The 142553-nt window shown below is 51.6% G+C and overlaps 3 protein-coding genes across 3 annotated transcripts in view; 1 reads left to right on the top strand and 2 right to left on the bottom strand.

Moving 5' to 3' along the window:
• SORBS1 (sorbin and SH3 domain containing 1) overlaps window positions 1-5113 on the bottom strand; it is a 244631-nt gene extending 239518 nt beyond the window's left edge. Inside the window, exon 1 of the mRNA XM_048505888.1 lies at window positions 4970-5113. The gene's annotated coding sequence lies outside the window, so the exon portion shown is untranslated. The remainder of the gene's footprint in view (window positions 1-4969) is intronic.
• Window positions 5114-59010: 53897 nt separating this feature from the next.
• On the top strand, window positions 59011-103304 carry LOC125437859 (PDZ and LIM domain protein 1-like). Its single transcript, XM_048505886.1, has 9 exons — window positions 59011-59432; window positions 59713-59848; window positions 77152-77207; window positions 82365-82449; window positions 91923-92119; window positions 93779-94216; window positions 99007-99161; window positions 101297-101414; window positions 102826-103304. The coding sequence occupies exons 1-9, from the start codon at window positions 59101-59103 to the stop codon at window positions 103010-103012; spliced, it is 1704 nt and encodes a 567-aa protein (XP_048361843.1). The 5' UTR covers window positions 59011-59100; the 3' UTR covers window positions 103013-103304.
• Window positions 103305-103935: 631 nt separating this feature from the next.
• HELLS (helicase, lymphoid specific) lies at window positions 103936-142009 on the bottom strand. Its single transcript, XM_048505138.1, has 22 exons — window positions 141829-142009; window positions 141539-141654; window positions 140178-140300; window positions 137432-137485; window positions 134700-134736; window positions 134551-134612; window positions 133147-133191; window positions 130923-131147; window positions 130243-130425; window positions 127583-127726; window positions 118596-118792; window positions 117265-117361; window positions 116780-116941; window positions 116415-116560; window positions 112521-112659; window positions 112021-112104; window positions 111823-111942; window positions 110498-110614; window positions 108692-108851; window positions 107054-107144; window positions 106835-106911; window positions 103936-104618 (listed from the first exon to the last, which is right to left on the bottom strand). The coding sequence occupies exons 1-22, from the start codon at window positions 141896-141898 to the stop codon at window positions 104524-104526; spliced, it is 2544 nt and encodes an 847-aa protein (XP_048361095.1). The 5' UTR covers window positions 141899-142009; the 3' UTR covers window positions 103936-104523.
• Window positions 142010-142553: the final 544 nt, after the last annotated feature.

Raw genomic sequence — 142553 nt, 5'->3', positions numbered from 1 at the left:
CCCCGTAAAAAAAGCGGAGGGAGAAACCTTGCTTTTTAGAAAGGAGGGAGAAATCTTGAGCAGAAAAGCAGTGTATGCAGGCGCCGCCAACGGGAGGGTGGTGATTTGTTCTCACAAGCAAGGGTTTTAGATTTACATTTTAGATAGAGGAGGGGTGGAGGATGGCGATCCCGTAGCACACGCATGGATTTTAGATGGGGGGCAGTGCGGTGCAGGGCGCTGATTCCCAGCACCTGATTTGCCATCTGCAACTAAAATAGTGAAAGTGAGTGGGGGGAATGGGGCAAGATTCAGCCAATCCAAACGCAGGAAACGGAGGCTGCCTGCACATGCACGAAAGGGACTACAGAAGAGCTCGCAGTGCTTAAGCAGTGCTTATGGGAAAGCCCTGGGCTTGTGGCGAACCATTCGGGGTTTCCTCGCCAGCCCTGACTCGAGCGAAGGAAAGAGACGGGCAGCAGCAGTGGGGAACTACAAGCAGGGTGAGAAGCCCCGCAGCAGCTACGCTCCCCGGCTAAGCCACGGAGCATTTAGAAAGTGCAAAAACAGCCTCAAACCCTCAAATCCTTTCCACAGGTGGTTCTTCCACCGGGCTTCACACATCAGATATTTATATAGTTGATGTTTACCATACAAGTACAACAATTTACATGAGTCCCTATTACATTTAATTTTATTTGTCTGGGTCAATCCTCTATTCTAGTGGTTCCCAACCTTTTTTCCGCTCATGTGTTCCTTGGCAACCCATTTCCCTAAAATTGTACGCCCACATTAGGAAAGCCATTAAGTAATTTTTTTCACATACTTCCAAACACTTCACAGTGTACCCCAAGTTGGGAACCACGGCTCTATTCTATCCAAGTCCAGCTATATCCTATTTCTGTCCTCTGAGGTGTTCACTGCCTTACCTAGTTTAGTATCATCCTCAAACCTGATGAGCATCTTCTAAACTCCTTCATTCGAGTCACTTATAAAGATGTTAAACAGCACTGGGCCCAAAACCGAACCCTGGGGCACCCTTGGTTGATGGGGACCATGAACTAGCTGGCACCCTTTGTGTACAACTGACCTACCAGCCCTTCATCCACCTAATGGCAATGGAGTCCAACCCATAACTTACCAACTTACCAAAAAGGACCTAATGAGGAACCACATCAAAAGCTCCAGCAGGACCAGCCTTTCCTTTGAAGCTCGTGCTAAAACCCGGTGTGTTCTGGTACCTCCTGTGAGACAGCTAATTCAGCAGCAGATCCACAGAGAGGCGGTGGAGCCCAGCAGCAGATTTTCACCATGACTAAAGGCACATTTGTGCTGCTGTTCAAAGAAAATCTGCTGAATTGTGACTATGATCATACCAGTCAACACTTTGTCTACATAAATAGGAGGCACTATTGTTGTACACATTTGTGCAAATGCAGCACACATTCTGTTTGCCACATGTAGGCAGGGAGACACAAGACCGCAGCCGTTCTCTAAAAAGAACACATTTCATTCTCCCAACCTCTGGACTGACAGGCCAGCCCTGCAAAAGCCCTAGAAGGCCAGCATCCTGGTGAGTGGTGTTTTTCCCACCCAGGCCACTACAAGAATCGATATGTCTTGCAGATATTATGCATAAATAATAACTTCCCCCTTTCCTAGAAGCTGATAAGGTTATGTAAGGTCTTTCAGGTCACAGAAGGCTCTGGCGTGGTTATACAAGGTTCTTGATAGCAGAACCAATTATGAATGGCGTTCGTGATTAAATTGCATTTTGTAATAATAATATACACACAGAGCTACTTTGCTTCCTGCTTTGTTCAGCTGACCACCCTGCGGGTTCAGTGCCGCAGGTATTGCCACGTCTGGCTGCACTCAGGGAGAGGAAAATGACCTGCGGCTCAGTGGACTCTGCTGACATGTCGTCAGGTGCCAGGGCTGGTCATTTACAAGACAGGTGCTGGTCCCAAAGAGGCAGACGTGTCTCTTGCAGAACTGTGATTTGGCAGATGCTGCCTCACTCCCACCAACGCCCAAGAGAGATGGCTGTGAGGAGACATGGCAAAGGGGGCCGGCCGGATCTCCCCCAGGCAGATGAAACACAGTCCCAAGGCCTAGCCTGGGGGAGGGGGGGGGAGAGGTTTCATCCATTTCTTCTCAACTGTTGCTGTATTTCTTCAATGGGATTTTTCAGAACATCCCCAATCCTGATGCTGTTTTGTCCCTTCTTCAGACCCAGCCACTCTGATGTGAAGGAGCAGGTGAGGTCACCTGGCCAGTTAAACCTGACCCAGCCAGCTTTGCAAGAGGTCAGCTGAGCAGAACCTTAAGAGAGAAGGAACACAAGGCTCCCGCCTGTTGCCCATGTATGGCTGGCAGCACGAAACGTCCCAATGTTTGGGCCTCTGTGAAACTGATGCGCAAAAAATGTAAACATCAAAGCACTCCACTTCGTCTCTCTGACCTTATTTGCAACATAGGCTTCTTGAATGCCTTCTATGTCTGCAACACAAACCAGCAGGGAAGAACTCACCATTGGCAAAACCTACGAGCATCCATAAACCAAGGCTGCATTCTGCAGCGATTTGATGCACCCCAGCTGCAAGCAAGTGGAAATCTCCCCTTCTCCAGCATGAGGCTCATAAACAGAGTGACAGCAGATAAATCTGTACTTCTCCAGAGTTACTGTCGTGGCTGGTGGCTCAGATAATAGTAGGCTCTGATCTTACCACTCTGACGGATTTTAAATGGTAATGTACACACCACATGCAAAGGACAGCGCAAACATCCGAAGGTGTCTTCACCCAGCCCCAAAGAAAACACAAATGGCACAACCAGTGTCTTATCTGTGTGTGCTGACTTAGAAATAAGCTTCCACGGAGCTTGCTAGCTACCACACAGCCCAGAAAACCCACAACAGCCAGTTGAATCCGGCCGTGAAAGCCTTCAACAATACATTGCTAGCTACAGTCTGCTGGGGGGCAGCTGAGTGTGTGAACTGCGACCCCTGACCCACACGCCCAGTCCCAAGGGCAGCCCTATGCACCAAGGCCTCATCCCTCATCGGCCTGCCGCTCGCTCGTCTTGCTGCCTGGTTGGGCACCGGCCTCCACTTGCTGGGAAGGGGATCCGCAGACGGAGCTTCAGCGATTAAATGTCCAAGAGCTCAGGACTGGTCAGCCCCGTGGCCAGCATCTGGCCTACCTTAAAAAGCAGGGGATGTACTTCATGCCCCTCCTCTTGAGATTCAAATGGCTGTTATAGGTTTGTTTTATTTTAAATAATTGGAGGTAAAACGGGATGTAGAGGGAAGGCAGCTCAGCACAGCCTGATCTCCTCAGATCCCAGAAGCTAAGCAAGGGTCTGTACTGGAAGGGAGACCACCAAGGAGAGGCAGGCACCGGCAAACCACCTCTGCCTAAACACTTGCCTCGAAAAACCCCTTGCTGGGCTTGCCAAAAGTTGGCCATGAGCAACCTGACAGCACTTTACGCACGCACGCACGCACGCACGCACGCAACATGGGTTGCATGTCCACCAGTTTCAGTTCTGCGGCAGAGATGAAAGTACCGTTTTGATATTCGTATGAGCAGATATTGTTACGTGTCAGAAACATTAAGACATGATACTTAGAGACCCAGCAGGAAATGATGAGGGAAATTGGAATAACATTTGCATGCCCTGCATTAAAAGCATTGGCCAACGGTGACCACAGGGAGCACGTGGGGCCCGTTTGCTTTGACGTGTCCTGCTCGATACCTGATGTCTTCCTTTAGGTCTACCAGCACACGTTTGCCAAATTCCAAGCAAGCGTCACAGGGATTGTAATCGAAGCCCTCGAAAAATGAAACTGCAGAACGGCAAAGGGGTGGGAGAAGAATGGCAACAACTCCATGGGGGAAACCTGGCTGAAACTCTTGGTAAAATCAGAAGAACCCTGCTAGGGAGGTCCCACTAGGCCAGGGGTCTCCAACCTGCGGCTCTCCAGATGTTCATGAACTACAATTCCCATCAGCCCCTGCCAGCATGTCCAATTGGGGATTGATGGGAATTGTAGTTCATGAACGTCTGGGGAGCCGCAGGTTGCAGGCCCCTGCTCTAGGCCAGACTGACAGGGACCTCACATGGGTGGTGAACCAGTTCCTCTGAGCACCCAGGCCTTCCTCAGTGTTGCCTCCTAGCACTGCTATGCAGAGGTTGACTGCTCCTGCACATGGAAGCCCCGTCAGTGCCCACAGCTGGCAGCCCCTGACAAGCTTCTTCTCCCCCCCCCCCCAATCCTTTCACAGTCTATGCCTTGGGGGGGGGGGGGCGCCGCTGAATTCCACGTTTTGAACCCCCACCGAGTAAGAGGCCGCTCCTGTCCCCTCGTCTCGCTTGACAAAAGCCCAGCCCGGAGAGGCCGCGGATTGGGACCCCTCCCTGGGGAAGGCGCTGGGCAGCAGCAGCAGCAGCATGGACGCCCTGCCGCCCCCCCCCCCCGCCGCCGCCCCTCCGGGAAGAGGCTGCCCGCACGAGCCACGGGGACCCCCCGCCCGCCCGCCCGCCCGTCTGCGGGAGATGTTCGGAGCCAGACCCCGGGCATGAAGATGGCTGCTCCTCTCTGCTGCCGCGATGCCGCTAGCTGGGGGGTCTGGCCAGCGAGAGGGCGAAGGGCAGACCCCCCCCCCACCTCCCCGCCCCCGCCCCCGCCCCCGCCCGCCGCTGGCCTCCCGCGCAGTCCGGAGGGCGCCTCCCCCGAAGACCGCTGCAGCCCAGAAGGGAGAGCGCCCGCACCGGGGGTGGGAGGGGGGGGTGCGATGGTGGGGGTGGGCCTGCCACAAACCCTCCCCCCCCCCGCAACCCCGCAGGGGGCCCCCGGCAAGTGTGTCGTCCTCGCCCCCCCCCCCCCCGACCACGGCGAGGCGGCGCCGGACCCACGCGCCCCCCTCCGTTTCCCGGGCAGCCCCCCCCCGCCTCCGCCTCCCGCGCGGGCCGCGCCGCTCCCTACCTGGCTGGCGGGGCTCCCCCGCCCCTCCCGGGCACCGTTGGCACGGGCGGCCAGGAGCACCGCGCGCCGGAGAGGCCTCGGCGACCCACCGGGAGCACCGGCAGCAGCGGCAGCAGCGGCAGCAGGAGGAGGAGGAGGAGGAGCGCCGTCCGTCCGGCCCGCCCCCCCGCCCGGAAAGCCGCGCCTGGAGCAGCCCCTCCGCGCGGGATGCAGCCCCGAGCGAGCCCCGCAGGCCGCCCCTTCCTGCCCCCCCCCCCCCGCGGGAGGCTCCTCCGGCCCCCTCGCTCTCCGCGGCCCTACCTGGCCACAGCCCAGCAGAGCCCCCCCCCCCCCCGCGGGGCCCATTTAAAAGTTTTATGTGCCATCTTTCCACCCGAACGGGTGCCAGGCAGCAAGGCTTCAAAATAGTGGCAACACTGAAAGATGTGTGTGCATGCATACACACAAACTCATGCACCCCCCCCACACACACACAGATACGTATACACACACGCACCCATAGACACGTGTATCATGACAGTGTGATGATAAACCTATGAACCTGGCACATGTGCCTGAGATCTATGTGACATGATGTGCATCTATCAGTGAGTATAAAGTTGCTTCCTTCTGGTTCTGGTGGGTTTTCCCGGGGGCTGCGTGGCCGTGGTCTGGTGGATCTTGTTCCTAACGTTTCACCTGCATCTGTGGCTGGCATCTTCAGAGGTGTATCACAGAGGGGAGTCTGTTACACACAGTGTCCTTCTCTTGCTTCCTTCTGTTCCTTCTCTTGCTTCCTTCTCTTCATTTTTATTTGGCCTGGGGAATTTCAGCAATAACGTTGCATGTTCGGTGGCAACAGATTAAAAGCGGAACATGTAAGGTCGCCTCATCCTGCATCAGATTATTGGCCCATCAAAGGCCATGATGTTTGCTCTGGCTGGTAGCGGCCATGTTACAACCCCCATTACTTTGGACCCTTTTAATTGGGCATGGTGGGGGAATAGAACCTGGGACCTTCTGAACAACAAGCAAATCCTCTGCCACTGACCCACAGCCCCTGGTCTGGGTTAGTCGTTCTCCCACTTGGTCCCGGGAATAGGGGCAGGCCAAAATTGGCACCCTCCATCTTCTCACAGCTGCAGCCGTTCAGTTTCACCCCACCCCCCGCGCCTAGTCTGACACCTGAAGGGAACACGCTTGCCCTCCCATGCTGTGCGGGTATTGAGATTGTGGACAGGGAGGATGGAGATGAAGCATCATTTACAGTGGTCATCTGTCAGGATGCATTTGGGGTGCTGGGGCTGATCATAAAAATCTTGCCTCTCTGTGTACTCCCGGGTGGCTCTCGGCCAAACAAATCCGTTGGGCTGATTTTTTCAATCGCTTCTGTTTTACTGTGCATTTTTCCCCGGGCAAATCAAATAAACTGACTGATGCTCTTTCCTGCCTGCCGGAGGGGGGCGGACTCTGCTGTTATTGTGCCGGTTTCCAGGACAATACTTTCCCCCGCCCATTTGGGACGGACTGTGACTCGCTCCCAGACAAAGCTCCAATTGGCAGATGCTCCGAAGCCGCCCTCCTCCCTGTTAGCTACGTTTGTGGCAGCTAGTCTGGCCACTGTTCCAGATGGGGAAGGGGGTGGTTCTTTACTGTTGCGGGACAGACTTTGGTGTAAAGGCAACTTGCTCTACATCCCGCCTGCCATCAGGTTGGAAATCATCCGTTTGAGTCATGATTCTAAGTCAGCAGGGCATTTTGGCTTTGTGAAAACGCTACATCTGATTCGCAGGCAGTTTTGGTGGCGTTCCATGCGCCGGGATATTGAACTTTATGTGAAAGGATGCCCTGTTTGTGCTATGGCCAAGAGAGTTCCAGGAAAGCCATCGGGGTTGTTGCAACCACTGGAATCGCCTGATGGCCCCTGGAAAGTAATTGCAATGGATTTCATTACCGATCTGCCTCCTAGCAATGACAAGACGGTTATTTGGATGGTGGTGGACTTGTTTTCTAAACAGGCACATTTCATTCCTTGTGCTTCCATCCCAGCTGCTCAGAAGTTAGCTCAGATGTTCATCCAGCATATCTATCGATTGCATTCAGCCTCTGATAAGATCGTATCCAACAGGGGAAGCCAATTTATTTCTTAGTTTTGGAAAGCCTTTCTGCGATTATTAAATATTGATTAAGGACTCTCTTCTCCATACCATCCTCAATCAGATGGAGAGTCGGAGAGATCGAATCAGACTTTGGAGCAGTATTTACAGTGTTATGTGAACTATCAACAGAACAATTGGGTGGCGTTATTGCCATTTGCTGAATATGCCTATATTTATGCGGCTCACAGTAGTACTGGCAAGACTCCTTTTGAAATCGTTTCTGATCGCTCCATGAAACCCCTTCCTTTCCTGCCTCATGGTGTGGCGATTCCGCCTGAACTCAATGAATGGATCCGGGCTTTGGCAGCCAGTTGGCCATCCATTCAAAAGGCGTTACAGAAAGCTCAGATTGCTTACAAGCGGCAGGCTGATAAGCATAGATGTGAGCTCCCCCTAGCAGTTGGTGACATGGTATATCTCTCTACAAAAACACTGTCCTAATCATGACCCCAAGTTTGGTGCAGTTTGGATCATGGGGGCCAAAGTTATGGACTCCCAAAGGGAGTGACCCCTCCCCCATTGTTCCCAATGGGAGCTAATAGAAAATAGTGACTACCGCTTTGGGAGTCCATAACTTTGGCCCCCCCTGAACCAAACTGCACCAAACTTAGGGGGTGTCATCAGGACAGTCTCCAGATGATACCCTGAAATCCTCATGCCGATATGTCTAAAAATACACCCCCTGCAGGCACCCCCAGAAATTCCTCATTGACAGCAATACAGAAGTCGCTGGCAAAACAAAGAATCTCACAAACACAACACACAGACCTTCCCCTTCCCAAAACACCTTCAAGCATCTCTGAGGATGCCAGCCAGCCAGCCACACAGGCAGCCCAAACGAGGGGAGCAGCACCCACCCAACGAGGGGAGCAGCACCACACACAGGCCAGAACAAGATGCTTGCTGGAACTGCTTGCAAGTGGGCACACAGCCCTCTTGCTCCTGGTGGCTTCTTAGGCCACCTTCAAACACCTCTGAGGATGCCAGCCACCCACACATGCAGGCCAAGCGAGGGGAGGAACAGCTACCAGACCCCGGCCACGCAGCACAGTCCCCCAGGGATAGGGCGGTATAGAAATTGAAATAATAAATAAATAAATAAAATAAACTCCCAAAACACTATTGATGTGATCTTCCCTCGTGGCAGAGTGATTCCTCAGAAGGAGGCAGTCGCACAAAGAATTCATTGAAGTGTCAGTTAACCTTTATTGCAACTGCAGAACTCTTTTATACATTATAAGAAGACATCATATACATAAATACAAATAAACATAATATACTCAGCCCAGAAAACCCCCCACAACCAGTTGTTCACTGAAGTATCTCCGAACTCCAAAAGCACGTCCGCCAGCCTGTTGGAGGAGCCTGGGAAAAAATGAACTGTGAAATGGAAACGGGAAAAGAAATCCACCCACCGCAGTTACTTAGCAGCCAGGCGGCCAGGAGTACAGAGCGCAGCCAAGTTCTTATGGTCAATCCAGACTTTGAAAGGTTGGGCTGCCCCTTCAAGCCAGTGCCATCAGATAGAGAGAGCCAATTTAATCGCACTGGTTTCCTTGTCACCCACAGTCCAATTTAATCCCCCCCCCGAAAACTTTTTCGATAGATCGATGCATTGGTAGAGGCGGCCAGATGAGTCACGCTGAAGGAGAGCGGCCCCTAAGGCTTTGTCCGACATGCACAATAAATGGGCGTGCTGGGTCAGCATGATTCAAAATGGGCTCAGAGGCGAATGCTTGTTTGAGTGCCTCAAAGGCAGCATTACATTGAACCGTCCCGGGTAGTCGAGCACCAGGATGAGCTGCATCTGGACCCTTACCCTTTGTTCTGAGCAGGTCCGTAAGGGGCAAGGCCAGTGAGGCAAATTCAGGAATAAAGTCACGATAGAAATTGGCAAAGCCCCAAAAGGATTGCAATTGTTTGTGAGTGGATGGGGGAGGCCAATTCAGCACCGTGGCAATGTTATTGGAGTCCATCTCCAAACAAGCAGTGGAGACCCGATAACCCAAAAAATCAAGCCGCTCCTGGTGAAAGGCACACTTGGACAATTTTACATATAAGGAATTATCCAGGAGGCGTGTAAAACCTGCCGAACAAGGCGGATATGATCCTGTTCATTCTCTGAGTAAATCAAAATGTCATCCAAATAAACCTTTGAACAAGAGATCCTGAAGCACCTCATTTAGCAAGCTCATAAAAACACCAGGAGCCCCAGATAATCCAAAGGGCATCACTATGATATTCATATTGACCATAATGAGTATTAAAAGCTGTCAAATATTCAAAACCAGGGGCAATCAGGACCCTAGTAAGCCTCCCAAAGGTCCAATTTTGTAAAAATCTGCCCCTCTCCCAAAGAAGCCAATAAGTCCTTGATAAGTGGGAGGGGTACTTATTCGAAGTGGAAACAGCATTCAACCCTCTATAATCCGTACAAAGTTGAAGAGAACTGTATTTTTTCTTGACAAAAAGGACTGGAGCTGCAAAACTGCTTTTGGTAGCTTTGCGTATAAAATGCCAAGCTAGATTCTTATCGAGGAAGGCCCGTAGTTCAGCATCCTCAGCCCGACTCATGGGGTACAATCTGCCTTTTGGCAATTTCGCCCCACAAACGGGAGATCTGGGTCAGGGTGTATCAGGATAGGTTCGGTAGTAAAAGCTGATTTTAAAAGCTGAAAGGCTGTCTGACATTCTTTAGACCAGGAAAGGGGGGTCCCGGGCTTGGCAGCCTGTGGATCTTTACCCTTAGTGCGTAAGAGGTCTGTGAGTGGGAGAGTCAGTTCAGCGAATTGGGGTATAAAGTCACGATAGAAATTAGCAAACCCTAGGAAAGATTGGAGTTCCTTTCGATTGGTGGGGGCAGGCCATTGGAGGACTGCATCAACCTTAGCAGGATCCATTTTTAGCCCCTCGGGAGAGATCCGGTAGCAAATAGTGGAGATGAGAGTTTGGTGGAAACAGCATTTAGAAAGTTTAGTAATGAGGGAGGTGTTGAGCAAAGCGTTTCAATACTTCCCGAACCAATGCTTCATGCTCCTCCATGGTTTGTGAATAAATTAAAAGCGTCAAATAAGGTACACCACTACTCCCTTGTATAATAAATCATGGAGAACTTTCGTTGATAAGGGCCATACAAAGCTCCAGGGGCCCCACTTAACTTGAATGGCATTATTAAGTACTCAAACTGTCCAAATTTAGGTATTAAATGCAGTCAAATGTTCATAGCCTTCATGATTCTGACCCTGTAGTAAAGCTTCTCTCAAGTCCAACTTAGTAAAAATGCGTCCCTTGCCCAATGCATCTAAAAGGTCCTTGATTAATGGCAAAGGGTATTTATTGGACAGGGAGACCGCGTGAAGTCCTCGGTAGTCGTGTGCAGAGCCGTAAAAGATCCATCCTTTTTTTTTACAAACAATACAGGAGCAGCATGTGTGTGTGTTTGGTAGCCCGCCCGTACTGAACCCTTGAGCTTGAGGTTCTTGTCTAGGAAGGCACGAAGTTCCTTCTCCTCATTGGGACTCATCTCGCGGTGGAATTCTACAGCACTTTGGGCAGTTAAGCCCCTGGCTGTATTACGATTTTGCAGTCAGTGTCTCTATGGGGTGGCAATTGATGCAGCATTCTTGCTCCTGAAATACTCTGGCTAAATCCTGGTAAGCGATTGGAATGCCGGTAGAATGGGAAGCAATTAGAGCGTGCGCTCGCTGATGAAGCCAGGGGGGGGAGTATGTCAGGAGAAGCCGGAAGTTTTCCTCCCAATTTCATGTGTTCTCACGCCTTGAGGAGGAGTCAGTGAATTCTAAGATCCTTTCTTTCCAAATGAATTTTGGTTCATGCAACAACAACCATGGCATGCCCAGAACTATGGAGTGTTTGGCCACTGGCGCCAAAATAAAACTAATTTTCTCCCCAATGGTCGGCGCAGCGGAGGAGAACCAGTTGCGTTTTGAACTAGGCCGGTCCTTCGATCCCGAGAGGGCTGCCGTCCATTTGGGTGAGAGCGGTATGGAAGCTTAGCCAGGGGGGTTCGGTCACAGACCCTGGTTCCTCCATACCTGGGGCCGCGGTAAACAGTAGGAGCACCCAGAAGTCTACAAGGGCCGAGGCTATAATCACGAAATTATGCTTAGCGGGGTTGGCCAGAAGCGGCAGATAAGTAATGGGAGCGCTGCCTTCACTCACCGCATCTGGAGTCGAACCCATATCCGTAGGGGCTGAAGAGAGGCATTAGTAGCTGCTTCCCCCTCATCCGGGTCGCTTATTCTGTAGCTCCCTTAAGACAGCAGGCCGTTAGGGGCAGCCTGTTTGGATTCTAACGTGGTGGCAGCGGAGATGGAGTGTAGCGACCGGAGCGGTTGGCTAATGTTTCTTCGGGCAGTTGGCGGCTAGATGACCCGGTCCTCCATGATAAAGACACCTTTTGTCCCAGACGGCGACGGCATTTCGGAGGTGGTCTCGTTAGAGGCTGCTGGGGCTGACTTGGGGGTCGCCAGCGGTGGGTTTTGAAGTGATGGGTATTGCGACTTGCACGAGCGTGCTCAAAGCGAGATGCCACCTGGGATCTGAAGTCGATCCAATCAACAATAGTCGCGGGGGATCCGAGATTAGGAACACCGTTTCAACATGAAGTTTGCCGTCGACAGCATCCGAGGAAGTATTCACATTTCATGCGCTCAGGCCACTCAGGAGGGAGTCGAGCGGCCGCCTGAAATTCGCGGACCCAAATTCTGCAAACGAGCGGTTGCCTTGCTGAATAGATTTGTTGATGAAGATGCGGATGGCTTCATTTTCAGCACCCGGATCGCTGGGGGAAAGCTGAGCCCTTAAGGCTTGGAGGAACGCCGGCACCCGTCGCGAGTATCCTCATCTTACGAATTCAAAAGAGTCACAAACCAGTCGGCTATAGCCCCATCCAAGACAAGGAACCGATGTCCCGTCTTTTTTCGCGTTCAGACCGGTATAAATCGTCATAGTCCTCCATGTGGGCATCGAGTTGTAGGATGAAGTTGGGCAGTTTGGAAGCCGGTCCCATCCGAAGCGGGCAGGAATTGGAGGTCTGTAATATCCCTCTCTCCGCGGCCCTTGAAACCTGCTGGAAGGCGGTGATTGCGCATGAGTTGAGGCAATGGCGCGGGGGGGGGCGGAATCGGTGGAAGTGGAAGTACCAACGCCGGTAAGCTGGTGTTCTGGTGGGAACCGGATGCGGAAGGTGGCAGAATCGCGAGTAGCGCAGGACCCAGAAACTTTAGCGTCGCCCTTCTGGCGTTGGCTGTACCAGTGACAGCGTAGACTCCAACTTAGGGCATCCTGTTCTGCTGTTTCTTCGAAGTTCCCTTTCAAAGGCTAGCTAGCTCTCTCTCCTTGCGAGTCAATGCATCCTGAATTAAGCATGCAAAGCTGCTTTCTCTCGTTCCAGTTTGGCCAGTTAGATCTCGTTGAACAGCTGCAGTTAGTTCACTTTGCGTCACGCAAGGCCTGAGCAGCTTCAGCGTTGGCAGCTGTAGGAGTCCAGTTTGGAGTGTTCCAGGACTTTATCATGGGCCGGATAGAGTTCTGCACATATTGCCCGTTGCAGCGCGTCTTTGGTACGGTCCAATTCGAGTTGGATTTCTTTAGCGGCTGCTGTTCCCGGTCTCTTTGCAGGTTTTCAAACCACTGCTGCAGCTGCTCCCGTTCCTCTTCCCATAGCTGGCGTTCACAAGACATGCTTCTTGGGCATCCAGCAGTCATTACTTCCTCATCCCAGCTCACTAACGATGGGAGGGGGTATAGATCCAGGTAGAATGCAGGCTTTCTTAGGATTCCTCTTCACCAGGCGTATGACATAGTGTATACCGATAGCTCCACTGCGACACCTCAGGTACAGCTGCTGATCCAGGATCTAAGGGCCGCAGTGGATTCTTAAGAACATCGCCAAAATACGAACCAGGAAGATGATTCCATGGACTCCTGTGTTGCCGCATGGAAGAGTGGTCAGACCCGTCTCATCCGTGACAGGCTGCATCTAGGGTTTATAATCCACCACGGAAGCGGGGCGAATATCCGATCCACAGGCGCTCGATCTGGAGCAAAGCGCCCCAAAGCGGCTCCATAATAAAGTCCACGCTGATGCGTCTCCTCGTCCCTCCGTCCCAACGGAGTAAAGGAAGACTCGTGTCGATACGAGGACGGGAAAGAGTTACCAGCGAGACCCGTTCTCCCGCCGGTTCCTCTAAATCCAGAAGGGAAAGCTTCGGAGCCCTCTTTGGGGGCTACCGGACCTTCCACAGGAATATTCAACCTCGCCATGCCGAGACACCAGAGGTCCACTGCACTAGGAAGATAGATGAACTAGGATTCCTGCTGCCACAATGTAAGGAATTCCATAGAAGCAGAAATAAAAGGCTTTTGGGTTGTAAAAGACCGTTTTATTCAGACATATTAGAAAGCTCATTACCGCGCCGTGCTTGCAGGAATAAGGAATCTCCATGCCAGAGGCATGAGTTATAACTCTGTCCATCCCATCCCCCCTCCCGGATTCCCATGGGAACGGAGGTCTCATCTCCCTCGCAGAGATAAGGTCTCCGCGGCAGAAGCTGGCCCATCGCCCGGGTTGTGGAATGTAGTCAAGGCCAGGCGGCTGACCCGCTCATCAACACCATTGAATCCTTTACAGTAATTCATGACAACCGTGTGCAGCAGATATATATTCTGCTTCTGTGGTAGATGATGCTATTATATCTTGTTTGGTGCTTGACCAACTTATGGCACCGTTTTTAAAAAATGATGTGACCACTGGTCGATTTTCTCTCTGTAAGGTCTCCACCTCAGTTTGCATCTACATATGCCTCTAATGTAGCATTATTAGTGGCTGGTAGTTTGAGTTTAAAGTGTGCAGTACCCTTCAGGTATCTAACAAGTCTCTTAATCGCATTCCAGTCTTTAACTGTGGACAATGCAGTCTTTCTGCACAATAAACCGACTGCTGTACTGATATCTGGTCTAGTGAGTGTACTAATATATAAAAGCTTACCTAATGCTTCACGATATCTGGTGTTGTCAGAAAGTAGTTCAGTTTGATCTTCTTGCTTTATGTAGTTTATTTCCATCAGTGTGGGAGATGGATGTGCATCTCTCAGGTTTAGCAAATGTATCAGTTCTTTGATTTTCTGTTCTTGATTGATGAGGAAACTTCCATTTTCTTCTCTCTTTACTTGGATTCCGAAATAGTGTGCAACTTTGCCAAGTTGTTTGAGTTCAACATGCTTGTTCAGATGATGTATTATTTCCTTGCTGTCATCTGGATTCTCATAGGCAAGAATTAAATCATCAACATAGGCTAAAATGTAAGTCCATTGTCTATCTCCGTGCTTGACATACAGGCACGGATCTGCTTCACTTCTCTAGAAGTTTGCTTGAAGTAACATGACATTTAGCTTCATGTTCCACGCTCTGGCAGCTTGCTTCAAGCCATAAATTGACTTCTGAAGTTTGCAGACAAAGTCCTCTTTACCTTTCTTCAGGAATCCTGGAGGTTGCTGCATGTAGATTTCCTCTTCTAGTTCACCATGCAGGAATGCAGTCTTTACATCTAGGTGTACAATATGCATTCTCTTGCTTGTAGCAATGCTTAAAAATGTTCTCACTGGTATGCTTGACTACTGGTGCAAATGTTTCATCATAGTCTTCTCCATATTTCTGTGAGTATCCTTTTGCTACTAGTCTTGCTTTGTAGTGTTGAATCTCACCATCACCATCATGTTTAAGTTTAAAAACCCATTTACATCCTATGACTTTCCTTCCCTGCGGCAGCTTAGAGTCCAAGTCTTGTTCTGCTGTAGAGCATTGATTTCATCAATTGTGGCCTGTTCCCACTTCTGGCCTTCTTGTGGTAGTAGGTGGGATATTTCTTCCCATGATGAAGGTTCTTGGTCTGCCGTTCTTGTGAGGTAGGACAGTCTCGGGGCAGGAACATATTTGTTTGTGCACGCTGATCATCTCACTTCTTGTGGTTTCTTCCTCTGTGTCAGGTGCATCTGGTGTAGCAGTGGAGGACTCTGGGTCACACAGGTCTAGATCTGGATCTGCGGTTTCCTCCTTATCGCCATCTTTGGTAATAGGGTATGTGAGCTCAATCTAGTCACTTAAGAACATAAGAACATAAGAACTAGCCTGCTGGATCAGACCAGAGTCCATCTAGTCCAGCACTCTGCTACTCGCAGTGGCCCACCAGGTGCCTTTGGGAGCTCACATGCAGGATGTGAAAGCAATGGCCTTCTGCTGCTGCTGCTGCTCCCAAGCACCTGGTCTGCTAAGGCATTGCAATCTGAGAACAAGGAGGATCAAGATTGGAAGCCATAGATCAACTTCTCCTCCATAAATCTTTCCAAGCCCTTTTTAAAGCTATCTAGGTTAGTGGCCATTACCACCTCCTGTGGCAGCATATTCCAAACACCAATCACACGTTGCGTGAAGAAGTGTTTCCTTTTATTAGTCCTAATTCTTCCCCCCGCATTTTCAATGAATGCCCCCTGGTTCTAGTATTGTGAGAAAGAGAGAAAAATGTCTCTCTGTCAACATTTTCTACCCCATGCATAATTTTATAGACTTCAATCATATCCCCCCTCAGACGTCTCCTCTCCAAACTAAAGAGTCCCAAACGCTGTAGCCTCTCCTCATAAGGAAGGTGCTCCAATCCTTCAATCATCCTCGTTGCCCTTCTCTGCACTTTTTCTATCTCTTCGATATCCTTTTTGAGATGTGACGACTAGAACTGAACACAGTACTCCAAGTGCAGTTGCACCATGGCTTTATATGAGGGCATGACATTCTTTGCAGTTTTATTATCAACTCCTTTCCTAATTATCCCCAGCATAGAGTTTGCCTTTTTCACAGCTGCCATGCATTGAGTTGACATTCCCATGGAACTATCAACTAAGACGCCCAAATCCCTTTCCTGGTCTGTGACTGATAGCACTGACCCCTGTAGCGTGTATGTGAAGTTTGGATTTTTTTGCCCCTATGTGCTTCACTTTGCATTTTGCTACATTGAACTGCATTTGCCATTTCTTAGCCCACTCACCTAATGTATCAAGGTCCACTTGGAGCTCTTCGCAATTCTTTGTGGTTCTCACCACCCTACCTAATTTGGTATCATCTGCAAACTTGGCCACCACGCTACCCAAACCCTACTTCCAGGTCATTTATGAATAGGTTAAAGAGCACTGGTCCCCAAACGGATCCTTGGGGGACACCACTCCCTACATCTCTCCATTGTGAGAACTTCCCATTTATACCCACCCTTTGTTTCCTATTCCTCAACCAGTTTTTAATCCATAGGAGGACTTCCCCTCTTATTCCTTCATTGCTGAGTTTTCTCAATAGTCTCTGGTGAGGAACTTTGTCAAAAGCCTTTTGGAAATCCAAATAGACAATGTCCACTGGTTCCCCCTTATCCACATGTCTGTTTATACCCTCAAAGAACTCTAGTAAATTTGTAAGACAGGACTTGCCTCTGCAAAAGCCATGCTGACTCTTTCTCAGCAGGTCTTGCTTTTCTACATGTTTTATAATTTTATCTTTAATGATAGATTCTACTAATTTACCAGGAACAGATGTCAAACTGACTGGCCTGTAATTTCCCGGGCCCCCGCCCCCCCCCCCCCCCCCCCCCCCCCCCCCCCCCCCCCCCCCTCCCCCCCCCCCCCCCCCCCCCCCCCCCCCGCTCCCCCCCGCCCCCCCAGACACCCCCCCCCCGCCCACCCCACCCCCCCCCGCCGCCCCCCTCCCCCCCCCCCCCCCCCCCCCCCCCCCCCCCCCCCCCCTCCCCCCTCCCCGCCCCCCCCCCCCCCCCCCTTCCCCCCCCCCCCCCCTCCCCCCCCCCCCCCCCCCCCCCCCCCCCCCCCCCCCCCCCCCCCCCCTCACCCCCCCCCCCCCCCTCCCCCCCCCCCCCCCACCCCCCCCCCCCCCCACCCCCCCCCCCCCCCACCCCCCCCCCCCCCCACCCCCCCCCCCCCCCACCCCCCCCCCCCCCCACCCCCCAGTGAAGACAGATGCAAAGAATTCATTCAGCTTCTCTGCAATCTCCCTATCATCTTTTAGCACACGTGCTTCAGTGCAGGCCCCCTTTGAAGACACAGCTCTCTATTTTCCTCAAAGTGGACAGATCTGCTGACGGTTATATCGTAGGTATCAGGATTCAAAATTCTGTAGCCTTTAGCTTTAGGTGAGTAGCCTACAAAAATTCCCTTTGTGGCTCGGTGCTAACTTGTTCCGTTTCTCTTTTGGAATACATGCATAGGCAGTGCACCCAAAAACTTTGCAGGTGCATCATGGATGGCTTAAAGCCATGCCAAAGTTCATACGGTGTTGTTTCAGTAGTTTTAGTGTGCACCCTATTGTGTATGTATCTTGCTGTCATGCTGCTCTCTTCTCAGAATTTCTGTGGGAGGTGTGAATCAGCAAACATGCATCTTACCATATCTAGAAGACTTCTATTTAATCTCTCTGAGACGTCATTTTGGGCTGGGTTGTACAGAACTGTTGTCTGATGCATGATTCCTTCCTTCCTCAGGAATTGTGTAGCCACTCGCCACTGTTGTCGCTTCTCAGGACTTGAGGTTTATGCTGGAACTTGTTGCTTGCTATAGCTATGTAATCTTTCAGCCTGTCCAGCATCTCAGACCTTTCTCTTAGGAAAACAACTGCATAATGAGAATAATCATCAACAAATGTTACAAAGTACTTAAATTTACCTATGGTTCCTGGGAGTGGCCCACAAATATCAGAGTGAGTCAGTTCCAAAGGTTGCTTCGTCTTCCTTTCACTGTGCTTGGGGAAAGGTGTGTTAACTACTTTAGCTTGAAGACAAGAAACACAATTATTATTAGCAGTACATGGCCCAAAATCAATACCATTAGTGAGTCCCTTCTGCTTCATACTCTGTGTGGAGAAATAGCTTTCCCCTCCCCCTCCCTTCCTATCTTCCCTTCCTTGTCCCCAACCAGGCACCACAGAGCGGGTGGGCAGAAGTTGCAGAGAGCCTGGTAACAACATCAGCGGGATCCAAAAAAGTGGGGGGAGATAAAAGCAGCCCGGATCCTGCGGGTGGGTTCTTCTTCTTGTCTTGCTGGGCTCTGGGGAGAGGGAGGCTCTGCCTGGGAGAGAAGGCAGTGGGCTTTTCCCTGCAGGCCGTGTGCTGGGCCCAGTGATGGGAGCTTCCTCCTAGACAAGACCTGCTTAAGCCGAGGACCTACCCTGCTGTGCAACGACTAGTGGGCAGGGTGTGTGACAGTGACAGGGCCAGAGTGCCTTTCTTTCATTCGTGTTCCTTGCTGTCTGTGGGTGCCGTGCCAGAAAAGTTCTCTTAAATGTTCTACTGTTATTAAAACTTAACTTCGTTTAATCTTTGCCGGGAGTGGACCGTTCTCTGTACTGCGCCTGCTCCCCCCGGTTCGGACACGCGAGTGGGAGAGGAAGCTGGGAGGTCCTGGCCCTTCCCAGTGGGCAGTCCTAAAACTGGCCAGGTGGTGGCAGCGTGCCCTGGGAATGAGACAGCCCTCTCCAGGGAAAAGGTGATAACTCTGGGAGAGGGCTGAGAGCGAAATAGGGCCTGCAAGCCATAGGCAAGCCTGCTTCGCCACACTCTGGATTGCCATTGAGGTTTTTGAAGGTCAAGACTAAGACCTTAAATTGTGCCCAGAAACAAATTGGAAGCCAGGGTTGGGGGCCAAAATTGGAGTGATGTGGTCCCTCAACTCAACATGTTGGCTGTAGAATTCTGTACCAGTTGAAGTTTCTGAACACTCATCATGGGCAGCCCCCTGTAGAATGCATTACAGCAATCTAATCTAGATGTAACCAGGGCATGAACTATTGTGGGCAGGGCAAAGGTAACTCAAACTGATGGAGTAGTAGGTCTACACCAGTGGTTCCCAGCGTGGTATAATGGTTAAGAGGAGGTGCACTCTAATCTGGGGAACCAGGTTTGATTCCCTGCTCTGCCACTTGAGCTGTGGGGGCTTATCTGGTGAACTGGATTAGCTTGTGCACTCCAGCACATGCTAGCTGGGTGCCCTTGGGCAAGTCACAGTTCTTCTGAACTCTCTCAGCCCCACCCACCTCACAGGGTGTTTGTTGGGTGGGGGAGGGAAAGGAAATGATAAGACTCTTTGAGTCTCCTTACAGGAGAAAAAGGGGGAATATAAATCCAAACCCTCCTCCTCCTTTTTGAGACTAAGGACACTTTTGAGATTCTGACAGCGAGTTCTGGATTCAACTACAAATGGCTGCAGCAAGAAGTGAAGCCAATCATAAAATTGCTGTGACACGAGGTCGGTCAAAGTCCAGGGAAGGAGGGTAATTAGAAGAAGAAGAAGAAGAAGAGGAGGAGGAGGAGGAGGAGGAGGAGGAGTTTGGATTTATATCCCCCCTTTCTCTCCTGCAGAAGACTCAAAGGGGCTTACAATCTCCTTGCCCTTCCCCCCCCTCACAACAAACACCCTGTGAGGTAGGTGGGGCTGAGAGAGCTCCGAAGAGCTGTGACTGGCCCAAGGTCACCCAGCTGGCATATGTGGGAGTGTACAGGCTAATCTGAATTCCCCAGATAAGCCTCCACAGCTCAGGCGGCAGAGCTGGGAATCATACCCGGTTCCTCCAGATTAGATACACGAGCTCTTAACCGCCTACGCCACTGCTGCTCCTGGAAAAGAGGACTGAGAGAGACGAAAGCTAACTCTGGTGTCATCTGCCTCTGAAACATTATTTTAATCTGTACAGTCAGTCAACTATTTGACTAACCAAAAATCCTGCTGGACAGGAGCCCCGAGCAGCCCCACCACAACCCTTGGTGGGTTCTAGGAAAGGTGTTGCTTGACTTGCGGTAAAGTGGTAGAGGAATATTTTTAATAAAATCCAAAGTGTCCTTGTTGATGTGTTGGGGTTTTTTTGTTGTCTCCTGCTCATCAGAGTGAGGCCTTAAAAGCAATTTGAAATGGTGGTTAAGTGCCTACTCTCCCATGTGAGTTAAATGGTTTCCCATCTACCCTTCCAGCAACTAGAAAAGATTTACAGTCCACCCACAGCGCCATCAAAATCTTTGCAGTGTACTGAAATATGACTATAGATATTCTTAGGGGAATGACTGAAGAGACAAGCATAATAATTTTTAAAAATAGAATATATCAAATTTTACCCATTCTTTTTAAAAAAATTTTCAGTGATCAAAAGATAGCAAAGAGCACGTCCTTGACCTCCCAGGCAGGTGGGCCTGCAGCAGAGGAGCGTCCCATTCCTCCACTCTGAAGGCTGGATCGTGATCTCCCTTATCAAGCTTTGGTGTCCCACAAACAGGGTCAAGGAGCAAACAATCTCCCCAAACAGCAAGTCCACTCCAGATGGCTCACGTCAAAGGAATCTGAGTGGCACTTCCGGTTTGTAATTCAGCATTGACTTTGTTCCACAGAGAGGCGCCTGCCCTACAACCATGTTGGACCCACTCTATCAGAGTTCCCTAGCGTGGGACTGGTGCTGTGGCGCCCACCTGTACTTCTCTTGGCTCACACCAAGCTTTTCAGAAAGTGGGAGGAGCTCTGGAAAGACAGGGGAGGATATTGGGTGCCTCATTCAAATGAAAGGATTTTCACTGGAGAATTCGGAGGACTAGAAAGCTCCTGGGCTTTCCTTAGACAGTGTGTGGTTCTATTCTGCGTTCAGTATTTCTTCCCAGGAAGTGTAAAGAGCACAACATTCTGTTTGGCTCCACCTCCTGCAGCAGCCAATTGGGGTTTGGCTCCACTTTGGTTAACAGCCAGTTTAGGTTGGTCCTGTTGATGGTTGACTGACCAAAGGTGCCCCTGAGCTCAAAAAGGTTGGGGGCACCTGTGCTTCATAGATAAGTAACAACTTAGTATTTCAGTGGAGAAACAGCAGGGAGAGGACAATCCACAAAAGGAGGAAAAAAATGCAAGAAAGGAGACAGAATTTACAAATTGGCCCCTGATGGGGAGAAACAGGAATGAGACACTGAAATAAAGCACAAACATTTCCACTTATGGTTTATTTGCAAGCTTTGAATCTCAGACTCAAGTTTCAGCTTTTAAAAATGGCAGCAATTGCAATCAACAAATACATGAGACGATTGTTGCTTCCCCTCCTAAAATTGTTTTATTGAAATCATTTTATGCCACCTTCCCACCCAATTTAGGGTCCCCAGGGTGGCAAACAATCGGAAACCATGAACCAGCTTTAAAATGACGGCATCATTTGACGTGCCATATGAACGCTTGCAGCTTGTTTCAACTCTGTCATTCCAATCCTGTTGGATTCTGTTTTGGTTGTCCCGTCCTGTTGACGGCTGACTTACACAATGTGACCCGCCTTGAATCTCAGTGAGAAAGGCAAGACTATAAATGATGTAAATAAAGAATAACATACATCAGCCAAACCTACCTCACTGGGTTGTTAAAAGGATCAAGTGGAAGAGAGGATAACATTTGTTTTGGGGAGAATAATGGTGTAAAAATAAAATTAATTAATTAATTAAAAAGAATTAAGTGAAACACACAGAAAGGTGCAACCAAGGGTTGTGGTTTGAGGGCACAGGCAGCTTTTAGGGAGCTCAACTGAGAGGCACTCAGCAGCAGAGATTAACGGCTGTGCCTGTCAGTGAGTGGATGTGGCCCAGCTCAGATTGCCAAACGGTGGGTGCCACAGCCACCATTTCTCTGGTCTCATGTGAGGCCGGTGCTTAAAACCAGACACAGTTGCCAGATCTCAGCAGTTCTGCCAGGTTCAATCTGTCACTCCTATGAGCAGCTCTGAATCCAACAGAGCCTTTAGTTGCCCAGTCTATGGAACGGGAAGCATGGCTGTTTGACAGTATCCAGCCATACTGAACAGGGTGTTGGCAAACAATCTCAGCTGAGCACCAGCATTTTTAAAAGAGAAATTCAAACATATTTACTTTAGGCAAGAATTTTTCAAAAACAGGAATTGATTCTGAAGATTTCACACTTAGGGCAACCAAACTGGGCTGTGCCTCTCATTTGCACTTCTGTGGGCTAATTGCCTCCATGTTTCTCAAACTGTCAAAGAAGATCAAACTGATGAGGAGGACACTGTTAAATTGCTCTGTGCGGAGGAGGGAAAATGACTGAGCGATAACACAGACACATTCTACTTTGCAAAACACATTAATTTGGAATGCTGCTTCTTTGTTCCATTCTCATCACATCATCATTCTCATTCCATTTGTTCCATTCTCATCACTAATTATTATTAATTATTATTAATCATATTTAATAATTATAATTTATAAAGAACCCTGCCAAAAGGTTTGCATTATAAGAAAGAAACAGCAGAAAGGGAGAGCCCGAGAACGCTGGGATGTTCACCACCCTGGAGTGAGATGAGCCAAGACATAAAGATACCTCCTCTGGGCTGGGAAATTCCTGGAGATCTGGGGGTAGAGCGGGGGGGGGGGGAGGAGGATGGGCTTTGGTGAGGGGAGGACCTCAGCAGGGTATAAAGCCATAGAGTCCATCCTCCAAAGCTGCCATTTTCTCTGTAGTCCGGAGACCAGTTTTAATTGTGGGAGATCTCCTGGGGGCTGGCACCCGTAGCAAGAGGGCCCTGTTGGAGCCAGACCACGGGACAAGAGTCCACAGGGCTCGCATTAAACAATGTTTGGTTTTACAAAAAAAAAACCTGCTCTCCAGAATGGAACAAGCTGACATAACAATGGAGTACAATCAGGATTATTTTCATACCTGCACAAGGGGATGGATGGACTTCCTACTTTAAAAATAAATCAACATTAAATTGGAATCCTTCTACGGAGTTATTTTACTTCTGTATTCTGACAGGAAATATCCATCTTGATTTAGCATCATTGCAGCTCTGCTCGTGTTCCCTTCCTGTCTGCAGAGGTTGCTTTGGTGTATGGTTGTTTTATTTTGGTGTATGGTCGTATTATTTTAAGATCTTTACAGCCTATCATGTTTGCACTTAAGCCTTGGATGATCAGTGACATTGTAATATTAATTGCATGTGCTCAAATCCAGGGGAAAAGATATATACCGATTCAAAAGCAAAAATAATAGGATATAATGAAGGCTACCGCTAAAAATTGTGTCTATAGAAAATGAACCCCCACTTTGAGATAATGGCTCAATCACTTCAAATAATGGTTCAGTAACCCAGAAGTTTTCTGTCTGTGCTTCAAGATGTAAAATGGATAAAACTTGTTTTGAACTACAAAAATAAATATTTTAAATTTAACATTTTAAGTCTAAATTGTAAGTAAAGACAACCTGCTGAAAATAACCAACTTTGGCTGCACTCCTGAGAACACTTCCCTGCCAGTAAACCCCACTGAAGAAACTAGGACTTATTCTGAGCAGATCTGCTTCGGATTTCTCCCTAATTTTTGCTGTTCTTTTGTTGTAAAATGTATGTGTGTCTACAGTGACGCCAAGTCGCAGCTGACTTAGGGCAGCCTTCAGAAGTGGTCCTGCGTTGCCTGCCTCTGCAGAGTGGCCCTGGACGTTCTTGGAGGTCTCCCATACAAAAACTAACCAGATCTGATCTTGCTCAGCCTCCAAGGTCTGATGGGGTTGGACTCGTCTGGGGCGCAGGTGGTGGAAAATGTTTAAAGGAGAGGAAGCAAAAAGTGTCCTTTCCCTTGGAAGAGTGTGAAAAGTTTGAAGCAGACAGGTTGTAAGGCTGACTGTTGTGGGTTTTCCAGACTATGTGGCCGTGGCCTGATTGGTTTTGCTCCTAATATATCGCCTGCATCTGTGGCTGGCATCTTCACAGGCAATGTGGGTGAAATGTTAGGAGCAAAAGCTACCAGACTGCAGCCATGTAGCCCGGAAAATCACAACAGACAATTAATGCTGGCCTTGAAAGCCTTCAACAATACACAGCCTTTCCCACAAAATGTTTGGAAGACATTTGATTTTTGCTCAAAATGGACTTTACCAAAAACTTTTTTCCCTAAAGTCACTTTGAAAACATTTCCTGCTTGCTGCGTGGAGAGCAGGAAACATTTTGTTTCTCCCGCCTGGCTTGTTACAGCTCTCACTTTCAGTTCCTAAGCGTCTTGGGCTGGCCCTTTGCTGTCACTTCAGGACTCTTTGTGCCACCTGCCATTGGGAGAAGGTCCCCACGGCATCCATCACGGAAACCTTCTGCAAACTGCAGGCAGCACAGAGGATCCTGAAATATCAGGAAAGGGCGGGCCCAGGCAGGCTGCTCAGGAAGTGAAAGGGACAGCCGGGAGGTTATGGGGACAGCAGGTAGAAGAAGCATTTTTCCCTGAAACACTCCCCCCCCCCCCGCACTATGCAGATAAAAAAAGGTCAAAAACAGTTCTTTTTAAAACGTCTCCAAGACATTTTATTTGTGTTGAGCAGAATGGGCCAGTGTTGTGTGCACAGCACTATTTCAAGTGAACATCGGCTGTTTTTGCACTTTCTAAATGCTCCGTGGCTTAGCCGGGGAGCGTAGCTGCTGCAGGGCTTTTCACCCTGCTTGTAGTTCCCCACTGCTGCCCCACTCTGTCCTTCGCTCGAGTCAGGGCCGGTGAGGGAAACCCCGAATGGTTTTCCTAAAAGCACCACTTAAACACTGTAAGGAATTCCATAGACGCAGAAATAAAAGGCTTTGGGAGTAAAAGTCCATTTATTAAGACATCTTAGAAAGCTCAAGTACACGCAGTGGCAGGAATGACACTTCCCGCCAGAAGCACAGGTTATAATACCAGTCACCCCATCCCCCCTTCCTGCTTCCCATGGGAACAGAGGCTTCATCTCCCGCGCAAAGATAAAGTCTCCGCCGATGCATCTGGCCCATCGCCCGGGCTGTGGAATGCACTCAAGGTTACCTCACCATCAACACCATTGAATCCTTTACACTCTGCCTCCCCTAAAGAAGACCCCTTCCCCCCCGGTTTGTGCGGAAAGGCGCGGTGGAAAGCAGCAATAAGGGTGGGGGCTTCAATGTTTTCGGAATAAACCCATTGATTATACCCAGAGGAATATCCCACCCAAGAAACTAAATATTGCAAGCGTTTGCGATTAAAGCGAGAGTCCAGGATAGCGTCAATCTCGTAGTGTTTGTGGCCATCAATAATAGTCGGTGGGGGCCTCTCCGGCGGGTCGTGCCAGGCATCGGAAGCGGGAGCCTCCTTGAGCAAGCTGGAATGGAAGACAGGATGGATGTTACTAAGAGAGTTAGGCAAATCTAAGCGGGCAGTGACATCATTAATCACTTTAGTAATCTGAAAAGGTCCCACAAATCTCTTGCCAAGTTTGGAATATCTATGCACGTCTCTGAGATTTTTTGTAGATAAATACACCCAGGAGCCCACACGCAGAGGAAAATCCGAGCGGTGTTTATCCGCTTGCAGTTTTTGGGAGTCCTTTGCTTGCTGTAAGGCGGTCTGGACCGACTTCCATCCCTCGGCTAGGGATGAAATCCATTGTTGAAATTCTGGGGGGTCCAAAGCAGCTGCGGGTAGTTGTGGCAACGGCGGGAAGGAGCGACCAGACACAATTTCAAAGGGGGTTTTCTTTGTACTACTATGAACCGCATTGTTATAGGCGTACTCCGCAAACGGAATAAGCTCGCACCAATTGTCTTGGTGGTAGTTGGTGTAACAACGTAAATACTGCTCTAGGGTTCTGTTCGTTCTCTCCGTCTCGCCGTCACTTTGAACGTGGTAGGGGGCGGCGACGGCCGGGGCGGCCCCCAACAACCCCAAAAACGCTTTCCAGAACTTTGAGATGAATTGGGGGCCGCGGTCGGAGACCACCTTAACGGGGGCAGAATGGAGACGGTAAACATGTTGAATAAACAGCCGTGCCAACTTAGGAGCGGAGGGAATGGAAGCACATGGAATAAAATGGGCTTGCTTCGAGAATAAGTCTACCACCACCCATAAAACTGTGTTGCCATGACTTTCGGGCAAGTCTGTAATAAAGTCCATAGAGATGACCTCCCAAGGGCGGGAGGCTACCGGGAGGGGTTTCAACAGTCCATGGGGCTTTCCCGGAATGGTCTTGGCTTCTGCACAAACCGAGCAGCCTTTAATGTATGCCTCAATGTCTTTGCGCATTGCGCGCCACCAGAACTGCCGGCGGGCTAAATGCAGAGTTTTCAAAAAGCCAAAATGTCCAGCCGAACGGGCATCGTGGCAAGCCTCAAGAACCTGCTTGCGGAGGGGGGGAGGCACGTACCAACATTCCCCCCTCCGCCAAACTCCATTCTCCAAACGCAATCGGGAGTCTCCTTCGGCTGCTGGAGGCTCGTGCAGCCCCGCCTCCTCCAGTTCCCGCAGGAAAGGAGAGACGAGACTGGGAATGGGGGGTGGAGGAGAAGCGGACGTTTGAGATCGGGTGACAGCCAACCCCAACTGGGAGGGAGAAAGAACAGTGCGTGGAATGTCACGTAAGGCAGCTCCACCCCCCTCCCCGGGTAGGCGCGAGAGCGCGTCAGCCAGTTTGTTGGTTTTCCCTGGGAAAAAATGGACTGTAAAAGAGAAACGAGAAAAGAAATCGGCCCAACGAAGTTGTTTCGCGGACATCTTGAGGGGGGTGGAAAGAGCTGCCAGGTTTTTATGATCCGACCAAACTTGAAAGGGGTGCTTAGCCCCCTCCAGCCAGTGGCGCCAAGTGGAGAGTGCTACTTTGATGGCCGCAGTCTCTTTGTCTCCCACAGTCCAGTTGAGTTCGGCACCAGAGAACTTTTTAGACAAATAAGCACACGGAACCAGTCTACCATCTTTATTTTTCTGCAACAGGGCTGCCCCAAGTGCTTTGTCCGAGGCATCCACGTGAACCACAAACGGGAGATCTGGGTCAGGGTGCTTTAGGATAGGTTCAGTGGTAAAAGCAGATTTTAACAGTTGAAAGGCTGTTTGACATTCCTCAGACCAGGAAAGGGGGGCCCCGGGCTTGGCGGACAGTGGATCCTTACCCTTAGTGCGTAAGAGGTCTGTGAGAGGGAGAGTCAGTTCAGCGAATTGGGGTATAAAGTCACGATAGAAATTAGCAAAACCAAGAAACGACTGGAGTTCTTTGCGGTTGGTGGGGGCAGGCCATTGGAGGACTGCGTCAATTTTAGCAGGATCCATTTTTAAGCCCTCGGGCGAGATCCGGTAACCCAAATAGTCAATGGAGGTCTGATGGAAACAGCATTTGGAGAGTTTGGCAAAGAGAGAGTTGTCAAGCAAGCGTTTCAATACCTCTCGAACCAACATTTCATGCTCTTCTATGGTTTGTGAGTAAATTAAAACGTCATCTAAGTATACAACAACTCCTTTGTACAGTAAATCATGGAGAACTTCGTTGATAAGGGCCATAAAAGCTCCGGGGGCCCCACTTAACCCGAATGGCATTATTAAATATTCAAACTGTCCAAACTTTGTGTTAAACGCAGTCAGGTGTTCATAGCCTTCAGCAATTCTGACTCTGTAGTAAGCTTCTCTCAAGTCCAATTTAGTAAAAATGCGTCCTTTGCCGAGTGCATCTAAAAGGTCTTTGATCAAAGGCAAAGGATATTTATTGGACAGGGAGACCGCATTGAGACCTCGATAATCTGTGCAAAGCCGTAAAGACCCATCTTTCTTTTTGACAAACAAAACGGGAGCAGCGTGCGTGTGTTTGGTAGCCCGCCGTATGAAACCGCGAGCAAGGTTCTTGTCTAAGAAGGCACGGAGTTCCTTCTCCTCATTGGGACTCATGCGGTAGATTCTACCCTTGGGTAGTTGCGCCCCTGGTTGTATGACAATTTTACAGTCAGTGTCTCTGTGGGGTGGCAACTGATCGCATTCCTGCTCCTGAAAAACTCTGGCTAGATCCTGATATGCAGGTGGGATGCCAATAGAATCGGGAGCAATCACTGAGGAAGCCAGAGAGGGGGATGTGTCAGGAGACGTTGGGTTTTCTTCCCAATTCATGTGTTCACCGCAGGGAGGGTCAGTGAATTCTAGGATCCTTTCTTTCCAAATGAATTTTGGTTCATGTAACAATAACCAAGGCATGCCCAAAACTATGGAGTGTTTGGCCACTGGCGCCAAAATGAAACTAATTTTCTCCCAATGGTCGGCGCAGCGGAGGAGAACCGGCTGTGTTTTAAACTGGGCCGGTCCTTCGTTTCCGAGGGGGCTGCCGTCCATTTGGGTGAATGGTATGGGCTTAGCCAGGGGAATTCGGTCCAGACCTAGCTCCTCTGCCACCTGGGGTCGCATTAAGCAGTGGGAGCAGCCGGAATCCACAAGGGCCGAGGCTATAATGCGAGTGTGTTTAGCGGGGTTGGCCAGAAATGCTTGAACAGTAATGGGAGCGCTGCCTTCACTCACCGCGTCAGGAGTAGGGCCCATGTCCATGGGGGCTGAAGAAAGGCAAACAGCTGCTTCCCCCTCCTCTGGGTCGCCTTCGGTCACCGCTTTGGACGAGCCAGTGGGAGGCGGCCCCGACCTGCGTGGTGGTTTGGCAGACGGAGTGCGCGGAGCTGGAGCGGTTGGTTTTTGCTTCTTGGGACAGTTGGCGGCTAGATGACCTGGCCCTCCGCAGTAAAGACACAACCCAAGTCGGCGACGGCGTTCAGAGGTGGTTTCGGTAGGAGCGGCTGGGCTTGATTTGGTGGACACAGTAGTGGTTTTAGGGCGTGGGCGGCCTCCTTGACGAGCGTATTCCAAACGAGACGCCACTTGAGACCCCAACTGGATCCAATCCGCAATGGTACGAGGAACCCGAATTAAAAACACCGTTTCACGTAGTTTGTTGTCCACAGCATCTGAGAAGTATTCGCATTTCATGCGTTCAGGCCACTCAGGAGGAAGTCGAGCAGCCGCCGCACGAAATTCACGGACAAATTCTGCAAACGGGCGGTTGCCTTGCTGGATGGTTTTGATGGTGCGGATAGCTTCATTCTCGGCGCCTGGATCCTGAAAGCGCGCTCTTAAAGCTTGGAGGAATGCGGGCACTGTACGAGAGTCCTCATCCTGCAAATCCAAAACAGTCACGAACCAGTCGGCTGCTGCCCCATCCAGGACTGAGCCGATGTCCCTTATTTTTTCGCGTTCAGACCGGTATAGATCATCATAGTCTTCCAAGTGGGCATTGAGTTGCAAGATGAAGTAGGGAAGTTTGGAAGCGGTCCCATCAAAACGGGCTGGTATCGGGGGGCGATAGTAGCCCCGTTCGACGGCTCTTGGTGCCTGCTGGGGAGGTGGTTGCGCGGGTTGAGCAGGCTGGGCAGGCAGCTGTTGTACGGGGGGAGCCGGAATCGGGGGCGCTGGCGCCGCTGGCGTTTGGGTGGCAGGACCCAGGTACGTGGCCCCCCTGGCACCGGCATGATCAGTAACAGCATAGACTCCAACTTGGGGCTTCCCAGTCTGCTGCCTCCTTAGTTCCCTCTCCAACGCAGCCAGATCCCTCTCCTTGCGAGTCAATGCATCCTGGTGCGCATGCAAAGCAGCTTTTTCTCGTTCCAATTTAGCCAGTTCGTCCCGTTTAAGGGCTTCAGTGAGCTCACTTTGCGTGCGCAGAGCCTGAACGCTTTCGCGTTGCCGTTGTAAATCCAGTCTGGACTGTTCCAGGACTTTATCATGGACTGACCGATTCTGGGCATATTGTCGTTGGAGCGCGTCTTTGGCACGGTCCAACTCGAGCTGGACTTCTTTGCGTTGCTGTTCCCGGTCCCTCTGCAGGTTTTCGCGCTCTTGTTGCAACTGTGCCCGTTCCTCCTCCCATAGCTGGCGTTCACGGTTCCAAGCCGCTTGGGCCTCTCGCAGTCGTCCCACTTCCTCATCCCAGTCCTCCCTCGATGGGAGAGGAAACCGGTCCGGCTGGGAAGGCAGGCTTTCTTCGGACTCTTCGTCGTCTGGAAGCGAGGTATCGGAGACACCGTAGCCGCCGCAGCCACCGGTGGCTCCCCGAGGCACCTCAGGTGCGGTCGCTGGCCCGGGATTAGGGGGGTCCGATTGGGAAGCGGTACGGATACCCCTCCCAATTCCAGGTTTAGTCCCGGTGTCCTTTGGACGGGCCCCAGTGCTGTGCCACGGTGGTTCTTTGGGAGCATCCCCAAAATACGAGTCCAGGAATCGTTCAATGGATTCCTGGGTTGCCGCATGAAAGGTGGTCAAGCCCGTCTCCTCCATGACAGGTTGCATCTGAGGTTTGTAATCCACATGAAAACGGGTAGAGATCCGATCCACAGGCGCTCGATCCATAGACAGCGCCCCAAACGACTCATGGAAGTCCCCATGGTCGTCGTCACGTCCCTCGTTCCAACGGAGTAAAGGAAGACTCGTGCTGATACGAGGACGGGAAAGAGCCACCAGCGAGGCCCGTTCTCCTGCTGGTTCCTCCAGATCCAGAAGGGAAAGGTCGGAGCCCTCTTTGGGGGCTACCGCACCTTCCGCAGTAAAATTCAACCTCTCCATCGCAAGACAAGAGGTCCACTGCACAGGAATATAGATGAATTAAGATTCCTGCCACAATGTAAGGAATTCCATAGACGCAGAAATAAAAGGCTTTGGGAGTAAAAGTCCATTTATTAAGACATCTTAGAAAGCTCAAGTACACGCAGTGGCAGGAATGACACTTCCCGCCAGAAGCACAGGTTATAATACCAGTCACCCCATCCCCCCTTCCTGCTTCCCATGGGAACAGAGGCTTCATCTCCCGCGCAAAGATAAAGTCTCCGCCGATGCATCTGGCCCATCGCCCGGGCTGTGGAATGCACTCAAGGTTACCTCACCATCAACACCAGCACGTTCTTCTGGGTTCTCTTTCACACATGAGCAGACAGCCTTTGCTTCCTGCGTTTGGATTGGCTGAATCTCTCCCCATTCCCCCCACTCACTTTCACTATTTTAGCTGTAGATGAAAAATCAGGTGCTGAGAATTGGCACCCTGCTCCCCCATCTAAAATCCTTGTGTGTGCGACAGGATCACCATCCTCCACCCCACCCCCCGTCTAAACTGTAAATCTGGAATCCTTGCGTGCGTGAGCGAATTGCCACCCTCCCATTCATGGTGCCAGAGGCGTAGCTACAATGGGGACATCTGGGGACAAATGTCCCGGGCGCCCACCATTGAGGGCGCAGAAAAATTTGGGATCATTTCCAATTTTTTTGGTATTTTTAGTGTTTTTTCAGTTTTCGGCCTGCAGAGGGCACAGTTTTTAGGCTAGCAGCATCGTAATTTCAGAGTATCTTTAGGAGACTCTCTTGATGATACCACACAGGTTTGGTGAATTTTGGTTCAGGGGGTCCAAAGTTATGGACCTCCAGTGCCCCCATCCCCCATTGTTTCCAATGAGAGCTAATAGTAGATGGGCTACTGTTTTGAGGGTCCATAACTTTGGACCCCCTGAACCAAACTTCACGAAACCTGGGTGATATCAGAAGGAGAGTCTCCTGCTGATACTACCCTAGTTTTGTGAAGGTTGGTCCAGGGGGTCCAAAGTTAGGGACCCCCAAAAGGGATGCCCCATCCCCCATTGTTTTCAATGGGAGCTAATAGTAGATGGGGTTACCCTTTTGACCCCCTGAACCAAACTTCACGAAACCTGGGTGGTATCAGAAGGAGAGTCTCCTGAAGATAGGCTAAAATTTTGGTACTATTAGCTTAAACATTGCTCCCCTGGCAGGCACCCTCACATTTTCCCCAGGTTCTCTCTTTAAATCCACCCCATTTGGAGTGGATTTATAGGGAGAATCTGGGCTCCCTAGATTAAAAAAAACATTGAAAGTTTTGTTGAAGGCTTTCAAGACCAGATTCAACTGGTTGTTGTGGGTTTTACAGGCTGTGTGGCCGTGGTCTGGTGAATCTTGTTCCTAACGTTTCGCTTGCATCTGTGGCTGGCATCTTCAGAGGTGTATCACAGAGAGAAGTCTGTTATAAGAGAAGTATGGACACAGTGTGTAACAGACTTCTCTCTGTGATACACCTCTGAAGATACCAGCCACAGAAGCAGGTGAAACATTAGGAACAAGGTCTACCAGACCAGGGCCATGCAGCCTGGAAAACCTACAACAACCAACATTGAAAGTGATGCTGTTTGGGGGTGGGGTGGGGTGGGGAATCTACCCTGAAACAGCATCACTTTCAATGTTGTTTAAACTAGGGAGCCCGGAGTCTCCCTTTAAGGTGAATCTCAGCTCCCTAATTTAAACAATATTGAAAGTGATCCTGTTTTGGGGTAGATTCTCCCTTTAAGCAGGATTTGAAAGGAGAATCTGGGCTCCCTAGTTTAAACAACATTAAAAATTATGCTGTTCCACGGTGGACTCTCCCCCCACCCCGAACAGCATCTCTTTCAATGTTGTTTAAACTAGGGAGCCCAGAGTCTCCCTTTAAGATGGATTTAAAAGGGGAATCTGGGTTCTCTAGTTTAAACATTAAAAGTGATGCTGCTTCAAGGTAGATCCCCCCCTTCAAAAAAAAGCAACACTTTCAATGTTGTTAAACTAGGGAGCCATGGGTATGTTCAGATTTGTGTGTTGGGGCATGTTCTATAATGTGATTGTGACTTTGAGATGGCCTGTTGCAAAAAAACGTTGTTTGGTCTTGGTGGGGGAGGGGGGCTCCATTTTCCCCAGCTACGCCGCTGCATGGTGCCTGCACCTGCCACTTTTCTGCCCAAGGTTTCTCCCTCCTTTATAAAAACGAAGGTTTCTCCCTCCATTTTTTTCACTGCCGGGGGGAGGGCGCTGCTTCTCAGTGCCTGTCCATTGGTGGGGCGGGCCAGAGCGGCTAGGCTGGAAAACTGGCCCCATTTAATGCTACAGAGGACTTTTGCATGCCGGTGGAAGCCTCCAGAGCAACAAAGTGGCATTTCAAAAGGACCTCAACCTTTGCGGTTCAGGAAATTTGCAGAGCAAAGCCATTGCTGCAGGGCGGCTCTGGGGCAGAAACATGGCAGCCACGCTGCAGCACTGAGGGCTGTGCGAAACTCCCGATTGCATTGGGGCAATCCCCGTGCCAACAGAGGAGCAATTTCGGTGTGCCAAAACAGCCATCAGGAGCAATTTATTCCCTCATAAAACATATAGTTTTTGAAATATATGTTTGGTATACCTGCGAACACCCTATTTACATCTTTTAAGGCAGCAATGTAAAGAATTTTCCTACACAGCTCTTTTTCAGTTCTGTTATCTGAGTTTCACAGTCTGCTTTAAATACATATCCTTCATGGTTTGCCCTTAAGACTTTCTTGTCTGCCTCATTGTAGACTTTTATGCTTTCTGCCAACTTTCCCTCTGCCTGATCCAAACTGGTTGTTGGACAAAGAATCTCTGCCATTGCTTTCACATCCTACATGTGAACTCCCAAAGGCACCTGGTGGGCCACTGCGAGTAGCAGAGAGCTGGACTAGATGGACTCTGGTCTGATCCAGCTGGCTTGTTCTTATGTTCTTATGTTCTTATGCCAGGGACCCGTGGCTTTCTACTTGCAAAAGGGGCAACTCTGCTGTGCTCATCTCTCTTTGGAAAGTGGAGGCTTCTTTTGGTCTGGGGAGCATTTCAACAAGCAGCCCTCCCCAACAATTACATCAAAGGTGGTGTGTTTGTATTGTGCCAGGACCAGGCATTTGACCTGGCATTCAGCCAAAAGGAAAATGGGAACCACGTGTGATTTTTTGTTTGTGCAGGGATGGGAAGTGAGAGGCCAGGGAGAGAGGGAGGACACTGCAGATTTTGTCTCTTTAGTTTTGCTGAGGCTGGGCTCCCCAAAAGAACTCTTGGGACTGTGACATATGCCACTACTCAATACCAGCTATTTAGTAAATATTTCAGGATAAGTGGCCATTATTTAAAGTTGACTCTTTGAATGTAGAAATCAGTATTTCACCGACATGGTAACTGTCAAATTAATTAAATGTGGTGGTACTTTCTTTAGGGCAGGAATGTGGTATTTTGAGGTTAATAGGAAGTGGCGAATCAATAAAGAGGATGAAACAGTGCTGTGCAGGAAAGCTACACCGTGTGTGGTTTTGTAGAGACCCCGCAAACTCCCTTGGATCCTCAATCCTGCACGCATCCTTGAATGAACAGATGTGCCAGATCAGACTCCAGTGGTCGCTCAAGAGTCAGGAGTACAAGCATCCCCACATTCCCTTTCCATGGGCACTCCAGCATTGGCTTGTGGTTCGGTGCACATCTCTAACTTTTAAGGCAACACAAAAAGGAGCTTGTAATATCTTTCTCTAAAATCGTCAGCTATCTCATCTGTCATTTTTGGAATACAAGGCAAAGAACACAGGAAGGGGAAACTGACAGCAGATGTATTACAGCTGAAGAGAGTTGAACGAAGATTATTTCTTTGCCCACGAAAGAAGTGCCACGGCAGGGAGAGCCACCCAGAGAGCAGATTGGGGTGCTGCTGTTCTGGGAGGCAGGAGAGTGAGGACGCACTCCTTTTATCACCTTCTTATCAAGTGAGAACAGGTGGGGGGGTCTGGCCTTTGGGGGGCCTTTGTGCTTGAGAGAGTCTCTGTCTCGTCTAGAATCTACAAGTTCTTTGGGTTTTCTCACCCAGTTTCTCAGATGGGAGAGATGTATTGTGTGGCCGGGGGGGGGGGGGGGTTATAGATGGTGTCACAATTAATAGTCTGTGGGGTAAGAGGAGATACAGTGACGAGGGAAGACCAGGCACCAGAAGGAGGGAAAGGACAACAGACACCTGCATGCTGTGGCCTCTTCAGGCTGTTCTTCCAGCCAGGACTATATCAGCAGCCGACTCAGTTGCAGAATCCTGCGACGCAATGCCAGGTCAGGGGCAGGAAACATGGCAGCCACCCAAGCTTTAATCCTGGATGAGATGGCTGTCTTGGCATTGATCAATGGGACCTGGTTAGGGAGGAGTTCATCTCTTGTAACTGCATCCCCTGGGGTATTCTGTGATGCCTCCGCATTGGCCTGGCAGGTGAGGGGTGTGTGTGTCATTATAGTCTGAAGGAATTCTGTCCCCCTCACATAGTGCCTCTTCCAGAAATCACTTCCGTTTTTGAAGCTCTGCAGCTAGCTTTGGGATTGCAAGCCAGTACTGGGGCTCAACTCATATACCTCCTCCCCCCACCTCCTGCCCTAAGCTGTCCTGAGCTGATGGAGATGCTTTTGGAGACTCCTAGGCTGGTTGTGCTGGGCTGGGCTGACCTTCTCTTGAGTGGGTCGAAGTCATCCATGCCAGTTAGGTCAGGCCTCCTTTGTTCAGGCAGGGCTACGCACATTTTCGCAAGGGCTCATGGGCAAAGCCTCTCCAGATGTCCCTGTAGTCTTTCTAGCTTGATTTATTGTGCTCTTTCCACCTCATCATAATCGTACATTTGGGTGAGCATTGCTTTCCCATTTGGGGTGGGTTCTGGATGACTTCACCCCATCAAAGAGAAGACACCTTCATGGTAAGTCATAAGAACATAAGAACGAGCCTGCTGAATCAGACCAGAGTCCATTTGCAATCTCAGATCAAAGAGGATCAAGATTGGCAGCCATAGATCGACTTCTCCTCCATAAATCTGTCCAAGCCCTTTTTAAAGCCATCCAGGTTAGTGGCCATCACCACCTCCTGTGGCAGCATATTCCAAACACCAATCACACGTTGCGTGAAGAAGTGTTTCCTTTTATTAGTCCTAATTCTTCCCCCCAGCATTTTCAATGAATGCCCCCTGGTTCTAGTATTGTGAGAAAGAGAGAAAAACTTCTCTCTGTAAACATTTTCTACCCCATGCATAATTTTATAGACTTCAATCATATCCCCCCTCAGACGTCTCCTCTCCAAACTAAAGAGTCCCAAACGCTGCAGCCTCTCCTCATCAGGAAGGTGCTCCAATCCCTCAACCATCCTCGTTGCCCTTCTCTGCACTTTTTCTATCTCTTCGATATCCTTTTTGAGATGTGGTGTCCAGAACTGAACACAGTACTCCAAGTGTGGTCGCACCACTGCTTTATATGAGGGCATGACAATCTTTGCAGTTTTATTCTCAATTCCTTTCCTAGTTATCCCCAGCATAGAGTTTGCCTTTTTTACAGCTGCCATGCATTGAGTTGACATTCCCCATGGAACTATCAACTAAGACGCCCAAATCCCTTTCCTGGTCTGTGACTGATAGCACTGACCCCTGTAGCGTGTATGTGAAGTTTGGATTTTTTGCCCCTATGTGCATCACTTTACATTTTGCTACATTGAACTGCATTTGCCATTTCTTAGCCCACTCACCTAATGTATCAAGGTCCGCTTGGAGCTCTTCGCAATCCTTTGTGGTTCTCACCACCCTACCTAATTTGGTATCATCAGCAAACTTGGCCACCACGCTACCCACCCCTACTCCCAGGTCATTTATGAATAGGTTCACGGGGCTTCGCAGACTGCTATCTAATTTAAAGGCAGCAGGAATTGAATATTTCTCCCTTCTCTGTCTGATAGTTCCGTGTAGCTGTGACCCTTTCCAGACACCTCTGAAAATGTTCAGCTTGGAATAGCCTGCTCAAATCATCTTGAGTGTGTCAGTGACTCACCCCCCCCCCCCCTTACCAGATCCCACAGGAATGGAAGACCTCCACAGAAACTGAATCCTCCATACCAAAACCCTTCCGGGTCTTTTAGGGTGGTTTTCTGGAAGGAGGCCGCTGGGCTGTCCCGGCAGAGGCAGCTTCGTCTTCCGCATCTCTCTCACTACCCCCCTGAGAGGCGGGTGCCACTCTTTGCCACCTGCCGTAGCTCTTTGCAGAGACTATTTCGCAGGCCCCCCTGGGAGGAGGGTCGGCTCATGCGAGCCCACAGAGGAGGGCGGGGGGAGGGGGGAGCAGATAGTTGTGCCTGCTGCGGGAGAACTCCTGCATTCACGTGGAGGTGGCCTTGTCAGGAGTGGCTAGGATTTCATGGCCTCCATGACAACCATGGGCCTGTCTCAGGTAACAACCAGTCCCGCACATTGACACTCTTGAGCTGATCTTGTGTTCTGAGCAGAAAGAATGTGATCTGTAATTGGAGGAAGACGTGAGCCTGGACGCCACCCTTCCAAACCCCGCTGGGACTCCACGTCAGATCCCGGGGCTTGGTGGATGCAGGTGAGCTCAGCTTCAGTTCTGCTCAGCAGGCAGCACAGCGCAGAACCTCGTAGCTCCCAAACGGGAGGCAGCTCTGACAGATGGAGACTAGGAAGACAGACGCTGCGACCAGCACGCCCCAGCGAGGCCCCCCCTCCCAGGCAGACCAGCCAGGGGAGAAAATGGAAACTAGTTTTTGAGGGATCACTGAAAGATGCATACTCTTGTCCTGGGAAATTCTTGGACATTTCAGGGTAGAGCTTAAGGACAGCAGGATTTGGGGAAAGGGCAAAACCTCAGTGGGGCAAAACTGGCATCCTGACCACCCTCCAGTGTTGCCATTTTCCCCAGGGAATCTGATCTCTGTAGTCAGGATCTCCACGTTCTGGCGTGGCTGCTCCCTTTAGGACAGGGGTAGGGAACCTGCGGCTCTCCAGATGTTCAGGAACTACAATTCCCATCAGCCCCTGCCAGCATGGCCAATTGGTTCCTGAACATCTGGAGAGCCGCAGGTTCCCTACCCCTGCTTTAGAACAAGAAGGAGAGTCTGGATTTATACCCCACCTTTCTCTCCTGTAAGGAGACTCAATTTCAAACTCAATTTCAAACTCAATTTCCTTCCTCTCCCCATCTCAGACACCTTGAGAGACAGGCGGGGCTGAGAGAATCCTGAGAGAACTGTGACTGGCCCAAGGTCACCCAGCAGGAATGTGGAAGTGCGGAAACAAACCCAGTTCACCAGATAAGAGTCCATCGCTCTTGTGGAGGAGAGGGGAATCAAACCCAGGACTGAGTGCACCTGCTCTTAACCACTACTCCATGCTGGGTGCTACCCATTAAGGAAAACATTCCCATATGGAAAGAGCTGAAGAGAGCAATCTTAAGCAAGTCTAGTTAGAATCCTACTCAATTCTCGACAATGGACTTATTCAAAGGAAAGTATTCTTAAAAGGGGCACTGTGAGAGTCCTGGCTGGGAAAATTACTTAAGAGGAAAGCCAGTTTTTCCAATTCTATATAAAGTGAACCCACTTCACGGGACTCTTGAAGCTACCATATTAAGTGTATTTTAATTTTTGAAACAGGTTCACGTACTAATTAGCGGCAGGACCATCCAGCTTAGGCCCAATCTCACACACACGCTCAAAATCGTTCAGGTACTGCCACCCACACTGCAACATGTGGGCATTGACCAGAACCAGGAAAGCCGGGAGTAAATCCTGAGTCCCATCAAAACGAGTAGACAGCTGGATCCTGGGCATGAACGGAGGGGGAGCTACTCCATATGGAGCGAAATTTGGCAACACTCCACCCGGGGCTCCCCATCCGGGTGGTACGAACAGCAGCATCAAAAGGCAGAACCGGTAACAGAGCAGGCGCAGCTGGTGGCAGGGGGACCCCCTCCAGGGCCTGGCTGGAAAGCTGGCTGGCCTGGCACTGGAATCGGTTGAGCTGGTACTGGCGCTGGAGCGGGACCCAGTTGAACAGGCTGGGCTGGAGCCAGCACTGGAGCAGGAGCTGGAACCGGAGCTAGCTGGGCGGGCTGAACAGGTACTGGGACAGGAGCCGGGGCTGGAACTGGGGTTGGCTGGGCTGGCTGAGCAGGTACTGGTGCCGGGGCAGCTGGCGTCCCGGCCACTCCATATCCAGGAGCAGGGGCCACTTGATGAGCCTGGGCGAGGGTCGCTTGCAGGTGCTCGATGTTCTGTTCCCTCTGGCGCAGGGCCTGGCGATATTGCTCTCGCTACGAATCCCAGGCTTCCTCTGCTACTTGAAGCAGCCGCCAGGCTTCAGCTTCCGATGAATCAGCCCCTTCCAACGGACGGATGGCCAATGATACATTTCCAGCCAAAGGTGCAGTAGCCCATGTCGCACTGCCGAAACCTGAAGGTTGAGATTCTCGATAGTCCAGACCCCGACGACGGTGCACGGTAACTCCCTGTGAGCCGTCTAACGGGGTAGTCGTGAACAGGTTGATGGAGCCCAGAACTCCACCTGGGGCTTCCCCACCGAGATCCGAGGCCCATCTGCTGGGTCAGAGGCTCAGTCCGAAGTTCCTGTCAGATCATCAGGGATGGGGTGCCCTTGGTCTGCGGCTGCAGATGTGCCCCCTGGCTTTTGGTACAAGTTGCAAAAGTGGAAGGTGAAATCCCAGCAATGCACAGCAGCATGGAATTCAACCTAAGAGGAGTTCTGGCATAATGTCAGAATCCCAAAAACTGAAACAAACTTATGTAAAAGAACAGTAGTTTATTGAGTATTGAGATCTTCTCTGGTCAATGCCGGAACTAAGGTTTGCCCGTGCAAAACCCAATAGTTAAAGCAGACTGCACCCCCCCCCCCCCGATGGGAATGCGCGCCCAAAAAGAACTGCAAAAGAGATAACGGTGAAGACAGCCAGGCACTGACCTTGGGCAGCACCTGGTGTACAGTTTAACATCATACAGAAGACAGTGGAAAGTCAGTTAGAAATGCAATTAACCCTTCCTCCACCCTTAGCATTCAGAAAGCAGCAAAAGCAAAATCCCCTTAATAACAGGCCTCCTGACATCAATTGAGCAAAAAGGGGGGGAAATATTTGTGCTGTGCCAACACTGTGATGTTATTTCCTGGAAGTGATGTCACTACATCAGGTCAAGGTTCTAGGATTCACCTGAAATAGCATCATCCCAACACAGTGATTATATCAGGTACTGTTTACCTCCCTGCAATAACTAGATTCTTGGGTCCAGAAACCAGTTTATTGAACAGGATCAATAGCGTACAGCCACCAGCAGTTCCTTCCCAGAACTAATGTCAATACAACAATTCTGTGTTAACAACTCTTCCCTTGCAACCCCCTCCCTTGGAATCCCAGCAGGGTGAAGTCAGTAGCAATGTACTAAGCAAAGTGGGATCTTCATGGTTGTGCCTTAGATAAGACAGGTGTTGTTTGGATAGAGGGTGAGAAAGCATTTGAGCGCAAAAGCAAAAATGGAAAACAAGACAGAGGTTTCCCATGCCACCATCTCCTGGCCCACCCCAAAGATCCATGGCAAGAGAGCTGGGTGGGAAGCTGACACCCTAACAAGTTTTCACAGAATCTTGACAGATGTCACTTTTGGGCTCACACTGGAAGAGTCATTATGACACCAAATATATTGTCCCTTAGCTGGCAACTCCAGTTGAAGGGAAGGAATTGAGAGCTTAGCACCACCGTTTTGAAAGCAGAGCTTAGCCGTGTCTCCCTCTGTGGAGCATCTGGATGGATGCTTTCCCCTCCAGCTATCAGAATTGCCATCTCAGGCTTTGGCAGTCCCTGGAGATTTGGGGTAGAGTTCGAGCAGGTGACAGAGCTCAGCAAGGATAAGATACCATAATTTGCCTTCTGGACCTGCCATTTCAAGGAAACCTATCTTCGTAGCCTGGAGATCACTTGTGATTCTAGGACAGGGGTAGGGAACCTGCGGCTCTCCAGATGTTCAGGAACTACAATTCCCATCAGCTTCATATCAGCATATTGGCCAATGTGGCCATGCTGACAGTAGCTGATCCAGGAATCATAGTTCCTGAATTTGTCGGAAAGCCGCTGGAAATACCCCTGTTCTAGGAGAAGACATCCTGCAGCTGAAACCAATTTAATCTACCTTAAAATATCGGTTGTCAAAACGCCCAGTTGTCCTAGGACAAATTACTGTTATGGTTAATGGGAATCTGGATGCACAGCCAGACAGCCATTTTCCCTGCTATGGCGGAACTCTGATAAAGGCATACAATGTGATCACATCTGACAGCACCATTCTGGCAAAATAGCCCAACTGCATATTGAAAAGTCAGTTCAAAACAAAGGTGGGGCATAGCACATATGATGAACACGGAAAGAAATCTTGAAACTACATTCCCATTCTTAATCCTGTCCAAAGCAAAACCATTTGTTTGATTATTGTGTGGCGTGCAGGCTGTGAGGAGCAGCTGTAAGGAACGGCCTGGCCAACAGCAACAGAGATGACAGTCACATCTTTTACGGATGGCCTATCGTTCAGGCACGTCCTGGCCAAAGAACGTCTCCCACCTTGAAGCCCGTCCCCCCTGTAAAACACGAGCAAGGAGACAGCAAAATGCTCTTTGCCTAAGTTTTGGAGTGCTTCTTGAGATAACACGGTACCTTTGAAGAACTTCAAGTATTCCTTAAGATTATTTTAAGAATTTAAATTTATTTTGTTTTCAAATTACAGGAAGAGGAAAAATGGAACCAAACAAATTACGTTGTTCTCCCCTGAGGTGGGCCTTTGATCTATCAAGGTCCTTCTTGTCTTCTCTGACCTAGTGAAGGGGCTTCTTCAGGGCTTCATCATCCCATTTCTTTTCTTTTTCTTAACTGGAGCTGCCAGGGTTGGATCTTTCACCTGCAAAGCAGGGGCTCGGCTGCTATCCTCCAGGCTCTGCGTCATCTCACCCCTTGGTTACTTCTGTGATGCGACTGACTTTCTGTGGAATCTTCAGTCCATTGAGTCCATTAGGCACACCCCTGCACAACAGAGTAAACAGCTACAAATCTGACATTAAAAATTACCATATTCAGAAACCAGTGAGTTACTATTTCAGCTGATCTAAACGTTCTCCTAGAAAGGAATTTCAAAGGGAGAATCCAACAAGAAATTGCTGACTTAGAATTAATTCACAAGTTTGAGACCGCATGAACCCACTTCTCTAGAATGGGGACTGCTCACTCACTAGAGTTATTAATTTTTTGCACAACCCATCACTAATGGATGTCAATTAGTTCAGCTCTACTTTTGAAACTTCATATTGTAAGTACTTATCTTTCAGTAGTTTTTATGTTAATCTCCTAGTTTCCCTTTCTGGCAGCAATTGGGAGTGACCTTTCCCCATTCTGAGTGAGCTGATCGCTCTTTTGACTTCATCTTCTTATAAACTGGCTTCTTTTTGTAAGATCACCTTTCTTGTCACTATAAAAGCATAGCAATGAATGTACCATTTGTGCAGCCAGTGAAGGGACTCACAAAAGCTCAGGCTGTATTAAATTCTGTTAGTCTTTGAGGTGTCACTGAACTCTCTCTCTCTCTCTCTCTCTCTCTCTCTCTCTCACACACACACACACACACACACACACACACTCTCTCTCTCTACTGATTAACACAACAGCCCATCTGGAATTAATAGTACAAATTGTAGTTATGACGCAGAAGTATCAGGCCCAAGCCCTGAAAAGCTATTTCTTGGCACCAGCAGGGGAAGGAGAAGACAACAGGGCAGCTTCCTGAGCGACCATAAATATTTCTGATAGCATTTTTGGCCTTAAAATCACCTGGGCTCTCTCTTGGCAGTTTTGCCTGGGTTTATAAGTGAGATCATTTGAGGACGGAAGCATCTTTTGTTCTCTTTCAAAACAGTCTTTGGTGTTTACACAGAATACAAATTCCAGCACACACCCATCCCAGAATAATACCTGCACAGTAATGTGTAATGAACTGCTCATGAGCCACTTTTGCAGGAAAGAAACTTAGAAGCTGATTCACACATTACAGAGAAGACTAGGGGTGATTTTGCACGCTGAAATTGCTCCTCTGTTGACTCAGGGAATGCCCCAATGCAGCCGGGAGTTTTGCACTGCCCCTGGTGCTGCAACGAGGCTGCCACGTTTCTGCCCCAGAAACATCCCACATCAATTTCCTGAACTACAAAGGTTGAGGATCTTTTGAAATGCCCCTTTGTTGCTCCGGAGGCTTCCGCTGCCGTGCAAAACTCCTCCGTAGCAGAACCTGGGCCAGTTTTCCCACCTCGCTGCTCTGGCCCACGCACCAATGGACAGGCGTGGAGAATCAGTGCCCCCCCCCCCCCTTGCAGTGAAAAAAACAGAGGGAGAAACCTTGGCTTTTAGAAACCTTGGGCAGAAAAGCAGGCACCGCGAACGGGAAGGCGGCGATTCTCTCGCACATGCAAGGATATTAGATTTAGATTTTAAAGGGGGGGTGGAGGATGGTGATCCTGTTGCATATGCAAGGATTTTAGATGGAGGGGCAAGGGCGCCTGTTTTGTGTTCAAGTAAAATAGTGAAAGTGAGTGGGGGGGATGAGGCAAGATTCAACCAATCCTAACGCAGGAAACGGAGGCTGCCTGGATATAAGTGAAAGAGACTGTAGAAGAGCTCGCGGTGCTTAAGCAGTGCTTATGGGAAAGCCCCGGGCTTGTGGGGAACCATTCGGGGCTTCCCTCACTGGCCCTGACTCGAGCGAAGAATAGAGCCGGGCAGCAGCAGTGGGGAACTACAAGCAGGGAGAGAAGCCCCGCAGCAGGTGGACTCCCCGGCTAAACCAGGGGGAAATTTCGACGTGCAAAATTTGCCTCCATGTTCATTCCGCGTCTCCACGCTGTGTCCTGTTGTCACAGTTGGATGTGAGTTACAGATTCTCTTCAGTTGTTCTTTGCATAGTGACTGGTTTGGATAATTATTATGGCACGTGTGGAGCAGTGGCTTCAGCGCCCCCCCCCTCCTGTTTTCCTGGCCCCCCACTGATTCTTGGTGGCTGCCATTTCATCGGTTGGGGAACCCCACACATGAGCCACAGGGTCTGGCCATCTCTGTTGGCAAAAACGGCTCTGTTGGCAAAAACGGCCCAGTAGGGAAGCCTGAAGCTCCAGCCCCCTTGCAGGGCTAAACAAAGGAAGAGACAGGGCTGAAAGGGGGTCCCTCCGGCCATGCGTGTCCACAGAAGCTGAGCTGGGCACCTGACTCGCAAGGAGACATATCGTGTGTTTGGGCCCTTAGTTGCTCCGTGTCCTTCCTGAGAGGCTGCATACAAAAAATACCAAAACCAGCAACATGGCAGATGGCTGATCCAACTGAAATCATGTGTGTGTTTCCCAAATGTACATCAATGGAGTACACATTGCGAAGGATTATGTTTCAGACTCAATTAGTAAATTTGGGAGTCCAACACTGCCAGATTTTATTTCCAAGACTTTATTTTTTTTGTACAGTGCTGAGGATCTGCTTCATAGTTACTGTAACCAAGGGAATGGTTTGCAGCGATGCCTTCAGGAATCTGTGTAGATATTAGAGGCGTAGCTAGGGAAAATGGAGCCCAGTGCAAAATCTGAGTTTTGCAGCCCCCCCCATGGGCAGCCGCTGTGATGCTGGAATCCACCCCCAAACAGCATCACTTTCAATGGTGTTTAAACTAGGGAGCCCAGATTCTCCTTTTAAATCCACCTGAAAGGGAGAATCTGGGGTCCCCAGTTAAAAAACATTGAAAGTGATGCTGTTTTGGGGTGGATTCTCCCCCACCCTGAAACAGCATCACTTTCAATGTTTAAACTGGGGACCTCAGATTCTCCCTTTAAATCCATGCTGAAGGATTTAAAAGGAGAATCTGAGGAAATTTGGAGGGTGCCTGCTGTCAGGCATGCAATTGTTAAGCTAGCAGCACCAAAATTTCAGGGTACCTTTAGGAGTCTCTCCTGATGATACCACTCAAGTTTGGTGAAGTTTAGTTCAGGGGGTCCAAAGTTATGGATCCTCAAATGTGTAGCCCATCTCCTATTAGCTCCCACTGGAAACAATGGGGGATGGGGGCACCCCCTTTGGAAGTCCATAACTTTGGACTCCCTGAACCAAACCTCACCTAACTTGGGTGGTATCATCAGGAGAGTCTCCTGAAAAATCTCTGAAATTTTGGTGCTGCTAGCCTAAAAATGTGCCCCCTGCAGGCCAAAAACTGAAAAAACACTAAAAAATACCCCAAACCCACAAATGAACCGGCAATGCAAACAGCAGTTCTCTCTCACGGTAGCTGGGCCCCTCTTCCTCCAATGCACCCCCCCCCCCCAGCCCCCTGGTAGCTTCCAAATGATCAGTTCATTGAGGGACAGTCTATCTACCCTTCTGGGTCTATAGCTAAGGACCCATGCGCTAGCCTTCTATGACATGGGGATCACTGGTCGGCTGGAAGAATCTGGCCGGACAGGAGAAAAGGTCGGGCACAGCCCAGCAAGAGACAGTTCAGCTGGTTGCTAAAGCAGCAGTCAAAATGAGTGTCTGAAGAAAGAAGTGTTTGTATTCTGTCTGGGGAGAATGAGGGGCAGATGGAGGCTGGAGGAAGAGGGGCCCAAAAGGGTTGGTAGGAGTAGCAGCCGTCTTGCCCAGGGCCAGACCAGGAGCTGCAGCTGAGTCATGGATATCCAGAACAGTCCAGGGAGAATGTGCTGAGACAGAAGATTTCACAGCAAAGCAAGCAGGGCCCCAGTGAGCTGGGAGCTACCGTGAAAGAGAACTGCTGTTTGCATTTTGTAAGGAGCATTAACTGGCACAAGGAGGGCAGCTCTCTTCATTACAGCAACAATTAAAAAATGCCCTAGAAGGGACATCTGCAGTAATACTGTCCAGTTAAATATACATATTTTCCTCTCAATTATTCATCCCTTTGCCAGCTTCGTGTGTGCGTGTGCTGGCTCTTTTATCCTTTGGTCTCAGGGTCTATGCCCAGCCTATAGTGAAGAGTATTGTAACTTTTGTGTACACAGTTTTTGTTGAATTTAAGGCATGAAGATGTTGGGCAAACCATGATCTGGGCTGCTCATTTGGGAACAGTTCAGAAATGGGTGGTGGGATCCATCCACCACCTCACCCCTGCTATATCCCACATCTTGATGTACCTGTGCATGTGATGCCTATTACATCAAATGCAGGCTAGGTCTAGCTTTTATTTTCTGTAACACACAATGACCAGATGGTGGTTTTCACAACTTTCAGCCTTTATTGTTTGTCGCAGCCTGCATGTGATGCCAAGTGAACACATCCCCCACCCCCCCACCCCCCCGCTGGTCCCAGTAGAATCTGGGAGCTCAGAGTAGTGAGCCTAGGAATGGTGTTACTTTGCTAGAGAATGCCAGGGTACTTGAGCGGGAAGCCCCATCAAAGGTCACAGAGCCAGCGTTTTCCCTTTAAAGTCCATGGGAGTAACCAGTACAGAAGCCAAGACACTTTCCCCCCTGCAATCCTGGGCCTGCTACAACTCAGCAAAGTGGAGTGTCAGGGAACTCCAAAGAGCCTGGTATACAGGCCTCTTCAACAGGGGGACAGCGCAAGCCGCAACGCTCACACTGAACAGGGCACAGTTTTCCAGCCAAGATTCCTCATTAATCTTTAGCTGTAGTTTCAGGAATTTCCAAAACGTGAGTACTTGTTGTTGTTTGGAAAGACAAGAAAACCAGCCTTCCCTTGAGGAGAAGAGAGCAAACTGGTCATCTGGAGAAGGGGGGATTTGGGATGGTGGAGGCACTCCTGAAAACCCACATTTTACAAAGAAGTACAGGAAAGCAAAAGCGGTTTTCAGCGAAGACAAAGGTAGATTTTAGGGTTCTATTCTGTCCCCTCAGAACACAGTTGTCCCAGCCAAAGCAAATGTGATCCTAGACCAGTGGTGGCGAACCTTTTCGAGACCGAGTGCCCAAACTGCAACCCCAAACCCGCTTATTTATCGCAGAGTGCCAACATGGCAATTTAACCTGAATACTGAGGTTTTAGTTTAGAAAAAACGGTTGGCTCCGAGGCGTGCATTACTCAGGAGTAAGCTTGGTGGTAGTCAGTGGCTCTGCTTTGAAGCAACCGTGCAACTCTTCCAATGGGTGAATCACGACCCTAGGAGGGTTTACTCAGAAGCAAGCCCCACTGCCAGCAACCGAGCTTACTCCCAGGTAAAGGATCACACTTTAGTTCTTTGCATGAAAATCAGTGGGGTTTAACAGGGCTTAACAGGGATACCTACACTGCTTCCCCAAAATTAGGTCTTAGGTTTAATGCTGATAATGGAGCCCAGCAGCCCAGGCCAGCCTAGATGTGTGGGGGGGCACTCTGTTTGCGCGTGCCCACAGAGAGGGCTCTGAGTGCCACCTCTGGCACCCGTGCCATAGGTTCGCCACCACTGTCCTAGACCCAGCTCTCCTCCACTTCAGACACTTTTTGTGTGCCTCCCCTTCCCTAATTCAGAGGGAACCTTCCTCATAGCACACCCGCCCCCCCACCTGCTACCCTGAGATACTTGATTCACATTGGGGTGAGATTGCTCCGTGGTCCATACCAGGGGAGAGTGGATGTCTCTGTCCACTCATTGCCCAATTCTTGGCTGGCTGGAGAGAGCGAGCGTGGGCGAAATCATCCCACAGTGCCCGACTGTGATCACCTCTTGGCGGGCCGGCCGGCTTGGGGCAAAAAGCTTCTGTCTGAGCTCAAAGACCTTGCTGGGGAAGTTCTAGGGTAGAGCCTCTGGGAGGGCGGAGTCTGGGGAGGGGAGGGACCTAAGCACGTCGTGATGCCGTTGAGTCCATCTCCTGAAGCGGCCAGTCCACTAGCAGAGATCACTTATGATTCCAAGGGAACTACAGGATAGCCAACTTCCAGGTGATGGTTGGAGATCTCCCACTATTACAACTTAACCTCAGGTGACAGGTATCAATTCTCGAGGAGAAAATGTCCACTTCAGAAGGCAGACTCTATGGCCTGGCCTTTCACTGGACCCCCTCCCCTCCCCTCCCCAACCTAGCCCTCCTCAGGCTCACCCCCTTGCCCCCAAATCTCCAGGTATCGCCCAACCAGGAGTTGGCAACCCTATGTAGGCCCACAGGGAAGTTGGCAACTCTGAGTGTTCAAATCAGCTTCAGAGGTAGCTTTGCAGCTGAGTGTCCTCGGTGCGCGGAGGAACCCTGCTAGGACCGCTTCCAGGTCTCTGTGCTTCACTGGTGCCTGGATCCGGAGGTGGTCGAGAGGGCAAAAGTGATCTGGAGTTTGAACAAGTGAAATATGTTTGGGAACCCTCCTGTACCCAGCCTCACTTTTTGACTTGCATTTATATGGAATTCTGTAACTGACAGGCTGGTCTACTGTAACACAATGTTCATGGGGCTGAACTTGGAAACTACAACATGTGCGGAATTCTGAAGTGGTCTGGCCTGCCCCATATACATTACTAGCGGGGCCTGGCCACGTGTTGCTGTGGCAATTGTTCTTCTCATCCCAGTCCGCAACCCACACAGATGTCCATGCAAGTCCAATGATCCGCAGCATAGCCTTTTGGGGTGGTCAAATGGAATCCCTCTTTCCCTTTTCAATTCACATTGTTATATGGTGGTGTCTTTTTTTTTTAGTATAAGGTAACCCTTCCCATTCCACAACGGAACTGTCCAGAGTGTGAATCCCGCTGTCCATGAGGCTGGTTGACACGCACTTTGATCCCTGGCTAGGTAAAGGCAGGAGCTGAGAACATGCAGGCTATCCCAGTCAGGCAGCAGGGGCAGGGTGGGGAGGCGTTCAGATCGAGGCCAGCTCCCTGGGTTTTTAAAGGGCCACATGCAAAAGAAGCGGAGCCAGTAGTGTTGGTTCGCCCCCACCCCACGGATTTTGTTAGAAGAAAAAGGCAAACTCCAGTTTGCTTTTAGTAAAAGAGAGCTGTGACGAATATGGCTAAGGAAGTGGATAAGTGGTGGTTGGATGTGAGGGAGGGCAGAGGTGTGAGGATGAGCTGGATGTGAATGAGAGTATGTGTGTTGTGTGGTAGCAGTGGGTGAGGCACAGAGAGTGAAAGTTACCTGAGTGTGAGGGGGGGACCCCATCTGATGTCTCACATGGCAAAGTGTACATGTGTTTCACTTCCACTCGTATTACCTAACAGTGTTACCTATGTACTGTTTTAACTGCTCATCTGTGGCCATCTGCGCGAACATTGTAAGGGCATTCCAACCCCTCAGGCCACAGACATGCTGCACAAACATTCTAAGGGTGACAGTTAAACACAGCCAGCTTCATGGCCTGGTGCGCCAGGAAAAAGACATTTTACCTGGCTCAGGTATGGACTTTTGGCGATTTGAAAGTCTGATTACCTGCCCGCAACAGGGAGGAACGTCATGTGAAAATTTGGGGGCGATCCAACCAGCCATTTCAGCGTTAGGGCATGACTAACAAAGTCACTGTTAGCTTTTTATATATATATATACTAGTGGGGCCCGGCCACGCGTTGCTGTGGCTTATTGTGGTGAAATGGGAAAGGAACAGTAGCAGCAAATCAATTGCAGAGGCCAGCAGTACATGCTCTTGGAAACGTGCAGGCTGATACTGTGAGATGTCATTGATGTGTGTGACCGCATTCCTTGGGGGGGAATGGAAAGGCACCCATCCCACACATCTAGGTTGGCTGGTCACGATCCTTTACCTGGGAGTAAGTTGGGGTAATGGCAATGTGTGTCGCTTCTGAGTAAACCCTCTGAGGGGCGTGACTCAGTCATTCAAAGTATGGCACGGTTGCTTTACCGAGCTTACTCCTGAGTAACACGTGCCTCAGAGGCAACCTGGTTTTCTGAACTGTAACCTCAGTATTTAGGGAATCAAGGCTGGCTGGGCCCTCCCTCGCCTCCCTTCCATGCCACCCCTCACTCTCTCCCCTCCCTCACTTCTCTTCCCTTGCATGCCTCCCCCTCCATCCCTTCCCTCTCCCACCCTCTCTTCCCTTGCATGCCACCTCTCCCCCTCCCTCCCTTCTGTCTCCCTCTGCTAGGGTGGGTGGGTCATATCCAGATGCTGGGCCCGCTCCCTCCCCTCCCTTGCATGCCACCCCTCACTCTCTGTCGCTCCCTCACTTCTCTTTCCTTGCATGCCTTCCCCTTCGTCCCTTCCCTCTCCCTCCGCTGAATGTGTATGAGAGTAGGTGTGTTGTGTGGTAGCAGTGGGTGAGGCACAGAGAGTTTAAGGTACCTGCGTGTGAGGGGGGGGAACCCCACCTGACGTCTCACACGGCAACGTGTGTATGTGTTTCACGTCCACTCGAGTTATTGCCTATGTACTGTTCTCACTGCTCATATCTGGCCATCTGAGCTAACATTCTAAGGGCACGAACATTCTAAGGGTGACAGTTACACACAGGCAGCTTCATGGCCTGGTGCACCAGGAAAAAGATGTTTTACCTGGCTCAGGTGTGTTGTCTGACAGCGGGAGGTATGTAAGAACACAGTCGGGGGAATGAGTAAGGGTCTGTGAAATTTTCAGAGCGTTTTGGCCAGCAGGTGTGGGGTTATTCTCGAAGCAACAAACGCATGGTTCCATTTTTATATGTATAGTTAGATGCACATCATGAAGTTAGGTGCACTGACTTCCTATTTGTGTCAAGGCTCAATTCTATGTGCTGGATCTTATCCTTGAGAGCCCCAGGGGCCCGTCACACCCTGACCTGTGACCTGCCTCTCTGAAGCCAGCACACCGTTCAGAGGCCTGAGGGAAGAAGCGAAAATTGTGAGAATAAAATATACGGCAGCATGAGCTGTGAGCAAGGTGAAGGGCCATGAGGGGAAATTGAACAACAATGTGTGACAGAAGTGGTTGTTAATTGTGAAGAAATATGTAAGACGGGTTTAAGTATACGCCTGAACAAAATACCATGGTAATGATTAAGATGTGTTCCTCACAGGAGTGTGACACGAGTCTAAGGTGGCTTCAGTGCTCTGGAACAAATTTATTTTATTTATTAATCCATTTACATCCCACCTTTCTCCCCAGTGAGGAGTCACAGCAGTTCCTCTCCTTTATTTAATCCTCACAAAAACTCAGTGGGGCAGTTCAGGTTGAGAAGGCCACCAGATTTCATGACTGAGTCAGCATTTGAACCCAGGTCTTCAGAGTTCTTGCCCGAAAGGTTTGTTCTTGCCCGAAAAGGCCTCCCACGACTCTGGGTTCCTGCCTGGAGTGTAAGGAAGCCTCTCTGCTCCGACCCACTCCCGCAGCCACTGAATATGCTCTGGGGCTAGTCTTGGGGCGTAACATCCAGATCGCAAGATGTTAATGTCCTGCTGTGCACCAGCGTTGGCCAGGCCTCACCTGGAGTGCTGCGTGCAGTTCTGGAGGCTCCACTTCCAAAAAGCTGTGGACGGAAGGGAGAGCGACGAGGATGGCCGGGGGCTCAGAGACCAGGGCCTGCTAGGAAATGCCGAGGGACGAGGGCAGCGACAGTTCTCTCGAAGTATCTACAGGGCTGTGTCTTAGGGGAGGGCAGGGAGCTGTTCCTGTTGGCAGCAGAGGACAGGACTTGCAAGAATGGGTCCGAGTTGCTGGTGGAAAGGTTCCAACTGGATATTAGGAAAAAGTTCTCTTACAGTGAGAGTAGTTCAGCGGTGGAATCTGCTGCCAAGGAAGGTTGATGAGACCAGCTTCTCTGGCAGTCTTTAAGCTGGCTAAACACTGGTCAGGGATGCTCTAGGATGATCCAGCATTGGCCCAGATGGCTCCTTCCAGGCTCTATGACAGTTGCTTAGGTGGAATCTCCCCCTCCCCCAAATTAGGGTGGCCAAGTGCCCAGCCTGGTAACTGCCAGGCTACCAGGTGAGGTAGATCCATGAGAGGGCAAGTCATCAGCAGCAGTGCGGAGTCACTTCGATGAAATCCCAGCAGTTTCATCCGGCCACCACAGGAAACACTGAAAACTCTACAGCAAAACCGTAGGTGCGTTTGGGGTGATCCCTAGAGAGAACTGCCCCCACCTCTGGCTCTTCTTGATAGAGATGTCCTGCTGTTGCTGCTGCCCACCCCGCATGGTGCTGATCACCTACCCCAAAGGTCAGCCTTTTGTCTTCCTAGATGTTGACGTTTGCTTTAACCGCGTTTCTGAACAGCTTAATCCTGGTCCCACCAATGCTCTTTTTTCCCTTTGGTGTAAACTGAAGGACTTTTATGGCACCGGTCAATTGAGAACGATGGACAAATGTAGTTTTCCCTAGGATTCCACACACAGCGCTGCCCCCCCCCCCGCCCCCCTGGTGGCAGAATCCTCATGACGTTTTCCAGGCCTACCTCTCCGCTGCCTTCTGGTGGAAACTGTATGCAATTGCACTTTGCTGTCCTTTGCCCTCTGCTGCCATCTCGTGGGTCTGAGAGCGGGTCCCCAACATGACACAGGCACACAGACCACCGCTGCTGCTGGTCCAATCATGGAGTGCACAAAGCACAAGCTTGGAGCTCTGTGAGTGGTGGTATCCCCATGGCTACTCCCTGGGAAGACTCCTATTTTTGTGTGCCCCACAAACTTTGTCACCTCAAGACGCCAGAGGCCTGGATACAACTGAGCTGTTCCACCAGGCCTTTGGGGAGGCTGGCCACAGCTGGCCCGCCCCTTCCTGATGCCCCACGTGCCACCTGGTCCCCTGCCAGGGGCTTGAGTGTAGGGGGATTGGCAAGTGGATGCCATTGTACTATAGTTGGTTTATAGGTTATGCTGCTGTTGTTTTAAAGGGTTTTATCTGTGATTTATAGTATTTCAATCTATATTTTGGATTTGCTGTATTTTACTTGTTGGTTGTTGCTTATTGTACACCGCCCAGAGCCCTTTGGGGATTGGGCGGTATACCAAATCCAATAATGATAATGATAACAACAACGGCAATGACAACGACAACCATGTGGCCAATATTGGTCCACTGGAACATTTGCAAAAATTATGACTTGCCCACCTCTAACAACTGGTGGGAACATTAAACTGAAAAAGTCCTCAAAAATCAGCAAGCCAAGACACTGTGGGATTTTTGTACACAAAGTCCTGCAGCACAACACACCCGACATTGTCATTGTCTAACCAGAAAAGGTGTGGATCATTGATATCGTGATACCCAATGACAGTAGGGTCAACAAAAAACAACATGAAAAGATTGTGAAATACCTGGATCTAAAGATCGAGATCCAGCGTCTTTGGCACAAACCAGCAGCAGTGGTGCCAGTGGTCATCGGCGCGCTGGGTGCTGCTGTCCCAAAAGACCTGGGGCAGCACTTGAAACAAATTAACATCGACAAAATCAACATCTGTCAACTTCAAAAAGTCGCGCTGCTGGGCTCCGTAAACATCCTTGGCCCCTGGCTGGGGCTCGATGGTGACGTAGACCAACACCGACAGTGATACCTGGCTGCCATGTATTTTGTAGAATAATAATAATAATAAACATTCCACCTGATATCAGCCCAGGCCCTGGCGGGAATTCCCTTCGGCGCTCTTGGGCAGGAATAGCCAACTGCCTGAATGCTCCAAAGGAGCGAATGCATCAGTGATCTCACCAAAGCTTCCCAGAGCTCCCCACTCCCTTGGGCACAGGACAGAGGCCCAAATGTGCAGGACCACACCTTCCAGTCGGGCCTCCAGCCCCTCAGATCCCAATCACCTGCAATGGGTCTTCTTGCCTGACACTAGAGTTGCCAGCCTCCAGGTGGTGCCTGGAGCTCTCCTAGAATTACTAGGTGATTCAGAGGGAATAGTGGTAGAGATTGTGGAAGAATGGTTTAAAATTTACAGCAGTTTATAATCTGAAGGAGAACTACGGCAAAATGATGTACAGATGGGACTCAATGCCAAAAAATGGACAAAGTTGTCCGAAGGTGTGCCTAATAGGCGCTGGAAGCGTTAACAGCAAGAGGGGTCTTTCTTCCTTTTGTGGCGGATCTCTCAAGAGGAGAAGACTTGTTGGGATATGATACTCAAGGAACTGCAAAAGATTCTGAAGTTCATGATTTTGAAAAATCTGAAGCCTTTTTGCTGGGAATTAAGCAATATGAAACTTTAATTCTAGGATGACTGCAGCAAGAATTTCACATGCACAAAAATGAAGAGATAATAAGATACCCACAAAAGGGGACTGGATTCTGAAAGTTACAGAATATTCGGAGATGGTGAAGCAGACAACATTAAGAGACAATAGTTTGAACACTTTTTTTAGAAAATGGAAAACCTTTTACAGAATAGCTGTTGAAAACCTATTCAGCAGTAACCATCGAAGGCACTTAAGAAATAACCACTCAATTAATGTTTTAAGCCTAGCGATAACTTTTAATCAAATAGGAGAAAGCTGGAAGTCAGTATATGATGAGTAGCGCTGTTGTGTTTTCTTTGTGACTGTACATTTTGTTTGCTTGTTGTATGTGTGAAAAAACAAATATTATATTTAATTAAAAATTTTTTTTTTTTTAAAAAAATAATTATACTTGATCTTCAGGCTGCAGAGCTCTGATCCCCTGGAGAAAATGGCAGTTTGGCCAGGGTGGCTCTCTGGCATCAGTCCCCACCGAGGCAGGGGCCGTAGGTGTAGATTTTGGGGGGGGGGTTCAGGGGTGGGGCCACCCCCCCACCCCCCCCGGGCATGGCCACGCCTCCCCAAGCCCCGCCCCTGGCCTAGCGTTTATAAAAGTAGCTCTCCGAGGCCGTGGACGGCAGACTCTCCTGCCCTGCCCTCCCCTGCCCCCCACCAGCTGGGCTCCCAGCCAGCGGCCGGCAGTTCCTTCTGCCCTCCCCTCTGGGCAGAGGCATAGAGGGAAAATGGAGCCTGGTGCAAAATTTGAGTTTTGCACACACATCCCGGGCAGCCGCTGTGATGCTGGAATCCAACCCCAAACAGCATCATTTTCAATGGTGTTTAAACTAGAGAGCCCAAATTCTCCTTTTAAATCCACCTTAAAGGGAGAATCTGGGGTCCCCAGTTAAACAACATTGAAAGTGACCTTGGGATAGTCAAAGCTTTTCGGAGCTCTCTCAGCCCCACCCACCTCACAGGGTGTTTGTTGTGAGGGAGGAAGGGCAAGGAGATTGTAAGCCCCTTTGAGTCTCCTACAGGAGAGAAAGGGGAAGGATATAAATCCAAACTTCTCTTCTTCTTCTAAACTGAGGACCTCAGATTCTCCCTTTAAATCCATGCCGAAGGAGGCGAATTTAAAAGGAGAATCTGGGGAAATTTGGGGGATGCCTACTGTCAGGGGTGCAATTGTTAAGCTAGAAGCACCAAACTTTCAGGAGACTCTCATAATGATACCACCCAGGTTTGGTGAAGTTTGGTTCAGGGGGTCCAAAGCTATGGACCCTCAAAGGTGTAGCCCCCATCTCCTATTAGCTCCTATTGGAAACAATGGAGGATGGGGGCACCTCCTTTGGGAGTCCATAGCTTTGGACCCCCTGGACCAAAATTCACAAAAGCTGGGTGGTATCAATAAGAGACGCTCTTGAAGATACTTCCCAGGTTTGGTGAAGTTTGGTTCAGGATGTCCAAAGTTATGGACCCTCAAAGATGTAGCCCCCATCTTCTATTAGCTCCTATTGGAAACAATGGAGGATGGGGGTACCCCCCTTGGGTGACCATAGCTTTGGACCCCCTGGACCAAAATTCACAAAACCTGGGTGGTATCAGTAAGAGACTCTCCTGATGGTACATCCCAGGTTTGGTAAAGTTTGGTTCAGGGTGTCCAAAGTTATGGACCCTCAAAGGTGTAGCCCCCATCTTCTATTGGCTCCCATTGGAAACAATGGAGGAATGGGGCACCCCCTTTGGGAGTCCATAACTTTGGATCCCCTGAACCAAACCTCACCAAACCCGGGCAGTATCATCAGGCGAGTCCCCCAAATAATCCCTGAAAGTTTGGTGCTGCTAGCCCAAACAATTCGTCCCCTGCAGGCCAAAAACCAAAAAAACACTAAAATGTTTTTAAAACCCACAAACGGAGCGGTGGAGCTTCGGACATGAATGGGGGGGTTGAACCCGAGAACCCCCCCCCCTTACCTATGTCCTTGCACCGAGGTTCTTCCCTTCCCCACTTTGAAAGCTCCAGAATTTCCCAACCCAGCAGTGGTGCCCCCCCCCCCCCCCCCCACGCCTCAAGCGCAGCTTACAGGACTCTCTTCCTGATAGACAGTCCAAGCGGCCACATAGCAGCCCCAGCGGAGGCCTGGCTTCTGACACTGCCCCATGGTCTTCAGGACAGGGGGTGTCAGGATCTGCCCAGCCCTGGCCTGACCCTGTCAGGTCTCCCGGCCGGGATGTGGGATCCTTTTGCCTTTTCCTCCCTCCCTGCGGCCACTACCTGTTCTTTTCCAGGCAAGGTCCGGTCTGCTCATGAGGCATCGGCCGGCTTTGGCACTTGAAAGCGCTGCGGAGGGTCGGCTGTTTTGGCCCAAGCGAAGGCTGTGCTCTCTCTGCACCCACCGTGGACGCAAAGAGGAACGCCCCCCCCCCCCCCGGAACTGGTACTGAGGGTTGGTGTTATGTGATGCGGACGGGCACGGAGGGGGGATACCATGGAAGCTGCTTCTGCACTTAATGTTAGTTCTGGCAAAAGAAGTCTAAATGCTTATTTAGAACATTACCTATAGAGATCAGTAAAAAAACAATTCGAGGAATGGGATAGGAAATTGAAAGCATGGGTGTTTGATTCAAAAAATGCAAGAGAAATGAATAATGAAACAAGAAAACTCTTGGGATGGGGAATACCGAAAATGCAGGAATACTTTGAGGCATTCCAGATAAAAAGTTTAATGGATATAAAAGATGATAACATAGAGACATGGTTAAAGTTTGAAAATGAAGTAAATGAAGGAATAGGTAAATATGGAATTTACATAAATAACTATAAAAAAGTAAAACAAAAAGTAATAAAGGAGCAGCAGTGGCGTATGGAGGTTAAGAGCTCATGTATCTAATCTGGAGGAACCGGGTTTGATTCCCAGCTCTGCCGCGTGAGCTGTGGAGGCTTATCTGGGGAATTCAGCTGGGTGACCTTGGGCTAGTCACAGCTTCTCGGCGCTCTCTCAGCCCCACCTACCTCTCCAGGGTGTTTGTTGTGAGGGGGGAAGGGCAAGGAGATTGTCAGCCCCTCTGAGTCTCCTGCAGGAGAGAAAAGGGGATATAAATCCAAACAACAACAACAACAACAACAACAACAACAACTCCTCCTCCTCCTCCTCTTCTTCTTCTTCTTCTTCTTCTTGGCCCAAGAAAGGTTAACATGGAAATATGGGAGAAATGCCTGGCATCCTGAACGGTGCACCGGTGGCAAGCATGGTCGGAAACGAGGGACGGGAAGCTATAAAAAAGTTGAAGGAAAAAGGGATACTGATAGCGGCTGATTTAGTTAAAGAAGGGGAAGTTACTCCATTACAAAATGTTATAGAAATTGGATGGAAGGAGAATTGGTTGGTATTAAGAGGGATTTGGGAAAGATTAAAGAATTACAGAATAAAAGGTGAATGTATTATGGCACAATGGCTGAAAAATCATGAAAAATTACAAGGAAAGATATTGGGATCTGTATATAACTACATGATGGAAGATAAGGGATTCATGATGAGAATGTTGAAACAAAAATGGGAGAAGGGAGAACTTTTTGATAGCAAAAAAATAGAAAGAATTATAGATAGCATGAATAAGATAAAGATAGAAAAATATGCAGAACTGGAGAGAAAGATAATTCTTCCATGGTGTAGAACCCCAATACAGCTAACCTATATGATTAAAGGATTATGCCCAAGATGTTGGCATTGTGGCGAACTGGGAGCATACTACAATCACATGTGGATGGAATGTAAGGAGGTAAAAAAGTTTTGGGAAAATTTTTTGAAGTATGTGGAAAAATTAGTAAAAATTAAAATTGATTCAAAGAATGATTTATTAATGGCAGGTGTAATTGAAGATAAACGGGTGAATCGAAGTTATGGACCAATGTACAAAATTATGATTAGAGCTGCACACATGGTGATGGCGTTGGGATGGAAAGATAAAAAGAAATGGACAATCTCAAAATGGTTGGAATATGTATGGGAACAAATACAGTCAGAAGTTTTTGAGATGATGACAAAAATATGTTATGGCAAGAAAAACTAAGGGAGATTAGGACAGTGATGGCGAACCTGTGGCACGGGTGCCAGAGATGGCACTTGGAGCCCTCTCTGTGGGCACGTGCACACAGAGTTTGTCATGTGGGGGGTGGAAAATCACCCCCCCCACACACACACGTCTAGGCTGGCCTGGGCCACTGAGCATGATGTGTGCGCACCATGGTGGGGAGGACTTGGCTGGTGGGCCTGGTGCCTGTGCTGCCCAAGGGGGGGGGGACTTGCTGGAGGCTAGAGCAGGCTGGCTTCTGCTCGAACGGGTGGGGCAGAGGAAGAGGGAGCCAACCGGTTTTTTCTAAACGAAAACCTCAACATTCAAGTTATATTGCTGGGTTGGCACTTTGCGATAAATAAGTGGGTTTGGGTTGCAATTTGGGCACTCGGTCTCAAAAAGGTTCGCCATCACTGGATTAGGAAGATCCGGTCAATCTTTGAGAAATGGATGAGAGAAGCCGGCTTTAACGAAGAAGAAGAATGAACTTTCTGCTGCTTGCATGAAAAAAACGAAGAAGAAGAAGGGAGGGGGGGGGAGAAAAAGGGGGAAATGTGTAGTCTGATTAAAAACATAGAATGTTTCTGTTACAAAATTAAAAAAGAAGAAGTCTCAATGCCATCTCCTGGTGCTGTTGTCACTACAAGAAGGCATCTGCACGGGAGGCCTGGCGGTGGGCCAGTGGGGGGGGGGGGCGCACAGGGCCCATCGGGATCACACGTTGCAGCACCATCGGAGGCGGACACGTGAAGCTGCCTTCGAGCGCGACGGCGCGCCGGCCGGCCAAGGTCCGCGTGGCCGAAGGCTTTCCTGGCTGGAATCCGCGGGGCGTTGTGGGTCTGCCCGGGTTGTGTAGCCGAGTCCCAGCCGCATTGCCTCCCGGCGTGTCGGCTGCCCCCGTGGCCGGCGTCTGCAGGAGAGGCGGCGGGAGCGGCTGCTGCTTCTGGGACACGCCCGGGCAGCCCCCGGCGCTGCAGACGGGGAGGAGGAGGAGGAGGAGGAGGAGGAGGAGGCGCGCGTGGTCCCGGACCCAGGCGCCGCCCCTCCCTCTCCCGCGCTGGCCGGGGGGGCGGGGGGGGAGGCTGCGCCCGGAGCACGTGCCGCGGGACTCCTCGCACGGGACGGGGGGGGGAGGAGGAGGAGGAGTCTGGATTGGGGCCCGCCCGGGGGGGGGGCGGGGCGTCGCAGTTCCCGCCCGGAGGCGGAGCGCAGCAGCCGGCCCGGCCCAGCCCTTCCCCAGCGCAGCGCAGCCCCGGGGGGCCAGGCCAGGCCGGGCGAGGCGAGGCGAGGAGCGGGATGAGCCGCGGGGAGCAGCAGCAGCAGGAGCGGCGGGTGGCCGTGCGGGGCCCGGGGCCGTGGGGCTTCCGCCTGGTGGGCGGCCGGGACTTCGAGCAGCCCCTCACCGTCTCCAGGGTGAGCAGCCCCTGCGCGCGTGCAGACGGCCCGGCGCCTCCCCTCCCTGCCCGCCCGAGCCACCTGCGCCCACGGGGCCCCCACCCCCCACCTGAGGCCTCGGAGGCGCTGGGAGAAGGGGCGGGGTCCTGCTGCCAACCTGTGTCTGGCCGCGGGGAGCCGGGTTCGAGTCCAGCCAGGAGCGCCTCAGAGGCGAACCGGATGCCGGGGGAGGGGTTGGAGAGGAGAAGCTCTGACGCGGGGGGGGGAGGGGGGGAGAAGGGGCAGGCCTTTGGTCTGGGGTGCCCACCCCCAGGTGCGACCTGCAGGTCTCCTGGAATGGCAGCTGATCTGCAGGAGACGAGCTTTGGGGACACACGGACGCACGCAGTGCCCCCCCCACCCCACCCCAGGGTCACTCTGGGAGGGCTTTGCTTTTGTCTGAGCAGGGATCTAACCCTCAGCCCCCCCCCCCCGCAGCCACCGATGACGTCCTTCAACCCCCCCTCCCCCCAGTAAATTTTTGTTTTATTTGGGGTTTCCGTTGAATGTGTTGGACATGCAGCCCCCCTTTGGCTTGTCTCCCACTCCTCTTTGGGACATTCCAACTTCTGCAAACGCTGGCGAGGCCACTGTGCTGCGGATGTCCCAGGTGTGTGACGTGGGCTACGTGCCGCTACCTGGGCAGCACCTGGGTGCTCTTTTTTTTCAGCACAGCTTCTCTGTCACAGTAAAATGTGTGTGGATTTCTGCCAGAGTAAACCTTTCAGTCCTTAAGGTGCCGCAAAAGTCTTGATTTCAGATAAAGCTGGGAAGAACAAACTTTTTTTACCATGTGTGGAACGGAAGGGGGGGGGTACAGAATCAAACCCCAGCCTTGCCCTCAGAACTCAAAGAAGCTGGTTTCCCCAAAAGTTGTGCAAGAGGGTTTTTCTTACAACTTGAAAAATGCATCACAAAACTGCAAAACTAACACGGAGGTGGCTGGATTTGCCCACCTGTGAAAGCTTTACTGACTTGGTGTGGAAATTTATAAGGTATTGACTTTTTATTTCCAAATTGTACTTTCCTAATGTGACCGAAATTCTGCTTTATTTGTTCCAAGGTCAAAGGTTTAAAAAATTGCATTTTCAAAATTGTGTGATTAAAATATTTCGACGAACGTAAGTGTCTGTAAATAAATTGATTTAAAAAGACATCCAAGTCAGCAGCTGTGGCTTTCTTAGATGTAATAAGTGGCTTCTGGTCAAAGATCAGTCATTTAAACTCTGCTCTTCTATGCGAAGGAAAGATCCCTGCAGGGCGTGGGGGTGGCCCGTCCTCCTGGCCTCACAGCGGCTGAGGTTCGAGAGCCGGCCTGCCCTCCTCGAGTGAGTTCGTAGCTTGTGTGATTTCCATGCCCTCTGCAAGCCGAAGCTCAATCTCTCCACCTGTCCATGGATTTGGGCTCCACTCGTCGGGCCGTGGCGGCTGCCACGGAGAAGCCTTGTTTTGCTTACCAAGTTCGGAAAGGAAAATTCTGGCCACAGTCTTGCTTGGAGTCTTGGCATATTCGCAGAGAGCCATATAGTGAAAACAAGGAAATGTCTGTAGTTCAAACAAGGAAATGCCGCACGTAACTAGCAGCTTTGAAATATTGTCCTAGTTGGTACACACACCACTTCGTTCATGTCAAACAGTCATCACTTAATTAGGATGTATCCTTGTTCGACAAAAGTGTTTACAGACAGAAAGCCTGATTGGGTGGCTCGTTCAGATCCGTCTTCTTTGTGTGTTAGGTCTCTGGTTTAAGTTTCTTTCCCACATATCGATCCAACCTGGTGGCTGACTTTCTCACAGCCTCTTCCAAGATGGCAAATTGACAGGGGATGGGCGTCCGAGGCCCCCCTGTGCTCGCAGGACCACTGCGTTTCCCCTCCTTCCTTCCCCCAGAGCTTGTCGAAAGGCCGTGCTGGTGCCCTGGGGGCTCTTGAGGGCAACAAGTGTAGTTGATTATGCTTAACCACAACAGAGGAGGAGCGCGAGGTGGTGGCTCCGGGTTACCCCTCTTCGTTCTCATTCCCCAAGTCCTCCTAACTGTACCTTCTCACAGGTCTCAGAGAACTGCTGTGCAAAGTGAAAGGTGTGTGTATGGGGGGGGGGGGACATCCCATTCTGTGAGATCCAAAGGGTAGTATCTGTGTAGTAATGAGTAACTGTCTGCAGCTGCAACAGATAGGAGCTAGTCCTGGCCATTCAGTGAGTCACAGCTGAGAGACTGGCACCTGCTGGGCACTCTGCCATTTTGTCCTCCCCCTGTGTTGCCCCACAGTGGGGAGAGGATTGGAGAAGTGAAACTGTTTTCCACCCCCACCCCCCACCCCCCGTTGCAGTGTGTGTTTAGCTGCCTTCCTTATCCTGAGCGTTCCGGCCATTAGAAGCCCAAAGACTTCTCTGCATCATTCAAGTGTTTGACCCGGCATCTTGAGTGAAATTATTTCAGATCCCGAAGGGAAGCTTGAAATCCATTTTATTTAGAATAGGAGGCCAACTTTTTGAGAATAAGTGTGGCGTAGTGGTTAGGGCACGGGCCCCCAATCTTTTGGAGCCTGTGGGCACATTTGGAATTCCAGTACAGCATGGTGGGTGCAGAAACAAAATGGCTGCCTCAGGGGGTGGAGCCAGCGACAAAATGCTTGCCACAGATTCACTTCAGTAACACAAGCGTAGATCCTTGTGCTGTGGTGGCAGCTGCTGCCAAAGCAACATTTTAAAGGAAAATCTGCACAGCCAATCAAATCTAGGAATAGTCAGTCTGAAGCCTTGCTGGGCAAAAACCCCATGTGGCCCCACCCGTGTACTGAAAACACTGGGGAAGGTGGCAGAAAAGGTGTCTGTGGGCTTTGTGGCATTTTGGGAAGCGTGTTTTGAGTGTTAGGCTGGGATCTCGGAGATCCAGTTCGAATGCTTGCTCTTCTATGGGGTTGTTGGACCTGCCACATCTCTGGAACCTGCCACAGTCTCTGGAACCAGCAGAGAGAAGTAGCAGTGGAGAAGAGGACTGGGCCAGGAAGAGCAGAGTGAGCTCTGGTTTTCATTTTGGAGGACTTTTTTCAAAGCCACATCTTTTTAAACAGTGTATTTTAACTGTAAAGGATTCAGTGGTGTTGATGAGCGGGTCAGCCGCCTGGCCTTCCCCCCCCAAACACCCAAAAAGCCTTTTATTTCTGCTTCTATGGAATTCCTTACATTAACAGGGGTTAGCAGCGTTATCTCTTTTTCTCCTTGTAAGGTTGCTGAGAGGTGGGGCTGCTGAGGCTGCTAAGAGGTGGGGGTTAACAGGGGTTATCTCTTTTTTCTTTTTGTCCTGGGGCTGCTGAGAGGTGGGGCTGCTGAGAGGTGAGTCAGTCAGTCTTTAGCTCAGTCTCTGGAACCAGCGGCGCACTCCTAACAGCGCGCGCAGTTTTATTTTTTAAAAAACTAAGCAAGGACATTTCTTGAGGGATAGTAGGTACAGATAGCTCAAGGGGGCACTGATTAAAAGTTTAATATTTAAATATCTAAACAAAATCAGATATGAAGGCAGGAAGCCAGCAGAGGGATGGGGGCTTTCCAGTGTTTTGCACTGAGTGTCACATGTACGACTATCTGCCAATAGGACACAAGTTGTGGGTGTGCCCTCGCTGCAATGAGCTCCTGGCACTCAGGTAATGTGTGCGTTCTCTTGAAGCCAAGGTGGCAGACCTGGATAAGCTGAGAGAGGCAGAGAGGGTGACAGACGCGAGTCCCACTCCCAAGGTGACATCTCTTCAGATGTCATGGGGAATGAAGGTCTTGGGGACGGAGGGTGCCAGTCTGAGGTGGGGGAAGATGCTCCCTTAGATGAGACACCTTCCCTAGCTGGTGATCAGATATCCTCTCGCACTGAGGATACCCCTCGGGGAGGTGGGGGGCTCCTCGTAGTAGGTGATTTGATCATTAGAAATGTTGAGAGTTGGGTTTGTGAGAGGCGTGATGACCGCATGGTGACTTGCCTGCCTGGTGCGAAGGTTGCGGATGTCACGCTTCATCTAGATAGGCTGTTAGACATTGCTGGGGTGGAGTCAGCAGTTGTGGTCCACATTGGCACCAACGACATTGGGAAATGTAGCCGGGAAGTTCTGGAAGCTAAATTTAGGCTGCTAGTCCCCCCCCCACCCCCCCCCCCCCCCACCCCCCCCCCCCCCCACCCCCCCCCCCCCCCACCCCCCCCCCCCCCCACCCCCCCCCCCCCCCACCCCCCCCCCCCCCCACCCCCCCCCCCCCCCACCCCCCCCCCCCCCCACCCCCCCCCCCCCCCACCCCCCCCCCCCCCCACCCCCCCCCCCCCCCACCCCCCCCCCCCCCCACCCCCCCCCCCCCCCACCCCCCCCCCCCCCCACCCCCCCCCCCCCCCACCCCCCCCCCCCCCCACCCCCCCCCCCCCCCACCCCCCCCCCCCCCCACCCCCCCCCCCCCCCACCCCCCCCCCCCCCCACCCCCCCCCCCCCCCACCCCCCCCCCCCCCCACCCCCCCCCCCCCCCACCCCCCCCCCCCCCCACCCCCCCCCCCCCCCACCCCCCCCCCCCCCCACCCCCCCCCCCCCCCACCCCCCCCCCCCCCCACCCCCCCCCCCCCCCACCCCCCCCCCCCCCCACCCCCCCCCCCCCCCACCCCCCCCCCCCCCCACCCCCCCCCCCCCCCACCCCCCCCCCCCCCCACCCCCCCCCCCCCCCACCCCCCCCCCCCCCCACCCCCCCCCCCCCCCACCCCCCCCCCCCCCCACCCCCCCCCCCCCCCACCCCCCCCCCCCCCCACCCCCCCCCCCCCCCACCCCCCCCCCCCCCCACCCCCCCCCCCCCCCACCCCCCCCCCCCCCCACCCCCCCCCCCCCCCACCCCCCCCCCCCCCCACCCCCCCCCCCCCCCACCCCCCCCCCCCCCCACCCCCCCCCCCCCCCACCCCCCCCCCCCCCCACCCCCCCCCCCCCCCACCCCCCCCCCCCCCCACCCCCCCCCCCCCCCACCCCCCCCCCCCCCCACCCCCCCCCCCCCCCACCCCCCCCCCCCCCCACCCCCCCCCCCCCCCACCCCCCCCCCCCCCCACCCCCCCCCCCCCCCACCCCCCCCCCCCCCCACCCCCCCCCCCCCCCACCCCCCCCCCCCCCCACCCCCCCCCCCCCCCACCCCCCCCCCCCCCCACCCCCCCCCCCCCCCACCCCCCCCCCCCCCCACCCCCCCCCCCCCCCACCCCCCCCCCCCCCCACCCCCCCCCCCCCCCACCCCCCCCCCCCCCCACCCCCCCCCCCCCCCACCCCCCCCCCCCCCCACCCCCCCCCCCCCCCACCCCCCCCCCCCCCCACCCCCCCCCCCCCCCACCCCCCCCCCCCCCCACCCCCCCCCCCCCCCACCCCCCCCCCCCCCCACCCCCCCCCCCCCCCACCCCCCCCCCCCCCCACCCCCCCCCCCCCCCACCCCCCCCCCCCCCCACCCCCCCCCCCCCCCACCCCCCCCCCCCCCCACCCCCCCCCCCCCCCACCCCCCCCCCCCCCCACCCCCCCCCCCCCCCACCCCCCCCCCCCCCCACCCCCCCCCCCCCCCACCCCCCCCCCCCCCCACCCCCCCCCCCCCCCACCCCCCCCCCCCCCCACCCCCCCCCCCCCCCACCCCCCCCCCCCCCCACCCCCCCCCCCCCCCACCCCCCCCCCCCCCCACCCCCCCCCCCCCCCACCCCCCCCCCCCCCCACCCCCCCCCCCCCCCACCCCCCCCCCCCCCCACCCCCCCCCCCCCCCACCCCCCCCCCCCCCCACCCCCCCCCCCCCCCACCCCCCCCCCCCCCCACCCCCCCCCCCCCCCACCCCCCCCCCCCCCCACCCCCCCCCCCCCCCACCCCCCCCCCCCCCCACCCCCCCCCCCCCCCACCCCCCCCCCCCCCCACCCCCCCCCCCCCCCACCCCCCCCCCCCCCCACCCCCCCCCCCCCCCACCCCCCCCCCCCCCCACCCCCCCCCCCCCCCACCCCCCCCCCCCCCCACCCCCCCCCCCCCCCACCCCCCCCCCCCCCCACCCCCCCCCCCCCCCACCCCCCCCCCCCCCCACCCCCCCCCCCCCCCACCCCCCCCCCCCCCCACCCCCCCCCCCCCCCACCCCCCCCCCCCCCCACCCCCCCCCCCCCCCACCCCCCCCCCCCCCCACCCCCCCCCCCCCCCACCCCCCCCCCCCCCCACCCCCCCCCCCCCCCACCCCCCCCCCCCCCCACCCCCCCCCCCCCCCACCCCCCCCCCCCCCCACCCCCCCCCCCCCCCACCCCCCCCCCCCCCCACCCCCCCCCCCCCCCACCCCCCCCCCCCCCCACCCCCCCCCCCCCCCACCCCCCCCCCCCCCCACCCCCCCCCCCCCCCACCCCCCCCCCCCCCCACCCCCCCCCCCCCCCACCCCCCCCCCCCCCCACCCCCCCCCCCCCCCACCCCCCCCCCCCCCCACCCCCCCCCCCCCCCACCCCCCCCCCCCCCCACCCCCCCCCCCCCCCACCCCCCCCCCCCCCCACCCCCCCCCCCCCCCACCCCCCCCCCCCCCCACCCCCCCCCCCCCCCACCCCCCCCCCCCCCCACCCCCCCCCCCCCCCACCCCCCCCCCCCCCCACCCCCCCCCCCCCCCACCCCCCCCCCCCCCCACCCCCCCCCCCCCCCACCCCCCCCCCCCCCCACCCCCCCCCCCCCCCACCCCCCCCCCCCCCCACCCCCCCCCCCCCCCACCCCCCCCCCCCCCCACCCCCCCCCCCCCCCACCCCCCCCCCCCCCCACCCCCCCCCCCCCCCACCCCCCCCCCCCCCCACCCCCCCCCCCCCCCACCCCCCCCCCCCCCCACCCCCCCCCCCCCCCACCCCCCCCCCCCCCCACCCCCCCCCCCCCCCACCCCCCCCCCCCCCCACCCCCCCCCCCCCCCACCCCCCCCCCCCCCCACCCCCCCCCCCCCCCACCCCCCCCCCCCCCCACCCCCCCCCCCCCCCACCCCCCCCCCCCCCCACCCCCCCCCCCCCCCACCCCCCCCCCCCCCCACCCCCCCCCCCCCCCACCCCCCCCCCCCCCCACCCCCCCCCCCCCCCACCCCCCCCCCCCCCCACCCCCCCCCCCCCCCACCCCCCCCCCCCCCCACCCCCCCCCCCCCCCACCCCCCCCCCCCCCCACCCCCCCCCCCCCCCACCCCCCCCCCCCCCCACCCCCCCCCCCCCCCACCCCCCCCCCCCCCCACCCCCCCCCCCCCCCACCCCCCCCCCCCCCCACCCCCCCCCCCCCCCACCCCCCCCCCCCCCCACCCCCCCCCCCCCCCACCCCCCCCCCCCCCCACCCCCCCCCCCCCCCACCCCCCCCCCCCCCCACCCCCCCCCCCCCCCACCCCCCCCCCCCCCCACCCCCCCCCCCCCCCACCCCCCCCCCCCCCCACCCCCCCCCCCCCCCACCCCCCCCCCCCCCCACCCCCCCCCCCCCCCACCCCCCCCCCCCCCCACCCCCCCCCCCCCCCACCCCCCCCCCCCCCCACCCCCCCCCCCCCCCACCCCCCCCCCCCCCCACCCCCCCCCCCCCCCACCCCCCCCCCCCCCCACCCCCCCCCCCCCCCACCCCCCCCCCCCCCCACCCCCCCCCCCCCCCACCCCCCCCCCCCCCCACCCCCCCCCCCCCCCACCCCCCCCCCCCCCCACCCCCCCCCCCCCCCACCCCCCCCCCCCCCCACCCCCCCCCCCCCCCACCCCCCCCCCCCCCCACCCCCCCCCCCCCCCACCCCCCCCCCCCCCCACCCCCCCCCCCCCCCACCCCCCCCCCCCCCCACCCCCCCCCCCCCCCACCCCCCCCCCCCCCCACCCCCCCCCCCCCCCACCCCCCCCCCCCCCCACCCCCCCCCCCCCCCACCCCCCCCCCCCCCCACCCCCCCCCCCCCCCACCCCCCCCCCCCCCCACCCCCCCCCCCCCCCACCCCCCCCCCCCCCCACCCCCCCCCCCCCCCACCCCCCCCCCCCCCCACCCCCCCCCCCCCCCACCCCCCCCCCCCCCCACCCCCCCCCCCCCCCACCCCCCCCCCCCCCCACCCCCCCCCCCCCCCACCCCCCCCCCCCCCCACCCCCCCCCCCCCCCACCCCCCCCCCCCCCCACCCCCCCCCCCCCCCACCCCCCCCCCCCCCCACCCCCCCCCCCCCCCACCCCCCCCCCCCCCCACCCCCCCCCCCCCCCACCCCCCCCCCCCCCCACCCCCCCCCCCCCCCACCCCCCCCCCCCCCCACCCCCCCCCCCCCCCACCCCCCCCCCCCCCCACCCCCCCCCCCCCCCACCCCCCCCCCCCCCCACCCCCCCCCCCCCCCACCCCCCCCCCCCCCCACCCCCCCCCCCCCCCACCCCCCCCCCCCCCCACCCCCCCCCCCCCCCACCCCCCCCCCCCCCCACCCCCCCCCCCCCCCACCCCCCCCCCCCCCCACCCCCCCCCCCCCCCACCCCCCCCCCCCCCCACCCCCCCCCCCCCCCACCCCCCCCCCCCCCCACCCCCCCCCCCCCCCACCCCCCCCCCCCCCCACCCCCCCCCCCCCCCACCCCCCCCCCCCCCCACCCCCCCCCCCCCCCACCCCCCCCCCCCCCCACCCCCCCCCCCCCCCACCCCCCCCCCCCCCCACCCCCCCCCCCCCCCACCCCCCCCCCCCCCCACCCCCCCCCCCCCCCACCCCCCCCCCCCCCCACCCCCCCCCCCCCCCACCCCCCCCCCCCCCCACCCCCCCCCCCCCCCACCCCCCCCCCCCCCCACCCCCCCCCCCCCCCACCCCCCCCCCCCCCCACCCCCCCCCCCCCCCACCCCCCCCCCCCCCCACCCCCCCCCCCCCCCACCCCCCCCCCCCCCCACCCCCCCCCCCCCCCACCCCCCCCCCCCCCCACCCCCCCCCCCCCCCACCCCCCCCCCCCCCCACCCCCCCCCCCCCCCACCCCCCCCCCCCCCCACCCCCCCCCCCCCCCACCCCCCCCCCCCCCCACCCCCCCCCCCCCCCACCCCCCCCCCCCCCCACCCCCCCCCCCCCCCACCCCCCCCCCCCCCCACCCCCCCCCCCCCCCACCCCCCCCCCCCCCCACCCCCCCCCCCCCCCACCCCCCCCCCCCCCCACCCCCCCCCCCCCCCACCCCCCCCCCCCCCCACCCCCCCCCCCCCCCACCCCCCCCCCCCCCCACCCCCCCCCCCCCCCACCCCCCCCCCCCCCCACCCCCCCCCCCCCCCACCCCCCCCCCCCCCCACCCCCCCCCCCCCCCACCCCCCCCCCCCCCCACCCCCCCCCCCCCCCACCCCCCCCCCCCCCCACCCCCCCCCCCCCCCACCCCCCCCCCCCCCCACCCCCCCCCCCCCCCACCCCCCCCCCCCCCCACCCCCCCCCCCCCCCACCCCCCCCCCCCCCCACCCCCCCCCCCCCCCACCCCCCCCCCCCCCCACCCCCCCCCCCCCCCACCCCCCCCCCCCCCCACCCCCCCCCCCCCCCACCCCCCCCCCCCCCCACCCCCCCCCCCCCCCACCCCCCCCCCCCCCCACCCCCCCCCCCCCCCACCCCCCCCCCCCCCCACCCCCCCCCCCCCCCACCCCCCCCCCCCCCCACCCCCCCCCCCCCCCACCCCCCCCCCCCCCCACCCCCCCCCCCCCCCACCCCCCCCCCCCCCCACCCCCCCCCCCCCCCACCCCCCCCCCCCCCCACCCCCCCCCCCCCCCACCCCCCCCCCCCCCCACCCCCCCCCCCCCCCACCCCCCCCCCCCCCCACCCCCCCCCCCCCCCACCCCCCCCCCCCCCCACCCCCCCCCCCCCCCACCCCCCCCCCCCCCCACCCCCCCCCCCCCCCACCCCCCCCCCCCCCCACCCCCCCCCCCCCCCACCCCCCCCCCCCCCCACCCCCCCCCCCCCCCACCCCCCCCCCCCCCCACCCCCCCCCCCCCCCACCCCCCCCCCCCCCCACCCCCCCCCCCCCCCACCCCCCCCCCCCCCCACCCCCCCCCCCCCCCACCCCCCCCCCCCCCCACCCCCCCCCCCCCCCACCCCCCCCCCCCCCCACCCCCCCCCCCCCCCACCCCCCCCCCCCCCCACCCCCCCCCCCCCCCACCCCCCCCCCCCCCCACCCCCCCCCCCCCCCACCCCCCCCCCCCCCCACCCCCCCCCCCCCCCACCCCCCCCCCCCCCCACCCCCCCCCCCCCCCACCCCCCCCCCCCCCCACCCCCCCCCCCCCCCACCCCCCCCCCCCCCCACCCCCCCCCCCCCCCACCCCCCCCCCCCCCCACCCCCCCCCCCCCCCACCCCCCCCCCCCCCCACCCCCCCCCCCCCCCACCCCCCCCCCCCCCCACCCCCCCCCCCCCCCACCCCCCCCCCCCCCCACCCCCCCCCCCCCCCACCCCCCCCCCCCCCCACCCCCCCCCCCCCCCACCCCCCCCCCCCCCCACCCCCCCCCCCCCCCACCCCCCCCCCCCCCCACCCCCCCCCCCCCCCACCCCCCCCCCCCCCCACCCCCCCCCCCCCCCACCCCCCCCCCCCCCCACCCCCCCCCCCCCCCACCCCCCCCCCCCCCCACCCCCCCCCCCCCCCACCCCCCCCCCCCCCCACCCCCCCCCCCCCCCACCCCCCCCCCCCCCCACCCCCCCCCCCCCCCACCCCCCCCCCCCCCCACCCCCCCCCCCCCCCACCCCCCCCCCCCCCCACCCCCCCCCCCCCCCACCCCCCCCCCCCCCCACCCCCCCCCCCCCCCACCCCCCCCCCCCCCCACCCCCCCCCCCCCCCACCCCCCCCCCCCCCCACCCCCCCCCCCCCCCACCCCCCCCCCCCCCCACCCCCCCCCCCCCCCACCCCCCCCCCCCCCCACCCCCCCCCCCCCCCACCCCCCCCCCCCCCCACCCCCCCCCCCCCCCACCCCCCCCCCCCCCCACCCCCCCCCCCCCCCACCCCCCCCCCCCCCCACCCCCCCCCCCCCCCACCCCCCCCCCCCCCCACCCCCCCCCCCCCCCACCCCCCCCCCCCCCCACCCCCCCCCCCCCCCACCCCCCCCCCCCCCCACCCCCCCCCCCCCCCACCCCCCCCCCCCCCCACCCCCCCCCCCCCCCACCCCCCCCCCCCCCCACCCCCCCCCCCCCCCACCCCCCCCCCCCCCCACCCCCCCCCCCCCCCACCCCCCCCCCCCCCCACCCCCCCCCCCCCCCACCCCCCCCCCCCCCCACCCCCCCCCCCCCCCACCCCCCCCCCCCCCCACCCCCCCCCCCCCCCACCCCCCCCCCCCCCCACCCCCCCCCCCCCCCACCCCCCCCCCCCCCCACCCCCCCCCCCCCCCACCCCCCCCCCCCCCCACCCCCCCCCCCCCCCACCCCCCCCCCCCCCCACCCCCCCCCCCCCCCACCCCCCCCCCCCCCCACCCCCCCCCCCCCCCACCCCCCCCCCCCCCCACCCCCCCCCCCCCCCACCCCCCCCCCCCCCCACCCCCCCCCCCCCCCACCCCCCCCCCCCCCCACCCCCCCCCCCCCCCACCCCCCCCCCCCCCCACCCCCCCCCCCCCCCACCCCCCCCCCCCCCCACCCCCCCCCCCCCCCACCCCCCCCCCCCCCCACCCCCCCCCCCCCCCACCCCCCCCCCCCCCCACCCCCCCCCCCCCCCACCCCCCCCCCCCCCCACCCCCCCCCCCCCCCACCCCCCCCCCCCCCCACCCCCCCCCCCCCCCACCCCCCCCCCCCCCCACCCCCCCCCCCCCCCACCCCCCCCCCCCCCCACCCCCCCCCCCCCCCACCCCCCCCCCCCCCCACCCCCCCCCCCCCCCACCCCCCCCCCCCCCCACCCCCCCCCCCCCCCACCCCCCCCCCCCCCCACCCCCCCCCCCCCCCACCCCCCCCCCCCCCCACCCCCCCCCCCCCCCACCCCCCCCCCCCCCCACCCCCCCCCCCCCCCACCCCCCCCCCCCCCCACCCCCCCCCCCCCCCACCCCCCCCCCCCCCCACCCCCCCCCCCCCCCACCCCCCCCCCCCCCCACCCCCCCCCCCCCCCACCCCCCCCCCCCCCCACCCCCCCCCCCCCCCACCCCCCCCCCCCCCCACCCCCCCCCCCCCCCACCCCCCCCCCCCCCCACCCCCCCCCCCCCCCACCCCCCCCCCCCCCCACCCCCCCCCCCCCCCACCCCCCCCCCCCCCCACCCCCCCCCCCCCCCACCCCCCCCCCCCCCCACCCCCCCCCCCCCCCACCCCCCCCCCCCCCCACCCCCCCCCCCCCCCACCCCCCCCCCCCCCCACCCCCCCCCCCCCCCACCCCCCCCCCCCCCCACCCCCCCCCCCCCCCACCCCCCCCCCCCCCCACCCCCCCCCCCCCCCACCCCCCCCCCCCCCCACCCCCCCCCCCCCCCACCCCCCCCCCCCCCCACCCCCCCCCCCCCCCACCCCCCCCCCCCCCCACCCCCCCCCCCCCCCACCCCCCCCCCCCCCCACCCCCCCCCCCCCCCACCCCCCCCCCCCCCCACCCCCCCCCCCCCCCACCCCCCCCCCCCCCCACCCCCCCCCCCCCCCACCCCCCCCCCCCCCCACCCCCCCCCCCCCCCACCCCCCCCCCCCCCCACCCCCCCCCCCCCCCACCCCCCCCCCCCCCCACCCCCCCCCCCCCCCACCCCCCCCCCCCCCCACCCCCCCCCCCCCCCACCCCCCCCCCCCCCCACCCCCCCCCCCCCCCACCCCCCCCCCCCCCCACCCCCCCCCCCCCCCACCCCCCCCCCCCCCCACCCCCCCCCCCCCCCACCCCCCCCCCCCCCCACCCCCCCCCCCCCCCACCCCCCCCCCCCCCCACCCCCCCCCCCCCCCACCCCCCCCCCCCCCCACCCCCCCCCCCCCCCACCCCCCCCCCCCCCCACCCCCCCCCCCCCCCACCCCCCCCCCCCCCCACCCCCCCCCCCCCCCACCCCCCCCCCCCCCCACCCCCCCCCCCCCCCACCCCCCCCCCCCCCCACCCCCCCCCCCCCCCACCCCCCCCCCCCCCCACCCCCCCCCCCCCCCACCCCCCCCCCCCCCCACCCCCCCCCCCCCCCACCCCCCCCCCCCCCCACCCCCCCCCCCCCCCACCCCCCCCCCCCCCCACCCCCCCCCCCCCCCACCCCCCCCCCCCCCCACCCCCCCCCCCCCCCACCCCCCCCCCCCCCCACCCCCCCCCCCCCCCACCCCCCCCCCCCCCCACCCCCCCCCCCCCCCACCCCCCCCCCCCCCCACCCCCCCCCCCCCCCACCCCCCCCCCCCCCCACCCCCCCCCCCCCCCACCCCCCCCCCCCCCCACCCCCCCCCCCCCCCACCCCCCCCCCCCCCCACCCCCCCCCCCCCCCACCCCCCCCCCCCCCCACCCCCCCCCCCCCCCACCCCCCCCCCCCCCCACCCCCCCCCCCCCCCACCCCCCCCCCCCCCCACCCCCCCCCCCCCCCACCCCCCCCCCCCCCCACCCCCCCCCCCCCCCACCCCCCCCCCCCCCCACCCCCCCCCCCCCCCACCCCCCCCCCCCCCCACCCCCCCCCCCCCCCACCCCCCCCCCCCCCCACCCCCCCCCCCCCCCACCCCCCCCCCCCCCCACCCCCCCCCCCCCCCACCCCCCCCCCCCCCCACCCCCCCCCCCCCCCACCCCCCCCCCCCCCCACCCCCCCCCCCCCCCACCCCCCCCCCCCCCCACCCCCCCCCCCCCCCACCCCCCCCCCCCCCCACCCCCCCCCCCCCCCACCCCCCCCCCCCCCCACCCCCCCCCCCCCCCACCCCCCCCCCCCCCCACCCCCCCCCCCCCCCACCCCCCCCCCCCCCCACCCCCCCCCCCCCCCACCCCCCCCCCCCCCCCCCCCCCCCCCCCCCCACCCCCCCCCCCCCCCCCCCCCCCCCCCCCCCACCCCCCCCCCCTCCCCCCCCCCCCCCCCCCCAACCCCCCCCCCCACCACCCCCCCCCCCCCACCCCCCCCCCCCCCCACCCCCCCCCCCCCCCACCCCCCCCCCCCCACCCCCCCCCTCCCCCCACCCCTCCCCCCCCCCAACCCCCCCCCCCCCCGCCCCGCCCCCCCCCCCAACCCCCCCCTCCCCCCCCCCCCCCCCCCCCCCACCAACCCCCAACACACCTCCCAACCCCCCCCCCCCCCCCACCACCCCCCCCCGCCGTTCCCCCCCCCCCCCCCCCCCCACCAGAACTGTCTTTTGCTGTTACTGTCATGTCATCCAAAAAATCCTTGAACCCATCAAGCAAGTTATTGTCTGAACGGGGAGTTTGACACTTCTTTCCCTTCCCCACTCACAAGTGAGATGGGTGGGGCTGAGAGTGCTCCAAAGAGCCCAAGGTCACCCAGCTGTTGCATGAATCGGGCTAATCTGTGTCTGTGAGGCACCGCGCAGCAGTCGGAGCTGGGAGGAGCCGCAGCACATCCTTTGCAAATTCTTCACTATCGCAGACATAGCTGCTGAACGGAGGCAAAATCTCTGCCCAGAAACAGGCTTTGCCTGTTGGATGTGGTGGGTTTTCCGGGCTGTGTGGCCGTGGTCTGGTGAACGTTTCGCCTGCATCTGTGGCTGGCATCTTCAGAGGTGTATCACAGCGGGAAGCCTGTTACACACTGTGTGTGTGTGGATGTGAGGTTTCGCACTGCTATTTCTGTGATAGTGAAGAATTTGCAAAGGACACAGTGGCCCAAAGTAGAATTGAAGTTCAAAACACACTTACACACAACTCCACACCCTGGAAGGGTGCAAGATAAAAACAAACGGTACAGCCAGACTCTATTTGTGAGAGAAGTGGTTGAGACATATTCTGTTTCCGAGGAAAGCCAGTGGATTCAGGGGCCAGCCGAGTGGGTCCAGCACCGGGAACCCCAAATAGAGCCTCCCTTTGTTTTACATAAGCTGGGAATTTCTTGAATTCTGATGACTCACTCTGGCCCGGCCCGGCCCCCACCCCCCTCACTTTCCTGAGAATTCCCTTCAGCCCTGAGAAAAATCTGTGCAGTCCCAGCATGTCCTTCTCTACCTATATATGGAGATGCAATCAGACCCTCTGGTGCTTGACTCACAGTCGTTAGGGGGGATGCCTGTTCAGTGTGTCACTGTTGTCTGCAACTGGGGATATTCCAGGGAGCCGCTTGCCTCCAAAGCAGAGGTCATGTTTAGTTCAGTGTTCTGGCTGCTCTGCTCTTGGTGTTAGAATTTGTTTCGTATAAAATAGGATAATTTAGCAGAGTTCTCAAAAAGTATTGTACATCTCAAAGCTGATCTAGTGTCTGTGTGTGCCAGGAACAAAATTATTTAAACCCTTTTATCTATCAAATCTGATATACTTGATTTATGATAGGAACTCCACTTCTGGATAGGATGAATATAGTTTCCTAGTCTATTCTAACTAACTGGGATGGGGGGAGAGACAGGGCCTGGGCCCTGCCCTCAAGGCTGCTAGACGGGGAGAAAAACAACGCAAAAAATGTGTGTGCCAATGGAGGTCTGGGAACGAGGAAGGAAGCAAGTTTCCCTGAGAGCATCAGTCTACATGTCAAATGGAATAGTGTCAGAGCAGTAGAGAAAGGATGCCCAGTGCTTCGATCCCTCTGACTTAACAGACAGCTCAGAATCCTTCACTTCCAACACCCCCTTGACACAGTCTGTCATATCAATCTTGTTTCTTAGACCCTCAAATCGAATTCTAGGAAGGAACGTCTGCAGTAATTTCTCCTGCTGGGGAGTACGTTAGCTTGATAGCGTCTTCCCACCGGGTGATGCTTTATGTCAATATGCTTGGTGCGCATATTTAGATCTTCCTGCTTAGATAGGGATATGCTGCTCTCATTGTTCTTGTGAGATACGATTGTCCCTGGGCCAGCCGGTAGCTGGTGTAGCCACAGGGTTTCATGATAATCCTGCTCTACTGATACGCAGTCATCTTCTGTGCTGTATAATACTGCTTTGTCCTTTCTTACTTGGGAACAAAACCGATGCGAGTGCAATGTCACAATCAGGTAATTGAAAACAAAGCGCATTGCACTCTGCCACTCAACTTTTTACTAAGTGTATGCGTGCAAAAATCATACATGAATAAAGACACACAAAAGTGAACACAAAGTGAACAAAAAGTGCTACACAACAACACTATAACATGATAAACATACATACATGTCTATACATCGCAATATTCCCATTTGCACGCATGATCCCTTAACAGATTCTTCGATTTGCACTGAATCTCTACATCCACTTCAGATTCTCTTTCCGTCTATAAAACCTGAAGGAGCGGACTCCAATCTTCTTAAAGGGAAAGTATAACGAACACTATATACAATGTAAATCAGGAAGAAGTTATCAATCCTGAATAATGTTGTTGGATATAGTTCAAAGAATGTGTGTGTGTGTGTGTGTGTGTGTGTGTGTGTGTGTGTGTGTGTGTCCACCCATACCAGGTTGTGTGTGTGTGTGTGTGTGTGTGTGTGTGTGTGTGTGTGTGTGAGAGAGAGAGAGAGAGAGAGAGAGAGAGAGAGAGAGAGAGAGAGAGATAAAAATAATGTCACACACTATTTTGGAATAAATCATCTTGTTTGGTATGCAGTGTGTTGCTTCTACTATATATCTCCCATTTATTGATGGTTAGTTTCATCGATCAGCTTCACTTGTGTGAGCCTTCACGTGGGATTCCTGAAGGAACTTGATCACACTTATGACTACCGCAGGATCTTCATATCAAAACAGAACACGCGTTTTGTTGCCCTTTTCAAACTAGCATCTCTTCATCTGTGCAAACCTTCTGTTCAACTAATGTCTGGTGTGGTCAGTGTAAAGAAGCTTATCCAAAACTTCATGTTATACATTCTTAGCAGGCAGTTTGTGGGTGTTGTCTTGCTGCTTCACGTAGCTCACTTCCATGGGGATTGGTGCTGGGTTGGCTTCTTCCTATCACAGAAACTTTATCAGTTCTTTAATCTTTTGCTGTTGGTTGATGAGAAAGCTTCCATCTTATCCCCCTCTGTACTTGGATAGTGTGAAATGTTGTTTAGTTTCTTGATTTCAACTTGTTTGTTCAGATGATTCATTATTTCTTTGCTGTCACCTGGATTTTCATATGCTACAATCAGGTCATCAACATTATTCGCTCGCTCGCTCGCTCGCTCGCTCGCTCGCTCGCTCACTCACTCACTCATTTATATTTATTAAACCGCCCACCCCCGAAGGGCTCTGGGTGGTGTACAATATAACCTTTCAGTTAAAACATTACATTTTTAAAACCAACCCCTCCCCTCCCCTGCATGCCTCCCCTCCCCCTCCCTCTGCTAGGGTGGGTGGATTATGTCCAGATGCCGGGTCCCCTTCCCTCCCCTCTCTTGCATGCCAGCCCTCATTCCCTCCCCTCCCTTGCATGCCATCTCTCCCTCCCCTCCCCCTCCCTCCGCACCAACATTTCAGAGTATTATCGAGAGACTCTCCTACACAACTATCAGATGATGAGCATCTCTTTGTCTCGTAAGCAGTAGATGATCATAATCCCTAAGTGTAGGGGACGGCACCTATCAGCGGCTCTCTCCCCTGAAGGCCCAGTGGAACAACCCTGTCTTGCAGGCCCCACAGAACTTCTCAAAGTCCCACTGGGCCCAGGTGGATCGAGGCAGAGTGTTCCACCAGGCTGGGGCCCAGGCACTAAAGGCCCTGGCCTGAGTGGAGGAGTGGAGTGGAGCTGCATCCTAATGGGGCCAGGGACCACCAGCAAATTGGCCTCTGCAGAATGCAAAGGCTGAGATGGGACATAGGGGAGGAGACGGTCCCGCGGAGTGCCTCAAAGGTCAGTACCAACACCTTGAAGGTGATCTGGCATTCAACTGGGAGCCAGTGCAGACGGCACAGCACGTGGGAGATACGGTCCCATATAGAGCATCCTGCGAGAAGCTGTGCCGCTGCTGCATGCTGGACCAGTTTCAACCGCAAGGGAAGGCCCGCATAGAGCGAGTTACAGTTGTCTAACCGGGAGGTGACTGTAGCATGGATCACTGTGGCCAGGTTGGTTTGGAAAAGATAGGGAGCCAGCCACCGAGCTTGGCGTGTGTGTGTGTGTGTGTGTGTATGCAAATATATAAGTCCCATTTTTGTGGTCAATAGGCAGGGATGTATAGGCAGGGATCACATTTACTTCTTTAAGTTTGCTTAACGTGGTCTCTCACCCAGTTTTGTGTCCTAAGCTTTGACTGCTTGTTTGAATCCATAGATGCTCTTCTGTAGTTTGCATACAAGTCTTTCTTTGCCTTTCTGAATACAGCTGGGAGGTTGCTGCATGTAGTTGTCCTCCAAGCCTGAGACACAGCTCTCAAGCTGAAGAAGAAGGGAGGCCGGCAGAAGTGCACAGGATGGCAGGCTAAGCAGCCGTGCTCTTTTGCCCGTCTCAAAGCTGGAAGTCTGCTCCCTGGGCCAAGCCATCGCCTTGCAGTTCAGCCTTCTCCACGCTGACTCACGTGTGCCAGTCACTTCAGGTGTCCTTTTCAAGTGCTTCAGGGAAAACACATTTTGCCTCCCACCGTGCAATCTTCTGACTTCTAAAAGTAAAATAGAAGTCCTTGCATTTTTCTCCCTCTTGCAGGGTGAAGAGCAGATGAGAAGGGGGGGGGGAGGGCAGTTTTTGTCTTGAAAATGGTGAGGTGGGGATTGATCTGCACACTCCTTTTCTCCAGGAGATGCCGCGGTGGATTTGCTGCTCAATCGGACTGCATGTTAAACATGCAATGCTGCCATTGAGCTATCAATGCCTGCTCAGGCAGGCAGCTCCTCTCCAGTGTCTCGGGAAGAGAGAGGCCTTTCACACCACCTGGCAGTTGATTTTTTAAACTGGAGATTGCTGGGGATGGAACCTGGGAAGCTCTGCTCTCCAAAGTCTCAGTCTTTCACGTCACCTACGACTTTACACTTCTTCCAGTGGAGATGCTGGGGGTTGAGCCTGGGGCCTTCTGCATGTCCAGCAGCGGCTCTGCCACTGAGCCACGGCCCCTCTCCGGAGTTGGATCCTGGGCAGCACAGCGTGACGGGATCCCGAGAGGCTCCTCCAGGGAGAGGGACACCCCTTACACCCCCTCTGACCACTCATCCTAATTGGATTGTTATTTGAGGCAGGGAAGCATTTTGTACCACCTGCTGACCAGGAAACAAAAGGAAACCTTGTCCTTACGGACCACAGAGGTCACCCCGTGGGGCATTTTGCTTCCTTGTTTGACACTGGATAGCTTCTAGCGGGGCTGAAATGGAGAGCCATGCGTGGCTTTGCCCGTTCCATTTTTATCCCCGGGTAAGCCACCCTTTGAAATCCTCTGTGCGCTCTTTGTTCCTTCCGTATTAAGGCCGACAGGGTTGAAATGCCTCACAGGCTGCCTCATTCAAAGGAATCCAGCTCAGCGTGACACCAAAGTTGCCCCCGGCCAGGTGGATCATGTCTGTAGAAGGACCAGGTGGGACGAATGGAAACCGCCTTGCTTAGAAAAGGCCGCTGTAGCCTGTGCCAGTCGTCGTGCTGGGACAACAGAAGCAGCACCTGCCATGTCTCTTGGTCACAGCAAACGCAGCAATCCTCAGACGTCCTCGTAGGACAGCAGTAGAGTTTAAAAGAGAGAGAGAAGCCTGGAGACACGAAGTCTCTGAACATGGGCAGAGAACAAGAAGTACAAGAAGAGAGCAGCTACTGGCTCATGATAAAACACCAGGCTTCATGAACATCAGGTGTGCCAGGGGAACAGTCATCACAGCATCTGCTAAAATTCCCTTTGAAGTGTATTGTCAAAGGCTTTCACAGCCGGACTCAACTGGTTGTTGTGGGCTTTCCGGGCTGTGTGGCCGTGGTCTGGTAGATCTTGTTCCTAACATTTCGCCTGCATCTGTGACTGGCATCTTCAGAGGTGTATCACACAGAGAAGTGTGGTAACACAGCCCGGAAAGCCCACAACAACCAGTCCCTTTCAAGTCTTGTTCAGCCCTGGAATTCTTCTTTATAGCTATGACCTCCACATTTTGCGTGCATTAAAAAGGTGGTGTCAAAAATTCCCTTAAGTTGAAAGACAGCCAATCTTGAGCCCTTATTTCTGTGGCACAAAGAACTCAGGCATAGGAAGGGACTCAGGGCTGGAATATAGAATCGTGGAGTTGGAAGAGTCCACCAAGGCCATCCAGCCCAACCCCCTGCCGTGCAGGAACACACCACCAAAGCAAACAGATGGCCACCCAGCCTTGGTTTAAAAACCTCCAAACAGATTCCACTACCCTTGAAGACCGCGAATTTCACTGTCGAACAGCCCTGATGGTCAGAAAGTTCTTTCTGATGTTTAGGTGAAATCTCTTTTCCTGCATCAAGAATTTGTTACTCCTTGTCCTAGTCTTTGGAGCAACAGAAAACAAGCTCACTCCATCTTCAACATGATATCCTTTCAAATATTTAAACATGGCTATCATCATACCATCCCTTAACCTTCTCTTCTCCAGAGTAAACATACCCAGCTCCCTAAGCTGCTCCTCTTAAATATGGAATTTAGACCTTTTGCCATTTTGGCTACCCTCCTCTTGACTTGTTCCAGCTTGTCAATATCCTTCTTGATATCCTTGTGATGCCCAGAACTGGACACAGCATTCCAGGTGAGGTCTGACCAACTATGCTCCTATTGATGCAGCCCCAAATCACTTTGCCTTCCTTAGCTGACACGTCACCCTGTTGACTCATGTTGAGCTTGTTACCTACTGACAGCCCCATCCACAAGTCCAGGCAGCTGACTGCGAGTCTAGCCCTGCTGCCGTGCCACTCCCAGAGTGTGAGGTCTCGGACTTGGAAGCAATAAATGGAAGCAATAAATATTGTTGATTTAGCAGCATTTATTGGTAGGCAACAAAGCACCCAGCTTGTTACAGCCAGTTCTGCGAACCTGGCTTTCGCTGTCCCCTTTATCCAGAAGTTGATCCCCCTCCCACTTCCCCAAAGAATGTGAGAAAGAGTTAGTTTGGCGCTAAGGCGCCCCGAGGTCGGCAATAGGTAGAGCAACAGCCACCGGGCCTCCTGCCCGCACAGGACAACGGAAACATCCCTTTCCCCATTGGACCAGAAGTGTCAGGGGCAAGTCCACCACATATGGAAGAAGGACCCAACCTCTTCATGGCCCAATCTCCAGCAAAGGCCATCATTTTGTTTAGTCCTCTTCTTGATCACTTCAGGGGTTATATACCATCTGAAAAACATTTATACCAATTCTCTTTTAACATTTGACTTGCGGTAAGTTTGATATTTTTAGTCCATAATGTTTCCCATAGTTGGAAAGTTATCTCTTTTTTGAAGTTTAACATCCATTTTACCTTCTAGGGCTTTCCTCTTCAAAGCCTCAACTTTAAATGCAAATCATGCTTTTCTTTATTGGTTAGCTCCTCATCCTAGCCACAGTCACGTTGTGAGCAATGCAGGAGAACGATACAGGATGGGAGAAATAAGCTGCAAGGGTCTCCTTGCTGTCAACATTAATGCTGGTGCCTCCATTCTGAGTCTGTTGCACTTTCTGTGTGCTTTTCAAAGACAGCCGCCCCACACAGAACGTGCTGCTGGAATCTGATCTGGATTTATTTATTTATTTTATTGTTTAGATTTGTATACCGCCCCATCCCCAAGGGATCCCTCTAAGACAGAAGTAACTGGGGCAGATTTGCTGTTTCTACAAAAGGCAGCAACTTGACTGTCGTTCAGATCTGACACAAAGCGTTCCTGAACAGCCAGGGGGCGGGCTGGATACAAGAGAACCCCAAAGCCTTTTAACCTGGGGACATTTTCATTGGGAGGGGCTGCCGCATCATTGGTAAACCATAGTTGTCATTTAGTTTTCAGCTGAGATTCAGCACTTTCATTGTATAAAATGAGCACATCCTTTTGCTTCTATGATAGTTGTGCTGGTCACTGAAATGTAATGCCAGGTCTATTTATTTAATTAAAACATTAAATCGTAAAATGTTGAAAATCATGTCTGTCTACCCAGTTAAGACCTCAAGGCAGTGAAGAGTTAAATAGACATTAAAATCACCTTTAAAAAACAACACACCTGTTAAAACAGGAAGGAGGGTCTGGCTGGCCCCTCTCCCCCAGGAACAGGATGGCTGGTGCATCTGGGGCAACCAGTTGGGAGGATCAAGGAAGCTGGTGCTCTCTAGGCAGAAATCACTGAATCACCACTGGAAACTTTACCCTGAAGAAGTCCTGGATATGAACGTGTCACAGTTTGCAGGTAGCGTCCTTGACCACCCAAAAGTTGAAGCTGGATTTTGCTGCTGTCATTCCATTTGCAGATTTCTCTGAGAGCAAGTATATCTATTAAACCTGTGACAAGTGTAATATGAAAATAGTATGGTGGACCTGCAAAAGGATAAAAAAGTTTTGGGGTGATATTCACAAACAAATAACAAAAATCTTCGAAGTTAATATAAAGAAAAATGCAATTACTTACCTGTTAGGCCCGTCATTCATGGAAGAGAAAATTTCTGTAAATTATAAACATTTATTATTCCACTTATTTGCAGCAGTGAGGATTGTGGTAGCGAGACACTGGAGAACAGAGCAGCTGCCCACGATGGAAGAGTGGAGGGAGAAAGTGCAAACTCTGTGCATAATGGATAGACTTTCCTTTCAGGTTAAGGGGCTGCCTGCTGAGAATTATGCCGGCTACCATGGACAATTAACTAGTCAAACAGACATAATATTGAAATATCTCCAGTGAAATATTAAAAAATCCTAACTTTTCTTTTCTTTTTATGCTTTGGGTGAAGTTAAGTTTAGATTAAGAAATATCTGTAATTCTTCTGTAAATATACGAATAGGCTATACTTAATAGAGTAGAATTTAAGTCGTTAAACTAGATGAATTATTTTAAGGAGAAAGAGGGGAAGTCAAAGGGGAGGGTTAAAGGGTTGGGGTCGAGGGAGGGAGGAAAGTCGGAGGGAGGGAGTTAACGAGCAATCCAGGAAAAGGTCATATGGATATAATATACTAGATGACTGTGATATGCTCCCTTTTTAAGTTATGTATAAATTGTATGTCAGACAATGTATGGATATTTACAACTGATTGATGAATGAATATGTACAGCTGATTGTTACTTAATAAAGATCTATTTAAAAAAGAAAATAGAATTCACCACCAGATATTCCATTTTTCAGAACTGAATCAAAAATCTGGTCTCCTTTGGTTACTGAAGAAGGGAAAACCAATCCGTACAAGATGAACTTGGCTTCCCAGCAACAGGTAAGTAGCAAAAATTATGCTCTGTTCGTTCTTGCTAGCTTTTGCCCTGTACTCTCTTGGAGGCAGCACAAATTCCTCTCTTGGAACTGCTGCTTGGGAGTGATTACAGAAGAACTCTGGGCCAACTCATGCAGCTGGTGAATCTGAAGTAGATTCCTGTACTTCTTCATTTCATGTTCTATTGGTCCTGTAGCATCCAGCAGAGAGCCTGAAGAGCAAGGTGAATCAAAGTAAATCACAAACACTTTTCAGTCCTTCTCAGGCTCTGTTACTTGAGGGAGTGGGATAAGAACATCAGAAAGAGCCAGCTGGATCAGACCAGAGTCCATCTCGTCCAGCTCTCTGCTACTCGCAGTGGCCCACCAGGTGCCTTTGGGAGCTCACGTGCAGGATGTGAAAGCAATGGGCTGCTGCTGCTGCTGCTGCTCCCAAGCACCTGGTCTGCTCAGGCATTTGCAACCTCAGATCAAGGAGGATCAAGATTGGTAGCCAGAGATCGACTTCTCCTCCATAAATCTGTCCAAGCCCCTTTTAAAGCTATCCAGGTTAGTGGCCATCACCACCTCCTGTGGCAGCATATTCCAAACACCAATCACACGTTGTGTGAAGAGGTGTTTCCTTTTATTAGTCCTAATTCTTCCCCCCAGCATTTTCAATGAATGCCCCCTGGTTCTAGTATTGTGAGAAAGAGAGAAAAGTTTCTCTCTGTCAACATTTTCTACCCCATGCATAATTTTTAGACTTCAATCATATCCCCCCCTCAGCCGTCTCCTCTCCAAACTAAAGAGTCCCAAACTCTGCAGCCTCTCCTCATCAGGAAGGTACTCCAATCCCTCAATCATCCACGTTGCCCTTCCCTGCACTTTTTCTATCTCTTCAATATCCTTTTTGAGATGTGGCGACCAGAACTGAACACAGCACTCCAAGTGCGGTCGCACCACGGCTTTATATAAGGGCATGACAATCCTTGCAGTTTTATTATCAACTCCTTTCCTAATTATCCCTAGCATAGAGTTTGCCTTTTTCACAGCTGCCATGCATTGAGTTGACATTCCCATGGAACTATCAATCAAGACGCTTCAGTTTCCTGGTCTGTGACTGATAAGTACTGGACCTCAGAAGTAGCGGGTATGTGAAGTTTGGATTTTTTGCCCCTATGTGCATCACTTTGCATTTTGCTACATTGAACTGCATTTGCCATTTCTAAGCCCACTCACCTAATTTATCAAGGTCCGCTTGGAGCTCTTCGCAATTCTTTGTGGTGCTAACCACCCTACATAATTTGGTATCATCTGCAAACTTGGCCACCATGCCACCCACCCCTACTTCCAAGTAATTTATGAATAGGTTAAAGAGCACTGGTCCCAAAATGGATCCTTGGGGGACAACACTCCTTACATCTCTCCATTGCAAGAACTTCCCATTTACACCCACCCTTTGTTTCCTGTTCCTCAACCAGTTTTAAATCCATAGGAGGACTTCCCGTCTTATTCCTTCATTGCTGAGTTTTCTCAATGGTCTCTGATGAGGAACTTTGTCAAAAGCCTTTTGGAAATCCAAGCAGACAATGCCCACTGGTTCCCCCTTATCCACATGCTTGTTTACACCCTCAAAGAACTCTAGTAAGTTTGTAAGGCAGGACTTGCCTCTGCAAAAGCCATGCTGACTCTTCCTCAGCAGGTCTTGCTTTTCTACATGTTTTATAATTTTATCTTTAACGACATATTCTACTAATTTACCAGGAACAGATATCAAACTGAGTGGCCTGTAATTTCCTGGGTCCCCCCTAGATCCTTTCTTAAAGATTGGTGTGACATTGGCCATCTTCCAGTCTTCAGGGATGGAGGCAGATTTCAGTGATAAGTTGCATATTAAAGTGAGAAGATCAGCAATTTCATGCTTGAGCTCCTTGAGAACTCTTGGGTGAATGCAATCTGGGCCAGGGGATTTGGTAGCATTTAGTTTATCAATGGCTGCCAGAACCTCTTCCTTGTCTACCACTATCTTCGCTAGTTCCTCAGATTCTCCTCCTAAGAATCTTGGTTCAGGTGCAGGAATTTTCCTCACCTCCTCTTGGGTGAAGACAGACGCAAAGAATTCATTCAGCTTCTCTGCAACCTCCCTGTCTCCCTGTGATGACTTGGAGTTTACTCTTGCTGGAAGACTGGTGCATATCTCTTGTTAATCAACTTCCGCTTGGGATACTTTGGCCCTGCTGATAGGGCAGTTAAATTTAGGGCATTCTGCTGGAGACCAGAGCTGTGCCTCAGAGATAATCGGCAAGAGAGTGAGTCTGTAGACCTGAAGCCGCATCATCTGACGCAAACGGCCGCCTGTTCTTTCGCTGTTGGACTCCACCCCCAGATTCTACAATAGGGTGATGCTGTGGCTCATTGTTAGCTTGGCATAAAGATGATCCCAGGATCAACCCCCAGCATTTCCAGCTACAAAAATCAGGTAGAAGGTGATGTGGAAGACCCTCCCCTGAAATCTTGGAGAGCCGCTGCCAACAGACCAAGGGTCGGACTCAGGAGGAGGCAGCCACAAAATCTGCCGGTTTATGCAGAGGCCGAGGCACGCTTCCCTCCTCTTTCGGTTTTAGTCTGTAGGGGTGAGTATGGTTGGATTCAGACAATGACAAAGGCGTTCCGTCCTTGGGCTGCTGCCTCAGAGGAAGTGCACTAAAATGGCACAAGCAGCTGATTTGTATGGGAGCAAGAGCCACGTGGCCTTCCTCGCTGGATGGCCCGAATCAGGGCTTTGCATGGAACCCCTTAGGCGGCACAGGAGCAGTGGGCCCCCGCTTCACCCCCTGCTGAAGAGGCTTTCTTTGTCCTGTGGCGGCAGCTGCTGCCAAAGCAACAGTGCGTAGCAATCATAAACCCTGCTGGGAAGAGACCCTGCCTGGCCCCTCCCACTTCTGAAGAGACTTGGTGGCTGCCACAGCATCGCCCCGCCCCCAGGCACCATGTCGGGGACTTCTGCCAGAGTGAGTGGCACACTTGCCTACGTGGATCAGCTCCGATGCCAGGTGTGTGGGTGGAGAGGCAGCTGGCAGGTCAGGAGCCCGGAAAGATGAGCAGCCTTGTTTCTTTGCCACCGAAGGATTGGAGAACCGGAGAGGCCTTTTGGAAAATGCAGTTCACAGTGAGGCATGTTGGAGAGCCGGGAATCTAAAGTCCGGGGCCATTCGTTGTTGCTTTGGCCCTTCTGCTCCCACAGGAAGGAAATGACTGAGAGGTTTTGGAGCGTGGGCTCAGCTGTTTCATTTCTCCTACTGTTGAAGGATGTTAAATTCAGTACATCATCCTGCCTGATTTTCACTGGGGGGAGGGGTGCCGGCATGCATTTGTGGGTGTGAATGCTTCATATAGAGGACAGAAATAACAAAAATGTGCTTTAGAGCTATCTTGTTAGGGAGATTGTAGATAATTTCTTCGCATCTGTTTTACTTGCTTTGTTGGAGATATTTTAAGCCTGGTCCTTCAGCTGCTGATACTCGTGGCCTGCATTTTGTGGGTCAGAATGGCATTTAGAAGGAGGTTGGAGGCAGGAAGGTCTCTCTGTGGGTGGATAAGCAAGCGCACATGTACGATCTGACCTCAGTAGTTGGCTGTTTGATACAAGATCTTGTGTAAATGGGAGCAGAGGCGTAGCTAGGGAAAATGGAGCCTGGTGCAAAATCTGAGTTTTGCGTGTACCCCTCCCCCCAATGGGCGGCCGCCAGAGGCGTAGCTGGGCCATACTGCGCCCGGTGCACACTCTTTGTTTTCCACCCCAACCCTCCATGGTGCTCTGCCTCCCCCAGTGGGGTCATGTAGCCCCGCCCCCACACATTGCGTAACCCCGCCCCCTGTGCATCACTGCTGCCGGCTCCTGCTTTCCCCAGGGCCTGCAGGGACCCCAGGAGGGTGGAACAGAGGCAGATCTAGGGAAAATGGAGCCCAGGGCATAATCTGAGTTTTCCACACACACCCTTGCTCCATTTTCCCTAGATACAGTGGATGGGGGAGAGAAATCAAGCCATCTGCCGATCTCACAGAGGTGCGCCCAGGTCTACCGCTGGGCAGGCAGCAAGGGGCCCAGGTCTACTGCTTGGGAAGACTGGAAGGGGCCCAGGTCTACTGCTGAGCAGGCTGGAAGGGGTTGAGCCGGCATGCTGGCACGGGCTCTGGCTCCGGAGGGTCTGCGCCCTCCCTCAACCTGTGGCGCCCACCTTAAAGGAAGAATTTCGGGTCCCTAGTTTAAACACCATTGAAAGTGATGCTGTTTGGGGGTGGATCCCCCCCCCCCAAAAAAAAACACCGTCACTTTTAATGTTGTTTAAACTGGAGACCCCAGAGTCTTCCTTTAAGGGGGATTTAAAAGGAGAATCTGGGGTCCCTCGTTTAAACAACATTGAAAGTGATGGTGGAATCCACCCACAAACAGCATCACTGTAACGAACTAGCAAAGTCCAGGCCAAAGTAACTGTTCTCAGTTATTTATTGTGCTGGCAATCATAGGCAATGCGAGGTCTGAGAGCCTCAGACCTCTGATAGAAGATTTTACACAGTGGCCTATCACATTCCCTCCAATACAGAATAAACAAAGCCAATACTCAAAGCAATACAGAATAAACAAAGCACAGTTTCCCACAGGCAAGTGGAGACAACCTACAAGCGAAAATCCCCAACCCAGGCAGAAAGCCAGAAGCAGCCGGCAGCCACCTCCCAAGGACAGACCACACACTCACCAAATCCTGACAATCACTTTCAATGGTGTTTAAACTAGGGAGCCCAGATTCTCCTTTTAAATCCACCTTAAAGGGAGAATCTGGGGTCCCAAGTTTAAACAACATTGAAAGTAATGCTGTTTTGGGCGGAATTCTCCCCCACCCTGAAACAGCATCACTTTCAATGTTTAAACTGGGGACCTCACATTCTCCCTTTAAGTCCATGCCAAAGGTGGTGGATTTAAAAGGAGAATCTGGGGAAATTTGGGGGGGGGGGGCTGCTGTTAGGGGTGCAATTGTTAAGCTAGCAGCACCAAAATTGCAGGGTATCTTCAGGAGTCTCTCCTGATGATGCCACCCAGGTTTAGTGAAGTTTGGTTCAGGGGGTCCAAAGATATGGAACCCCAAAGTGTAGCCCCCATCTCCTGTTAGCTCCCATTAGAAACAATGGGGGCACCCCCTTTGGGAGTCCAAAACTTCGGACCCCCTGAACCAAACCTCACCTAACTTGGGTGGAATCATCAGGAGAGTCTGCCCAAAAAATCCCTGAAATTTTGGTGCTGCTAGCCTAAACACTGCGCCCCCTGCAGGCCAAAAACAAAAAAAATGCAAAAAAACCCCAAACGAACCTGAATTTTTTGTGGGGGGCCCCCAGGCGTGCACCCAGTGCAACGCGCACCCCCGGCTCCTTGGTAGCTACGCCACTGAATGGGAGCTGAGATTTATGGCTGGTGTGAGGGTTAGTCTGTGGCCGATTATGCATGGGACACTTTGCTCAGGGCTCTGCGCCGGCAGTGGGGCCATAGTGAGGTCTCTTCACATTTCTCTGTTTACTCACGAGGATGCATCCCACTGCCTGCTGTGTGGCTTGTCTGCTTCTGGGACTCTGTTTTTCCTGGTTCTCTTAACTCCATCCATCAACTCACTCCTAAAGGCACACAATTGCAAGATTGCTGGCTTTGTGAAAGCTCTTTAAATTACCGTTACATCCATATTGCTGTTATAGCAGTTATATCAACATTGTAACCCCTTTCCAAAAATATCGCCCCCCCCCCACATGAAAGAGGCAAAGCAGTTCCCTGGACCACACTCTGCTGAAGAAGGGGGCCGTGTCCGAGAACGGATATCCTCTCTCCCCGCTGCCCACACACAGAGACACTTCCAGCCACTGCCATGAGAGGAAAGAGGGGATTGTTATTTCAGTATTTCAGTGTTCCTGCATTAGATCTTTCATTATTTAAATCAGTGGTTCTCAACCTTCCTAATGCCGTGGCCCTTTAATACAGTTCCTCATGTTGTGGTGACCCCCAACCCTAACATTTATCCATTTTACAGATGAAGAACACTGATGCAGAGAGTCTTAGGCAACCCCTGTGAAAAGGATGTTCGACCCCCAGGTTGAGAACCACTGATTTAAATAGATCTAATATGGTACAAATGCTTGAAATTGAAATAAAGTTTCTAAAAGCCCTCCCAGTCAACAAGAGGGCGGAAGTAGAGTGGGGAGGCAGGCTGGAGCAAAAAGTCCGAACCAAAGAATGTGGCAGGGCCATTTGTTCCATCTTCCCTGCAGCACAGGGGAAATGGTCACTCTTTGCCCGCTCTGACAAACAGCCGAGATTATGGGATCTGACGCACAGTGAGGCAAAAGGTGTCCGTAACAGAAGCTCTGTCCCGAAGAGAATCTCCCTTCAGTGCGGGGCTGTGCATCTGTGTATAATCAGCCTTAGGCCTCCAAGTTAGATTTGTTAGTTTTCTTTGCGGAAAAGATCCCTGTGCCATTTTGTCTCGCATCCTCTCAGAGTGGTAGTTCAGGGCCTAGAGAGAGGACTTTTTGCCCACAAAGGCAACACGGAATTTAATTGGAGGAATTTGTTGCTGCTAAGAAGAAGTGTGGGAGGCAGCGGCTGGCTTGAGTGGCTTTTTAGAAGGGCTGGCAAATTCTCAGGGCTCTGGGCCACCAGAGTTAAAGAGCCATGTTGGCTGCATCAGAACTTCCATCTCTGAGGGAATACAACGTGCCTGCCCAATGCTGGGTTAATGGAAAAGGGATGACTGCCACCATGAAACCCTTCTCTGGAGGTTTGTGGAATTTTGGGACAGATTTGATCTTGAGACCACCAAAGGTTAAGGTAGGATTTGGATCAGGGTAACAGTCAAAACAATTTCTCTTGGAACCCAAAATGATGTGAAGGAGGCCTGGAAGAAAGAAATCCACTCTCTGACATTTGGATTCATGGCTCTTTTTCAAGGTTAGGGTTTAGTCTCCAAAGGGGAATGCAGAGAATGGGTGAAGTGGTTTCTTGTATTGTTTTTAAACCATTTATATCTTGCCTTTCTTCTTGGTTCTTGGCTGTTTACAATAGCAGGTAAAACATTTTTAGTTAAAGCCCAAAATAAAATAACCACTCCCAAATCCCTCCCTGCTTAAAAAAAATGCCCGCGTTTCCAACGCGCTTGAGGGCCCTGCCAAGAACCTCCTGGAGGTCTCTGAGGAGTGGCCCCACCCCCCACCTCTCCAAGGAGCCCATTCCACAGAGCTGGAGTCACTGGGAAAGGCCCGGGCCAGGTAAGCCATCCTCAGTGGTGGGAGAGCCGGCAGGTGGCTGCTTGATGACCTTAGATGGTTCCCGGGGACACGTGGAAGGAGACCTGCAAATATGTGGCTCCCAGGAGGTCGTGGAAAGCCTTCGAGGTCATCATCAGCACCATGGAGTGGACTTGGAAACTGACTGGAAGCCAACGTCGCTGTTTCAGACTATGCTGCCTGTGTCCTCCCCTTCCCACCCTTGCATGCCACCCCTCCCTTCCCTCCCCCTCCCTCCGCTAGGGTGGGTGGGCCATGCCCAGATGCCAGGTCCCCTCCCCTTCCCTCCCTTGCATGCCACCCCTCACTCCCTCCCCTCCCTTGCATACCACCCCTCCCTTCTGGTCCGGTTGTGGGTTTCACGTTGTCTTCAAGGACAGCCCCACACAGAGCACATGCAGAGCTTTGCTGTTGTCAAAGTCTGTGTCACACTTTACTGTAGGGACCAACAGCATAAGCCCGTGGTGGCGAACCTATGGCACTCCAGATGTCCATAGTCAATTGGCCATGCTGGCAGGGGCTGATGGGAATTATAGTTCATGAACATCTGGAGTGCCATAGGTTCACCACCACTGGCATAAGCCGACTGTGAGGTTCCCTGGCCAGAATTTTCCACAGAGCTGTGCATCAGCTCAAAGCATGTGGCCGATCTGTGTGAGCATCCTTGTGCTGCACTTTGCACGTGGCTGTGCCATGCTGTCGTGTGCATACTCCCAGTGTGAGTTCACGGTGCTGATGTTGCCAGCCAAGTTCTCCTTCTGGGCTGGGTCAGCACTTGGGGCTGCTTTCCGGCGTCCTCCCTGTTAGCAAACCTGGATCCAGGAGTGCCAGGGGCAGGGAGTGGAGCGGGGGGGGGGGGGTGTCTTTCCTGGGCTGCTGCGTGGTTTCCGGGCTGTTTCTTTCCTTCCTCGCAGCCACAGATTTATGTGCCAGGCGGACGTGGTGCCTGCAGGGACTTTCCTTTTACCTTTCCTTTCACATTCTCTAGGGATGAGGTAACTGTTGCTGTTTTGTGTAGCTGTTCCCATGGAAGCTGTGAGAACAGAGGGTGTGTGTTTGGACTCTGATAAGCCGGGGGTGAGCTCTGGGCAGAGCTTCTGAGGCAAGAAGGGTGCCGTGAAGCTTCAGGACGGGGCACCTGGTGAACTTGACTTCGTTTCTTCATTCAGATGTATTGCCTGGAAATGCCGGGGATGCCAAGGAAGGAAGTGGGAAGCAACTTTGGCCGGTCCCGTACCCTCCTGGGGGACTTGGGGGCCACTGGCGCGTCCGACTCAGCTTTCAAAATATTCAGAATATTTTTTTAAAACCCTTTTTTCAGATACAGTTGAAGGGAGATGGTTGGTTTTTAATGAGTTGAGTCACAGTTTTGAGTGTTTGGGATTATTAAGAGGCCCAGTGGATCCACTGTTACTTTCAAGAAGACTTGATCAAGTTATTTGGGACAGCATCACCCAGTATCGAGGCACACCCATTAATCATTCCCATTTCGTTTTTGGTTAATTGAAAGAATTTCTCACCTTCTTGTTAAATCGGTTACTAAAGCCATATATTTGAACACCAGCAGTTCTGTTTCCATTTGCCTGACTTTCACTGGGAAGCACGTTTTCTGTCTGTCACTTTGTCAGAATGAAATCTTCAGAGATGTCCCCATTCATTGATTGATAGGCTGGGGGGGGGATCCCCCCACTCCCATCCTAGACACAAAAGAACGTCAATTGTTCCTCTGGTCTTGGTTTGCGGCTGCCTGCCTGTGCTGGATTGCTGCTTCTGCCGTTTGCTCCGCCTGCGAGAGTTTTGTGCTGACTTGTACAGAGCAGGAATGTTATTCTAGTAGGGGCAGAAGAAACCTGCATGGATGGACCGGGGGAGGAGGGGGGCGAGGGGTGGCTGAGGAATTGCAGTCCTTGCTGAGATTGGCAAGCGAGTTGCATTTTAGCTCAAAAGGTGCGCACGCTTGAGGGGTTCGGGGTTGTGTTTTTTGTTTTCAATCAGAATTTTTTGGGGCTTCACCATTCTTGATTTGTCCCCGAGCCTGTTTAAAATGGCTTTGTTTTGTGCCTGCGCTCTCCCCCCGGTTTTATTTTTGGCAAGCTTCTTAGCCAGCTGCCTGCTGCTGCCTCCCTGCACGTCAGATGCTTGCGATTGATGCCTCTGCTCCCTTGCATGCAGGAAATAAGACACATAGGAAGCGCACATAACCGGAGTGCCATGCCTTTCACGGCCGCCACTGCTTCCAGCGCTGCACCCAAAGTCATCACATCTCAGTACAACAGCCCAGCAGGTCTGTACTCCTCCGAAAACATACAAACCTTCAACCATGCAGTGGAGGCGAAGTCATCCTCGAGCGCCCAGGAGCCTGCCGAGAAGTAAGTGGCTCCCTGCGCTGGGCTTCCTGGGCTGGGATTCTGCTGGGTTGGAGGTAAAGAGGGTGGTGCAGCGGAGGGATCCACAGGACTGTGTGTTGCCTTTTATCTGGAAACCCCTCTTTTCTTTCAGGTTGGTTTCACAGCTAGTGTGGGCCTGTTGAGGCCAGGCGTGGTTTCCGGGGAAGGCTAATGATTAAACTAACGATTGTCCCTTTCTTTGCTCGCCAACAGCCTGTGCCCTTTCAACGTGCCTTCAGCCTGGGCTATCAGCCGCTAAAACCCTCGCTCAGGTGCTTCTTACATTTATTATGGGATGTCATGATTTTTTGGCTCCCTTTTCAGTGAAAATGGGCCTGCCTGTCAGAGCACGGGCCGCCCTCGTCTTCTTCACAGAGAGGTTTGGAGATTTGGAATGTCAACTTTTTTTGGTCAAAAACATGGATGTTCAAGATCAACTAAATCTACCAGGCAAATTGGTTCTTTCCCAACCCTGACAGTTTGCTGGCAAAATAAAGAAATGCCCAGAATCTTGGCACGAGTGCTGCAGGCACAAAAACAAAACTCCAGATCTCTTTCCTCACAGAGGGCTGCCTGATAGTGGCTGTCATGTATTTTATTAACAGGATTCATCAGCAGAACCTTGCATTTGTTCCCGATCAGTGTTGAGATTACCTGTACCGACTTAGTTGCTGTTTCCCCTTAGCATCTTATGATGTGCAGACTCCCTCCACCACCACCACCCCACCGCCCCAAGTCTGCCCGTTGGGTGACCCAACCCTTCTCTGGCACACCGTTGGTCTGGTCTGGGCCCTCCGACAGAAGGTTCCTTGGGAGTTTATTGTGTGCTTAGTGAAGTCAGCCACTATGAAAGGAGGACCCGCATCACAAGTCCCTTCCGTCTCCCTTCCACTTCTGTACATTTCGGCCGTCTGGAACCCAGAGGCCTTCCTATAGGCCATCTCATGTATTATTATTATTATTGTAGATTTCACAGCTGCCAGATCTTTAGCTGGTTGTTGGCCTTCATTACAATTCGAGCCTCACCCAGAGGCCTAGGAAGTTGTAATGTAGTATTCGTGTGGATCCTAGCAGGGCTGCCTTCTGAATTTGACAGATGTTAATTTTGTCAATTCGAAGATGTTTCAAATGCTGCCCTAGTGTTTTTGGGATGGTGCCTATTTATTATTATTATTATTATTATTATTATTATTATTATTATTATTATTATTATTATTATTATTATTATTATTAATTTCATTGGTTAGATTTGTATGCTGTCCTCCCCCGAAGGGCTGGCTCATACGTACAGTGCCCTTATTTCTGTATAACTCTGTCCCAGTTGGTCATGAGAGACATATTAATATGTGTGTCCACCCCGTCTAAGTTGAGTTGTGGAGTGGTGAGAAGGGCAGGCATTGACACCTTTGAAAGAGGTTAGGCAGATTCAAATCTACTTAAGAACAAAGACAACATGGACATGAGGGGAGCTCAATCCTCCCCCCCCCCCCAAATATCACTTTCCTCTTTGCTTTCAGCACTTTCCTTTCAGCGCGCTCACTCTCAGGCTGGGAGGAAAATGCTTGAAAGCAACTAAGGACAAATGTGGATTCCTCCCACTTTCTATCTAGTTTAGTCCCCATAAACCTTCTGATCTAATTCCTATGTACTAATGACATGTATTCCTTCATTAATTTCTTCCTTCCTTCCTTTATTCCTCCAACTCCCCTACAAACCAATGCCGACCCACCCACCCACTTTTCACATGCTTCTGCTGAGCAGTCTGCTGTCCCCACCGGGTGGATTCAAGGCCCCCTTTGCGACTGTCTATAACCCTCTTCAGCCTTCTGCTTCTTCCTCCTCCTCCTCCCCCTTGCAAAGAAGGCACAGCACCTCATCCATCCCAAACCCAGCTAAAGTGAGCTTAGAGCAGCTGAAGGAAGTGGCTCAGATCTGCCCAGACAGCCCTGTGGAGTTGGATGTCCCTGGATTCAAAGTGCGACACGTACAGTTTAACTCTCCTTTACAGCTCTATTCGCAGGAAAACATCCTGGACTCTTTGCAGGGGCAGATCTCTTCCATTAGTCCCACTCTCCCCAGGTAACTTTGCCTGAACTCTGTCACTTGAGGCCTGTGAATGGCTTTCACTTTCACCCGTTTCTCACCATCTTACACTCGTTTGTGGCAAAGAATCTTCACCTTTGTGGTGACAGATGCCCACTGCAGACTGGGTCACTTCTGATGTAATGTTTTTAGCTTCCGCCGGTACTGTGGTGTCAGCATGCTGGACTCTCCCTCTTTGATTTTAGGGGGTGAACTCAGACCTTCCAATTCCCTCCATGTCTGTGTCCCTTATTGTCTACTGCAAGATTATGGAGACTCACAGATAGTCTGCTGTGGTTTAACCTGATGAAATGATAAGTAAGTGGGGGTTAGTGCAAATAAAAGAAAACAAAGTAAGTGCACAACACACAGCTAGCAGAAGTAGCCATGCAAGTCAGGAATATTTACAAGGTGAAAAACCTTAAATAGGTGAAAAACCTTAAACATGATCCAGGGATTCTTAGGTGTCCTTATTGAGACATTTCACTGGCCCTTGAAGTCTTCTACAGACTTTATCCAGATACTGGTTAGCAGTAGCGTACCTAGGCTAACTGGAGCCCTGGGCAAAACCTGAGTTTGATGGGCCCCCCCATGAGCAGCCACCCTCCCCCACCGTGACCAAACAATGATTTTTTACACCAGGTCGTTTCAAAGTCACCATCACATTATAGAACATGACCCAACTCACAAATCTGAACACAGCAATGGGCCATGCCACACAGCAGAAATAAATTTTTTGAAAACATTTTCAAAATGCTTTCAAAATGTTTTATTACTGCTATGAAAACATTTTGATGGTGTTGTATCCAGTCCCCCTAATTTGGGAAAACAGCATCACTTTAAATGTTGTTTAAACTGGGGACCCCAGATTCTGCCTTTAAGGTGGATTTAAAAGGAGAATCTGGGCTCCCTCATTTAAACAAGTGATTCTGGAATCCATCCCCAAACAGCATCATTTTCAGTGGTGTTTAAACTAGGGAGCCCAGATTTTCCTTTTAAATCCACCTCAAAGGGAGAATCTGGGGTTCCCTGTTTAAACAACATTGAAAGTGATGCTATTTTGGGGTGGCTTCTCCCCCACCCTGAAACAGCATCACTTTCAATGTTTAAACTGGGGACCTCAGATTCTCCTTTTAAATCCATGCCAAAGGGGTGGATTTAAAAGGAAAATCTGGGGAAATTTGGGGGGTGCCTGCTGTCAGGGGTGCAATTGTTAAGCTAGCAGCACCAAACTTTCAGGGCATCTTTAGGAGACTCTCCTAATGATACCATCCAGGTTTGGTGAAGTTTGGTTCAGGGGGTTCAAAGTTATGGACCCTCAAAGGTGTAACCCGCATCTTCTATTAGCTCCCATTGGAAACAATGGGGACGGGGCACCCCCTTTGGGAGTCCATAACTTTGGACTCCCTGAAACCAAATCTCGAACCTGCATTTTTTGCGCCCACCACAAGGTGGCGCCCTGGGCAACGGCCAATTTGCCCGATGGGAGGAACGCCTCTGCTGGTTAGGTTTAGTGGGTGCTCTTACCTGTATAAAGAAAACAATCCTTAATGGGGCATTTTCATGTTCTTCAGTGAACTGAGTTCTTTAGATTGATTATTTGAAAAAGTATTATCGTTTCACAGTCCTGTTGGTGCACTTGAGCTTTTGTGCATACGATTGTAAATAGACTGACTCCTAAGAATCTCTGGATCATAAGTGGATTTTACCTGAAGCAGACTGGTTTAGAAAAAAAGTTTTACAGGGTTCAGTGGGAGTAACATGAAGGAGGGAAGGGGGAGGCTGTTCAGACAAAAATATTACATTGGAAGCGGCTGTTGATGCACCAGACCTGCCCTCGGGACCCTCTTCGGTGCTTTTCTCTTTCTGTCCTGCATGATGTGGCCGTCAGGTGCGCTGCCTGGTGTGTACAGACAGGAAGATCCATTCTGCGAACATGGAGCCAGTTAAGGCAACACAACTGCATCAGATCTCTTTCTGGTTGCTTCTGATTGGAGGCACCCAGAGACAGGCTTCTAGGATCTTAATTGGTAGGTGGGTATGTGTGGGAGCAAGCAAGATACCCAGGGGGCATCCATGGGATTAATTAATCAAAAACAAACTGGAAATTGGGATGATATGTTTAAGTATTAATGAAACATTTGGTGAGTGCTGGTAGTTTATCAGTCTACCATTTTCTGAACCCCTGGGAGTTCCCAGACAGTCTTCAAAGGTGAAGCCACAAACAACACATTACAGTAGTCAAGCTTGGGAGTTACCAGGACACATGAGGAATTGTGTTAAAAATTACTTCTGTGCGGAATGAAAATGATTGGCAGGTAAACAAAAGAAATTTACCTCAGCCAGCCACAGCAATTTCATTTTGTAAAAATCACGATTAACTACTGTCCTCTTTGTGTTATGTTTTTATGCCACTCCTCCTTTGAGAAGTTGGTATGGTGTCATACCTAGTTCTCAAATGCTCCTAGTTAGGCCTAACTGCAATCCTGTGAGACCATTTTGGGTTGAAAAAATGAAGAGTCAAACATTCTTCAGTGAGTCTCTTGGCAAGATTTGATCCTGATTCTTCCCTGTCTTGGTTTGACGCTCCTAAGTTTGGCACTCAGTACCATTTCTCTAACTGCACAATAAGGCACAAAGGTAGTAGGTGAAGATGTGGGATAGACAAAGTCGACATTACAATATGCCCAATGGGATTATCTGCAAGTGAAAGGTGGCTTAAGAAGTACAGTTCATTAGATAAAATACATTGTTAGAAACCTGAAATTATTAGGAAATGCCAAAATGCTGTTGGCAGAAAAATATTAGTAGCATCTAAATGAAAATCTAGAATGGAAGGGCTCAGGGAAAAGCTGCTGTTCAGGTAAATTAATTCAGGTTTGTGCAAAAATGGCCCAGTGCATCAAGAAAAGATTTTTATATAGTTTATGCAGTTCCTTTTTTAGATCTGTTGGATCATTACCTTTATCCTAATTTGAATAATATAGAGTTGATGTGATTTGAGGTTTTTCTCCTCCCCCTTTTGTTTCTCTGCTTTAAATTTGAACCAGTAGTAATTATAAGTTAATGGAAGAGGAAGTGTCTTTCTGTGTGCAGGCTGTATTGGTCTTGTTGAATAAAAGCATCTGATGCTGTGTTTTTAAAAGGTATCCTGCTCCCAGAGTTCTTTAGGGCTTCAAAACACCGAAAGACATCTGAGGGCTTCCCCAGTTGGCATGATTGCCATTTTTTGGAACAGCTGGATTTTCAAAATAAATATGAAGCATTGCAGTAGTCATGTTTGGATGTTTCTGGAGCATCTGTGGCAAAATCGTTTTTTCCCAGCGGAGGAGTCTGGTGCATATGTTTTGTGTTCTTTATTTAATGCCTCTTTATGTAGTGCTTACTCCAAGGAACTGAGGCTCCTTCTGCACAGGTAGCAACAGGTTCATGAAACCCATTTCTGCTGTGCTGCCGCTGTTTGCACGGCAGCTGCAGGAGCCAGCCAGGATCGCTGGGATCCCGGAGGCAGAATGGTTCTCATGGAAACACTATGTTTCTGTGCAAACCATGCAGCTTGAGATTCCCCCCCCCCCACTTGAGAATCCACCCCCCCGAGGATCCGCCCACCCCCCCACCTACCTGCATGGCTTGGCAGTCGCCTCTTGGTATCCCCTCTAATGGCGGCTGCCTGAGGAATCCACCATAATGGTGGAGGGAATGGAATGCTCCTGCTTGCCGTAGTTTGCACGGGCAAGCAGGAAGCATTTGCAATCTGGGTTTAATGAAAAAAACTCACAGAATTAGCAAGTTTCATTAAATTTGGGTTCTGGCCACTAAAACAGGTTAGCAGCGTTTTGGAGGTGAGTTCTGTGCCAACTCCCCCCCCCCCCACAAACGCTATTAAAAAGGGGCCCAATCCATTTTAATTGGCCCGTGCAGAATAGGCCTGAGGCCGGCAAACATGATTCTCCCCCCTACATTTTATCCTGAGAACAACCCTGTGAGGTAGGTCAGACTGAGAGAATGACGGATATTGGCAAGTGGGAATTTGAAGCAGGGCTTCCCCTGTCTTAGTCCAATGCTCTAACCACTATACCTCACTTGAGGATGGCCGACTCAAACAAAGATTGATCCTTGTGGTCTCTTAAGTCACTTTTGAAGAGTAAGGACAGCAGTGGGTGGGCTGTTCAAGAGCCAGATGCCAAGAGTACCAGCTGGGGCATTCATCATTCTCTCACTTTTTTTTATAAGGAAGTTAGTAATTAAGATGTGCAGTTGTACTAGAGACAGAACAGAATGTTTGAATTCTGTCTTGAGCCTTGTTTGCATGTGCATGTTTGTCAGGGTGTGACCTAAGTTGTGAATGGGCTGTCACACCACACGCCACACACAGAACAGTCATGCCAGCTCCAGCACAGATGCTTTTTCCACAGTGTTTGTGCACATTCACCTGGGAATTATCAACTTGTGCATTAATCAGCCTGCATGATGCCTACTGCTCAGGTCTCTCTTATGGAGGAGAAGTAATGAGGTTCAAGGGCAGGGCTGGCAAATTCATCCAGATGTCACAAATGCCTTCGTGCTGAACCACTTTCCATTTATGGGCCATGAAGTGGCCTGTTATTATTCTGTTAAGAATATCAATTGCTGGTTTTAGTTGCACTCAATCATAGTTTAAAATCTCACTGCAGGTCGTTTGGGCGAACACAGCGTCTGCACCTCCAGCAATTTGAGCTGCATCTGTATTTATTTTCTGATGTGGAAAAAGTTTTCTTGTAATACAATGGTAAATTTTTTTTTCTTAGTTTGGACCAATTTCCCCAGTCTTCTGGTAATTTAGTAATTGATAAAGACTCTGAGGTTTACAAGATGCTGCAGGAAAATCAAGAGTCCAGTGAGGCTCCCCGCCAGTCGGCCTCGTTCCTGGTTTTACAAGAAATCTTAGAAACTGGAGAACAAGGTAAACTTGGGAAGGGCGGGTGGGTGGGTGGGATTTCTTAAGGAAATGAAACCCATGAGGAATGCACCCTGAACCGGGAATGTTTCTGCCAAAATAACAGCCAGGAGTCTTGTGGCACTGAGAAGACGAACAAGAGTAGATTGCAGCAAACATCTGAAGAGGGGATTGGATCCCACCGAAGATGATGCGGGATTAAAAATTCTTCAGTTGTTAAACAAGACTTTTTTCTTTCTTTTTTTTGCTGCAGTAGCCTTAACACGGCTACCCTTCTTCAATTGTTATTTGTGCTCTTATGTCTCGCCGCTTTTGGTGGTCCTGAGCTAGCTTTGGTTGGGCTTGGTTAAGCTCAGAGTGTTCTAGAACTTTAGCCCAGGAATTGGTGCCTGCCTGTCCTTTGTGAGAGGGGCGGACCTGAATGTGCATCCTTCAAGCTCTGTTCCATTGCTGCTGGTGCCCATATTCTCCCTAGCAGGGTCTCCTGTTGTTGAGGGTGATTTCCCTGCCTATCCCACATTGTTCTGGTTCTGTAGTCTGAACTAAGGGCTGTGGGTACCGGGAAAGGCCAGGCGAAGGATCTGTGGTGGGGGACATGAAAGTGATCCCAGTTACAAAAGGTTAGACCCGAATTGGAAATTGCCTTTGGATCCTGAGTTTTTACTCAGACTTCTCCATAATCCACCGGCCTAGAATGGCCTTTTTTAAAAAAAGTTGAATGAATTCCTTATCCCTCCCCCGCAGAATAAGCCCCTAGGGTCTAGGCCATTCTTTCCAGGAATGCTTAAACATGTGAATGGATAAGTTGTTTATTAATACCCAATTTTTGACTAAATACATGTTTCGGAGCTAATTTTCCCCCTGACATATAGGCATGGGATGGGGCAGAGTGAAAACGACGTCATTCACCAGTTTCGAACAAATGACATTGGCCGGCAATTGGGTATCCAGGACAATTCTGAATGCTGGACTTTCCTCTGAAAGGCCGGCTCGTCTCATACTATCCACCTTCTCCGTCTGTGCCCCATACTTCAGAGGGGTGGTAGATGGCACCCAGAGATGCCCCACAGCTGTCACTGTGGGGGCGTCTGAAGTTCATTCTCTAATTCCCTTCCCACAGTGATTAGTGCCAGGTACATGAACAGGTTCCCACAGTGATTAGTGCCAGTGATTAGTGCCAGGTACAAATTTTTGACCAAGGCAGCCTGCGCATTTCCTCCCGCTTTTCTCTTATCCTGATTGCAGTTTTTTCTGGCCATTTTGGGGTGGGGGTGAGATTCTAATGCCACTGGTGTGCTTGCACATGTATTCAGACTGCTTTGCTAGGATGATTTATCATCATAAACTGTTGCCTAGTTTCCTTTTATGCAGGGCTTTTTTATTGATACATCATCCAGTGATTTTTTTGTGGTCTGCCATGTCCCAGACTGCTCAATGAGACTCTGTATTCAGATGATTTCTTTATTATGAAGCAGCATCAGGAATAAGCACTGAGACTTCTATTGCCAGAACTAAATTTTGCATGCCAAAGCACCCTCCCTTATACCCCTCGTCATCCCCCTCCCCATCACACAGCGTCACCCTGGAACCTCCCAGGGGAGTTTGCCACCCCCCCTCCAGCCTCACAGTCCAGAGCCAGCGTGGCCTTCACTTCGGTCAAAACAACCCACATCCCCCAGCACTGAACAGAGCAGTGGCCAGCAAGAGCCTAGCCAGCTGGTAAAGCACTGCCAGGATGAAACGAAGCTACAGCACCAGCAGTTAGCTGAAGGGGAGGAGGCGTGGCAGCGTCACGTCAGAACTGGGCAGGTGACACCTCAGTAATTTTTAACAGGGTGGGATATTTAACAACCCCAGTTACAAAATGTACCAGCCTCTTGTCAAATGGAAAAGGGGGGCATATATAGTAAAATTATGTGCGCCCCTTTTTAAAATGCTCCAGATCAGCGACCAGCAAAAATTAAAGCCTGATGTTTACATTTTGGAGCTGGACTCTGCAATATCACTCCTACTCAAGTGTTTCTGTTCTCGGGCGTAGCATCTCCTGCCCTTCAGCAAAACCACAGGTGGACGAGTCTTTCTACTCTCACGCTGTGGCTTTCTCTTCTAATCTATGGCATTCTGTGTTTCAATGTTTACAGGAGATTCTGAGAAGCCTTCAGGATTTAGAAGTGTCAAAGCGCCAACAACCAAAGTAGCGGCATCCATTGGAAACGCTCAGAAGCTGCCCATTTGTGATAAGTGCGGATCCGGCATTGTGTGAGTATTAGCATGTCTGCCAAAATGGAATCGTGCAGAAGACGGTCCATGTTAAGAAACAGCTGTGTGTGAGGTGGAGGCGTCTCTCTGACTTCACGTATATCCCACCTCTTTCTCTCTGGCAGAGAGGAGACGTCATTCTCCTCGCCTCCCTCTTAGCCTCACAACAGCTCTGCGAGGTAGGTTACGCTGAGAAAGTGCGACTGCCCGGAGGGCACACAGTAAACTTCCAGGACAGAGTGTGAACTTGAACCTGGGCTTCCCAGCTTGTGGTCCATCTCTCTAACCGCTACTTAGAAAGTGGGGAATTAACTGTCCATTTGCACATTAGAGCAAACTCAAACAGACTTCAACGAGTCCAGCTGGGTGAACTTTCCCAGTATCCCTGCGGATTGCAGATGCAGCCCCTGACAAGTTTGACCGAGGCAGCCTGCACATTTCCTCCCGCTTTTCTCTTATCCCAATTGCAGTTTTTCCTGGCCTTCGGGGCAGGTGGGTTCCCAGTGTGATGCAGTCCCTCGCAAGTAGTGTCAGGGGACAAGAAAGCTACTGAACTCACATGCTTATCTCTGTCTGTGCTTTGGGAAACTCAGGTTTGTGTAGAGCCGGACCTGGTAGCTCTAATTCACCACAAAACAGGGTGGAAAAAATCAAAGATTAAAAAAACATTTAAAAAATCAGTTTTTTAAAAAATAAAACGCTTTTTGAGAAAAAAAACTATCTAAAGATACTTGTTTTGGTGAGTTAAACTATCTAAGGATAGTTTAAATATTGGTTCTGGTGGGTTTTCCGGGCTGTGTTCTGGTGGATTTTGTTCCTAACGTTTCGCCTGCATCTGTGGCTGGCATCTTCAGAGGTGTATCACAAAGAAAAGTCTGTTTCACACTGCGTCTAAGTGAGAAGGGAAAGTTTAGTGGGGTATATTGTCCATGTCCCAGGGTGGGGAACCAATCATTAAGTGTTTGGGTGGAACTTGTTATGCAAAGGTGTGGTTGAGTGCATTGTATTGCGGGTGGGGTTATCAGTCCATTTTTTAAGTACGGGCAGCCAGGCTCCCAATATTCCTGCATAGCAAGTTTCACCAAGCACAGACCACGCCAGGCCTTGCCTATTTTCCACTCTATGGTGGAGTGAATGTCACACTGGCGAACAGAGCCAAGAGCCACTGAAGTGGATTCCACACAGCATACGTATAACGACTGGCAACTCCCAGAGAACATGAGACTCATTTATAACTATTGCAACTCGTTATAATATGCTGTGTGGAATCCCCCTTGAATGTCTCCACTGGTTACAGAAGCAGAAACCTGTTTCCCAGACAGGTGCTGGCTCAGAGCAGCTGGCACCAATTTGCACACAACTCTTTTCTCTGACACTGAAAGCCCTTTGACTTTGGTCATTTTCTTCTCAGAGGTATGTTTGTGAAGCTCCGGGACAAACATCGCCACCCTGAATGCTACGTGTGCCATGACTGTGGAGCCAACCTCAAGCAAAAAGGGCATTTCTTTGTGGAGGAGTGCATCTACTGTGAGAAGCATGCCCGGGAACGGGTCACTCCACCTGAGGGCTACGACGTGGTCACTGTGTTTCCACAGTGAAGTGGGTGATTCACCACTGCCGTGCCCCAGAGCACCACTGTCTGTCTTCCACCTCTAAATTCAAGTTGCAGAAACACTCAGCAAGGCTTCTGCCGTGGACCTTTTTGGTGGCTGCTACCAGAACACTGTGACACAGTAAACTACTGCATTTTTATAATCTAACTGAATGTCTCCTTTTTTATGATGCCACGGTCTCACTGCTTCTGTGTACATTGCCAAATACCAACAGTCCACGGAGCCAAACCGCAACACCTTGCTTCCCTTTCTCATTCAATAAAGGGGTTGACTCAAACTCTTGTCGCTCTGTCGTTTGTGAGAGTGGCTCACTCATTCTGTGGCCCGGAAGCATAGATGAAGGATTTCAAGCTCTCTTGGGAAAGTTGCAGAGTTGTCCAGCAATAACACACACCTTGGCTGCAACATGTTTTTGTGTGTGCAGCGTAACAGTCATTTGAATTGCAGTTAGTTTATGGGCTTCTTGTTTTTTCACTTATTCCCATCTTTTAAGTGTCTGGACAGATGAGCAACTTTCAAAATCTGATCTGTCCACTAATATTTTGTGTGGGGGGAAGGGTTGTATCCTATTTGGCTGCCTTGAGTGTCTGGCAGTCTATGGAAATTGCCGTAAATAAGATGCCTTCATGCCTCTTTCTTTTTGTACCCCAGTCGGACCATTTAAACAAAGATTTGCCTGTTGCAAGTTTCCCCCTCTACTAGTATTTTAGACTTCCAAGTTCTGCTTACCAAATACAGAAAAGCTAGGATGCTGTAGCCATGCAGTTCTCATGGTGTTGAAAGACCTGTGCATAGAACTGCAGGCAATTTTTTTGCCACGTCTTCTGCAAAGTCAGGAGTGAGGCCACCAGACGTACCAACTGAACCAGGAGCACTTCAACGTCTGGCTACAAGGACACTGTTCATTATTATTACACAGACGAGTGAACTTTATTGTTTCGCGTAACACACTAGAGCGAAAAGGGAGGCCCAGCAGTCAGCACAGTCAGGCCCCCCCAGATCCTGGCTGTGGAGGGAAGAGCCAGGCAGGACAGAGCGATCGGGAGCTTTGGCAGCTCGAGCTTCTCAACTAAAATGCACGCACTTCAAACCAATGGAAAGGAATCATTCCAAGTTACCAAATACTACAGTCGCACCTTGTAAACAAACACACAGAACAGTCTCCTGCCACATAAAACTGACAAAGGAATAAAAACATTGTTTAAAAAAACACCTTTTTTGCAGAATTTCCATAGAAAACTGTACATAGTAGCAGCTGCAATGGCCAGTGAAAAGTTATCTGCCAGTTATTTATTGACGAGGAGCTCCCCAAAAAGCCACTAATCACACTGCCCAATTTGGCAACTCCACATCTGACCAGTCTTCTGCCACCTCTTGGAAAATACTATAATCAGAACCAAGGTTTGAATGTGCTAAACAGTGCCCATCTCTGCAGTATTTTAAGTCCAGGTTAAGGGCGCGCACATGTCGTCCTCTGAATGCCAGATGCTCCTATTTCAGAGTGCACATTCCAGGCTGGCTTCCTCCACGGCTTCCAATACCTTGAAAACGCCCTTTTTCTGTTTCAGTGGTGCAGACTTTTCCATTTGATCTAAAAGAGAAAAACACCGCAGAGGTGTACAGCAGTGGCACTTCCTGCAAGTCTCGAGGAGAGCCACATTCACAAGTGCCGTCCCCAGCATGAGACCTTCTGCCGAGGAAGGCTCTCGGCTGACCTGACTCTCTAGAACAGGGGTAGGGAACCTGCGGCTCTCCAGATGTTCAGGAACTACAATTCCCATCAGCCTCTGTCAGCATGGCCAATTGGCCGTGCTGGCAGGGGCTGATGGGAATTGTAGTTCCTGAACATCTGGAGAGCCGCAGGTTCCCTACCCCTGCTCTAGAAAGACCCACCACAAGCCCCACTGGGCAAGGGACTCCTGCCCTCTCCTGGAATATGCAGCAAGTACCACGTGCGGCCCCCCAGCCAGTGAATATGACTGGTTGAAGGAGCCATCTTAACAGCCAGTGTCTTGAATAAGACGGTCCTCCCTCTTTGAACAGCAAACTTGCTAAGTGACTGAAGACAGATTCTGCGGGGGAGGGGTGGGGGGGGTGGATTAAGCTTCAGGTTTCTATTTCTTCTCCCTGGAATGGATGGGAAGTTATGTATGAGGTCTAACAGACTCTCATGGTGGAACTCAGTGCCTTCAGAAACTAGGCATAGGGGGGAATGGTTTCCACCACAAATGCATTGCTCCATTTATTCCTCTTCTGGAAAAGAGAATGCCCCCAAACTACCTTCAGTCTGGCTGGGAAAAGAGAAACACTGGAAGGGAATTGTGGGGGGAAAGAGGATTTTTTCCATGTCTCCAACCACACCCCTCTCCAAAGAGCCCACAGGTGTCTTTTATCGGTCCTAACAACAGAAAGGAATAGCACAAGTCCCAATTTTCCCCTCCTGTTTGGCCACTGAACAAGTGGGCAGCTAGTCCGGCCAGCCCAAGAGGCCCCTCTAGAAGAAGCCACTGCAGACGCCCCTGCCCTGTAACAACAGACAAATGAGGGCCTGCTGGCCAGGTGTACTCAAAGGTAGCACTGCAGCTCCATATGGAAGGCGGCCAGAGGAAGCCGCTCCCTTTGGGAAGGGGACAGTCCTGGGTCCTGGGGTCTAGCAGGCCGTGGGCATTGCTGAGTCTTCCCCCTGCTTGCGTGTCGGGGGGGGACCAGATGGATGGACTGCGCTTCTGTTTTCGGCTGTACATTTAGCCACAATATCTGGCCTGTGCCCAAGGACTTGACTGTTTTTGTCATAGGAAGTGGAACTCTGAGGAAGAAAAGGGCAAAAAGGCTATAGGACTCATCTTCCTCTTGGCCCTGGTTTTCTGCAGGGTCAAACCACAACCCTACAGATCAACTTTGCCGATATCTATCTGCACAGCTCAGTTTTCCCTTGGGTTTGGGTTTTGTCTGTTCTGCACAGATTCTGGTGTTCAGGCAGCCAATCTCTCTTGCTGTGTATGCCTGCACAAACGTCATTGATGCCATCATGAGCAACGTGAGAAACCCAGCCCACCCTTTTAAATTTTTTGCACTTGCCTTCTAACAGTAGTGCACACTATCAATAAAATAAAAGCTGAGCACTTCACAAGAGAGATTTAAACTTCTGCGAGGGGAAGAGGGGTAAACAATTAGACAAACAATCCAGCACATCATTAGGAAAACAAGGTGAGGGCTGATGCCACATCCTACCTGGGAATCACGGCACAGCCTGAGCAGCAGGCGACAGACACACCAACATTCATACATTATGGAGGGGGGGGGGGGAACCTCCACTGATCAAAAAGATGGGAGGGGGGAGGATACAAATGGGATCCATGGGACAAGGGTTTGAATGTGGATACCAGGGGGAGGGGAGTGGACTTTGACTGACAACCAATTTTGGAAAGGTATTTCAGATGGAGAGTCAAGCAGATCAGGTTCTACTTTCAAAGGAAAGATCACAGTTTAAGTGCTCAGTGAAAAGCCTTGAAACTCACGAGTAAAGTCATGACGGACCAAAGAAAATGGAAAACTTCAAAGAGATGCAGGAGGGCTCTGCTTCCAGGTTGTTACTGAATTCATTTTAATAAAATCCTGGCTTAGATCTCTTTGTTCCATGAAGACTCTAAAAAACCCATTCCCTCCTCCCTAACCTACAGTGGCATCCTCTCTTGGAACAGGAAGTGAGTTAAGCTGTAACAGCTCCCTTTACACAACGAGTTCTCCATTTCAAATGGGCTACTGGACAGCAATTCAGGGCTAACAGAAAATATAATCTGCACTTACCAAGAAGTTCACTTCTGTCCAAAAGTAGCTCTAGATCTTTGTCGGATATTACTTTTTCTCTGGAGCCTTTCACTTCCCTAATAGCACAAAAGGCACACATTTAAAGCACAAAGAAAGTTTGTCATCAGAATATCTTACGGCCGCTCCCCCAGCCCAAATGTGTTTTCTGTGCGAAGTAGCCAACAAGCTCTTCTTAGAGCCAGCAGGAGAAGAACTGACCTGTCATAGTCTCTAGACTGCAACAACTCCATTAATTCCTTGGGATCCAAGCAGCTCTTGCTCACTCCAGATCTGCCCCCTTTAAACTGATCTGGAAGAAAGACAAGGAGGGATCCCCGTCCCGTGGGGCACATTCATGAAGCCACTGAGAAATTGCCGGCTGTACCACAGGCTCAGCCAAATCACTTTAGTTTCTTTAACAACTTGCTTGACTAAGGTTGTGTCTTCTCTCAATGCCTCCCTCCCTCCCTCATCAAAAACTACAAAGCAGCATCTGCATCATTATTTGTCCAAGTGGATCACCTTTGCCTGGCGGGCCCTGCTCCGCTCTCTGCACTCTCCCAGGGGTTGCCAACTTTTCCTGAGGAGGGCTTGCTTTCTCTCTGGGTAAACCGCTGCCACCATCTGACCGAGAGGAATTGCCCGCTGGGGAAGGCCAGGATTCCCCAACTTCCTTTCCAACTGTGAGGCCTGTGCCTTGGTCCCCCTGTCTCTGGGTTCCACAGAGCAGACTGGGTGTCCTGGAGGAAAAGCTGCTCAGCCTTCCTCCCCCTCCCTGTTTAGATAGCGCAATCAAGACAATGGGGCATTCGAGGTACAGAGAACCATTCTCCACATCTAAGGTTTAAAAGTATTTATTACAAATAAAAATGGATACCAATATCTTTTAGCACCGCGCCAGATGGAGCAAGGGTTTCCAAAGCAAATGAGATAGAAATGCAAATCCCCTGCCCTTATCTCTTAACGTACCCTAGCTAGCAGTTGTTGAACATGGAATAGGCATCTAACACTTAGAAGGTTGCAATTCTCAAACAGTTCACATTACCTGACTGAGCACATGGTCCAAAAATGGCTGCACCCTTCACAGCTCAGGCAAGAGGTCTGCTCCCCCAGCAGAAGGAAAGAGAGAAGAGACCTCGCCCCTCCACTCCCAGCAATTTATCAGACCCCACCCTCCTTTGACCTGGGCAGGCTGGGTCAAGATATCTTTTCCCCAGGTGGCCCTCCCTGATGTCCATCTGGAATTTCTAAGTCCTCCCAATCTATGGTACCTGGTTGGAGAAGGGGAGGAGGAAAAAGAAAAGAGAGGGGGGAAGGAGCCATTTCTCCACACCTGGCATAAGAAAGCCTCCAACAGATGCATTGGAGATGTGTGACCTCCTTGCATGTCAAGATTTGATCAGATTGTCGCCAAGAGCCATTAACTATATTATCTCTTACAGAGAACTATTTTATTTCCCTTCCCTACAGGGTCACCCAAATCCCTGGGGCTCATGGCAAGCCAGCTACTAGAAGTATTAAGTTCATTTCCAGCGCTGAGCACCAGGAGGTTCAGGCCTGCGCAGGGGCTCAGTCCATGACCACCTGCACCAGAGGGTCCAAAAGGCAGTGTCAATGGTGTTGTTCCCACCCTTCAATCCTCTTGAATCTCTGGGGAATTTCACCCCCCCCCCGCCTCTTGCTCTCTCCCAGAAGTGCTCTGAGCTCTTCCCAATAAGGAAGACTTTCAGCGGCCATACGGCAAGCACATCTGGCCAGGTCACACAGAGGTTCCATTGTGCTGATTAGAACGCAGAACCACTGGACGCCCTGAAAGGAAGCAAAACAAACCATTCAGAGGCTGATATGCTCACTAACTTTTGTGGATGACCAGCTTCTCTAACTTCCTCTTGGCAGCTGCTCTCTCCACAATCTTCTGGTCAATGGTGTTTGCCGTTACAAACCGGTAGACGACCACTGGCTTGGTCTGGCCGATCCGGTGACACCGGTCCTGGGCCTGAATGTCAGACTGAGGATTCTGAGGCAGAGAAAAACACACACACAAGAGGCTCAGAAGCCATTCTCTAAACCTCGGTCAACTTCCACTGGTTTTTCAGGTAATGCCAGATTCTCTGGATTCTCTTCCCTTCTGGAAGCACAAAGCGGCCCAGTGACTGGAGAAGGCCGGCAGAGCCAATAAGAGTTCCAGAGTCTTACAGAGAAGATTCAACGTGACACCTTCCCATTCCCTCTCTAGACCTGAGAAGGATATTCTATGCTGTGCATTTCCCAGGAAGGCTGACCCAAGATTAGATGGGATGGTGCCTGCTTTTGGGATGTTTTTTATTTATATAAATTTATAATGTATTTATATAAAATAGTTATTCAGAAATATTTATAAGCCCACCTTTCCCCTGAAAAATCATGATCTAGAGCAGGGGTAGGGAACCTGTGGCTCGAGAGCCGCATGCGGCTCTTCTGCCCTTGCACTGTGGCTCCACGAGCCGAGCCACCGGCCCCATCCTTGCCCGCCCTGCAGGCAGCAGGGCGGCCACACCAACTGCCCGCGGTTGGCTGGGCCATGCTGCGGGCTTCCCCTCTCACCCGCCCCATTAGAGTGGGGTGGGCACTTTCCCGGCGGCCAGCGAGGCCGAGCCACCGGCCCCATCCTTGCCCACCCTGCAGGCAGCAGGGCGGATGCATCCATGCGCTTCTCAGAATGAGCGGAGCAAAAGGTAAAAAAACCCCAATATATATAGTGTTATCTTTATTTTAAATGCCAAAAATTATTTGCGGCTCCAAGTGTTTTCTTTTCCCGTGGAAAACGGGTCCAAATGGCTCTTTGAGTGTTAAAGGTTCCCTACCCCTGATCTAGAGCAAGTAACCACCAGAAAACAAATGATCAACTATATTAAAATAACCAATATTTTTAAAAAGTTGTATCAGTTGACAAAAAACTGTCTTTCTGGAAGAAGAAGAAGAAGAGTTGGACTCCTGTGAGGAGACTCAAAGGGGCTGACAATCTCCTTGCCCTTCCCCCCTCACAACCCTGTGAGGTAGGTGGGGCTAAGAGAGCTCAGAAGAACTGTGACTAGCCCAAGGTCACCCAGCTGGCGTGTGTGGGAGTGCACAGGCTAATCTGAATTCCCCAGATAAGCCTCCACAGCTCAGGCGGCAGAGCGGAGAATCAAACCCGGTTCCTCCAGATTAGAGTAACCCCCTGCTCTTCGCCACTATGCCACTGCTGCTCCTGGACAGAGTATACTATAGGCTAAGCCTGGACAAGCCTGAGCCTGGACAGAGGAGGCCAAGGAACAGAAGATAGTTTAATCGGACTTTTGAGTTTCAGAAACCTCACAGGGGAGGGCGGCATAAAAAATCTAATAATAAATAAATAAAAAAATAAAAAATTTTGCAAGCTGTACATCCAGGCCTGTGTGAACGGAGTCAGGCAAGCATTTCACGACCAGGCTCAATGCAATTGAACTGGGAGGAAACAGGGCTGTGGGTGTTCTGTTCAGGCACCTGCCTCATCACTGCATGACACCAGAAGAACATTTCCAAAGATGCTGCCAGTTTCAGGGATGGACTGGGGTCATTGCCACAAGAAAGGGATCCCAAAGCTCCCGGTGTGGATGGAAATTTTGCTCATAGCCCACAATTTTGCTGGTATGTAAAACATACCCAGTCGCTGTCATAAATGATGACGGTGTCAGCAGCTGTCAAATTAATACCAAGACCTCCAGCCCGTGTGCTCAGCAGGAAGATAAAAATCTCTGGGTCGGTGTTAAAATTATGCATCTACAAAAGAAACAAATAGCAATTTTAAGAAGAATGCTCTCCTCCAAAGAGACCACAAACAATACGTCACAGGAAGGAAAGTCAGCGTCTCTTTCAAAATTCCCAGAGAGATGCAGTCTCCTTTAGCTACGAGGCAGAGCGGCATCTCCCCATTGCATTCCATCACTGCCAACACGTTTTGGCTTCCAACTTCCTTCCTCACCAGTTGTGGGAGAGTGTGCAATTTCTAAGGTAAGGTAAAGTATGCCATTAAACCATAACCAACCCATAGTGACTTCCACATGGGGTTTTCAAGGCACGAGATGCTCAGAGGTGGTTTGCCACTGCCTGTCTCTGCAGGTTTGCCCTTCGGGGATAGAGCGGTCTATCAAATCGAATAAATCATCATCATCACCATGACCCTGGTAGCACTTAGAGGTCTCTTATCTAAATACTAACCATGGTTAACCCTGCTTAGCTTTCAAGTTTAAACAGGACTGGTCTAGCCTGGGCTATTAGGGCCACTACATGGAAGTTCTACTTGCATTAATTTGCTACTCTAACATTGCAGGCTCCCTCTCCCCCACCTAACCCACAGCCAGCTTCCATACTTTGACTGGGGAGGGGGGCAGTCCCTATGCTGCAAGGACACCATAAGCCAAAATCTGGGAAATTTCAGAACAGGGCAAAGAGAAGATTTGTTGTGCCCTCGGTTTCAGACAAAGCATCAGCCCATGCTGCACCCCCACGCATCATGACTCAGCCCAAACTGATGATCATTTGGGAAAATCAAATAACCACATAGCTTGCAGTGGTACCCCAGGGTCGAACATGACTGAAGGGGAAACTTTACTTTAATATATAAGCCAGATTAAAAATAAGAATGACATTTTCATAAATGGATGCACAACAGTAAAGGGTCTCTTTAAAATATAATGTTATAAATGTTAATATCCATGTTATCTATGTATAGTTCATTATTATCATTTGTAAATTCTGTTTTCTTTAATAGTACAGAAAATGAAAAGTTAAAGATAGAATTTACAAATAATACTACACACACAGTGATTCCTATGATCACCTCCTAACAGTGGAATGGCTTCTGCTTATCTCCAGCTGGGCCTCTGTATTTCTGCATCATTGATAAATTTATTTGCGGCGTTGTATAAAGGAGCATCAGAACCAGCAAGAGAGGCGGCCAAGGCCTTTCCAAGGAAGACATCACCTACATTTTCTTCCCTCTCTGCATAAGACATCGTTCCGTCCAGGCGGCTGAACTGGAAGTCCCTCAGATAGCAGTAGTCCATCAGGATGTCCAGCATTTTGGTCATCTGTGAGAATACCAGCACCTATGGAATAAAGAAGACTAATTAACTTTTCACATGAGGTTTCTGAGCAATGTCTTGACACAAGAAATGGAAAAATACCTTGTGCCCCCGCTTCTTTAGTTCTGGCAGCATGCGATCCAGGAGCAAGAACTTGCCTGAATTCTTCACAAGATCCTCGTCAACCTTGACACCAGAAAAACACAATTAGGGCAGTTTCAGAGAGCAGGTGTGTTGGTCTGCAGGAGAACAGATGGATCAGAACCCAACATCATCGTAGGAACCAACAAGATTTGTGAGGTACGAATGCTTAGCAACTGGAGGGACATGTACCATTAGCCTTGACTCTGTCCAGAGAAGGCAAACAAATGCAGGCAGAGGTCCTACCGGCCCCAGACATGAAACACTGCTCTACGTGGAATATCTACACCACAAACATTTTTACGAAGAAACAGATGTTTTAAAGACAAATGTATACAAACACTACTGCGCTTTCAATTGCAAAAAGAGAGACAATACAATGACAGCTGCTCTTCAAGAAAATCAGAAGAAATACACTCCCAACCAGCCAACAGAATACCAACATCAGAAAGCTCCCTTACCTTAAACTGCTGTGTGGCAGGGTCCAGTGGATACTCAATAAGATATGGGTGGTTGCAGCATTTCCTTAACACCATCATAATGTTCTGCATCTTCAGGTTGATTTCTGAGTCCAAAGGCTGGTTCATTTCTACCATGGGCCTTGCAAATTATACGTAAGCACGACATCATCAGCACGACTCAAATGCAGATCAAAACCAACTGATACATAACACTGGAGAGCAGGCATGGCATCTGCTTGGCATGCAAAAGGCCCTAGGTTCAGCCCCCCAGTTAAAAAGACCAAGCAGCAGATGATGATGGGAAAGACCTCTTCTGCCTGAGAACCTGGAGAGCGGCTGCCAGTCGGAGCAGACAATACTGACCCTGATAGAGAAAGGGTCTGAGTCGGTAGAAGTGTCATGATCAGCCCATGTCTGATTTGATCCTGCCAGGTCTCCCAGTCGGGACGTGGGATCCTTTCTCTCCCCTCTTCCTCTTAATTACGGTGGCTGTCCTTTTGATTCCCAAGCAATGCCTCAGACACCTGCTGTTGTAGCTCTCTCAGTATTGTGGAATGTGGGTTCTTCTGACCCTGGGGGAGGCTGTTGTGCCCCTGGGCTGTTCAGAAACAAGAGTCTATGTCCAGAGGATTTCTGAACACGCTGCCATCCCCCCTTGGGAAGTGGTCGGCAGGCGTGGTGTTGTGTGATGTGGCGGCATGACATGGGGTGTAATGGAGGTCGCTTTGCTGCTTATGCTTTAGCTCTGGCAATAGAAGTTTAAATACCTATTCCTGATGCTGTTTCATAATAAAGAAATCATCCAAAATCAGTCTCATTATTGAACACTCCACGGGCACAACGAGAAAGCAGCATCACGTGTGTGTTATTCCTGCTCTTAATTACAGGGATTTTTGTAAGAGTCAATAACACATTTATTCTGGCTGTTGTGGGTTTTCTGGGGTATGTGGCATTGTCTGGTAGCGTTTGCTTCTAACATTTTGCTCCTAACTCTCATTGAGGCGCACATCCTGGACTCTGGGAGGAAGCAGAAAAGGAGCAGGAAGGAAGCCAAAAGGTGAGCTGTGGTTTTTGAGGGGTATTCTTAGGGTCAAATTTTTACTTTTTGGATTTTTGGAGGGCTTGTGTGTTTGCTTTTTGAGGGTTTGGGAAAGCTTTTGTGTGTGAGAGAGTTTTACTTTGTCCTGGCTGTGTGCTTGCCTCAGGCTTCTCAGAGGTGGGGCTTCTAGTGAGTCACCACCTCTATTTAACTGCCATTCAGCTGTCTTCAGTACTCTCATTAAGGTAGCAGCATGGGCCAAGCAGCGCCTGCAGTTTTTTTGTTTGTTAGTAAGCAGCAACCTTGAGGGAGACAATAGAAGATGAGTTAGAGTCTGGAGCTCAGCGAACAAGTCCTTGGTTAAATAGGCAAGACTTTGTGAAGGAAACACTATTGAAAATGACTAAATATGGATAGTCAGGGAGTTGCAGTCACCTGCAATAGCTGTGGGATGTTTGTTTTCTTGCTGGGCAATGTGGGTATTTACACCTGCAGCAAGTGTAAGCTGGTTGCTCTTTTGGAAGAGAAGGTCCTGCAGCTAGAGGCGCAAGTATATACACTTCAGAACATATTAATGTTTCCTGGACAGAACGGAGCAGATAGTAATAGGTGTGGAATCCACAGGGGATCTCTCTGATTTCAAATACCAAAGGTGGGGAATTAGAGGAATGTGACTCAAAGAAGCAGAGGGACCAGGAAGCATTCTGTGAGTGAATCTACAAAATGGATTTGAAGTTCTTTCCCTTGTCAGTGAGGAGCAACAGGAGCAACAGAGTCAGCCCTAAGAAAATGTTCAGGTGTCAGAAGGCTCAGCCCATGAAATGGTACCTGCAAAACCCCAGGAAAGACATGTGGTGGTGGTGGGAGACTCCTTGAACAGAAACAGTCATTTGCAGGCCTGACAAGATGTCTCGAGAGGTGTGCTGTCTCCCTGGGGCAAAAATCCGAGATGTCAGAGAGGCTGACACGCCCACTGATCGTTACTCCTTCTTTCTGATCCATGTGGGAACAAATTACACTGTAAGACATAGCAGTGAAATGATGCTGTTTGGGGGTGGATTCCAGCATCACTTGTTTAAACTAGGGAGCCCAGATTCTCCTTTTAAATTCACCTTAAAGGCAGAATCTGGGGTTCCCAGTTTAAATAACATTGAAAGTGATGCTGTTTCCCCCAATTGGGGGGACTGGATACAACACCATAAAATGTTTTCATAGCAGTAATACAACATTTTGAAAGCACTTTGAAAGCCTATTGCTGTGTTCAGATTTGTGAGTTGGGGCATGTTCTATAATGTGATGGTGACTTTGAAACGACCTGGTGTAAAAAATCATTGCTTGGTCACAGTGGGGGAGGGCGGCTGCCCATGGGGTGGGGAGCCAAACTCCAGTTTGCCTAGATATGCCACTGGGCGTAGCTACAAGGGAGCAGGGGGGTGCGCGTTGCACCAGGCACACGCCTGGGGGACATCAAACTCAGGTTTTGCCCAGGGGCTCCGGTTTGCCTAGTTATGCCACTGGTGGGATGCCACATGGTTCTGTCCTGGGCCCAGTCCTATTCAATATTTTTATCAATGACTTGGATAAAGAAATAGAGGGCATGCTAATCAAACTTGCAGATGACATCAAAATAGGAGGGGTAGCTAATACCCCAGAGGACAGAGTCAGGATTCAAAATGACCTGGACAGGTTAAAGAGATGGGCCAAAGTTAGCAAAATGAACTTCAACGAGATGAATGTAAGATTCATCACTTAGGCAGAAAAAATGAAATGCACAGATATAAGATAGGTGACACCTGGCTTGACAACACTATATGTGAAAGGGATCTGGGAGTCTTAGTAGATCACGAGCTGAACATGAGTCAGCAGTGGGATGCAGCAGCCAAGAAAGCAAATGCGATTCTGGGCTGCATCAACAGGAGTATGCTGTCTGGATCAAGGGAAGTAATAGTACCACTCTATTCTGCACTGGTCAGACCTCACCAGGCATACTGTGTTCAATTCTGGGCACTGCAATTCAAGAAGGATATTGACAAACTGGAATGGGTGCAGAGGAGGGCGACCAAAATGGTAAAAGGTCTGGAATCCATGCCCTACGAGGAGAGACTTAGGGAGCTGGGTATGTTTAGTTTGGAAAAGAGAAAGTTAAGGGGTGACATGATAGCTATGTTTAAATATTTGAAGGGATGTCATGTTGAAGAGGGAGCAAGCTTGTTTTCTGCTGATTCAGAGACTAGGACATGGAGCAATTGATTCAAAGTACAAGAAAAGAGATTCCATCTAAACATCAGGAAAAACCTCCTGACAGTTAGGACTGTTGGACAGTGGAATACACTTCCTTGGAGAGTGGTGGAGTCTCCTTCTCTGGAGGTTTTTAAACAGAGGCTGGATGAACATATGTCGGGAGTGCTTTGATTGTCTGTTCCTGCATGGCAGGGGGTTGGACTTGATGGCCCTTGGGGTCTCTTCCAACCCTATGATTCTATGATTTCACCTACATTTATGGCTGGCAGCTTCAGAGGTATGTCACAGCAAGATGTGTTTCTCTCCGAGGCACAAAGACATGTGACACATCTTGCTATGACATGTCTCTGAAGATGCCAGCCATAGATGCGGGCAAAACGTTAGAAGCAAAAACTACCAGACCACGGCCACACCGCCCAGAAAACTCACAACAGCCAGTTGATTCCAGCCATGAAAGCCTTCAGGAACGCATCACACTTATTCTAACGGCTGGCAGACTGTTCTCTCATTTGTACAAAATCACTTTTTATAAAAACTATCTTCAAGACCCGCTACCAGATTGGGCAGTGTAACGGCACACTATAAATGAGTGAAGTCACATTTAGGATAAGAACCTCTCTTTTTCAACTTCCTCTTGCCGTTTGCTGATCAATACTTCCAGTTCATCAGGGAAATCATCTTCACCAGGTTCACGATAGTTAACCAGCTTCCGACTTCGACGCTTTGGCCGGCCTGCAGAGTTCAATTCAATGACTGGTTCCTGTAGAAGAAGAAAAGTAGCTTCCACAGCTGCCCCTCGCCAGGTTCCAGCAGGAAGAAAGAAATCGCAAGGAGGGCACAATATTCTTCAAGGGAGAGGAGCTAAATTGGCCTCTGGGGTTCTGCTAACTCCGATAAAGGCTTTGTGGCAGAAGAGCGCCTGCCGAGCACGCAGAAGGTTCTCAGACCCGCGGGGCAGAAGAGCACCCGTGGCAAATACCTGGTCGTCTCCCAACAACTTCCGAATCGTCTTGTTGACTATGGCCATGTAGAATGTTTCTTGTTTCTTCACAAGAGGCGCGTAGACGACAACTTCGCGCTTGGGAGGAACCTCCAAAGTAACATCTGATTTTAGCCTCCTCAGTAAGAAAGGCGTCAAGATCTAGAGTTTAAAGATGAAAAAAATGCAAGGGCAGCCAGGGGGCTTCCGGAGCAAACTGGGGATCAGGACCTGACACAGAACCCACTGCACAGCTTTTTATTACTATGCTTTTATTATTGGCCCAATTGTTGAGCACATATACTTTTCACGTAACTATGCATGAACATGAAGACGGGCTACAAACCACAGATATACAAAAGTGGGCGTGCTTATTTTAGCCTACTCTGCTGTAAACAGAGGTTGAAAAAAAGCAGAATTCCAGGCAACAACAACAAAAACAGCCATTAATATATTTCCATCAACTCTATGAAAACCAGCCATACCTGGTGCAGCATGTGCAAGACATTCTGCTCTCTTTCTTTGGCAACGATATCTTCAGCAGTTTCAGAAATACTGGTAATGTCAAACCAGGACTCAAAGCTAGGAAGAAAACACAGTAAAATATATTTTACAAACATGGTGACGATGCATGTTTTCCACATTTTAAAAAATTCTGCTGTGCTAAGCAGAGTTCTGCAGTCTATTGTACCTAAATTTGTACACATTTGCTTTATCTACTCTATGCTACTGGCCGATGATAAGCTCCAGAAGTTTGCTTTTTAAAGACAGTGTTCTGAAGACAATACATCTGACACTTAAAATCTAGGCATATGCAGTGCTGTCATGCCCAAATACTGATAACTGACTGGAGGATCGTATTCGGTGGAAAGGCAGCTCAGGAATACCTGGTCATGTCAATGAAATTGCCAGCCTTTGCTACAGCAGGGGTCCCCACCCTTTCTCAGCCTGTGGGCACCTTTAGAATTCTGATAATGCCCAGCTTATCCCAGAGAAGAAAAAAATAGGGATACACCAAGCAATGTGTCAGCAAACTAAAAAAAGAAAAAGATGCCCGGGGACTGGCGCCTCCTTGGTTGTCATGTGCAGCTTCCACACATTTCTCTGCTTACGTTTCATCAGGGGAACCCACAAAGACATAATTGTACCATAAATGTAACTAATAGAAGAGTTAAATTCTGATCTGGGACATCTGACCTTGCTCAGCTAATCTCTGTATAAAAAATGTTCCATCATTCTCCACTCAATAAAAGAACTTAATTGCTGTCTGTAGAAATGTTCAGCAAAAAGAACTCTTGTCAGTATTTGTTTTTTATATTCATACATCTGTAAAGTCTGCATTATCTATTTCTATCGTCTTGTTCCACATCCTATGTGTGGATTAATGAGCTTATTTTATCCTGTATTTTTTACTTAATTCAAATGGTTAAGCTGTCACTTGGCAGCTCTTTTTTCCTTTTTCGGTCTGCTGCCAGTTTATCTTCAGTCACACACAGCAACCCTTGGAAGTCAGCAGGAAAGGGGCAAGAAGGTGCCGTGGTGCCCTCAGATACCACGCTGAAGGTCTCTGTGGTCATATATGTCCAACAAGAGAGGAAATGCAGGCTCAGTGGCCTAGGCTAAGCAAGGACTCCTTCCGCCAAGGAAAGATTGCTTACTTAGAGGTTATTTTTTAACATTCACAAAATGTGTCTCAAAATATAAAAACATTTCATAAACCCATTAAAGTTCTTCTGAGATTATTTGTCAAGGTTCACTCCAATGCTCAAATGAGACACCAGAGGGCTCCGCCCCAAAAGCACAGGTGGCTACTTACCTTCTCAAGTCATCAAAGACATCGGGAAGCAGGAAGTTCAGCAGGGACCAAAGTTCGGACAAATTGTTTTGCAAGGGCGTGCCCGTCAACAGCAGCTTATTGTCTGTCCTAAACTGTTTCAATTCTTTGATGAGACGACAGTTCATGTTCTTAATCCTGTGCCCCTCATCCACTATCAAGTACTTCCAGTAGAAATTCTGGAGAGAAGAAGCTTTGGGTTAGTTTAAGGGGGTTAAAAAAGAAATAAAAACACGTTCCTTTCTCCTTCCGTTCTGTTTCGTGGTGGCTACTGCACTTTGCAAAGAAGCCTGAACTGAGTACATTTCCCAAGGTGTAGAAAAAACAGCTGCCTGGATCTGAATGACGTGAAAAAGTCTGTGGTTCTTCCTATGGAGGAAATTTTTAAAGAGTCTCAAAGGAGATGGTCCAGTTTCTGGAACTACATATAAAAAGCCAGTCATTAAAAGCACACCCCTCTCCCCCAAGTAAGCTCAAGAAATGTATCCCTCCTCAAGATCTAGTAACTCGGGACCGAAGTGTCAGGCCTGCGCCTGACGGTTGCGGGTGGCAGACATTTGCAAGGGAACTGTGAGGCTTTCTTCACTGCAAGTGTTCAGTTATCAAAGAACAGCCATTTATCAAGTGCGAACTGTTCCCAGTTTTTTTGTGCCTTGTTCAATGGGTAGAGTAGAGCCATTTGGCTATGGGAGGTGGGGAGCTCTAGGGCAGTGATGGCGAACCTATGGCACGGGTGCCAGAGGTGGCACTCAGAGCCCTTTCTGTGGGCACACGTGCACAGAGTTCATCATGTGCGGGAGGCAGAAAATCACCCCCCCCCCCCACACACAAACATATCTAGACTAGCCTGGGCATGATCCTTTACCTGGGAGTAAGCTCGGTTGCTGGCAATGGGTCTTGCTTCTGAGTAAACCCTCCTAGGGTCGTGATTCACCCATTCGAAGCATTGCACGGTTGCTTCACCAAGCTTACTCCCGAGTAACGTGCGCCTCGGAGCCAACCATTTTTTCTACACTAAAACCTCAGTATTCAGGTTAAATTGCCGTGTTGGCACTTTGTGATAAATAAGTGGGTTTTGGGTTGCAATTTGGGCACTCGGTCTCGAAAAGGTTCGCCATCACTGCTCTAGGGGATATAGGCAGAGGGTGTGTGCGGGCTTTTCAGAAACTTCTTTGTTGATGCTTACCTTCAGGTGCTAAATAAAGACTACAGACCAAATCTACAGTGTCTATTATTTTCGGACCCGGGGTCTGAAATTAAGTCAGCAAGGTAAAAAGGTAAAAGAAACTACTTCCTCCAGCCTCATGTAATTAACATATGGGGCTCTCTGCCAACAAGATGGAGTTCCTGCCAATCTTTCGGTGGTGACTTATAAGCTAACATTTGGCAACCTTGTACAGTGTTCATGTTGAGAGACATTTGAATGTGACTTGCCATTGTCTGTCCCTGCATGGGCAGAGTTCTGAGAGAACAGCTGGCATAAGGTCACCCAGCAGGCTTCATGTGGAGGAACGGGGAGACAAATGGCCACTCTTAAGCACTACGCCACTTTGGCTCTTTGCTACTAGATCAGCCCAAAAGTATGCTGGATTCCTTCGATAGCAAGGACCCAGAGATGTAAAATTTCCTGTAATTTTGAAGATGGGGTGGGGGGTAGTTTGGGAAAAATTTGCAATCCATACTTTTTTACAAACCTAAATGCCTGACTCACTGAAAAAAACCAAGTATCATTTAAACAAAGTTAACATGAAATGCCAAACAGAACAATTTCATGGAATGTAAAAGAATAGCTATCTTCATTTTCTATAAGTAGTATATCTAGTATTTAAGCGTTCCCATCGCTCTGTGAGGACGAACACTGGGGATGTGAGCAAGCTGCCTCTAGTGGTCCAGGAGAAGGGGACCAATATGCCTTCAGAGACTGGACACTTTATATTAGTAACTTATGTATGTATGTATTGGATTTGTATCCCGCCCCATCCCCGCAGGTCTCAGCGAAAGTGATCAGGCCAGAGAGAAGGAACTCCTGAGGTCAAACCAACTGGGGTTTGATTAGCTCGTATATTTGTACAGAAATATTAGCTATCTTTTCAGCGTCACATGCAACTTAGTACATATTCTGAAGAGACCGACTGAGTTCACCTTGTATAGTATTTAAATGCCATGTGATTGTATAAATAGACAGGAGATACTGAATTATAGAATCTATGTCAGTGATGGCGAACCTTTTCGAGACTGAGTGCCCAAACTGCAACCCAAAACCCACTTATTTATCGCAAAGTGCCAACATGGCAATTTAACCTGAATACTGAGGTTTTAGTTTAGAGGAAACGGTTGGCTCAGAGGCATGTGTTACTCGGGAGTAAGCTTGGTGGTAGTCGGTGGCTTTGCTTTGAAGCAACCGTGCATCTCTTCCAATGGGTGAATCACGACCTTAGGAGGGTTTACTCAGAAGCAAGCCCCATTGCCAGCAACCGAGCTTACTCCCAGGTAAAGGAGTGCGCTTTAGTTCTTCGCATGAAAATCAGTGGGGTTTAGCAGCGCTTAACAGGGTTACCTACAGTGTCTCCCCAAAACTAGGTCTTAGGTTTAATGCTAATAATCGAGTCCAGCGGCCCAGGCCAGCCTATATGTGGGGGGGGGGGGGCACTCTGTTTGTGCGTGCCCACAGAGAGGGCTCTGAGTGCCACCTCTGGCACCCGTGCCATAGGTTCGCCACCACTGATCTATGTAATAATTCTGAATTACATATTTTGGAGAATCTGTGATATTGTATAAGAAAGTTTAGGTTGTATTTCTGAGTTACACTTTTGAAGTTGTGCAGATCAAAAGGTTACTTGTGTTGGTTCACAAGGTTAATAGTCAGGGGTACAGTGTGGTTTACTGAATAAGGTCCAGACTAGGCTTGAGCAATACCCTAGAAATTCAGTAAAATTCAGATTCAATTTATTCGGGCATAACACTATCTGTATGCCCAAATAAGACAAATAACATATTTGGATATACCCGAGTATTCGGGTCCATCTATTTTTGTGTTTCGGCCTGCAGGGGGCACATTTTTAAAGCTAGAGGCACCAAAATTTCAGAGTATCATCCGGAGACTGTCCTGATGATACCACCCGAGTTCGATGAATTTTGGTTCAGGGGGGCCAAAGTTATGCTCCCTCCCCCACTGTTTCCAATGGGAGCTAACAGGAGATGCCGCTAGCTTTAAAAAATGCGCCCCCTGCAGGCCGAAATGCAAAAAACCACCAAAAAAAATACCCCAAAAGCCCCAATACCTTGCATTTGGATCCGTTCATATTCAGGCAGGACATATTCAGCTGATTTTGGGCTGAATATGCCCAAACTTGCCCAGATTCGATCTGAATCCGGTATTTGTTGCACCCGAATCTCCAAGGCTAGTCCAGACCATAAGCAAATGGACATCTTTTGACAGTACTTAGGAGGACACCGGCAGGCAAAGGAAAATAAAAACATGACTTAAGTATATTAGGACAATCTATAGGAAAGTCTTGAGGTTTTGAGGGGGCTGTGTCAGGACTGGATCTGATATGGTGCATTAACATAACTAAGTTCACCTGGGTTTGCTTACCAGTAACTCTGAGTAACAAATCACATAGCAAAATAAGGCTTTATAGCAGAAAGTTAAGATATTAAAAACAAGGCACACCTTTCTATGCCAGCACAAAAGTAACAAAGCTGACTACCTATTTTACTTACTGAAGTCTTAATATAGAGCAGCCGTTTCAGAAGGAAAAGTGTTTCCAGACCATAATACTAGTATCTCCTGCAGAAAGGAGGTGTCAGAAAAGGGGGTAAGGGATTTCTTCTCTAGCTACACTTATTCCTCTGCCCATACCACATGCACAGCTGGAATATGTGAGAAAGTTCAGGAAGTCTGAGAATATGCCCTGGAAGAATAGCCACCACACCTGCAAAGAGTCAAGAAAATAACTTTGGCTGGAAAATGCCTTCAAGAAGGATTGATCTGTACTTGAAAGCAAGTTGGCCACAATAATTCCATACCACTATCACAATTCTATAGCCCTTCGTCAATCCACGATTCCTGGGCACATAAAGACCCCATGCATCCACAAAGCAGCGCGGCATGTCACAAGTGGGGGGGGGGGGGCAGGAAAGACATATGAACCTGCACAGCATACAGCAAATCAGGGAGGATAGCCACAACCTTAGCTAAGCATTTAATCAGCACAACAATCTTGAATTAGCACAGCTGAAGTATTGTCGAAGGCTTTCAAGGCCAGATGCAACTGGTTGTGGTGGGTTTTCCGGGCTGTGTGGCCGTGGTCTGGTGGATCTTGTCCCTAAAATTTTGCCCATATCTGTCATCTTCAGAGGGGTATCACAGCCGGAAGTCTGTTACACACTGTGTCCAGTGAGAAGGGAATGTTTACATGTCTACATAGGAACCACGAAACGCAGCATCCAGACTCGTATTAAGGAGCACTAAAGACACTGTCAGCTTAACCATCCTGAAAAAACTGCAGTTGCAGAACATGTCTTAAATAAAACTGGACATAACATTTTATTTGAAAACACTGAAATTCTAGACAATTCAGAAGGTTACTATGGCAGATTGTACAGGGAGATCATTGAAATTCACAAACACCAAGACAACTTCAACAAGAAAGAAGAGACTCTGAGAATTAACAAAGCTTGGCTACCAGTACTTAAAAACACCAAAAGCAAACCCCAAGGGCATGCTAAGTTAATGGACAATGGACTCCACCCAAACACAGGATTTGCATTCACCAATATCGCTGCTGCTGCTGCAGGGAATGCAAATGTGAATCACTCCCTGAACTGAAAACCCCCACTTGCAATACTATACTATCAACCACACCTTTGCATAGCAAGTTCCACCCAAACACTTACTGATTGGTTCCCCATCTGGGGACATGACAATTTATACCCCACCAAAACATTCCCTTCTCACTGGACACAGTGTATAACAGACTTCCCTCTGTGATACACCTCTGAAGATGCCAGCCACAGATGTAGGCGAAACGTTAGGAACAAGATCCACCAGACCATGGCCAAGCAGCCCGGAAAACCCACAACTAGCACAGCTGAAGTTGCCTGCTTTTGAATGGCCCCTGGGGAGGAGCAGACAGTCACCCTAGGAAATGCCAGCTGAATTTTGAGGAAACGTGCTGGGACAGGGGTGATTAGAGGCTGGTTAGGAAACAATTATTGGTACTTATCCGTGAAGGGTCCTTCTCTTCTGAGCATAACGAGGACATCTTGTGGGTAGTTCCCACAGTCAAGGCAGGAAATGAAATTTCTTTCTCTTCCTGTGAAGAGAGACTGCCCCTTTCGCTCCAGTTTGGACATTCCGAGAAGCAGTAGCCTAAAATGATTAAGACTAACCAAAAGCTTAACTTGAACTTAAACTTTTGTTCAACTTGGTCCCGTTGTAACTGTGGACCAGAAGATGAACAACACAGGTTAACATTAACTAACTGCATGGATTACCTGTGAGGCCACAAGCTGTTAGTAGCCATGAAATGAAGACAAGGAAGAGAGAGAAACAGACGATCACATGGGGAGGGCAAGATGTCCTCATTACGCTCAGAGGAGAAGGACCCTTCATGGGTAAGTACCAATGGTCATTCTCCCCGAGCTAGAGGACATCTTGTGGGACCTCCCAGATTAGTGTCCCCTTAGTTGGGTGGGTTATTGTCCTAAGAGGGCAGAACGCATAGCAGGACCTTGCGCCTGAAGGCTGCCTTGGAAAAGCTAGAGATTCATTTTGTAGTGTTTGATAACAGTTGAAACAGAGGACCAGAGGACTTACAGATCTCCTCCATGCATTCTTTGAAAAGGCAGCATTGACTCTGGCGGCCTCTCTGACGGAGTGGGCAGTGATCCCCGGAGGGGGTACCAACTTCAAAGCCCTGTACACAACTATGATACAGGACTTGAGGCAACGGCTGATGGTGCTGCTGTAAACTGCTTTTCCCTTGTTTGGGGGAGGTTCAGAGATGAAAAGAGACTGAGACTTTTGGAATGGCTGGGTCCTGATGAGGTACGCCTTCAAGGACCTTCTGATGTCCAGACTGTGCCATATTCTCTTTGGGATGCTTTGGGTTGGGTGCAAACGTTGGGAGGCACGCCTGTTCCTAGTGAAACTTGGTATCCACTTTGTGTCTGGAGGTGGGATTGGGCCTGAGAACAATCTTGTCCCAAGGTGGACACCAAGCAGCTGATGGGCTCATGGTCCTGAAAGGGGACTCAGAGGTGAGGTGGTATAACTGTAATTATTAGGACCACTGTACTAGATAGCAATTATAAACATGAAACCACCGCCAGTCCTACTGCTACTATCATCAACACACATACAACACTTCTGTGTTGAGCTAAATCATTTACTTAGTAAAGTGAAAAAGTAATAAAGGTGCCTTAATAATCTAGAACAGTATAACTATACAAAACATTCCACCATACAAATGTACACAAAACATGTATGAATCAAACAATTCCCTTAATAACAGCTGCAATGATAGGGAACTAGAGTAATGCTGCACTTCTTTGGGACACAAAGAAGGCCAGTCTAGAACCACGTTCGCGAAAACAAAGCGTTTTCATAGATTACTTCTCCAGTAGAGTGCTGTTAAATAGTGTTCCAAATAATCCTCTGCGCTGTGATAAATAAACCAAAATATTATGCAATTATCCACACAAAGGAATTTTAACTCCTAAACATTATATACAAACACTTACAATGGATAGTTCGTTATCACGTTAACGCAGCTTGCTGAACCATTCTCAAGGCACAGACTTCAGGACACGATCAGGTGCAGAATGTAGGGAATTATCCAAACATCCTTTAAATAGGTTATCTTGCCACAGGTGAATGACATCCAATTAAAGTAAAGGTCTCTATGTTGTGTGATTTAACAGACTCAGTCTCTTATCTGTACAAAATCATTTACCATTTACAAGACAGACAAGTATAACATTACAGCCACAATAATACACTTCAGTTTTGTGATGTTACAAAAAACAAGACAAATCAAATTCAGTATTAAGTCCATTTTCATATGAGTCCAGTCTATGGATCCACTCATAAGAGTAGTGTTCTGACATCCACTTGAAGGTTCTTAGTAGGGTCATATGCATAGACAATTGAAAATTTTAAGTCTCTAGGACCATGATTGAAATCCCAAAAATATTTAACTATAGGTTCAGACATACAAGCATGTTTGATCTTACTACAATGCTCTAAGATACGAGTCCTAATGGCACGGCATGTCATTCCTACCGAGGGTAGATTGCATGGACATATACAGCACATTTGGTAGAACAATTGGCAAATGACTTCAGTTTCCATTTTACATTGGTAGGAGTATATTCTATAAGGTTAATATTCAAGGATGATCCTTAGGCCTCTACAGGTGCCTATGACGTGATATTCCTAGTACCGGGATATTTGCCTTTTATTTGGCACATGAATATCAGACCTCATTAGTTGCTGTTTTAGATTTCTGGTTCATCTGAAGCCTACAAGGGGTGGTGCAGCACAACCTGGCACATCCTTTATGATATGCCAGTATTTATATATTATCCCTTTAATTTGGTGTGCTAAAGGGGTGTGATCAAGAGTCCAAAAAATAGCTTCCCTTTTAGATTTTTCTTTAGGTGCAAGTGATTCCTGCCTTCTGAGGTGGCCCAGCTTCCATCCCCAGCAGGCTCTGAGAGAGGGGGGTGTTCATCTGCTCTTTAAAGACCTCCAAAAATAAATCATAGAAATCTGGGGGGAGGGGAGGGAAACCAGAGGCGTGAACATTACCCAACTGGGGCTCCTGCTGGGTGGTGCTGGGGCCGCCCCTTTCCCCCACGGTGGCACTGGAGCCCTCTGGAGCATCACCGAGCCCTCTGGAGTGACGGAGTGGCTAGAGACGGTGGCGGCAGCTTGGTCTTCATGTGCTTTTTGGGCTAAGGCGGCAAGTTGACCATGTTTCTCTCCACCGGGACAGCCTTTGCTGGCGTGCCCATGGTTCTGGAAGCAGCCCCAGCTTCCAGGCTGCAATTTCCATCCTCCTCTGAGAGGAGATCAGTCAGAGGCGCACAACATTGTAAGAGGCTTGGGGGAGGGGGGTAAGTCCCCGCTGCATTGCCAGCTCCAAGAGAGGATAAAACAAGCAAAGTACAGAAAGCGGCGGGGAGGAGTGGTGATCCCAGGAAGGCAAGGAAATGGAAGAGAAAGGTACCAGGAGGCAAGGAAAATAGGCACGGTGGAGCAGGTAATACAAAAGTGTGCTATTCCCCTTCAAGGCAGGAATCAAACTGGAGCAAAAGGGGCAGTCCCTCTCCACAGAAGAGAAAGAAATTTCATTTCCTGCCTTCCCAATGGGATGATGGGAACCACCCACAAGATGTCCTCTAGCTCAGGGGAGAAGTTGGTCATGTGGAAAGCAGCTCCCACCCAGTGGGATAAGAAAAAAAAGTGCCAGCGTAGCTCACACCAGTCACATTGCACAGCAACTACACAGGATGCTAAACAAAACATGACAAATAAGGGGGGGGGGGGGGAGAGGAGGATCAGGATAACCAAAGCACATGGCAGGTTGGCATTACCACCTGAACTGTGAACAGTAAATGAACCAAGCATTAGAAGTAGCAAGGATAAATCCCCATACAGATTGCCCCACAGACCAATCAGAAGGAATCAAAATTTAAAATAATTCTGCTGCCTGAAGTATATTTAAGGTATTGGAAAAATCTATCGTTTTCTTTAAATCAGGCCTGGACAAATCAAACACACTTTACCATAAAACTGATAAACTGAATCCATACACTATTGAAATGTTTGTATCCAAAGCAGTAATGAATCAAGAGTTAAGGGCGCATTCACACGTGAGACCTGCCACAGTGCAAAAGATTTTGCATCCTGTTAGGAATCCCACTGGACAGTATTTATTACACCACTGTTTCTTACACACCTGAAGAGAATGTCTGTCTCTCATGGCTATTTCAAACGAAGTGATGACCACAGGATGGACGTTCAGAGAACCTTGCCTTTTTCTGATTTTATGAAGCCGTGCACGTCGTTCTTGCTGGGTGCCATGATATAGCATTATTGGAACCTTTAAAAAAATTAAAACAATAATTTGCAATATGATGTGTGACATATACTAAGCCCTTTATTACAGTTTAGGTATTCAGGCTTATTCATAAATTGGGATGTGAATCAATATTTTAAACAAAGCTTGCAGACCACATGTGCCATGGGTTTGAGGCAGCTTTTCCACATCTAAGGTCCCAGAAATGCTCCCAAGCAGCAGGAGTCATACTATACTAATGGATTAAGAGGAAGATAGTTTCATAGAGAGCTGTATTGGTCTGCAGCAGCACATGTAAATAGTCCAGTAGCTACTGGGCTCAATTCTACCCAATAAATCAACAGAAATTCAATAGATTCAAACAGCTGAGAACCTACTCTGCAGTCAACCCCTGTGAGCAGAGCAACCTGAAGAATAAATTCAAATTTTTGTACTCATTTTCCAGGTTTTGTACTCATTTCCAGGTTTATCATTTTCCTGATAAAACATGAGTTATAACTAGCAACAACTGGAAGGAATCAGTTTTGCAGAAAAAGTGTGCTATTTTTTCACAAATACATACAAGCCAACTACAGTTTTAATTTGCTTTTTAATGCTAATTATTTTTAGTAAGCCTTGGCTGATTAACATGTCAAAAGTTGCAGCCTAACTCAACAATCCAATAATCTCCATGGCCCTCAACGTACCACAAAGCATTGCCACACCCCCAGGATGACTGTTCAGGAAGACGCCTGTGCCTAGGGAGCCCTCCCCAGCACACCCTCTGCAGAATGCCACAGCCATGAGTTTTTGCACAAAGGCCTTTCTAGGATCTCAATACCCAAAAAATAGGCACTGAAAGATAGAATAAGGCCAGGCGAGGGAAGGGACAGAGGTCCCTCCTTGACTTTCTCCACTTTCTCACAAACAAGATAATGTGTATTTTATCATCATTACGTCGTAAGCCTTCTTGACTTCTGCCAGGGAAAAAGGAGTCGAACAAATCTTCCATCTTCGCCAGGCCCGACGGCTGGCTCCTTTCCTCTCCCAAGCAGACCTAGCCACTGTGATCCATGCAACGGTCACCTCCAGATTAGACTATTGTAACTTCATCTACAGGAGCCTTCCCATACGTTTGATCCCGGAGACTAAGAGCTGGTTCAGCACTTGCCTTGTGTGCGCGTCTACTCACTGAGCAGCATACTCTACGATCACAGGCTCAGCCTGTGTTGCGCCAGCTGCATTGGCTCCCAGTGGAGTTCCGGATCATCTTCAAGGTATTGGTGTTGACCTTCAAGGCCTTACGCAGCCTGGGACCCTCGTATCTTCGAGACCGCATCACCCCATATGTCCCTGCACGGCCTCTCCGGTCAGTGGAGGCCAATTTATTGGTAGTCCCTGGCTCCCCTCAATGATGTGGCTAGCCTCCTGTGGGCCCAGGGCCCCATGGCTCCCGACCCCAGCCTAGTGGAACACCCTTCCCTCCCGGCTAACCCAGGCCCTCTTGGAGGACCATAGCTGGACTCACTTTGAGACACCTGTAAAGCGGAGTTATTCCGCTTGAACTTTGGAGGGACCAGCCAGCACAGAATAGTCCCCCCCCCCCAGTTAGTTTTGTCATCTTGATCCATGTATCTACTGGGATTCTGTCCTCCCTCTCTCCTGGGAGGTACTTTAAAAGTGGAGTGACGGACAGCCTCTATTACTGCTATTCGCTGTTTTAAAGGTTTTAGTGACTTTATTTATAAGTATGTTTTATGTGTGGACACCGCACATGGGGCCCTAGGGCAGAAGGGTCCCACAAACCTCTGACCGAGAAGGGGCCGATGTAGCCCCCTGAGGGCATTTTATCCGGCCACGCCAGGCATGGCGGTAAAGGCTCATGTGAACAGTGGGGGCTCAAGGGAGAGGAGGGGCGGCCCCAGCGGCTGTTTGATTACTGCAATTACATGATGGCACCCCCAAATCTCCATGGAAATTTTCTGACCCAGAGTTGGAAACCTTACATGTGGCAATGCCTGCTCCAGCCCTTCCCTCTCAGCTACTCAGCCTTGACTTTGCTCTCAGGCTTTCTGTTCCGCTACTCCGCTCCCATTGGCATCAGCCAGGCTGGTGAATAAACAGCACGCAGCTGCTAGGGAGGAAAGAACCCAGGAAGATACCTGATCCTGGGTTAGATGGAATGCTTCATTGGGAAAGTTCTGCTTTTTTTTACAGGGGAAGGTATTCCACAGCCTCCCCAACAATATTTGGAGCCCACCCTGTACTTGACATACTTTGGTTACTGTTCTAAAAATAGACCATGACAGAAAGGCTGAAAGGTGAAATCAAACATTTTACAATCATTTGTGCATAGGAATTTGTTCATAGTTTTTTTTAGTCCGGCCCTCCAACAGTCTGAGGGACAGTGAACTGGCCCCCTGTTTAAAAAGTTTGGGGACCCCTGCCCTAGGGGATTGGGCGGTATAGAAGTTTAAACAATAAATAAATAAACAATAAATGTTTTAAATAACTACAGTAGCTGATTGTTTTGCGCAAAATACTAACACAAAGTATTTTACCTCAGGAGCAAATCTTTGGAATTCTGCCATCCAGTTAGGAAGTGTAGACAGAGGCCCGCACACCAGGAACGGTCCAGTGACTCCCCTCTCTACCATCAAGGCTATAGTTGCAATACACTGGATGGTCTTTCCTAAGCCCATCTCATCAGCCAAAATGCCATTGATGCCATTCTCCCACAGCATCTGCTCACGAAAAGGAGGGGAAAGTAATTCAGCCACATACACTCAGCATTATTGGAAGCCCTTAACATTCACAATATGCCCAGCCCCTTTGCCGCTGTTTACTCCCCCTTCTGCTGGGCTCTTCCCACAGCGACTGACTTGGACACGCCCAGCAGCTGTGGGGGCCCAGCAGGGGAAGCTGCTCACTGTCCAGAGTGGCCCCGTGGCTGGGACACTGAGGCAGGCCGGTTTCCAACTACCGTCTGAATATGTTTTCCAATGCTGATGCCATGTCCAATGGAGAAGGAACCAGCAATCAGACTTCATCCCAAACCAAAGCTCAGCTCTCTTAACTGGCTCAATCTGAACAGCATGTCAAAGTGTTTTGCCAAAGGCAGACTCTCTCAGCAGAAGCTAGACTGCTTTGCAGCTGATGCTCCTGAATGCCTGGGTGAAATCAGTGTCATCTTTAACCTCTTACTCTAATACCACTCAAAGTCTTGAGAGTGAAGCCATACCCTCAGCCATTCCATGCCTTCCACTTGGTACCATCTCATTATCCCTCCAGAGAAGAGTTTGGGCTGTTGAAAAGGCACTGGCTGTCCATTAAACATTCGTACTGGGTCAACAAAATGCTTGGCACCGTGGCGCACCGCCTGAGCCAGCCTGTTCTTAATAATGCTATTGGAGTCTCCATTACTTAGGAATTCTTCTGCGCACAGTTTCAGAGTTGAGCTTTCATTCTACAGGGGAAAGTTTACAAACAATGCGTTAATCCACCCACACACCGGAGAATTAATTTTTAGTCAAAGTCTGACAAAGCGAACACAGAGCATTTAAAAAACTTCAGCCTTCATTCAAAATTCAGGGCACTTGGAATGCAAGTAAACAAATGTATTCCTCATGACTATCCTGCCACAAAGGCAGCTATTTTATAATACTACTCCAATATCATTACTTGATGCCTCCCATATGTAATGACATTCACTATGTTCATATTCCTGCCCAAGCCAGGATCCAAGTGGAGATTATTATTTGATGTAATTGTCTCTCATCCCTTAACATAACAATATCTGCACAAAGCACAAGAAAACAACATACATCGAAAGCAATGAAGACTGTGCTCCTAATGAAATTGCTCCTGCAACCAAATGGTGAAAATTTAGCAAGTTGGCTGAAGTTAAATCCTATGAAGACGGGAGATCCTGTGGCTGGGTCGAGGGAGTGGCCAGTGGACTTTTGCCTGCCTTCACTAGACGGCGAGGCCCAACATCTAGCCTCACCTGTCCAAAGCCTGGGAGTGACGTTGGACCCGGCATTATTGCCGGAGATCCAATCCACGCAGATGGCTCGGGCAGTGTTTCACCCTCTGCGACAGGCACGGCAACTGGCCCCATATCTCTCCTGCTCTGACCTGACCACGGTGATCCATGCGACGGTCCCCTCCAGGCTTGATTATTGGAACGCGCTTTAAGCTGGCCTCCCTTTGGCCGTGATCCGGAAACTTAAATTCATATAGCATGCGGCAGCCAGGCTCCTTTCAGGTGCATCTAATCGGGACCTATGCCAACTTCACTGGCTGCCCATCGAGTTCCGGGTCATGTCCAAAGTGTTGGTTCTAACCTTCAAGGCCATTAGCGGCCTTGGACCCACATACCTGAGGGACCGCATCTCCCCGTATTGCCCCATCAGGTCCCTCTGCCCCTCGGAGGACCTACTGGAGGTCCCTGGCCCGAAAGATATCCGGCTGGCCTTGACGAGGGTCAGGGGCTTTACAGCCCTGGCTCCTATGTAGTGGAACAGGCACCCTAAAGAGCCCTGTGGGACTTACAAAGTTTCCGCAGAGCCTGTAAAATGGACCTGTTCCGCCATGCATTTGGCCAGCCGGGTTGATTAGTCGATCCCTATAACATCTTGGCCTCCCGTGGGCCCGGTAAGGGGGTGGGAAACTGTTGCCATCTGAACAAGTGTGTTTTAAGCATATCTGTTTTATGTTTGAATATTAAATTGTGATGTTATTGTTTTTATGGCTATTGTTCACCGCCCTGAGCCATTCGGGGCTGGGGGGGGCAGTCTAAAAGTTTAAAAATAAATAAAACAGTTCCTTGTAAAGGAAAAGGAAGTGTTTAAGGTACTACAACATTCTCCGCTGTTATCACTGCAACAGGCTAAATTGGCCACCACTGGGGCATTCACCTCAAGAACATAACATCTATTACAGAGGTGCCAAACATACAGCCCAGGGACTGGATCCAGCCCCTTGAAGGGGCTTGAGAAGCCCCCTCAAGGCAGATGCTGCACCCTGCTGTGGGCTTGCCAGTCCAGGCAGCCTCCCTGCCAGTGCCCTTCTGGTGCCAACCAAGGCAGCCCCACACCCAGGGCCTGGCCCAACCAAGTCACATTCATGTCACATCTGCTCCTTGTAACAAATGGGCTGGACACCCCTGTTCTATTGAGCAGACAAGAACATCAGTGCTGTTAGCAGACAAGTACATTTTAATCATGTATGCCTGTACATTTTAATGCATATTATTACATTCGGGAACACTATCAAATTCCCTAATCATGAAGGCTTTTTTTAAAAAAAGTTGTCACCAGCCTTCACAATCGTTAAAAAGAAATTTGAAAAAACAAGTTTTTAATGACAAGCTGTTTGCGTTAAAGAAACTGCTGAGGAATCGACAAAACAAACAAGTTGGCTCCCTGTCAAAAACAAACGGGATTTAAATTAAACCAATTTACCTGATTCTCTTCGGCTTTACATTTTTTGGCAGCTGATAAGATTTCCTAGCAAAAACACACAAACAAAAAGACCAACTTGCAGAAGTTAGACAATCTGTAAGCATTTCACAGCACTTAAATTTATAGAGATATTAAAAGACTACCTAGTCCTAGTACAAAGCAGAAGGGAACACATTGTCAGGATGCATTTGGGGTGCTGGGGCTGCTTTAGAACTTTGGGCTTTTGGGGGATGGGAATAGTAGTGGGAACTTGGGAATAGTAGTGTGTGTTTCTTTTCTTGCAGCTCTCCGCCAGGTGCTGGCCAAGGCCAGCTCCAACGCACTTCTTGCTCTTATCAAACTGTCTGCATATTTCATGTCTGTTCACATGGGGGGGGGGGTGTCTCCTCACATCTTATTACTGATGTTTGCACGCGGAAAAGTCAATTCTGGCTTTTCCAAGTTGCTCTCTGGTTGTATGAATAAACCTCTGTTCTCTACAAGGCGTTGTTTCTTTCACTGGAGATTTGACATTAAGCCAGTATTGGCCTTTTCATTGTGTTGAATTTCATAATCGCCTCTGGTGCTGGAGTTTCACACATTAGACATTTAGTTGCTTTTCTTCAAGGACTTTCTGGGCTATGCAGTCCCTCACATACATGGAGTCATAAGCTGGACTAAATTAAAAAAGAGTGGGAGAGTAATACTCTGGATTCAGCAGGGTCAACCACCCTGCATTTGGATAAATCGGGACTTGCCGCCTGCGACCCTTACATTAGAATTACGGTCGGGACTTCATCCCCTGTTGGAGCAGGTGGACGACCATCGACGGGAGCTTTAGAACTTTGGGCTTTTGGGGGATGGGAATAGTAGTGGGAACTTGGGATAGTAGTGTGTGATTCTTTTCTTGCAGCTCTCCGCCAGGTGGTGGCCAAGGCCAGCTCCAATGGACTTCTTGCTCTAATCAAACTGCCTGCATATTTAATGCCTGTTCACATGGGGGGGGGGGGGGGATGGTCTCCTCACATCTTATTACTGATGTTTGCGTGCGGAAAAGTCAATTCTGGCTTTTTCAAGTTGCTCTCTGGTTGTATGAATAAACCTCTGTTCTCTACAAGGTGCTGTTTCTTTCACTGGAGATTTGACACACATATATAAAGACTTATACAATTTGACAAAAATCATCAAACCAAATATTGTGAAAGTTTCCATGGGCAGTAATGAGGGGCCATCTCTGTGATGTAAGATTTTCTTCTAAGCCTTCCCCTTGTCTTTTCTTGCCATCCCCAGGTTTGCTTTTCCACACAGTGCAAGAAAATCCATGAAATCCATGAAAATTCATTTCTTCCTCCCCCCACCTTTGAAAGCACCTTTTGACTCTCATTTTCACCCTGCTTTTGGAGAAAATGCAACCTTAAGATTTACCTCCTTAGACATGACATCTGAGATATTGTACATTTCATCTTCTCTGGCTCTCTTTTTTGTACCTGTAACAAAATATTATGCAGGTTTCTGCAGCTGAATGTATAAAAATAAGCAAAACCAATTAATTGTTAGAATTTTTTAAGACTTACCCAATTTGCCTTCTTTTTCATTAGCATGTTTTTCATTCTACAATGCAGATATTTAGGGGAAAATTAGATTGCTTAAATGTTCTGTACAGGTAAACCTGGTAATTCAAATCATTAATACTTCAAATCTAAGCCTTTTTTTATTGTTCAAAAACCTATTTTAAGAATTTTGCCATAAATTATTTCTAAAGCTACACTTTATTTTTATTTATTTTTTCAATTGGGAAGGCACCATTTGAAGATGCCATTTAAGGTCACTGTACCCTCTGACTTTTAATACTTAATATTTTTTTTACAATATGGCTTTATATTCAGGTCTACAGTGTCCATCTGCATGGCCAAAATTTTAAATATGCCCAAGGAGTTCCAAAGCACAAAAGCTTGTGCTACAGTGGATTTCATTAGTCTTTAATGTGCCACTAGGCTTCTGCCTCATGGTCTTCGTTGCACAAATGTGTTCTGCCTGATTAATAATAGATCCAAGCCTTTGGCTACTGCCTAAACACAGCAGTGCTTTGCTTGCACAGTGGGGATTTCTCAGTGCCTCGACACTTCCCCAGCCACAGCAGCCACATCCCTAAAAAGTCTCAAGGGTGGGGGCCCCCTCTAGGCTACGTCCCACCAAAAGATAAAAATGCAATTCTCCAATGTTCAAAGTGAAAGCAGTGTGCTTTTGCGGTAGAAAAAGAAGTCCCAATATTAAAATGGCCACCATGGATAAAACCACACCTATCTCAGGAATCCCTGGGACTATCACAGCAGTTTTAAGTGCACTCAACTCAGTGGCCACTGAGGAGTCTCTCCCCCACCAATCAGGTGTGTTTAAAAAAATTGGACCCCTCCCCCAATTTTTCCAAAATGGTTACCATGGGTAAAAATACCTGTACCTCTTTAATTTCTTGGGCTATCATAGTGGTCACAACTGCATTCTGCTTGGGGCCACCTAGGGATTCTGCTCCCCCCACTGGTTTTTCAAAACTGAAATCTTCCAATTTTGTCATTTTTTTCCTGGTCCCCAAACCCAAAGATGGCTGCCATCTGCTTTCAACACAAAGAAGGTCCAGGAAGTGGCTGTGGATTAATTTAACAATGAGGTTCTATCTTTTTGTGAGACAAGGCGTAGCATCCTATGTAACACAAGCACTTTCACCACCAGAAGGTGGCCTGATTATTCTCTTTCGCGGATGCAAGGAAGCACTTTCTGCTTCTGGGGATTTGAATCCTGGTCAAATTCTACAAAACAGTGAAATCAAGGTGAAATCAAAACAGTGAACACTTTGTCGAAGGCTTTCACGGCCTGGATTTCCATGCTGGGATGGCTGGGTTGGTTGTGTGGTTTCCGGGTGCTGTGTGGTTTCCGGGCTGAAGGATCTGAAGATGCCAGCCACAGATGCAGGCGAAACGTCAGGAGAGAATGCTGCTAGAACACGGCCATACAGCCTGGAAACCACACAGCACCCAAGTGAACACTTTTCCTGAACTGATACTGGTATGACCTGTTTCATTTTTTGTGAAAGGAAGGTATGGCACACTCTGTGTTTGAATGAAGCATATATGGACCACTGACTTGGTGTCACTGCCCACACTAACAAAACTGAGCAGACATAGAATAGATAACATATTAGTAGATCACAACTGTTGCCCTATCCTTTCAACCCCGCTTTATGGAATAATAATCACAAGACAATAGGTCCTACTGTCCCGATATTTAGAAATCAATAGAGCTATTAATTAGCTCAACCCAGCCATCCCAGCATGGAAATCCAGGAACCCCAGGAAGAGAGCTCCTAGCTCCCGCCCCAGATAGGGTATAAAAGTACAGCGCACCCCAAGTTCCAAGCTTGCGCGCTCGCACTCTCTATCTCTAGCTGACTAGCTAGCCAGCTGGCTCGTTCCAGCTCTTTACTAGCCTGAACCTCTCTTGTGTCCAGTTAGTTTTGAGTCACGATATATCGTCCTTCACTTGGATTCACATGCTGGTCATATGAATCCTTGCCTTCTTCAAGAACCTCTCATCTGAACCTAGGTAACGTATAAGTCCCTGCTACTCCCCCTCCTAATCTTCCATCCAAACCTATTTTTCCTCCCTGCTTATATCTCTCAGGAACTGTGTGTATGCTTCTCCATGTCTCACTGTATGAATGCTTTTACCAAAAACTTATAAAAATACTTAAATTCATCTTGGTCTCCTGGTATTCTCTGTAGAACATTTCAAGCCATATCTCTGGTATAGTTGTTGAAAAGATCCCTTCGCTAGCCTACCTCTCTCTGCCAAGCTGAGTTATTCCCCATCGCTATTTTAAAACGTTTTGACTGTTGAGCTAGTGTAACAGAATGCAACTGGCAAGGCTTTTCTCTGCTCTCACATACTTTCTTCCCTCCCCCAAGCATTAAGATGCCAACTGGTCTTTTTCCTCCAGCAATTAGCATGTCCAAAGGATTCAAGGCCAGTGCTACACAAAAGCAGGGTTGTTTTTTTTACAGTGTAGCCTAGTGCTATTCTTGCGTAATACTAAATGTGGACCTGAAATTTTTCTGAAAGGTGAGTAGAGAAATATGACAGCAGCCCGCACATGCCCTGCTATGCACTCCGCATCTGGTGTGAAGTTTAAAAAGACCCTGTGACACGTGACACCTGTACTGCAAGAGCAAACCAAGAAACAACAACACCAGCAAGAATGAGCCTCACTGTACCAGTTTACAGAAAGGTTGTCACTTGACATTAAGTCATTTACCTTTGCACTTTTTAAGAGTTCCTTTTTTTCTAGTTTTTCTTTCTTTCGTTGCTCCTAAAAAGAAAAGAAAAAGTGTGCATATCCTCCTGGCAGTAATAAACTATTGGTTTAAAATTGGGATAAAAAACACATGCTGTCCAAATGTGCAGCCTGAGAGCCCTCAGTAACAGGCAACCCAATCCAGAACAAGGGAAAATTTTGTGGTGGTCGGGTGCGGTCCAATCCCACTGCTTCCAAAGAGGTTCCCAATGGCACAGGATGCTTAAAAAGCGGCCGGGGGGGGGGGGGGGGGGGGACGGGACACACCTTACTGATAGAGCTGCAATTCCCCTACACTGACCAATAGCCTTCACCTTCCTTTCAAGTGGCTAAGTCGATGGAATCCAAAGGGGAAATTCCTGGGATGAAAAAGTTGACTCTGCCCCTGGGACCTCCCCCACCACTCATGCCTGGGCACTGCAGAACCACACAGCTCTTGTTGCTGGCGTTAAATGGTCCCATCACTGGCACTTGCGCCATGTGGGGTGGCATCTATGCTAGCAGCTGAGTCACATCAGTTCCACAATCCTTTCAACTACTGCCCGTTTCTGGATTATTTGATTTTCAACTCTTTTTACCAAATGTCAACATGTCTTTAGTGTCTAGAACTGAAACCTATTCATGTTAAGTACTTATTCCACCTATGATGCATTTTTATCCATCACCAACTCCTGGAGCATTTGAGGTATAGCAAATTTTAAAATGGAATATTTAGGAGACAGAAATACAACTAGAAAATGAAACTATGGAAACAGTAATGGACAACAAACGTCACACCTGTATGTAGAATCAGGGAGTTGGAAGAGACCACAAGGGCTATCGAGTCCAACCCCCTGCCATGCAGGAAGACACAGGAACAATACAAAACGTTTGCAAACACTGGCATGTTAGTTGCTGAAGCAAGACCTAGCATGGTTCTGCTTTCTCTTCTACCAACTGAACATACACCTGTTACTTGTTATGCCCAAATGAAGCAAACAACAGATTTTAATTTTGGAGTCTGTTAACAGACTGCTTTTTTGCCATGCTATACCTCCAGTTCCTTTTACCTCACTGTCCTTCTGACATAAAGCATCATCTCCACACAATCAAATCATTGCCTGAAGAAGCACACAGGATTTGTCTCAGCAGTTTGTTACACTGGGTGATTCCGCACAGGCAAAATATAACAGGTTAAGGGGGTGTGAAAAATGTGCATGGTGGAGAAGTTCACACAGAATTCGCCCCCAAATGCTTCTAGCCCATTTTATTTTGCTAAACCCGGGTTGATTGAAAGTCGTTAATTTAACCCGGGGTTTCACATGCTTCCTGCTTGACTGCGCGATCTACAGCAAGCAGGAAGCATTGTATTTCTCCCCCTCTTCCATCCATCATTATGGTAGATTCTGTAGGAAGCCACCACTAGAGTGGATTCTTCAGGTGGCTGCCATTTTGTGGAGGTATATTTGTTTTAGAGCAGTGGTTCTCAACCTTCCTAATGCCGCGACCCTTTAATACAGTTCCTCATTTTGTGGTAACCCCCAACCCTAACATTTATCCATTTTACAGATGGAGAACACTGATGCAGAGAGTCTTAGGCAACCCCTGTGAAAGGGTCGTTCAACCCCCAAAGGGGTCCCAACCCATAGGTTGAGAACCACTGTTTTAGAGGGATTCTTGGATGGGGGAGGGGATTCTCTGGGGCATGGTTTGCAAAGAAACAAAGTGTTTCCTGTATGAACCATAGGCCACATCCTGTTGCCAGGCTTTCCGTGCTCTCAGATGGCTCCTGCACCTGCCAAGCAAAAGGTGGAACAGGCAAAAGGTGGAACAGGGTTCATTTAACTTGTTTGTACTGCCTGTGCAGAAAGGACCAAAGTACATCCAAAACCCACTAAACTTTGTGTGAGTTGATTCCCAAACCTGCTGTTTTTTAAAACACCTCTCTCAATAACACTCAAAGCAGTTTTAATCACATATAAGTTTAGCTATCAAAGTCACCCAACACTGGCAACAAATTACAAGGTCCAAAAACGGCTTAACACTTCACTACCAACAACCCAGTACAAAGCAGAGAACAAAGTAAAGGCAAATCTACAATGTTGGGAGAATAATTTAAGGGGACATATAAGAAATACCAACCAGGACCTTACCAAAAGGCTGTGAAATAATGGGGTACTATGGAAGTAGACACTCTTGAGACGTACTCTGGATTCAAAGAGTCTGGGGCTTTAAAGAGCAAAACTGAGCCTGGAAATTAAACTGGAAACTGCTTGCTGCACAAATACCAACACCTACCCTCACCTGATATATGAGATGGATAGCACAATTTTGCAGCAACATGAGCTTGCGGACAGCTACCAAGGGTAGCCACGTTTCAGTAGCCTAATCCAGAATACTCCAACGCACAGATGATGGCAGGCACGTATCTAATTCACTGTACAAGCACTGTTAGCAGATTATAGAGGATTACGACTGACTGCAAACAGCACCTTGTGTGATCATCCAGGCAAAGAAAATTCATTGAGAACACTGCAAGGCCCTTTTCACGGCATTAAAGTACAATCTGTGTGGGTTCGTAACTCTGCTGAAATCACCTGAAAGGCACGCTATGAGGCACGCTTAAAGAACAGCAGGAAAAATGCTAGACCTCACACGGATTTGTTGCACTCTCATGTGAAACATACAGGTCTAGTCTAACATCTGAGCTTTGACAGAACATACGTACCTCCAGCTGCTGCTGCTCCATTTTGGTCAGCAAGAACTTTGAGTAGACATTGCTTTTCTCAAGCAAATGCTGAAGCCTCTTATAGCGCATTTCACTTGAGTCTCTGTCCCATGACATGCGGGCCTGGGAAGCAGAACAAGAAAACAGTCACCTCTCGGTTTCAACAGTGTGCACGCTCCCGCATAGATGGCCCAGGCCAAGTGAGGATGCTGGATCTCAGAAGCGAAGCAGGCCGGAGACCACCAAGGAAGCCCAGGAATGTGGCAGGCACCTCTGAACATCTCATGTCTTGGAAACCCTGCAGGGTTGCCGTAAGTCAGCTTATGGCGCCGCACTATTGGAATAGTTATATTCATCATCATCATTTATTAGATTTCATAGACCGCCTCATCCCCAAAGGGCTCTAGGTGGTTCACAATACAATACAATAAAGACCAATAAGTTCAGTATGCAGCATCAATTCCAATAATAACAGTCTAACCCAGTGGTGGAAAACCTATGGCAACCAATTGGCCATGCTGGCAGGGGCTGATGGGAATTGTAGTCCATGAACATCTGGAGTGCCATAGGTTCACCACCACGGGTGTAACCCATATTGGTGGCACTTGGTCTTAAGGCTGGGTGGGGCTGGCAGAGCCCAAAGATGAAACCAGTGAGGGCACTGGTGGGCACTGACAAACCATGGCAGGGCCTCACAAGGGGGCAGCCAATCCACGGCCAGCCTCACCAAAAGCCAATGGGTTTAGTCAGTGGTGGGATCCAAAAATTTTAATAATAGGTTCCGATGGTGGTGAGATTCAAACAGTGGCGCCGCCGCACACACACATCTCCAGTCCCTATTGGGCAGGGAGGTTGCTCTAGTCACCCCTTCTCGGCACTCAGAAAAAAATTAGTAACCACTTCTAGAGAAGTGGTGAGAACTGATTGGATCCCACCTCTGGGTTCAGTTAACTCCGGAGCAAAGTTACAACGGGAGCTGAAGCCCCTTTGCATTAATGGGTGGGTGATTTTGACCAATTCGGCTTGAGGGCTCCCTGAACCTCAGCCTGTGAGTGGGCAGCTGTGGGGAGAGGCCCTGTGAGAAAGCCCCACTCTCTGATTCTGCTCTTTGCCCGGAAGACTCCTGGGTTCAACCCCCCCCCCCTTTACTCACCTGAGGGGATCACGGGAATACCCCGCACGCCTCGGGGCGGCCCAATCAGGTGTCCTCGCTCACAGTTTCTGCAGGTCTGGCGGTGCAAGAGGGCGGGGTGGCACCACCTGCCCTGAAGGTGTCCTCGAGATTTCACAGAGCGGTTTTAATGGAAGAAGTCTCTGCCTCCCTCCCCCCCCCCCCCCCCCGCCCTCGGCGCGGGACCCACCTGCTCCATCATGCGCCGCTCCTCCTCCCGGCTCTCGGCCTCCAGGTGCCGCTCCTCTCGCTGCATGGCCGCCGTAATCTCCATCCCTTCGCCGCTCCCGCCTGTGGCCGGCAGCCCTGGGGGCGAAGCGGCGAGAAGGGCGGCTCGGGACGCTTGTCCACACAGCGGCTCCCCCCCCCCCCGCAGTCCTCCCGCGCGGGCGGGCGTCTCGCGAGCACTCTGCACATGCCCAGGGGCGCCCTCCTGGCAAGACCACCCCACCCCACCCCGCCCGCTCCTTTCTTCCTCACCTGCGTCGCTCCCGCTGGAGCAATTGCCGCCGCCGCCGCCGCCGCCGCCCTTTCCCTCCTCCGCCGGCATGGCCGCCTCTCGCCCCTTCCGCGCAGCGCCTCAGCCAGCCGACCGGCAGCCGCCTTTTCCCCGCAAGTGAAAACCGCGCGCTTCCAGACTCCCGCGAGAGAAAGTGGCTGCGGGGCGGGCGAGAGCGGCCCCGCCAATCAGAGAGGCGGATATTTCCCGCGCGAGCCTGCCGAGCGAGAGCAGCCATTGGCCCGCCTCCTGGAGGGGGAGGGGGCGTGCCCCTTGCCCCGCCCACTTGCATTGGCCGTTCTGAGGCGGGCGGCGAAGGAGTTCCTCCCTGGCCCCGCCCCCGACGTGCGTGCTGGGCGAGGCTCCTCCCCTTTAACCCTTTGTGGCTCAGTGCGCAGGATCCATGGACGCTCTCCCTCCCCGAGGGGGGTCCAAACGCCTCCCTCGCCCCTCCTCCAATTTAGCCTCAGGACAACCCTTCGAGGAAGGGCAGGCTGGCGGTGGGGCTGGTCCCCAAAAGCACCCAGCAAGCTTGGGGGGATTTGAACCTGGGGCTCCCAGATCTTACTCTCACACTCCAGCGTCCACACCAAGGGTGCTGCCCTCATTTGTTACCAGGGTGTGTGTGTTAATGATTGCCTTGGCTGGCCAGCGTGGTGGTGGTGGTGGTGGTGGTGTGCCTGAACTCAAGAGTCTGCAGTGGGGT

The sequence above is a fragment of the Sphaerodactylus townsendi genome, linkage group LG08, assembly GCF_021028975.2.
Source record: "Sphaerodactylus townsendi isolate TG3544 linkage group LG08, MPM_Stown_v2.3, whole genome shotgun sequence".
NCBI lineage: Eukaryota > Metazoa > Chordata > Lepidosauria > Squamata > Sphaerodactylidae > Sphaerodactylus > Sphaerodactylus townsendi.
The sequence above is the reverse complement of the archived record's forward strand: the minus strand, read 5'-3'. Positions and strand labels throughout refer to the sequence as shown.

Coding starts and splice junctions, on each gene's coding strand:
- LOC125437859 (XM_048505886.1), top strand. CDS start 59,101: ATGAGCCGCGGGGAGCAGCAGCAGCAGGAGCGGCGGGTGGCCGTGCGG. Junction 77,208..82,364: donor GCATGGATCACTGTGGCCAG/GTTGGTTTGGAA, acceptor TCCATTTTTCAG/AACTGAATCAAAAATCTGGT. Junction 82,450..91,922: donor ACTTGGCTTCCCAGCAACAG/GTAAGTAGCAAA, acceptor CCTTGCATGCAG/GAAATAAGACACATAGGAAG.
- HELLS (XM_048505138.1), bottom strand. CDS start 141,898: ATGCCGGCGGAGGAGGGAAAGGGCGGCGGCGGCGGCGGCGGCGGCAAT. Junction 118,793..127,582: donor GAGACAGACATTCTCTTCAG/GTGTGTAAGAAA, acceptor TCTTCTCTCCAG/AATTTCTACTGGAAGTACTT. Junction 110,615..111,822: donor ATGCAGAGAGGGAAGAAAAT/GTAGGTGATGTC, acceptor TTTCTTTTGTAG/ATGCATAATTTTAACACCGA.